We start from the raw sequence: 114,591 nt of genomic DNA, 5'->3' as shown, positions 1-114,591 counted from the left end.
AAAAAAAAAAAAAAACACCCACCATAATGTCCACTTGTTTTTCACGGGTCGCCTGACATGACGTGTCTCTGGAGTTCGGAGCGTCTCATGTGATAAATTTCCCCAGAGATGAACCACCGGTGACTGCTGGGTCTCCCTGTCCCCACCGACAGAGCTTCAGATGTGATCTCTGTTTACAGCATGTACTGATGGTGTTTGAACTGGTTGTGTGACAACGATGATGGCAACAGAAGAAGGTATAAGAGAAGGCTGTGTGTTCCTTAGCAGCGTTTATGTGCACTTTTGCTGCTGGTATGAAAAAGGTACGATTAAAAAGAGAGAGGAAAATGGATGTGTAAATCCAAACGGTTAATGGGTGCTAGTGATGTGCATTAAAACAATAACGGCATCCATCCTTAGAGACAAGTGATCAAAATCAATAGAAAATACGTCTGATAGAATGCTGATTATTCCACTGAACTCCAATCCAGAACCGCACCCTTCTGGGGGACGTAGGCAGAGGTAACCCTTTTGCGGCTCAACCTCACAGCCCATTTAAGCAAGGTTGGTGGCATCAACTAACTCATTGGTTACTTAGCAACAACCTGTTGAGTACAGATTGTCTCATGGGCACATCCACACAAAGGTAATAAACTTTTATGACCACATGCTCTGTGACGCACTGACTCACACAGGAAACAGTGTTCACATCAAGCTATTTCTTACACTGAGCTGATGATCCTGATATCAGCTCAAGCATTCACAATAATACGCAACGTGACTGCCGCGCTCTGTGCAGCAATGGTAGCTGTGCTAGCTGTCCTGGTAGAGAAGAAACGGAGACTACCTCATTAAACATCAAAATAGCTCAGTTTAGTGGTACAGTAGCTACACAGCGCTCATATATCCATCTCAGAAACGGTCATCTCTCTGTTTACATGTATTACAATAGAAAAGAAAATCAATGTATGGTTAATATTCCCTCTATTTTAATGAGTATTTCCATCTACACACACACACACACACACTGCTCTCCCAAGCTATAAACACTGTAATGGCAACGGCAGTGCACAAAGTAAAAGTAGTTGATAACTGATAATGTAGAACTCAATGTGGTACTTTATACTTTAACATCATCAGCTTACCTGCAACAAAAAGCAGCTCAGTTTAGTGGTGCAGCCTCTACACAACGCTCACATCCATCTTATAAACGGTCATCTCGCTGTCTGATAGCGCGATATTTCCCTAAGAATTCCTTTTCTCCTTCGATGTCTTTGTCATTGGTGGAGCGTTACTGACCCCTACTGGTGAATTACTGACATAATTTCCAAACAAAACACAACGACTAAAGAACACACAAAACAAGAAACAATAAATTTTTATAAACCGTTATGCTAACATAGCCTATGTGCCACAATATACCTGACAACAAGAAGGTGTACACTTCAGGACAGTTTACTCTAAATCAGTCTATTTCCTGTAGGAAAAATATGACGTGTTTTCTTATTTAATGTAGTGTATGTCTATAGTTTTGTTTATCACATGTATGAATATTTTTTATACATCTACTTATTGCAAAAACGAGCCATCACAGAGACAGTTTCTTCCCCCAGGCTGTCTCTTTGATGAACGCAATGAACACCTTTCAGTCTAAGCAGACAGCTTCTCCGCTGTGGAACAAATTAAGCATATTGCACTGTCATAACAATTCTTCCTTTTTCTCTCCTATAATACAATATTAAAAAATGGCTGCAAATATATGTGCAGATTGTTCCTTTATTCTTATTTAATTTACTCTAAATCAGAATGAAAATACACTTTATTGATCCCCAAAGGGAAATTGCTTATTTGTTTACAAGCTGCTCCATTCAAAATGTTAAATATTAGCAAATACAAATATAACCTTAAGTAACATAAAAATTACTAAAAAGCATTAAATTATAAGTAATTTAAAATTGACTGAATATAAAATAAATACAATATAACAAGTGTATATGAAAATATTCAGAGTTGGGCAATGTATAGTTTGATTGCTACAAGCAAGAACCTTGTATTTCTAATCTGTGTCTCTACTGTGACCGCTTAAAACCAAAATCAAATTCCTTGTTTGTGCACATAATATTGGCCAACAAATTTGATTCTGATTCTAACTTAGTGACTTATTTAGGTTTTAAATTGTGACTGTTCCGGACATCAATACAAAACTCTTAGGTTATGTCACCTTTTTTCAATAAAACTGAACATACTGTTTATTGAATATCTCAAAGTGAAGATTTGAAAAGTCAGACTCAGCGGCTTACTCATTGGATGAGAAGTCTTCAAAATTACTGGCTATCAATTATTATTACTGGCAGAGTTATGTCACCACCAAACGTTTTACGGTCAGCAGGTGTTTAATTAATGCCTGTTGTTACTCATTAAACACCTGCTGGTTTGGGTGCTAAATAAACACCAGTAGGTGGCGCTTTTAATGATTATTAGGTGTCAGGTGGCAATGGAAATCGCCTCATTATTATTGGAAACAGCTGTCCATATGCTTGCTGTGACAACGTGAAAGGTGGGCTTGGCATTCATTTCAGACCAGAGTTAAGAAGGTATTGCATCAAAATATTTCTAAAGGTTTCAGTGCACATTTAGTTTGTACAAACAGAGGCACAGAGAAGTTGGATGAGGGATAAACAAGGAGCTCACAGCACTTAATAAACCATTATGAGAGGAGTAACACCATTTAAGAAGTTTGGAAAAAAAAACTGCAATTAAAAAACAAGTCTACAAAGGAATCTGATGTGGTCTATATTGTTCGTTTTACTTTGCAAAAGCTGCCACAGGCGGCTTCATCTGAGCAAGGAAAGCTTTTACACAAGCAGACAGGGAAGCTTGTGAAAAAGGGGCTTTATGTGTCCCATTTAATGGACACCAGTAAACAATCTGTTTAGGTTTTCCAACCAAAACATTTTTGACACCTGTTGAAAAGTCTTCACTTGCAAAGCATTTCGGGAGCCGATTTATTTAGCTCGACGTTTTGTTTTGTCTTTAGAACCTGGCGTTATTAAGTGTGTGAGCTAGATGTGTGATGCAGAAGAGGAATTTATCCAGATGGAGGTGACTGATTCATGACTGTCAGCCCAGAAGTGTCAACATGGTCCCAATCAACACTATCAGGTGTGTAAAAGAATACTTTGAAGTTGCTGATATAATGTCAGCAAATGCAGGGAACATTATGTGTCACACATGATCTGAGGCACAACTAGTCTAAACAGGGAAAGCTGTTGTCATACATGGTAGCTACCTCTTCCTTTAGTTTGTTTTTCAATGGATTCTGTTGAACCACATTGCAATCGCAATGTGTCAAATTTCAGCTAATTTTTATCACTTTTTTCAGCTTCAAGTTAATTCAGCAACCATTGTGGGTTTGTCATTCGTTAACACAGGGGTGCCAACAAATTTGTCCACGTGTATATGTCCAGGCATTGAAATACTATTGTAAACAACTAGCTACCTTTTATATTTTTTGTTGCATCAGAAAGGTGCTGGAATTATTTAGGCGTTTCATTGGGCACTAAATTATTGGACTGATTGTAATTTTGCAGTGAAGATGCTCTAGTGTGTCTCGGGACTTTAGCACTGGAGGTAATTGAGGATAAACACATCTCTCACTGTTGATATATATGGTTTTTATTTTTACAGGAAAATATTTTGAAGGGGAGCTGATAAAGACGGAAAAAAATTAACTGAATTTGAAACCATTAACTAAGGAAGGTCTGTATTCTACAGAAGCGGATTAGGGCCACTGGAAAAAAAAAATTAAACACTTCTGACTTTAATCTCAGAATTCTGAGAAAAAAAGTCAGAATTCTGACTTTAATCTGAAAAATAATAATTCTGACTTTTAGAATTCTGACTTTAATCTCAGAACTCTGAGTTTAAAGACAGTATTTATGTTTATTTTTTTTCCCCAGTGGCCCTAATCCTCTTCCATAGTATGCCTTTAAAGGGCATCTGAACATATCTTTTAACTAAGAAAAGATATGTTGTAAACTTTGATGAATACTCCCTAAGGAAAAGTATCACGTCTATGTAATTACAAAACTACACTGAGTTTAGCCAGCCACAGTTTTACTACGTCCATAATTTGATTAACTGGGATGTAAATACTTTGGTGACCATGTGAGTGGGCTACTCTTGATAAATCACTTAGACAATGGAGAGCTTATTAGAGTCCCCTTCCTGTCTTCCTAGAGGTTGGATGTGGGGTCTGCTGTGCTTCCTGTCACTGTTAGATTGGATCTACTCTTCTTGGCGTATCCTAACAAGCGGCTAATGGATTGTTTCTGGCTGTGGCTTTTCAAAAGAGTCATTTGCAGAACTTCTTCAGATGCCACTAATACAAATTCCAATCATCAGTACTGCTGTGCTGTCTGGTCGATACACAAGGGTTCACAAAGTGTGTTTACAAGTCTATAGATGACAACAAATGATGCAGAAATTAGCCAATAAATAATTGAAGTGATTTAAAAAGGAAAATGGGGGCAAACTGGGTAAAAACCACTGCATACAAGTCTTATTTCCATAAGACTTTTAATTACTAATGTCGTTTGTGCTGTGATCCTAAAGATAATACAATGAATTTACAGAGGTTATGAAAGGTCTACCAACTTCCACACATTACCTAAATTATTCATTTGTGCTGCTAGTTTTTCTACGCTACTATAATTGTAGTCATATTAAGGTCAACTAAAGGTGTGTGAGTGTTACTTGAAAATACTGCAAATAACCTGTGTCGGTTAGTACATTATTAACATATTATTAACCAACAAACGGAGGTCATTTGTACAAAGTGTCGTCACTTTTTTACAGGCTCACTTTGCTCTACTAGTTAGATTTTAGAGGTAAGCTGTGACTTATGTTCTGGTTAAGTTTAGGATAAGAAATAGACTAGTGCTGGTTAGGCTTAGGGAAAATGCCTGGTTTAGGCATGAATTCAGTTAATAAAATGTGCAAAGTCCTCAGTTTGTATAGAAGTGCAAGGATGTATGTGTGTTGGGGAGAAAATCCACAATAAATTCAAATATTTCCACCCAGTTCCTGTTTTTTTTAAAAAAACATCAAGTCGGTTGCTGTGTGATCATTCCACCCTGGAAAAAACAAACAAACAAAAAAAAAAACAATTAAACTTTATTACTAAACCCTCCAAATAATCATCACTTGTGTTACTTTGATTACTTTTTTTAAACATCTGGACTATGGGTCCAGATGTTCTTTGCTAGCGTGTCTTCAATTACTCTGGCATAGCTGTGAAATAACCTGCCTTGTAAATGGATAATTTACCATCACCAAGAAAGCCTTACAATTTCCTTCTTATCGACTTCAGTTAGAATCTTATCTACACATTACGGTTTGAGTTATACTTCAATACACAGGTATAAGTGAACTATATATTAGACAGATAGAAATCAGTAACGGAAGAATGTTGCTGAATATCACGTTTGGCGCCACACAGTTATTCTGCTGAGGTGTAAAGTGTGTAAGACGACCACCTTGGCAGAGTTTAAAAGAATAAAACATTGATTAAACAGCTCAGATCTACCTGCAAAGAACATTTTATCATCCATGTTAATTATTCACTAGGCCCAGTGATGTCTCTCTTATAAAAGTGTTTTCCATTTCTAAATCATTTAGCACAAAGAAAAGTGCTGAGAAGAAAACAAATAAGTATCCCCCTGCTTGATAATGGTGAACAAATGCGGTAATCAAAATGACTGCTGAGGGAGCTGGTTTTAAATGGTAGGACTAATAATCCAACAGATTTAAAACTCGCTGATCTCATTAGGAATTCAGCCTATAAGCTACAACTAAATGAGGAATGCCAGAATGACCTCACAGGCTCTTTTATAGCAGGTGCAATGAAGGGGCAGGAGCATGTAGGACTTCAGTTTGATATGCAAATCCTTCTCATCTTTAGGGATGGCAGCCCAGTGGCCGCAGTTGCTGAACTTGATTCATCGTGTCGGATGCATGACAAACTGCTGGCTCATTTAAAGTTATGCTAATCATCATGAGTCGGACCTGTCCTGCAGGGCACGGTTGCAAAATTTCTGCAGTAGTTTGTTCCAGGCTGTGTTCAGGTTTTAGCTTAAGAACTGCTAATCAGCAGTGCTGCAGAGGAACTACATAATTCTACCTTAGTTTGTAGTTAATTGGAATCGGCTTTCAATTATCTAAGAGGACTTGGATCAAGCTTGTACCTCCAAATAATATATGACTGAATAGATTATCAAATGAATGGAATAAATGCAATAGAATACTCTTCTTCCATTTTAAGGCAGCCCCCGTATTGACTTAATTAAATGACATTTTTTACTTTTTCCAATTAGGCTTAAGGAGAATAGAAGGGCTCCAACTAATGATTCTTTTGGTAATCAATTATTCTGACAATTAATTTATGAATTGTATAAAAAAAATTAACCAGGTGAAGCTAAAACTATGCAATTTGGTGAGTTCTGGATAGACCAGATTTACAGGCAAAGGTTGTTTTTTTTTTATCAAAATATTTTTGTACAGTTTTGGCTTAATTACTACTCTGAATACATTTTTTTGACAAATGGACTTCTTTTGAGTCTTTATAGTCTAGGTAATGATTAGACAATTATTCATTTACTTAACGATTAATTCACTTGACTTTGTTTCAGGCCCAGAGAATACAACAACTGTAATGCAGGTTGGATCAGCATTATAATTTTTCATCCAAGGGGTATACATTCACACGTGCACATGTTCTTGAAGTGAAGCATTTAATTAATCTCTTGTTAACTAGCACAAGATTCCAGAGGGATCTCTACATACTGCCATGAATATCAAAGCCTTCTCATGAGTCTGAAGATTGGCATAATATAGTTATAGGTCCCAGAAAAATATCTGTAAAAAATGGATAAATAAAAGTTTACATTTTTCATTTTCTTATAATCATATTCTGGTACTAGTATATTCAGCTTCCAAACAAATAATCTAAAGCTGCTTCAGTCTTTTATTTTAAGGTAAAACTAACAAACTACATTACCCTGAATCTCATTTAATGACCTTTGGATATAAGCATATATCCAAAGGTCCCATGTGATCCTGTATGTAGAAGTAGATAAAGACATTGGATGGCAGAGAAGCTACACCAGAGACATATTCTGTGCTTATTACAAATTCTTTTGATCAAAAAATCCATTACCCAGAAAAAAAAAAAAACATGGGCTGTGTAGTTTTACCAGAGTACTTCCTTGAAATCTTAATTTTTTAAGGATGGCAAAAACAGCATCCCAATGTAGTTTTGTCTCGCCATGTATTCTGAATGTATTGTTACACCACAAATGTCATTATTTTTTGTAGCTGCTTCGGTACAATAGTTGACCATCTAAGCGTCTGAGACAGAAAAAGATCTATGTTGTCTCTCCGGCTCCTGCAGCTTGTTTCCCCTTTTGAAAGCAGAGAAACCATTATACAGCCTGCCACACTGTTTCCATATTAAGTACAGGTTGCTGCCACTCACAGCAACACCAGCAACATGTGGGGGCAGACTGCCGCCGAGCCCTTCGATTCATCTCCACTGACAGCTTCCACATTCACCTTATTGAGCTACATGAAAAGGTTCTCAGGCCAGCTGTGGTGTTTGGAAAGTGTCTGCTTGTTGTTGTCCTCGCTCATAGGAAAGAAATCTGACATCCACTGCTCATATACAGATCACATACCAAGGTGCTCAGTTCACCACTGATCTACTGGGAGAGGCTGCTTTACAGTGTTTGGCAACTCATTAGTGAAATGACAGCTTGAATTAGAGACGCGTCCTCCTTTGAGAGACTTTAAAGCTTTAGCGGGTTATATTTTTTAATAAAATCTGTTGCTGTTTTAATTAGATCAGTGTGTGTCTTTTCAGGTCTCTTCAGGCAGCCTTCTATATAAACATGGCTTTACTGTTTGTGTGGCCTGATGGGTAAAACTGTGCACAATTTTAAAGTATGTCAACATGAAAAAGAAATCAAAGGTTCAATGAAAATGCTCAGTTTTAGTACAGTAAATACAGCAGCTCCTCAGGTGTGTGCCGAGTGATTCTCTTCAGATCTGAGCGTGAATGAAGGCGGAGAGGATCAATGATGTCTTTGATCTATTCTCTCGGTTCCAAGAGACAGGCGTCGTAGAAGGGTTTCTTTTTAAGAAGCATTTTAATGTTTTATGTTGGGTTTCCGTTTGAATCTTCCCAGCTGAACGTTTAAAGGAAGAGTGTGTAAAATCAACTTTTTTTTGTTGTTTTATATCATTTTATTCCCTTATCAAAAGCAAAGCTGGAGTATTGCTTTGATTCATTCATGCATGTTTGAGACATCTTTGAATCTCCTTATTCTGCTCCCTGTGCTCCTCCAGACTAGCAGCAGCAATTAGCAAACATATGGTGGAACTGCAAGACTCCTGAGCTTATCCAAAGAACTACTTCGCAATCCAACAACACTCCAAAGAGCGGCTGTAAAAAGCTTAGCGAAGAAACACTGATGACGTGCTGGAGGCGTGAGCGTCGGAAAGTGTAGAAACTTCTTAAAGAGACAGAGGCTCATTTTCCAGGTGTTCAGTTGTGAAGTCAAATTTCTGTTATGTTTGATATATATGGTATTTTTATAACAACAGTAGGTAACATAGTTGATTGTGCTATAAAAAGGCACTATGTATCAGGGAAAATACATAAACTGCTCCTCTGAGTTTAAATTGGCACTATGTGCAATAAATCATCAACTTTCCTCGCGTTAAAACAAACTATGTTTCATTTACTTTGAAAGCTCAGTAAATAATTTAACAAAATGTTATATATTTAGATGCCATAAAAAATTGATCAGTTCTATAAAAATATTGAAAATATGAAGAAATCTTCACACCAGTTACTAAATAAGATAAATTATTCATAGGCCCAATGATCGAAGTAGTGCTGTACAGTCACTTTCTCCATGCAGAGAGCTGGGAGGCATTTAAAGTGAATCAGCCTATAGGATTTCATTATAAGTTTCATAGCTGGAGGTGTAGAAGCTGCTCGTCTGGGAAGAACTCAGGGAGCCGAGGGGATAAAAGAGCAATGAAAGGATCTTCACCGTGAATCAACCGTGCAGGCTGGTGTCCGGCCAACCTTTTACTACCAGGCTGTGAGTTGAAGCTGTTAAGGAGGCCGCCAGACAGATTCAGCAGGACGGTTTGAATTATTCCAGTTGTAATGAAGGACATATTAATGGTAATTAAGGTACCCAAAGGAATGAACGAATTAATGGAATAATTAATGGAGGTTTAGCTGTGAGATTGCAATTTTTCTGAGAGGTAAGGATCTAAAGTGGTGGTCTGGCAGACTTTGTCCGATGTCATCTGACCAGAACAACTTCCGTATGTTTTCTACGTCTCCCTCATAGCTTGTGTGTTGTTTAAAGAAACTTCTTCAGATTTTCTTTCAACAATGTTTTTTTTTTTGTTTGCCTTTCTAGAACAACTACAGCTGTAACTGTTCTACACTTTGATTGGCTTGACTCTGGTTGGGTCACCAGAAGGTCGCCACATTCACAGATGACTTATTTATTTTTGAGCAGGTAAAATTTCAAAGGTATTTTTTTTTTCTCAGATGAAGTTTTTTGCAGGCAGATTTGGTGTAAAATTATTTGATAATTGCACAACCTAAATATTCAGTGTCTAAAAAAAATGTCTGGTTCTAATGAGACTATATTTCTTTCATACTTACTCCTCCTTGGCTCCAAACTAATCATCTCCAACCAGTAAGACTTTCCACAAATCTCACTCTCAGCAATATTCATTCTTGTTAAGCCTCTTCCTCGCAGTGATTCCACTCCTCCACATTAAAAGGAAACCCTCTGGGTCACGACATGTCCTACCACTTCCTGAATTGCAATAAACCTGTTAAACTTTTACCTTTGTTTCTTGAAAGTTTATACGTACATGGATCAGAAAGTTCACCAACAGCTATGACGACTTGCAAGCTTTCCTTTTTATCTGCAGATTGTGGGATCATTTGAAACGTAATTGAACAATTACTTGTGAAAAAAAAAATTCAATTAAATATCTGACATTGTGAATTTTTATGCTCACATACTAGAAAATCTTACATTGATTATTTTCTTTTCTTTTTTTTTTAAAGTGAAAATAATTATATATGAATATAAGTAAATTTCAGTAATAAATAAATAAATAAATAAAGATTGCAAGAAAAGTTGGTCAATTTCTCTGTGAACCCCAAAATCTCAGCCCATAGTTCCTGGAGTTAGCCGTCTCTGCTGCGATACGTCTGTTAGTAATTTAAGACAGTCGCATCTTTGTATTGACCAGGTGCAGGAAGATGGGGAACGGAGATGACAAATTAAATGAGCTTGTTTTCATTCCACAGGAGGAAATGTGATCCAGTCGCCACGGCAACCAAGCCCAGCGGTTTCAGGAATACTCGAGAAATTAAAAACAAGACGTTATGTAAGGAAAATGAAAACAAAAAGAAATTATTATGAGTGTGTCAGAAGTGTGTGCGTTCCGATGTCACTGTGCTCAGATTAAACTGATTGTTGTTTATAATGTTACTAAACAAACGTTGTGACAGCTTGAGAGAAGCTTTTATTGGATAAATTCTCCATGAAAATTGAACAATAATTTAGATGTTTTTTTGTTTGTTTTTTTCCAGTTGAAAGGACAGTGGTGTAATCTAATTGGTTGTGGATCCTTTCAAGTTTAGAGTACAACATAATTCAGATATCCAGCAGCACTCAAAGCACTAATCACACACTCGTACTGCGCTACAACATGGCCAGGACAAATCAGTTTATCTGTGCTAAGAAGGTGCCAAAGCCTCGTAGTTCTTTCTGACCCTTCTTTCCTGATAGATTCTCCCTCCGCTCGGCTCACCGAGCATGAAATCATTCGGGCAGAATGACAGGGTGTTTGGCTGGTGAGCAGGAGCCCAAGATTTGTTTCTCTGTAGATAAACGTTGTTGATTGTTGGCCTCTGCGATTAGGGGGTGCAGAGAGGTTCAGCAATTCTCCTAATCGACAACCCAGTTATCTCTGTGGAGAAATATTAGCTATTTTGTTGCTGATGAAATATTACAAACAAGTTGAAATTATATTTTTGATGGAGTCCCTGCCAGACCAAGAGCAAATTATCGCATAACAGTTTTTTCCCCCCGTGGGTACAGATATTTACAGTAAACATGAGTGGATCAATCCAAAATATTGATAATATCGATACCAAATCAGTACTGGATTGTGGTAAGCTTGATACTTTAGTTTCAGATTCACACTTTTAAGTGAATTTTATTTTTGAAGTTTCTCAACTCTACCTCAAGAGATTTTGTTTCAATTTGCTCTTAAATGATACTTTTTTGCACTTTTACTAACAACGCACACAAATAATGTTAGTACGTTAAAAATATTTTGTAGACACCTAAAAACTTAGTCCAAATTCTCTGCTTAAATGAAATGTTTTTTTTTTTTTGGACAAATCAGCATTCCATATCCTATTATACATGTATTTTTAAAAATCTTGTTGATAAACTTGTAACTCTGCATTGGGCCAAAAGCAACCAGACAATTGTTGCCAGCATCCTTTATTATTCTAGCCTGTGTTATTATGAGATCAAAGCCAAACGGATGACCCGTCATTGGACAAAATTAAGGGAACAGGGCATGTTTCCCAAAAACATCTATTACAATTAAATTCTCACTCAAACAGTGGCAACAAAGAGACTGTGATTATGATCAAGAGTGGAAATGAAGCAAGGACGTTTGATCTGGGGAGATGCTGTGCAGATGAGATTTTTGTCAACAACTTTTTACTGATGAACCACAAGGGCAACTGAAATTTATTACCATCCCACAAGCTAAAGTTGCTCCTTGAACTCATTCCTTTTTTCCCTGCAGTGGGTCATTCTCTCAGCCTCTGCAGCAAAATGTGCGTTCTATTGGGAATGATCACCAGGAGCACAGCGCCGTGCTTTTTGGAAATGATGTTAGTAAACTAGAAGCTGCTGCTGATGTGTTGCACAGAGATAAGGTCAGAAAGCAAACAATATAAATCATGAGAAGTTATTAAAGGAGAGCGCTGTCAATTATCTTAAAAAGATGAAGCTTTTATGGCTTAGATTCAAATGAGACTCTGCACAGAATGCACCTGTGGTACCGACACACGGCTGCCATTAAAAAATGATGCTGTTTCATATTTAGCGTGTGTATTGCTATGGACTCCAGATGTGGTATTTAAAGGTTGTGTGGCGGGGGTGTAGGTTTCTCAGCCTATTAGGTTTTTATGATAACATTTCAGAAACTATCCAACACTAATTCTGCAGCTAAAAAAAGGAAGGGGCAGATGCACAAGGCTATCAGTGGATGCAAAATCAGAATCTGGGTGTGATCCCAGTTCTGAAAGTAGATGCAATGACAGATATACTCCAAAAATAGCTAAATAAAAACTGTACTGCCCACATTTAAATAAAACATCATTCATGAAGCTAGGGTAGAAGTCACCTATACTTATGTGCAGTATATTTATATACACAACAACCAGAGCAAATATCTCTACACTGTCCAAAACCCAATCTGCATGTTTTATTCATATGGTGCCAATAAGGGATGGAAATTACTTTTGTGCAACAAAAGAAAAAGAAATAAGCGACATGTTGTGCTGCTGGCATTACAAAAAAGAAAAAAGGTTTACGGAATTAGGTTTGTCTTCCGTCAAGGTTTGCCTTATGTTTTGCTCACACTATTTGCTTTATTTCTGCTCAGGATTTGCATCTAACACATGCAAATGTGGAGCAATTTGTATCAATGTTTATCAACTACAAACACAGTGGATGCTAAAGAAGCAGAAAAAAAATGTTTTTCCTTTTCGCTATAAATAATCCTGTTCCTTTAACATTTTTTTTTTCTTTTTGCTTAACTTCAGCTTTATTGGTGCATATTTTTCTCTTGCTGACTTCATTTTAAAATGTTCAACTTCACAACTATTACAATATCATTTAAATTTTTATTTTGTTTTCATTCTCTAGTGATAGTTTTATCTGCTAATTTCAGGTTTTGTTTTCTACTCATATTTTTATGTACTGTAAATCTAACAATTTGTAATTTGTTTTTTTTTATTTCGCTTTCCTAAGAGAGGTTTTACTTACTATGACTGACATTGAGAGGGGATTAAAAAAACGTGGATAGTTATTTATGCTGACAAGTGAATTTAAGTATGTGAAAATTATTTTAATGTATAATACTTTCATGGCAATCATTCAGATATTTTTTCCCAAGGGACACAGACAGAGGACAAAATGAAGAAACTTGCATGAGAGGAGAGAGAACTATGCTGACCAGGCACTGACCTGACCTGGTGTTGCTAAAAACTTTCAGACCAGCATCTGACCGGAAGAATAATGCTGTGATAGTTTGCTAAAGTCAAATTACATTTATTTAATATATCCTGCTCAGAATTTAAAACAGGGAACATCACTGACCGGTAAAAGTCGGTTAGAAACATGGAGGGAATAGTGGCGACAGTTATACAGTAGTGTCATTTTATACAACACTGAAATTAATTGAAGAGGAGTTACTTTTACTTTCACCTCTCTGCAATTTAATTATTTAGCAGTTTTAGTCATTTTTTGCCAAAGTTGTAGCAACAGATTCCTTTAAAGTGCAAAGCCTTGGGTGATGCTCTGACTGAATGCTCAAGGACAGAAACAGGACAAAGCATGACATCTAAACGTTTAAACCCAGTGCATACACACATACAGGAGTGTACCGCAAACACCAGATTTGTTCAGCATCTTGCTGAGAATGCCTCCAGGTGGACACAATGTGATGCGACAGGTGGACATGCGTTTGTGGATCATTGCTGCAGAGAAGAACATCAAAGCTTGTTCAAGACCAACTAGAGTGAGACATGAAGCGTTCCCCCAACACACTCAGCCACGTCCAAACTTGTGCACAGACAAAATCAGTCAAAAAGAAGTCACGTTAACCAGAAGCATCAATGCTGCTGCAGAAAATCCTGTAAAACAGTTGCACCACTACCCATAAACAGATTCAGCTCGAGTTTTTCTTGCTTCTATTTTGTGCATTCTGGTAATTCTGACTTTAGAATCTCTTCAGTAATGTAGCAAAAGACAAGGAAGGCTGAAAAACTGAGATAAAATATTAAAATAAAACAAGTCAAATTGAAATTTGAAAATATACAACAGAAAGACATTACATAAACATGGCCACAGGCAGGAAGTACCTTTTATGTTCAGTTGAGCATGTTCTGCATTAGTCTCTTGTTAAATATGGAGGGTATAATTCATGACAATAAGTAGATTTGACAACATGCTTCCCTCCTTTGTTTGATGCAGATTGGTCAGTTCCACCCACAGGAATAACAAACTACTTTGAATACAATTATTTAGATTTTTGATGTCGTCCTCCCACAGGTTTTCACCCCAGCAGAGCCTCCAAAGAAAACAACACTGGTGACCAGAGACTCATCCTGGGCTTGGAGCCACACATGTAAAGGAGCTGCAGGGGGAGAAATGGGTGGCATCTGTTAAACTCCATGTTTATGGTTTCACAGATTTCCCCATATCTCTCACTTTATGGCTGGAGGAGTGTCAAGATTCCAATATTTTCCAAGATTTTTTTTGTTGAGACTGAAATCGATCAGCAGCATTGCAGTTGCTGGCCTTTAAGTCAGACATTAGTGGTGTGATCCATTCGTCTGACTCATGTTCCCTCATTAGATGCTGAAACCTTTTCTTTCAATTTTATTTCACCCTTTTCCAATTTTCACTTGCCTTTGTTTTGCCCACTCATTTTATGCAATTTTGGTTTCCTAATCTCTTTGGTGACGCAAGGAAAGAGTGAATAGGTGGAGCTTTTGGCTTTTCAAACCTAGATTTTCCTGGAGCATATTTGAAAAGAAGACATGTGTTGCATTTGCAAATGGACACAGTCACATAAATTTTCATTATTGTAGTATTTTTATAAAGTACCAAAAATAGTGTCTGTCTCTTTGATGCATAATTTTTGATTATCCCTTATAACAGGGGCAGTTCTTATATATTTGATGTTCGTAAATGTGCTATACAAAGCAGTCTTTGGTTGTTCCGTGATCTGCTTTTTAACTACTTATATCTACTTGCTCACCTTTACAAAAACGATTTCTAAACTCTTGCAAAAAGAACAATACGAAATCCCATTCCATTTAACAAAAGCTGATTTTTGAATCTGTAGGGTCTGCATTGTCTTTCTCAGTGCTTTAGCACAAACAATGTAACTTTCCTAAACCTGCAATTTTCCAGATTGACCATAATTGAACTATTTTGTGGTTTTGATTTGTAGAGGTCCACCCTGCGGTCGCCTTAGAGAACCATTAGGATGGCTGGATGACTGCGCTCAAGCCCGTCACCCTCAGCAGGGGGCAGCCTTTGTTTCTCCTAATAATCAGTTAAGGTCTTCTTCTACCCACGACCACTCAGTTATCTCTGTCCGTAATAACACAGCTGCCTGAGAAATGTGGCAGGAGCCCCCTCGAAGCTCAGCGCTTTTGGTGAAAACGAGCCAGCAGCCGCTCTTTGAAGACAGGCTGCGTGGAGCATACGACTCTCGAGCCCTCCCAGGGTTTAATGTCTTATTATTTTCCTCAGACAGAAACAAAATGAACAGTTTTGTCAGCGGGGACGCTGCTGTCTTTGTGTCACTTCCTTTAAACGCACAGCAAGAGGGGAGCAGGATGAGAAATGAGGGAAACTGTAGAAAGTCACTTTTGCGTCATTAGCTGGAATCTAACATCTGAGGGTGTTTTCAGAGGATCAGTCATGTACTCAAGGCGAATTATATAGGAGAAAGGATCAGGATGCTCAAACGTAGAGCCAAATATAGAATCACCTCATTATTTCTTTTTTCAGTCACCGTAGCAATGCAGGGGTGTCAGCATATCTGTAGCTCTCCTGCAACACATCGTCGGATTAGGACACTTTGTTCCCTTTAACCTGATTATTTACGTCAGTCAGGGAACTCATTCTGAATATAATCAGACATTTCAGTTTGGGAAAAAAAATAACATTTAAATCAGGCTAATGAGATTTTTTATTTTTTACATTTTCTGACATGTGACTATAGAAGCACCTGGGACTTTCTTGTCTTGTAAATGAGTTGACATACTTAATGTATCAAACTTTTATGTGAAAGTGTTTCATATTTTGTGAGAAAATTGCAGTTGCATAAATGAAGTATGTATACCAATTTTGAAGTGCCACCATTGCAAATATAAAGCAGTTTTTTTTATTGTTTCATCCAACAGCCAAAAATGTCAATGTAATTTATTGGGATATTGTATGACAGGCAAACTAGAGAAGCAGCAAAGAGATCCAAGGACACTCTGGATGAGCTGCAGAGATTCACAGAACAGGAGAAACAGACCCAAAATATATAATCTTGCAGAGTGCGTTTTATTCTCTCTCTCTTTTATTTTATTTTGATATTAAACTTCATATAACAGTTATCATATAAAATGTCTAGTACTTGACATTTTTGGCATTATGTTCCTCTCACAACTTACGATTTGCAATTATTTTTCTTTCTATATGAAATCACGAGAGAAAAATCAAAACAAACAAACCACAAGCAAAAAAAGAATCACAAATGATTTAACCAAAAATTGGTACCAGAAAAAAGTACATATTTGACCTTGGAGATGGGAGGAACAAACAATTTTTTTCACAAAAAATCTGATCTTATTGGTTTGATATAGTTCAGTCATCCTTTCCACATGTTCTCAAATGTATTCCATTCAAGTCTACAGAAAGAGCTTCTCCATAACATAATCTTGCACAGTATCAATGGTATTGACGGTTTGTTTTTTGCATGCAAAACAGGGGTTAGCATCCTCCATTATGTTCATCTGTGTCTTCTTGTACCTGGTAACCTGTAGGCCATCCAGCACTCGTGCATAAAAGGTGTGACAGCATGATTAATTGTGCCTAGTTCAGAGGCAAACCAAGCTGGCCAACGGATAAGTGAGGATTCCTCAGCAGTGGAAAAGAAGTAACTGTTTAACGTGAAGAAGGAACTGTTACAATGATAAATGGAAGCACAGAAACAGCCTGCTGATGTCTTTAAAACAAATTGTCTGGGATTTTAAAGCAATATATTTTTCATAAGGATAAATGGGTTTTAATCTTCCATTTAGGCACTGTGATGGTGCCTGAAATAAAAGCATAAACTATCCCTCCCATATTCAATTTAAAAGAAAGAGAAAGGGTGATTTTTAGTGCAAATGCAACAGGAGAATGGAGGATTTGTAAATTCCAATTATATTTCTCTTACTGTGAACTCAGCAAATTCAAATGTGCAAGCCGAGATGATTTCCCGAAGTACTGCCTCTGCTCATCTGCTGCGCATGATTGGATTAGACCGCAGATTATCATGTAGGCTGAGGGTAGCGGGCAAGCAGATAGGCATGCCTTCAGAAGTTATTAATTACAACTCTGAAATGTTTCACCCCCACTGAGTACTTTACATAGGACATGCCAGCAAATGCAGCAGAGCATAGCTGCTGTTGATGTGCATGCAGAAAACTTGTGTTTGTAAGATCTTCAAAGCGCACAAAGCAACACATATCAATCATCTCCACCTCTGTCTCCGTCACACATTGCTGACAGCTTTTTATGATTTTCAATTTAGTTTGTGTCTGCAACTCAGTGAGCAGAATTGCTCAGCAACCGTAAAGATGACATTCGAAAATTCACAGAAGAATAACCCTGAATGTGACATTTGGATCTTCCAATTTGGCTGTCATCGCTTTGTGGCGCACAAACATAAACTTGATTAAATGGGAGGATGAGCACAGGAGAGTGGCCTCAATGTGTAGTTTAGCATTAACCCTGCTTTAAATGTGAGTCATGGAAATAATAGTGATGACCCCTGCTCACACACACACACGCGCACACACACGATGTAGCAATGTCCGAATGAGGAAGGCTCTTTTCAACACAGTTGGCATCACTGCATGAGCAGAATGAAACATGTAGCTGCCCTGTAAGAAAGATTTTATTGAAAATAAATAGAAAACTTTTGCCTGAACAATGGGGAAATGTGGTTGAGAAATGAAAGGAAGTCTATTGAAGTTTAAATCTGGTTAAAATGGGATTAGGGACTGAATTATAGACCTAAATTCTTAGTTTCAATCATTTTGTTAGGTCCCTTTGCTGAATGATCAAAGTTTTTCCCACTGTGTAAGAAAAAAATGAGAAATTACCAGCATTAGGACGTCAAATGACCAGAAAGCGATCCAATAAAATATCTCAACTTTCGAGTTGAGATATTGAGAGTCGAGTTCATCTTGTTCATTAAGTGCCATCTTCTAGTGCTGTGGTTGAAACTGAGGGCCACTCTGCTTTGCTACAACTACTAATTGTATTTTAATTTTGTCCCCCAAAGGTCCAAGAGAGTTCTCCAAAACATTTCTTATTCAGAATAAATCAATATTATTAATATCTTATGTACACTGATTTACTTTTACCTAAACCCTAACAAATCTTTCCTCTATTTTTGACACGCTGCAGGCAATTAAACAGACAACTGTTAGCAAAACTTAAAACACCGTTTAAAAGAAGGTACAGTAAAATGGCTTCAGATTTTTATTTGAGCCTTAAGAGTTTGCTGAGTAAGCCTTTCACTGCATCCTCCCAAGGAAAACAATAAAGACGAGTTTCTTCAATATTTCATGCTGCTACATAATGTTTGGCTTTCTCCCCCCACACCTACCCTGACTCCCTGATCCACTAATAATACACACACTGATTCAGCAAACCCACTGAGTGTTATTATCGAGCCCTTCAGAGCCGTCACCCCGTGGAGAGGCACCGCTGTGCAGCAATAAATCTGGAATTCAATTAACCCAAGCACATCTTGACCTTTGATATTGTAAAACAACATAAGAGGGTAGTTATCATCGTGAGTTAACATTAAGGAAAAACAACATGTTGCTGAGAGTTTTGCGTTGAACTCCTTGTCAGTTGTGTGCCTCTTTTCGTTCAGTTTCTTTGAATCCGCCCATCTGTCTCTATTGATCAGTATTCCGTATCTCTTCCTGTCTCCGGGGAGATGTATTGACATTCAAAGCGGCAGTGTGTCGTATCAATAATTTACACAGTGATTGTGCCGTTCCATCAGCATGCAACAGAAGATCACGACAACGGATATGCAAAAAGCATCAATGTTATTGTGTCCATTTGATTTATCGCTGTGCTAAAAGAGGTGGTACAAATCCAATGGCTGCCTGTATTTACGCCATCTACCAAAGCAATATATAAAATGCTAATTTACAGACAGATGAATGATAAATGACTGGCATCAGCCTCATATCTGATGCAGGCGAAAGTTAATGATCTACTAAAGAAAACTACCTCTAAAAATGTTTCTAAAACATTTCAGGCCGAGGACCACTTATCCAATTTAGCAAACACTCATTGACCACCTAATTTGAAACTGCCCCACAATAACACAATATCTTAACATAAATAATATCAAATAAAAATAAAATCTTTACTTCAACTGCTGTTATCCTCTAATAATGTTTTAGGGCTGTTTGTAATTTAGAAGCATATTAAAGGAAGAATAGACTTGAGTTGCTTTGGCAAAAAATATTTTGTATCGTAATAGTGTTCAAAAACAAAAGTTATGCAACTCACTGACAAACTTTGCACCGTTTTTCTTTTCAGTGACAGTCTTAATCCATTTAGCCATTATTATTTTTAAGCACAATCCTTTGGTAAGCTAACAATAGCGTGGGACTTTGATATTCAGGTCATGGCAAATAAACGATAGGTTAGCTACATGCAGTGCCTTGCCGGCCACTAGGGGGCGCCCGCGGACCACCACTGGTCTGGGGACCACAGTTAAGAGACTGGTTCAGAAGCTAGGTTCCAGATTAAACACAGTTCTTTTGATGACTATGAAAGCATGATATTAGGTAAACTGTAATATTTTATGTGATACTCCATAAAATTTGTGCACACTTGTTTCCCGTAATTTAATAAATTTTGTTTCTTGTAATTCCCTAGGTAACGGAGAAGCAATCACGAGCTGGGACAGAGTCCTACAGTAAATCCGTACCCACACGCACACCCGACATAACTTACTCTTTGGTTTCAGCACAGATTGGCGCGGTTCGTCGTGAAAATACACGCGGCGTTCCTGCCTCAGTTGTCATGTCCATCCTACCTTGTAATTTTCAGTCTCAAACATTTTCCCGGTTCAGATATTCAAACAAAGCTATTTCCGGATTAATGCGCGCCAAACGGGAGTCACGTGATGACGTAATGACATCATCAGAACGTTGTATTAATCGAGTGTTTTCTAGTAAATTGAATATATTGTAATTTTGGTTTGAGGTTTATTTCTTGCATACTTTTTATGGGTTTACTTGAGTTAGAAGCAATTTTTGTTTTTGTTTTGCTTTCTTGTGGGCGGAGCCTGTGATTATAAACAAGGGCTTTGCATGCCTTTTTTTTTGGAGCAGTCTTTTTCTTGTCAGAAACTTTTCCTTCCTTGTCATGCTAGCTTGAGGAGCAAAGCAGTTTGATGAATTTGACAGTTCATTAATTTTTTAAAAATATATTCTATGACAATAATTGAAAAAGTATGTTTTAGAGGTTGCTTTTTTTTCGTCAGAGCAAATATGTTTGAAGCTTTTTTTTATGTTGTTTGGATGCTGTGCTTCTGTAATGGATTCTGGCGGAATGTTTTAGCATCATTTGGGACACATTAGCACACCCACAGGAAAGCTACTCACATTGACTGAGCTTTCTAAAGCCCAAATACAGCCCTAAATCTATATGCAGAGAACCAATAAACATTAAAAAGTTTCGTATTCACAAAGGTTTTTGAAAAATGAAGGAATGCAATGTTCTGTTTCACCAGGACATGTCTGCAAGAACACTTCCCATTTTTCTGCGCTGTTTTTTTTTTTTTTTTTTACTTTAACAGAAGATAAAATTGTAAAGTTAAAGGACCAGGGATTATGCTATGTTAAAAACAGAGTTCTGTTTGTCATTTTACAGAAAAGACACGTCTCTATGAAATGGATATTCAACTATCCACCAGTCAATCACAGATCAACACGGAGGTACACAATCCCCAAAAGCCTAACAGGCTTGTGTTATGCTGGAGTGAGCTTGCATACCTGGAGAGTACTCACTCATGCATTGAAACATGCAAATACTATGCAGAAAGGCCCCATCTGGGATTCGGGCTCAGCACTTATTGGGCTTCAGAGCTAGTGATTGCTCTACCATGAAGCCCTGCAACTCTAACTTTCTCCTAAAACATGACATTTTAGGTCGGAATAGATTATTGTTGGTACTAGACTATAGTCCTGAGGGGCTGGTGCAAAGGTTAAAAGTAAAAATGTAGTATTCGCAAACTCATAAGCAAGTGAGATTTCTTTCTTCTGATACTTCAGGTTTCCAACAATTTAGCAGTTAAGTTTATTAACATTTGCATCCATCCATTTCTCATTTGTATTATCTTCCTCTTTTCATTTTTAGAGTTGCTGGCTCATATTGAATCAAAGAAGAGCCAGGTAAATGTGAGCAAATCATCACTCCTATACTGACAATTTACAGTCTTCAGTTGACCCAACCTGCATGATTTTGGAAAAAATCCAGAACCAGAAGTTACATGCTCAAGAAAAACCAAATGCATAAATGTTTCAGCTTGATGCATTTGCAATAAATTTTAAAGGGCTTTAAACAAAACTGTATACCAGGACAAAAATATCTTTTGCGGTAGAAATAAACTTCAATACTGGTATTACTTAAATTATTAAGTCAAAAGAAATTTACTTTCAGATTATTTTAAGAATTAAAGGCCTAATGTCTGAGAAAAAGAATAGGGAAAGCTGGTCGATAGTTTTATCTTCAGTAGACTTGATTACTGTAATCAATAGTGTATTTAATCCTCTGCCTAAAAATCAATCAAAACACAGTCATAAAGACAGAAAAGTAGATTATATCTGCCTGGTCCTGTGGTAGCTGATTTCCTGTCTATCAGGGTAACTTTTAAAATCTGCTGTTTGTTTACAATTCTGGAAACAATTCAGACTTTTAAAAGTCTGACGACAGCTCAGAATTTCCAGAGTTCAAACAATCTACAGTAATAGCAATTCCAAGAAGACATAAAACTAAATCCTTCGTTAGACTGTTTCACCTGGACAGTGCCTTCTTTGTTTTTACATTGTGTTGAGAGTCTTGTCTCCTTTAAACAGCAGCTGTACACATTCTTATTCAGATCTTTTTGAACATCGTGTCTGTTTTAATTTTTGTTGTTTTTTTTTTTTACTCATGGTTTTATTTTCAGACTGTTTTTGTGAAGCACTTTATGAGTCAAAGTTTTAGTTGAAAGTAGATATTTACAGACACTGCATAAAAAGACACATATCCTTTGCGGGGTTTTTTACTGCCTTTTAAGTTTAGCTTTATGGATTAGAAAATATTTCAGTTTGCTAATTGCTGGAATAATGAGAGCAAAGATTTTGGGGGAAGAATTTTAAATTGCATTCCTCAAACACAGAAGCTTACATACTACTATGCCTTTAACACAATTTGGAAAAACTCAGATGATGATGATGATGTCAGAGCTTTGTTTGTTGTGGCTTAGTGTACAACATTTGAGTTGACCTAAGATAAATAGAGGCGCATCTGTGGACATATTTTAAAATACCTGCTTCGGAAAGATCATAAAGAATCAGTGAAGATGTCAGGAAGTGAACTGTGAACCTCCACAAATCTGGTTCATTGTTAAATATTATTTCCAGATACGTGAAGATGCCACATTCATCTGTTCAAGCTATTATAAGCAAATATAAGCAACTCAGGAATGTCCAGCCTTCATAATGCTCAAGAAGAAGATGGGTCCTGTGTCCAAGAGGTAAACATGTTTTGATGTGAAATGTGCATATCAACCCCTCTACAAAAGCTGATAAGATTCATTATCCACTTGTGTACAGACATGGGGCAAAATGCTACTAAGCAAAGAAGGAGACGTTAGCCCACTGGTCTGCAAACTGTGGCTTTGGGGCCACAAGTGACTCTTTGGACCATTGACAATGGATCTTCATAACTTCTGCTAAAAAGTCAAAAGAACCAGCTAATGTTTTAAATATCAAGTCAGATCAAATTTTATTTGTTTAGCACCTTTCAGCAACAAAGCATTTCACAGTGCTTTACATAATAAAACATAAAGTCATAGGACACACAGTCAACAACATTTTGCACAAATACAAATGCAGATTTTTAAGAGATTTTCTTTTTTCCTGCAGTATTTGCATTGAATTTATACCAAGAATGATACTAAAAGTGCCAGCAATACTTTTACATCTGGTTTTCTTGTCATTAGGTTGGAATCAATGTATTTTCTTTTAATTCAACATAATTTTTCATCCCACAGAAGAAAAAAAACAAACAAAATTTGCAAAATTTTATGATAAATCTTGATTTTAAAAATTAGAGAGAAAATGTAGTTTTTGTAGGGGACATAATTAATAGAAAGGCTGTTTCAGCAATACAGAAGTTGAATTATTTCCATCTCAATCTTATCTCCAACCCCAACAAACTTATTTTAAAAATTTAATCGTTTACTTTTTTACCTTTTTTAAATCCAGACATTTTAACATGGGGATTATACCCATTTTAGACTAACTGTATGTGTATATCAGACTCTTCTAGTGTAGAGCGCCATTGATGTGGACTGGAATTTTTAAATTACCATCAACTAACTGCACTACAATTGCTATTTAATGCATTCTGCATTACTTGAAGTAATGTATTTTTTTTTCTAGAAATATATTTGAAGGTGTTAACTGTATTTTAGTAAAATAGAAAATCAACACATAACATGAGTTTGACAGGATTGAGTGGCATTTTTTGCATCAAGATGAAATACATTTAAAACAGACTATTTCCTACACAAATATGCTCTACTCAACTTCCAGAGCACATAAAAACTGTATTTTAAATCCCAGTGTGCCGCCGAGGTTTATCGGCTGCATTTAAACCTGGGCTAAAATAAAGCAACATGTGCTTTGCTGTTTTTCAAGAAAAGAAAAAGACGGCAGATGTACGACAAGTTATAAAATGTTTCCATCTAGTGGTCGGACACGTTAAAAACATTTTCTGCTCGTTTTTAATAAGCCTCGTTTTCACCTCTCATTAGGATGCACGAACAGTAAAAAGTCATGCATAAGAATGGTCACATCTCAGGGTGACAGTCACCTGTTTTTCAAAGATTTCCCACTATTTGTGTCTGGAAAGTGTGGTAGAAATCTGCATCTATCGCCAGAGAGAAATCACTGAACTCCTTTCTGTGCTACATCTCTCAATCTGCACATAATTACACGCTGTAAAATATTCCACAGAATGCAGAGATATTTCCCAGAGGAAACATTACTCTATACCTTACTGAGCTACATTTGCAAATAAAACATGTTGATCACATAGCTTTAGAGGTTAATAAGTAGGGTTTTATTCTCTATTGTGAGACACCCTAGCTGTGTAAGCTTTGAAGACATTTATTTTCCCTGTGAGGAAAATAACCAAATGTCACAGACAAATTTAATCTCTGACTCTGAGTGAAGTGCTGTTAAATGCCAAAATGATTTCTTGGAAAACTCTCTAAGCACCTAATTTAGCAGAACTCTCACCCCGTCGCTCCTTGGGCAGTTCTCCCGCTTTCACCACCTGAGGGAAGCAGTAAGGACAAGGATCGGTTCAACGGCAGGTCACCTCCTAATTGCGCAGCAAAAGATGTTTCACTCTTTGTCCCCATCTAGGTGGAACAGGCATACAGAATAATGTGAGACAGTATTTACAGATGTCTCTTTCTTTGCTAAACATTTTAGATTATCATGAAAAGTAAATATGAGAAAATATAATTTTGAGAAAATATAATTGCTAAATATTTCATTTTTTAAGTGAAAAATGAAGATATCCCACCCCACCCTTGTGAAAAAAGTACTGCAAACCAATAAGGTTTTTGAAAGCTGAGTTTAATGTCGCGCCTGATTATTACCAGATCTGCAAAACCTAAAATAACCTTTCTGATATCATGAAGAAGACTTAAACATTTCCAAAGGTATCACACTATGTTGCTTATCACTTCAAATCTTTTTAGTCGTGTTTGCTTAGGCTGACCATTATGCATTTAGACGGCATGAACTGAAACAGAATGCTTATTGTTTCTTCCATGATGCAATTTTGAACAAAAACAATTTTTAAGTGTACAGGCGGTGAGAGGAGTGCAGCGTTGATGATGCCTGGGTTTAGGTGTATAGTTTTAATTACAACTCTGTGTAGAATGATGGAAGACTTGTGGGACTTTTCTCATTTCAAGCCCTCAGTTTGAAATATGAGCTTGTCTCACGGATGCAGCGAGTGTATTTGGAAACACAGCGCTATTCCAAAGACCGCTTAAACGGTGGTTTAAAGTCGAAATATAATTTACAGCAAAACTAATTAAACCACAATGTCATTTTTAGTTGAATTTCACCAAATTCCTAGAAGAATGAATCCAATAGGAAAGAGATTTATGAGTATTTGACTACAAGTCGGCTAAAGCTGTAATGAAAAGTCCACAGTCAATAGAAATCAGTAATGCATGTTAGAACTCCTTTGAATTCTCATTATTTCAAATCACCAGGGCACTGATAATCTGTTATACAGCAGAAGAGAAGGGGTGAACTGTTTTATTGAGACCTCAGACCTGGTTTGCACTTTTTGCCTCTTTGACAACTCTTGTGTTCTCAGTTTCACTTCGCCCTGGAGTCCATTCACTAGCTCTTCACTTGTCCTGTTTCCAACTATTACAGTCACTGTCATTGCTCACCTCATTGTCTCTGCTGTGCACATATCACATTGTACATTAAGCTCCCTGACAGAATGTCTTAGTGCATCAACTTTTGACTGTATTCCTCTACATCATGAACTCTCCTTGCCAAGGTCCTTCAGATTATGAGATTCTCATTTGAAGTGACTAAAGGTGTTGTAGTTCAGAAGAATAATAGCTTTTATCACTCTGAAAAATACAGAATCACCCGTTGCTGTACAATATATGTTTATTTGTTTTTATCTTTTATTACTATAAGGAAGTGGACTGCAGGTATTTGCAGGGTTTTGGGATCACAACTGCCCACAGTTCTAGAAATGCTTATAACTGCCTATATAGACGTTCAAACACCAAAATACCTTAATATGCATTAGGTTCTAAAATTCTAGTGTAGTGATGAAGTTGTTTAGGAAAAGAGTCAGAAGAATTAGAAACTATATTTTATTTACAGCATCCAATAACATTTTTTGCATACCGACATCGTTAAAAGGTTTGACTGGAAATATTTCTGACTGTGCTTACAATTAAATCATTCAAACTGGGACTTTTACATGATGGGAGTGCTAACAAAAGGCAAATGGCAGTTGCAAAATCGAAAGAGCAAAGGGGCAGACAAAACATCACAGTGCATGTAATACAGACAGGCCTTTTTATGCAATGATCCAGGTTTGAGATGCGTTTGCACTCATTCTGAAAGTTTAGATTTATTTTTTCAAAAAATAAATAAATGCTCTAACCTTGTTTCTATTTACGCACTTTCATTTTAATAGCTGCCTTAAATTCTATTACATCGGGGGTCCCCAAACTACGGCCCGCGGGCCGGATCCGGCCCGCCACGTCATTTGGTCCGGCCCCCTGAACAATGCCGGATCCGGCCCGCCTGCTCATACCAGAGAGCATTCAGTGTTTTTTTTTCGTATATTGTATTTTCCGGTTTATATGTGGATTTTTCTTCAACCACCAGGGGGCTTTTGAGCAAATGTGAAACTTACTTTCCCTCAATGGAATATATACTCGTCAGTCACAGTCACCGTTTCACTCACGGTTTTTTCCATTTGCATTCTGGGTAAAAATCTATCTAAAAGCGCGAATGTGTCGTCGCCCGTCGCCCCCTCCACCCCCCCACCCCCGCTCGACAAGAATTTTCTAAGGTTTCTTTCTGCAAAAACTAAGACCGGCCCCCGACCAGAGAAAGGAACAGCTATGTGGCCCTCGCAGGAAAAAGTTTGGGGACCCCTGTATTACATGGTGGGAAGCCAAAAACATCAAGTAAAATCTAAATGTAAAGACGAACCATAAAGTATGGTTTTCAGTTACGCTAAATATCAGAAGCAGAAAATGTAAAAAATAAATAAATAAATACAATTAGATTTACAAACCGGTATTTTTAGCATGAAGTAGGTAATTCTGGTTCATAAATAATATGATTTTAACGACTAAAGTGTTATAATACTGCTTTGCTTCAGTTTAATCTTAACATTTACAACCGTACCTGAAGGCACCACTTTCTCCAGCACGGCTGTCATGGCGCTGACGAGGCCGAGCACTTCTGCGGCGTCAAACTTTAATTTAGGCTCGATTTGGAATATCAGCTCTTATATTTGCTCTCTAAAATCTTCATTCCCCGACGAGTGCGCACTTTGGTGAGTTACCCAACAACATGACTGCCCCGTTTTGTTATTCGGCGGACTGTCTGATTTTAGCTTGAACGTTGAGTCTTACCTAAAGGTCCGCGTAATTTAGCTAAAATACTTTTCTGCTGCCTGTTGGTGTTGAACTGGTGAAGTGCGGGATTTTACTTGGTTGATAAACAGCTTTACATGTATGCGTATTAATAATAACACAACTCTGATAAAATAAGAATCAACAGATTAAAGTAGAGTGCCACACGTTTAGCTTTCGTGTAACTTATTTTGTTTGTTAGCTTTTCTTGACACATCTGCAGAGAGTTCCTAACTCGGAGCTGTACACGGTGCAGTTTAATCAGATCACATTTAAATATTGTCCCAGACTGCACATGGCTTATTGCTCTGTCCATTGCTCACACCAATGCATGCTGAATATTAGACTTATTTGGTTCCTTCTGATTCCTCCTCTTATTATTGGTGCAAACTGATATTTTTCAGTATTCTTTCAGTGCCGGTGGTTGGTAAAAATAATCTTAACCGAAAAATTCACAAACGGAAATCAAACATTGTCACAACTCACATCTTCCAAGTAAGAGTTATTGTGGAAGGTGATTCTGTGGGCAGTAAGAATCTCCAGTAGCAGTCAGTCTTGCAACAAATCTGCAGAGGCCTCTGACTACAGACACTGTTTCTCCATGAAAGTTTCATGACTGACATATCATGCTAACAGCTCAATACCCGGGCAGTGGAGATGATATTCCTCGGAAACATGTTTTAGATAACACCGTCAGCTAATCCATCTCATTTGCTTTTGCCACTCCTAATTCGGGTTATTATTGTGACTTGATATATTGTGCAACTCTATTTAAGTGGATCCCACTGAAAGATTTGTAGCGTTTCTGCAGCTATATAATGAAGCATCGGGCAATGCGATTTGATATGTCAATAGAAATGTTGATTTTTCTGGTTATAAGTAGCATACTTTTAATGCATCCTTGTAGCTTTTGTCTTTTTGTAACCATTAAGAAGATTCCATAAAACTCTTCAAAGCAATTGAAAAGTCCCAGAATTAAATAACTAGAAAAAACATATTATCAAGGGATCCATTACATGACTGCGTAACATAAATTGGTTCAAATAAAACCACTCCATTTAGATGGGTAATCATGACTGCGACAAAATATCAAGAACACATCTGGCCTGCTGTCATCTTATCTTACTGTTACATCTGTTAGGTTTGTGTTGGCCTTCCACAGATGAGAGATGGGAATGAGTTGAGTGTGTTGGATTGCCTTTTTAAGGGCAGGAGAGGCTCAGCTGAGGAGGGCTGTATGTTCATGTGTCTCCACTTGGATGGTTACGTTGGGCTCAGCAGCTGTCTTCACTCTCACAATCCTGAATCAAGAAGCAGTGATGCAGAATGAGTTGATTGCTTTGGAGCTCCTTTTTTCCAGACAGGAGGGAGGTTGGGGGTAGAGTTGAAGTAGAATCTGAACACTTCCTAAGGAAGATGTTTGCACCATTTTCTTTTTAGGTCAGGAGTGTCCAAGTCCAAAATAAAAGAATTGGTGAAAACAATGTACTCTTTTAGTTCGAGTTCTAAATAGTAGTTATGAAAATTTCATGTTAATATTAGGGCTGGACCTGAATAGGAAACATGTTATAGTGACATCATTAATGAATATTCTGATGATTATACCAATTATCCTACATTGTCCTGATTCTTCTTCTTTTTTTTTTTTCTTTTTTTTTTTTACAATTGGTTCGTTGCAATTTCACAATTTTCTGTCAGCTTCAGCATCTCAGCCTCTAAAAATCGGCATATGGTGAGCGGCTTGTCCATCCTTCTGGGCAATTAAATTAGCTTGCAGAAATGTATCCAGCCAAATATTGCATCCATGTAATTTTATACAGTTGTGATATTGAACTGTATAAATGCCACCCAGCTAAGCAATGGGTGGCATTGCTTAGCTGGCAATGCCACCCACATTGCCAGCTAAGCAATGTGGGTGGCATCTACTAACTCACTTGCTCTTTGGTTTCCTAACAATAACCTGTTGTGTAACAGGTGCATCAATAGTTTCAGGTTTTGCTATTGTGCCTCTTCACTGCTTAAAAAATAAATAAAAATAAAATAACAATTTTGTGGAGTGAAGGGAGAAAATAAGTACATCACTTCAAGAGGAAACTGTGGATAAAAGAAGAATGGTCACATCACTTCTTTGTCAGTATTTCACATAATTAAAACAAAACTAACAAAATAGTTACCTACATTGGGGGAAAAAATTGTCTCTTCCAAATATTTCTGGACCAGACGGTAAAATATATTTGGTTGTGGTTGCAAAGTTATGCCAGCAGGGGGAAGACATGGTGCATAAACCTTCACATACACTGAGTCTGTTTTTGATTTACTGTGTACACATCCACACAGCAGCTTCCATCTAAACACTCCACACACCCTCCCACCTCTCAGATGAATCAGACTCCTGAAGGACACAAAGTTCTAGGAAGCATTGTGCTTCTTATTTAAATTTTCTAGAAAGGGTGATGTGGCAGGGATTGATGGGATTGTTTTGTGTCCAAGTTTCAGAGCTGATTTAGATGTGTTCTGTACTTAATGGTGTACAACATCAGACCCTGACAGAAGTAAAATAGTAATTTTACCACATTCAGATTGTAATTGGTGATGCTTTTAAGTTGTTCCTGGAGAAATTGTCAGTCAAGTTTATTTGTATGGCACATGTCAGCTACAAGGCAATTCAAAGTTCTTTACATTATAAAAATATAATTTACCAACTAATTGTGAAACAGCAAAAAATTACATTTTGTTAGATCATCAACCAAATATATATTGATCAATGTTCCAGTTATTATGAATCAAAGATAACTTTATAAACCGTTAACCTTGATTTAAAGGAATTCAGTGTTTTGGATGTTTTGCAGTTTTCTGGATGTTTGTTCCAGATCACTGGAGCATAAAAACTGACATGTTTACATGTTTGGTTCTGGTTCTGGGGATTCAAAATGGACCAGAACCAGAAAACCTGAGTGGTCTGGAAGGTTGATACAACAGCAGCAGATCTTTAATGTATTTTGGTGCTAAGCCATTCAGTGATTTATAAACTAGAATAAATGTTTTAAAGTCTATTCTCTGAGCTACAGGGAGCCAGTGTAAGGTCTTTGAAACTGGGGTGATGTTCTTTATCTTCCTAGTTTTTGGTAGAAGCCTTCATAACATTGTCCTCTGAGTAGATATTACCTTTTATCCTTTTGAAGAATATTAATATTTGGGTTTTTCCATTTATTTTGACCTCTTCTCTGGGTTATGGGGCTCTGTTTGCCCTCAGGAGAGAAGAATGATCCCTTGCACAGATCTTTGGACTGGTGCATTGTTGAACCCTGGTGTGGAATGTGTACTGTCTTTCAGCCAGAGGACAGTGGGCTTTACAACAACCTTCATACAAATCTCTGTAAGCAGACACTTGTGTATTTTAAGAAGTTATCTTCTCCTAAGATGACTCTCAGAGAAGGTTGTCATCAGTGGTTTTGTTGTCTAAGTGATTTGAAATGTGAATGTCAAAATAAAATGTGTTTCTCATAAGGCTGATAGATTGAATGTCATGGTTGTCAAATGAATTCTGGAGTGATACTGTTATTCCTAGAAGAACCTGGTTGTAGGTTTTGTTTTCATATAAAACCGAAGAAGGTGATCGTGTTGCCTTACTTGTAAGTTCAGAGCAGATGTATGTTTTGCCAAGAGATTGGTGGAAATTCAAACAGGAAGCAACCCTACAGGTGGTGAGGAGGCCAAGGCTCTGCTGGCAATTCCCATGAAGACTCCTTACTCACTCTGAGTGACCACAGAGACATACCGGAGGTTGTGGTGGGGGGTGTCTGACTGTTAGCGTCAGTTCCCTTGCCTGTTAGGTGTTCTCCCTAAAATCCAACCCCCACTCCCGTCTGGAAATGGATACTGTGGGCGTATTTATAGCTGCGGACCACAAGCGAGCTCTTTCTTAAACACGTCGAAGGAGCTGGTTGCATTCGTCAGAGTCGGACTGAGCTTCACTGTTGTGTTCTCTTGACTGTTTTACTTTTTCACTTGTGTAATCAGCCTGGAGGGGCTTATCAGGTAGGAGAACAAACTGAAAAAGCTTTTAACTATTGCTACTGCCTCTATGGCTTTCATACTTTATCTTTTTTTTGCCATTACATCAAGACAATTTAAAATTCTTTTCCAAAGTCATTTTTTTCTTTGTAAAAATCTTTTTTTTTCTCTTTGTAAAAATTCATACATTTCTTAATGAATAATTTTAAATGTAATATCATTTGATGAGAAATGTTTGACACAATCTATGAAGAAATACTACAATGACTGCAATAATGATCCTTCCGTTAATGTTAAAAGTGACTTTCATCACTTTTAATTTTTGGCTTTTATAATAATGAAGGGGTGCAGTGGTGGGCAAGGTTTCGCTAACCCTAAAATATTAATCATGAACATTACTTCTGCTAACTCTAAACACCAAAAGTAAATTGCTATTGCTAATGCTAAAGCACTAACTGGGATTTAAATATCTGTCCTTGAAAGATAAGATTGTATTTTAAAATGTAGCTTAAAAAAACATGCAGGTTGGAAAGTGCAAATAAACTTATTCTGTTTCACAGTAGAGTAGCTGAGTACTCTGATGGTAAGGTGTTAATTGTGTCTAGGATGTGAGGGGCCTATAGAAATGTTAGCTGCCGCTTTCCTGACCTCTAGACCTGTAATCATTCCTCACTAAAAATAAAACATCAAGCAAAATGCTTCATTAAAAGCACATTTAATACTTTTACTAGTGACAAGTGTATGTAAACCAAGTCTGTAAAAATAAAAGCCTTTCATCCACCACTCATCTTTGATTTGATCTGCAGTTTAAAACTTTTTGTTGTAATTTGAAAGCAACTGTTAAAATCCTTTTTGGTCTTGTAATTTTGTTTGGAATCTTGTTTTTATGGTTTAATTGTTAGATAAGGAAACATTCTGGAACTTCACTAATAATGAGGTAGGAATTTGTAGCAGGATTACTGATAAGCTCAGCTGATGCTTAACAAATATTTTTGATGTCTATTCCAGATGAAATCCTCATTCTGAACTCGACCACCAGTGAGACACAGTGAGAGGAAAGATGGAGAAACCAGTTCTCCAGACGCAGCCGTCCACCTTACCTTTTTTTGACTCTTCGCACGCCTTCAACCTCCTGAGAGGAATCCATGAGCTACGAGCTGAGCGGAAGTTTTTCGACGTGACTTTATGTGCCGAGGGGCGGGAGTTCCACTGCCACCGCACGGTGTTGGCTGCTGCCAGCACCTACTTCCGTGCCATGTTCACCGGAACGTTGAGGGAGAGCGTAATGGACAGAGTGGTTCTACACGAGGTGTCAGCCGAGCTTCTAGGCTTACTGGTGGACTTCTGCTACACGGGTCGGGTCACGGTCACTCAGGACAACGTGGACCTCCTGCTGAAGACGGCTGATTTGTTCCAGTTCCCCTCGGTCAAAGAGGCCTGCTGTGCGTTTCTGGAGCAGCGTCTGGATGTCTCCAACTGCTTAGAGATACAAGACTTTGCAGAGGCTTACGCTTGCAGGGAGTTGGCGACTAGTGCGCGCCGCTTCGTCCTCAAAAACATAATGGAGCTGGCGAAAGGGACAGACTTTGAGCGGTTGCCATGGAAGCGCCTACTAGAGTTCGTGTCCGACGACGAGCTTTGCGTGGATAAGGAGGAGACGGTCTACCAAATCGCAGTGCGGTGGGTAAAGGCTGATCTGCAGCGACGGCTGCACTACTGGCCTGAACTCCTCCAGCAGGTCCGCCTCCCGTTCGTCAGGCGGTTCTTCCTCCTGGCCCATGTGGAGAGTGACCCGCTTGTCTACCTGTCACCCACCTGCCTCCGCATGGTGAACGAAGCCCGCAGCTTCCAGTCCTGTGAATATGATCGTCACGACAGGCCGTGCCACCGCATGCGGCCTCGGCCCTCTACGGGATTGGCGGAAATCCTGGTGGTGGTCGGAGGCTGCGACCAGGACTGCGACGAACTGGTCACTGTGGACTGTTACAACCCTCAGACCGGACAGTGGCGCTACCTGGCCGAATTCCCCGACCACCTTGGAGGAGGTTACAGCATAGCAGCCCTTGGAAATGATATGTATGTCACAGGTAAGAAACCTAGCTCTGGTTGTGTTATGCTAAAGCCTAATTTTTTAAATCCTTGGGTAAATTAAGCAGATATTTCAGTTCTCAGTTGAATCCAATATCCCACATTTGATATTTGATAGATTCATGTATTTTGGTGTGGATTCACACCAGCCATGGTTACTGTGCTTCAGTCAAACTCAAGTTTGTTTCCAGAGATTGTTTGACGCAAAAACACAAATTCTGGTTTGCCTTAAAACCTAGGTCTCAGTTTGGTTGGAATGAACTTCAGTGTGGTTGGAATACAAATGTAAATGCAGAGCGGACCAGAGACTGCTCCAAAAACAGGAAGCGGAATAGTGCAGGGCATTCTGGGCAAAAACAACCAAAAGCATTAATGGGAGAAATAGATCGTGATCTTTTACCAAAGACAAAAGAGAATCCTACAACCACTAAAATCTGACTCCTCTCCATTTTTGTTTATATTTGGTGAAGAAGGAAGTTGCGTTCATTGTCTTCCTTAGAGGTTTTTGTGTCTTTTCTTTTAGTGATTTCTGGTGCAGTGCCACCACAAGAGAAGAGGGGGAACAAGTTTTTCAAAAGTTTTGCTTCTTTGTGTGAAAGCAAATTGCTCCAACTGAAATTGCAATTTTGGTCCCCAACTGAACCAGACTATCAGGTGGTTTCTATTTCTGCTCCTTCATTTTTTCAAAAGGCCTCTAGAGAAAGAATATAAACAATCTACATCCTCTTTTAATATTCTCTGTGCCTGAGGAGGGCAAATGAGGCAATGCAGATGCTACCAGGACAGTTGTGCTATCCTTGTCATCGTTGTTATTAGCACTGGAATGGTGTTCTCTATGTCTCATGTCTGATACGACAGAGAAGTTAACTGTGGATGTTCGAGATGTGGTGTCAGATATTCTACTCTGATCTCCTGGCTCCTGAAGAGGACTTATGATGGTGCACTGATTTAGCAGCATTAGCTAATGACACCATTTATAGAAATAACAGCAACACATGATTGCACAACATTGACATGCCCAGTTGTGTTACATTTGGTTCTCTCTTATTGATGTACAGTGGTGCTCAAAATTTAACACTCTTCTGTTTTTGTGAGCTAAAACAATTACAAATTATTTCCCAGATTTAATTTAATGTGGATTTTGTAGAATCAGAGTGAAAAGCAAACCAATTTTTTAAATAAAAATTTATTTTCTTCAGGCTCTTTTTATTCAGTTTCAGATCTTCTTGGGTATACACCTACCATCTGCTGCAGGGAACCAGAAATAATAAGATTTAGCTGACTGAATATGATTATTCTGATTGCAGTTATTTGCCATTACCAAGTACTGATATTACTATTTAAAGCCATTACATTTCCAAATTATTTGACTGATTTTCAGTCACATTCTACTTTTCCAACACATTTTTTGTCTGTTTTATAGACACAGATTTACACTTACTGAATCTATTCAACCTCGCCACATCAGTCACTTAAATACAGCACATAAATGTAACTAACGCCTCTGTCATCTGAACTGGTTAAAATGGCTTTTTCAGAATAAAACTGAGATTTTTGAAGGTGGCAATAATAAATAGCTGCTACTGAACTGGTTGAAAATGTTTTTAATGTTGAGAACAGTATGGAAAAAAGATTAAAGATACATCTATGGAAGGACTTAATGTATAGTACACAACCTGCAGTTACTGTGGCATATTAAGGAAAGGTGGATTTTCTTCTGAATGTGAAGAAAATCCACCTTATTATTCTGGCATTAAGGAGGTAAGAATAATTTTAGTAAATCCTAACGGAAAAGAAGACGCTGTGAAAAAAAGTCTTTTAGTAGCAAAAATGATTTGAACTGTACAGAGGCGGACCAGACAAGTGATTTACAAACTAACTAATTTAAAATCTGCATCTGTATATTATTATGTCTTCACTTAGGCCATCTATAATTAAAAGCACATTTTGAAAGAAAGTTGGGAGAATTTATTGCCTTTGTAGAGAAACACAATAAAGTCCATCTGTAGAACAGTTTTAGTAGCAGCTGGCTATTGTGGCTTTGCTGCATTAAGTTAGTGGAGTCTATGTTTAGACTTGTGAAATGTGGGAGAGTGGGATGTTGAACAGATGTCTGCCGTCTCATTTGTTCATGGAGAGATTATGAATTTACATTTGGTTCGTTTTAGTTTGTTCTTTGCAATGTCTCTAAGTTTATGGTATTACGCTTGTTGAAGACCACATACATGTAGACAGTTGTCTGCAAACTGAAGGTTCTTAATGTCTGGATGTTATTTATTCTCTGAGTTCCCAACACTATTAATATAATTTTTATTGCACTATTTATTTAAATAAATCATTATTAAGCTCATATTCTTGTAGAGTTTATTTGCATAGCACAATTTAGTTTAAACGTAATTTACACTAAGCCTGCATTAAGCAATTAGTTGCATGATCAATTAAAATAAGGTCAATAATTTCCATTCTGATGATTAATATATTTGAAGAGCAATTTTGTTTTCATTCAGATACATCATAATCCATTATATTTATGGTTTATTGTTTTTGGTAATTGTGTTTTACTTTGGATATTTGGTCTGTTAAATATGTCGATCGATGTTCCGTTTACTTACAAGTTGCTTTTTAGCCTTGATTTAAAGGAAGTCGGTGTTTCAGCATTTTTGCAGTTTTCTGGAAGTTTGTCCCAGATTTGTGGTGCATGGAAGCTGAAAGCTGCTTCTCCGTGTTTCTCCAGGAGGTTCTGACGGCTCCCGCCTGTACGACGGCGTGTGGCGCTACAAGTCCAGTGTGAACGAGTGGACGGAGGTGTCGCCCATGCTGAAGGCCCGCGAGTACCACAGCTCGTGCGTGCTGAAAGGCCAGCTGTACGTGGTTGCGTCGGACAGCACCGAGCGCTACGACCAGGCTCTGGACTGCTGGGAGGCCTTGCCAGGCATGCTGCACCCCATGGACAACTGCTCCACGACAGCGTGCAACGGCCGCCTGTACGCTATAGGCTCTCTGACCGGCGAGGACACCATGGCCGTCCAGAGCTACGACGCCGAAACCAACCGCTGGACCATGGTCAACTGTGGACAGCTGCCTCCCTGGTCCTTCACTCCCAAAACTGTGACCCTCAATGGCCTCATTTACTTTGTTAGGTGAGGGATCTCTTACTGTATATTTTGTTACTATGGTAACAATTTAGACAGGCTAGCCTTTAGTTGAATTATTTTACTCACAAATGGCTTTTGTTTTGTTTTTTTTAAAAGTGTAAATAAACAGCTCTATGTATTTTTAAAGATTATTATAAAATGGCAACTTGCTCTTCTGTAACTTTAACTAATTTGCTTTTTGAACATCTCATCACTAGTATGAATAAAATCGTTAATCGTGATGAATCGATTATTGAAGTAATTGTCAACTAATTTAGTCGTCGATTAATCATTAACCATAGTATTTAGACTAAAACATGTCATTTACTGAAAGAACAATGCAGTCAGAGCAATTAAGTCAAAACTGTACAACAAATGTTTTTAGCATTTAAAACACAAAAAAAACTTTACCTGTAAATCTGTTGACAAGTGGCAGTTTTAGCAACACCTGTTTCAAATTCTGTAAAAAATATCCTTCAACCTTTTGCTTTTTTAATTCCATAATTGTCAACAGATCATCCTTACATTGTATTGATGTTAACACAGTATGCTAGTGCATTTTAAGGCAACAGAATGTTTATTGTTTTAAAAATGAAGAAAACTACCTTAATGTACTAATTTGTTAGTTAGACCATACTAATGATTGAGTTATTGTCAAAGTTTAAAGAATGTGACATTCTAACAGAAAAAGACCTCAAAATTCCCTCTTAATATTTCCACGCAATTTGGGTGGTGACGTGTTTTCGTTCAGAATGGCTGAATATTAATAACTAGAAGGATTTAATAGTCATCAGAGCTTCTGATATAGATGACGCAGCGGGTATTTGGCCAGTAACAGCCTGTGTCTATTTGCAGGGATGACTCGGCGGAGGTTGATGTTTACAGTCCACAAAAGAACGAGTGGGACAAAATTAGCCCCATGAACCAGGTTTGTATTTCACATCAGATGCTTGTGTGCTGCCCTGCTTTAATAATAGTCTTCTGTGACCTCCAGTGTTGTACAGTGAACAGGTTGGACACATAGAACAGGACAAGATCAATAAAAACAAGCAGGAATTGATGCTCCCAGTGCTGCAGTTTGTCTCCAATGGATTTATTGTCCAAACACAGCAGAAGTTGTAGAAATACTGAAGAAAAGGAAACTTTCCAACACATCTGTACACAAAAATAAAGATGCCTGAATTTTTCAGGTCCACGTCGGAGGCAGCGTGGCAGTCCTGGGCGGTAAGCTGTTCGTATCCGGCGGTTACGACAACACGTTCGAGCTGTCGGACGTCGTGGAGGCGTACGACCCGACGAACCGCTCCTGGACGGCGGCCGGACGGCTCCCCCAGCGGACCTTCTGGCACGGCAGCGTCAGCATCTTCCGCCAGTTCATGCCGCTGGTGGCCAGCTCGTTTGAACCCACCGACACACCCGAGTCCAACGCCATACACCTCCACCGGCACCAGCGCCACCAAGCGCTCCACAACCTCAACAACAATCTGAACCAGAACCAGGATGTAAACCCAGCGCATTGACGCGGGTCATACATGCTCGCCGTGTTCTCTCTTTGCAAAAATACTAAATCTTACCAAGTATGTTGAGTTTAGTTTCTAGTGCAAATATAATAAAACAAAACTAACTTACAAGTAATCTTTCAGCAAGATATGACTTTTAAGTTAATAATTTCTTAATATTGATGAGAGAAATAATCTGCTGGTGGAACTAGTATGTTTTCATCCATATTAAAGAATTGCTGACTTGGCTCTTATTCAAATTAAAATATACTTTAATAATCCCAAAGGGAAATAAATGTTGTAACTCGTATGAATTCAAAATTCTTTATATCTTGCTGAAAAGTTACTTCCAAGTTAGTTTAGTCTAATTTTAAGTATACTAAGGTATTTGCACTGAAAACGAAACTAAAAAGATGTTTCGTAAGATTTTGCTTTTGCGGTGTTCTGTTTACCTCATTGCTGCAAGGATTGGTGGGAAATCTCGATTGGGAATGATGTAATTGTTTGGTGTTGATGAGATATGATATGCTGCTGCTCAATATCTATGTTATGGGTTATAGATTTATTTGCTTTAAAGTAGATTTTGAACCCTGCTACATCTTGGCTCTGAGAGAATGAAGGGATATGAACTGCAACAGCAGAAGGATGGCGGTGAAAACAGTTAAAAGCACTTTAACTTTTAACAATCATATTATATTCACAATAAGCTCCAAATAATTTTGAATATTTTTGTTGTGAAAGTGCTGAAATAATCTGTCATTTAGACCATGGTGTGTATACCATCACACTCTGAGGTACCTGGATTTTTCTTTCCTTTGTTGTTGACTCTAATGCATGAGAGAAGACTGCATATAGTTTAAACACATTATAATCCATATTATTTCCCTTTCTTGGTTTTTTTTTATTTACATATGGTCATAACAGTGTGCATCTGCTAGGGAAATAGATTGAGATTTACAGCTTTAGTGTCATTTGATGTACAGAAAAGGTTTGAAATGATTGGACAACATCCAACCTAGATTTAGTTTTACGTATTGTTCAAAACTACTTCATTTCTGTTTATGCATATGGGGTTTCTGGAGATTTTCAGCCCTCTTGTGGACTTTCCTGGTCACTACATGGGGTTACAGACAGAATTAGTTTGTGCTATCTAATATTTTTTACTCTTTTCTGTATATTGATAGATAATTTTGAGTTTTAGATAACAAGATAGCTGTTTGTATGCCTTGATGAAAGGGTGAAACACTAGTAAACATTCACAGATTGGACTTTTTATTTTTTTTTTATTTTTTTTATTTTTTTACTTTGACGTGCAGGTACGTTTTCTCTGCAGTTGCCAAGCATTCAAGATCACAGCTGCATAGAGTCACATGAAAGCAATGCCCTATGTGATATTTAGTGGGGTTTTTTAACTGATGCTGATGTCTTCGGTGTGAAGCAGAAGTTTGGGCAAATGAGATTATAGCAACAAGACATAGAAGTGAGGAAAAGGTTTGCAAGTTTCCTGTTAAGTCTGATTGTAGTTTTTACCTCAACAGAAAATGAAGGACTTGCAAGAATTTCTCCATTGATGCATCTCTAAGCATTAATCAGATTTTATTAAAATCCAAATGTACTGAAAGAAGTTGGAGCTTTCAATTTTGACGCATAAGAAAAATGTATTTTTTTCCCCCCAGTAAAAATATTTTACTGGGAAGACTTGTGCATCACGATGTACAAATCTAGCCTGTCCTGGTCATCTCATGCTCCAAAACATCCATGTGTATTTTAGGATTCTTTGTTTTTTCTTTTACATTCAGATGCATTACCATTTACAGTTCAAAAGCTTTAACTCATGTTGTTAGAAAGATCTGGGGACTTTGCGGGTGGGGGGGGGGTTTATTGTGGTTGACGCAGGATTTTGAGAAGGATTGCTGCTGATTCAGTTTGTTTTAAATGCAGTTCTAAATTAGCAGTATATTTCTACATGCAAGTTAAAGTTAGGTCAGAAATTTGCTGTTAAATGTTTACATTCCCTAACTTCTCTTAAGTTTCACAACAGACTTGCATTTCTTCTGTTTAGTGTGAGAAATGAAGATTTGAGTTATGGTCTGAAGGACTCCAGCTTGCAGTGTTTACTTTTTATTTAGTTGGTCTGAATCTAGTTTCTTGGTTGCACATCAATCTTTCAATGCTCCAGTTGAATTGTGCACGAAGAACTTTCCTTAACCAAATATATATATTTATAATTATCTGGTTTCTGTGCTTATTTATGCATCTAGCTGTGTTGTGCTGGCTTGTAATGTGTTTCCAGCAACGTTGACTGGAAGTGCAAAAGAATCTCAGCTTGAAAAAATGTTTTTGCTTTAAAATATGTAGTTTTTGAAGTGTTTTAGTGTTGTAAAAGCAGTTTCTTAGTTCTCATACAGTTTTGTGAAGTTGAACCAGTGTTGTAAATACAGCATATTTAAATATATATTTATTGTGTCTGTGTTACTTGTAAAATTCTAATTTACATTAAGATATGCGTTCTGTTCTGTAAAAACCTCTTGGGTTTTAACGGACCAGTTGGGTTTATACTGAGAATTTCTCACATGTAGATTATTTACTCTTTGGGTGGCCTACTAAGGAAGTTCGTTGTGTATTTTTAAGGGGCATCAGAGTAAAGGGAGCTGAACACAAACGCACACCACACTTTTAATTTTATTTTGAAAAAAAAAAGACACCATAAATCATCTTCCTTCCTTGTCACAATTGTTTCACTTTGCATTGATATCACACAAAAACATTGAAATTGAATCAATACAATTAAAGGAGTTGTATGTATTTTCCTTTAGATGGAAAACACTTATTCATAAGCAAAAAACATTTTGAAGACTTGATCGAATAGTTAAATACTAAAACCGAGTTAGTAAGAGAAAAACCACCTGCCTTGCTGTTATGATGATCTCTGGGGTTTTATTATTAGAAAAGTCATTTTCACACAAGTCCATGATACATTTAAACTATATTATTATTTTCTTTTATGTGGAATTTAATTGTTTTAATGTAAATAACACTTAAAAAAAACATGTCTGCTCAACGGTACATCCATGATGATTTACATCCATTGTAACTGAAGTCATGATGCTTAAGCCTGAAAATATTGTAGGCTTTGCCAACAACCTGGTTATGCATGCAGTTCTTTGATTTTACTGAACAAATTCTGGTTTAAGGCTCATATCCCCTTTCATTATATTTTACATGGCATTTAAACCTTTACAACACTCAGTCTGGCTGAGTATGTTAGCAGAGCTATTCCTCCATGTCCACTGTGGACTCAAACGTGTCGCTGACTAGCTGAGTTTGGTGAAGCTCAGTGAAAGTCTCCCCCGTCTCACTGCGCTCCCTCTCCTCATTAGACGTCGCCTCCTCCATCACGGCATCCTGAGAGTTTCCGACGCCTGGAGACGAGTCATCGTTGGCGGCTTGCTGGCTGGCGGCCGGCTCTGGGCTGCACTTGGCGACCTGAGCCTTGGTAGATTGAGTGGCTTCACTCTCATCAGGATTTTCGTCGATTTCCTGCACGATGAGGTTTCTCAGCTTCCTCTGCCTGGGATTGTAGTTCTCTGTGCGTTTGTGGATCTGAACGTGTCGTCGTAGATGTGCCTGCAGGATGGGAGATGTTGAACAATTGGTTCAGGTGAACTTTACTGTGTTGAAAAACCAGGCCAGAAGTAAGGTGTTACTTTATCTGGAGGTAAAGGAGTGTTTTCTGGCTTCAGAGCCTGCCAGGCATTTCCAATTTTGATTTTTTTCTCTCAAATCTTTATTTAGACCCTCATCAAGTATTTAAAATCCACATTCAGTGTGAAGTTTTGCTTTTTACAGCGCAGAGAAGAGATCTTGATAAATCTTTTGCTAAAGTTAGATATCTGATCAGTAAATAATAATCTGAATGTTTACAAGTAGTTGACTACAGGTTAATAATTCATTCTATTAATGACTATCATTCGATTTTCAGGTTTGTTATTTTGAGAAGAAATTAATTTTTTGAGTGTAGATCTCATTTTAATTCTGTTAAAATTTTCTGTTAAAATATCAGACTTTTTCAGACTCAAATTTGCAGTCATTCATATTCATTGTAAGGAAAGAAGGAAGGAAGGAAAGAAGAAGGAAAGAAAGAACACAAGGAAGGGAGGAAAAAATAAACAAGAAAGGAAAAAAAGAAGAAGGAAAAATAAATCATTTGATGTTGCTAATGGAAGAAAATCTGGAAATAAAACTTTTTCCACATTTAGTGCAGGCTGTAGGAACTCTGTAAAGTTATTGAATGCTACGTTAGTTTTATATGTTCTGTTAATCTATTTCTCTCCTCCACAGCTCACCACTGTAGTTTTCTTTACTTTTAAATGTAAACCTCCCATCTGTGTTATTATGTCCACCGAACAGCCGTGTCTCTCTGAGTTTAATCTACAAGCCGACCTGTCGGGTGAACTTGTAGCCGCAGTCGGTGCATTCAAACTTCCTCATGCCTCTGTGGCGCTGCAGGTGAACACGTAGCTGCTCCTGCGCTGAAATAGAGTGAGAGGAAAGAAAGAACAACAGTTGCCACTTTTTTTAATGATACTCATTTCCTGAATAAGATTGATGAGGATGTGTGCTCTACCTTTGAATGTTTTGTTACACATGTAACAGCAGTGCGGCCGCCCCTCCTCATGCTTGCTGGCCTTGTGGCGGAGCAAAGCGCCTTTCTCGGTGAAGCGCCAATCGCAGATGTCACAGCCGTAGGGTCGCTCGCCGGTGTGTGTACGGTGGTGCTTATCCAGACTCGCTGGTGTTAAAACACACACATTATCACTCAGGCTTTATTTATGAAGGAATTTGCCAGTTTCACCATGTCTAAATTCATCTAAAGCAGGGGTCCCCAAACTTTTTCCTGCGAGGGCCACATAAGTGTTCCCTTTTGTGGTTGGGGGCCGGTCTGTCGAGGGGGGGGGGGGGGGGCAGGATTACGGTCGACGACATATTCGCGTTTTTAGATCGGTTTTTACCCACAATGCAAATGGAAAAAACCGTCAGCGAAACGGTGACTGGGACTAGTATATATTCCATTGAGGAAAAGTAAGTTTCACATTTGCTCAAAAGCCCCCTGGTGGTTGAAGAAAAATCCCCATATAAACCGGAAAAGACAATATATGAAAAAAAAACACTGAATGCTCTCTGGTATGAGGAGGCGGGCCGGATCCGGTATTGTTCAGGGGGCCGGACCAAATGAGGTGGTGGGCCGGATCCGGCCCGTGGGCCGTAGTTTGGGGACCCCTGATCTAAAGCTTTTGTTTTATGGAGCAACTGGAAGCCTTCCTTGTCATCATCCTAATCTTTAACTCCCTCCAAAGATTGTATCAGAGATTCACAAGTAGAACTCTGTAGATGTATCATATCTCTGAGCTAATTTCTAACTTTAAAGACAGGAAGAACAACTGCTTAGTCGTTCCTGTCACTTCTCACTGCATCTGTAGCTTTCAGTAAAGATGGCGGCTGTGCAGCCCTGACCTTGCGTCCTGAAAGTTTTCCCACAAAGGTGACACTGGTAAGGTCTCTCGCCGCTGTGCACACGGAGATGCATGTTGAGGTTGTTCTTCTGGGAGAAGGCGTGGCCACATATGTTACACACAAAGGGACGCTCGTTCCTGTGAAGCAGATCAAGGACGACGATGAACGGAGAAGTTTTGGTCTCTGGTAAAAAATGGGTGGCTGGTAAAAGCTGCAGCGTTTCTACCTGTGAATGGCTTTGATGTGCATCTGCAGGCCATTTCGACTGGAAGCTCGATGGCCGCACTCCTCACACACAAATGGCTTTTCACCTCGATGCTTGGCCGCTTCGTGGACGCGCAGCTCAGTCCGAGTTAGGAAGGTTTTGGGGCACTGTGGACACTAAACACATCGTTTTATGCTGTTAGTGTGCTGCTTTTATTCCCTGGACAATTTTGTAGACAACATGCAAATGATGGTATGATTAAGAAAAGAGTTCTTAGGAAAGCTTGTAACTGCTGTTGTTTAGTTATTTACTTTTAAAGCAAAGTTGTATAGTTTGGATCACAGAACCTTCATCACTCCATTCCAAGTACTCAGTTTTACCGTTCTAATCAAATACAAAGTTTACCAGTTTACTGGTTTAAGGTGACGTATCACAAGGTCTATACTCACTGCATGTGGTTTGGGATGTCCATGGACCTTCATCAGGTGCATCGTCAAGTTCTTCTTGTACATGAACTGTTCGTTACATGTTGAACACTTAAAAAAAAAAAAGAAAACCACCGTAATAAAAATCCTGCTTTATTATGCAACTTGTATACGTAAACGGCACCTTGTGTGGCATCTCTCCTGTGTGGGAGACGACATGCACTCGCAGCTCTTCCTTCGTGTTGAAGCTCAAGGAGCATGTGGAGCAGATGTATGTCTGAAATGACAGAATCAGAAACGGTGACACAAATACGACCAGAACCGCCCTGAAAAGGCTCTCTGTGTTCACTCACTGACACTCTAGCGCAGCCTCTGCTCTCGTGCACGGACAGATTCTCCTTCCTGAAGTACCTCTTTCCACACTTAGAACAAGCAAAGGGTTTCTCCCCTGTATGCCTCCTGCAGGATACAGAAGTGAGAGTCTATTCTCTCGACAGGACTCCCTGGAGAATAAACATATTCACTTTGTACCTGTTGTGGACTTTGAGGTAATATTTGCTTTTAAAGGATTTCAGGCAGACAGGGCACTTAGCTGAGCCTTTGTTGGAGCTCTCCTCTACGCCATCATTGCTCTTGCTGTTGTTTGTTTTACTCTGGAGTTTCCGTTTCTGCGCTGCAGATGAAGGCGGCGTTGCAGAGCCGGACTCAGCCGGAGGTAAATACTCTTCATCTGTGTCATCAATGATACCTTCGAGTTCATCATCACCTGCCTCCTCCGCCTCGGCTGCAGTTCCATCTGCTTCCTGGCCATCACTGCCAGGATCTGTGTCGATTTTCACCTCTACTACCTGCAATCAAATCAACAAATCAGACGCAGCTAAATATTTAGGTTCAGTAAATGCATGCATGTGATGGATATTTTTATAGAGTTTGTGGCATTACAGATGTATTCAATGTATTTAACTGGGATATTATGTGATGCAGCGAGTGAAGTGAAAGGAAATGATGCATGGTTTTCAACTTTGTTTGAAAATAAAAATGTGAATTGTGCAGCTTGGACCAGGTAAGACACTTAGGGGAAATGAGTGGAGCTAAATACTTAGCAATCCTAATAAAGAGCCTGTTAAAGGCTGCAAAAAATTGAGACCTTCAGCAGTAAGAATGACCCTAAACTATGGCTGGGCAATATGGCTTACAGATAAAATCTCCAATTTTTATGACTCTATATTCAATTTCTAATTTTAAACAGTTTTTCCTTAAAAAGTACAAATGAAAATAAATGTTACAAATTGGCTTTTGTTTCAATCATTCCCTCTGTGAGTTGACCTGAATTCAAAATCAAAATAAATTGGAGCTATAAAACATGCTTGTCAAAAAACATGGTAGTTCCTGAGTGGGCTAACATCTCTCTCAACTATGGAAACCCAAGGATTGTATTCTTAGGGAAAAAAATCCAGATTTTCCAAAAATGTAGTGTTCAAAAACAGAAAATTTGATTAATCTATACAATTGTTTAATCACCAAGCCCAATCTAAACATACAGCAAGAGCAACAATGGAACCGTTTAGATCAAAGCATATTCAGGCATTGGAATGGCCAAGTCAAAGTCCAGACATGTACCCAGTGGAGATTTACAGATCCAACCTCACTGATATAGAGCAATGTAGCAAAGAATTATGAGCAGATATTAAAGTTTCTAGATGCCCAAAACTGATGGACACATTTAAGCGCCGTAGCTGGTTCTGCTGCAAAGTTTTGACTAAAGAGGGAAGAATACAAACGGAAGGCTCACTTTAAAAATGTTTTTTGTGCAAAAAAAAAAAAAAAAGAAACCCATGTATCCTTTTCCTTCCACTTCAGAGTCGTGTGTATGTTTATGTACTGTACCTCAGACTCAGCAGCTGGTTGATCTGATTTTACATTTTCAGCAACACCTTCAGACGTCTCCTTCTCCACAGGAGTGAGACCAGCTTTGGGATCCAACGTGGGGCTGGCATCAGCGGTCACCAGCCTCTTAGGGCCCTTCACTACTCGACCAGAGCGTGTGGTGGTGGTGGTTGTGGGAGCAGCAGCAGCATCCACTAAGCTAAAACTGCCTGCAGAACTGGACTCTTCTGCCAGGACCATCAGAGAGTTCTCCTCCTTGACAGCATCTGTCTGACCTTTTTTGGGTCGACCTCTTTTCCGCTTCAACGGGACGGGGTTTCCGGAGTTTACTTGGAACTGCTGACAGAGGGCGAGGGCTTCAGGCACACATAGGCTGGTTGCTGCTTGCTGGACCTTCTGCAGGTTGTCTACTTCCAGCTTCAGCTCTCCACTGTAGACAAAGCTCAGAAGCAGCTCCAGGCCGTCGCTGGGGCAACCCTGCAGGTCAAACTCTGTGTGTTGAGTGGGGTTTGAGATGGACACTTCAAACAGATCACTGAAGCAGGCGAGGACGTTGCAGTGAGCCTGGTAAAGCACCCCATCTCCCAAGTTAAGCACAGCATCACAGAATCTCCCTGCTGCCCTCTGCTGGTTCAGGGAGGAAAGGACGCGATGAGCATGACTGGTTTGGGCACCAGGCATCCTCTCTGCTTCGCTGCAACCACAAGAGGATAAACGTTTAACATGTGGTATCATCATTACTGCAACCCAATGTTACAGTTCTTTACTTATACTGATATAGGATGGCATTTTATAAAGCAACAATCAAATCAAGAGATTTAATCCATCAACTTAATAATTTTCTACATTAGATAATTTCTGAAACAATATTGTTTTGGTTAATCCCTAAAAACATCATTTTCCATATCATACTGTAAGTAAAACATTTGCAATAACTTGTTTGTTTCTTCACTTTTCAATTTACAATGTACACAAATGGCAGGGAAATAAAATTTTTGAGAATATTACACCTACAGTGCCTTGTACAAATATTCATAAGCAATGAATTTTTACCATTTTTTCTAATTTGAAAACCCTCAAACTGTAAAGTTTTCCTATTGTAATTGCACGTGATAAACCAACATAAACTACTTTTAGTTCCACTCCAGTCCTCAAGGGCTGCTGTCCTGCAGTTTTTAGATGTGTCAGAGGTACAAAACACTGGAATGAAATGGCTAATTATTCTATTCAGGTGTGGTGCAGCAGAGGCACATCTAAAAGTTGCAGGGCAGTGGACCCCCAGGACTGGAGTTTGACACCTTGCTATAGGTGAATTTTGCTTTACAAATCTAATTTTATTGTACATGCAGGTCAAAAGGTTCCAATACTGGTCTGTCTGACTAGAGAGTTTTCTGTCACATGTTTTTATTATTGCATGGCTTGTGGGAAAAGGCTCATGGTGCTTGTTATGGCTAGATTTGTGGAATGTACTACTACTATCAATTGTAATGTCGACAGATTCTCTGCAAATACATTTAATTGTACGGTACATACAGAGTTACTATGTCTCTCTTGGATTTATTTAAATGCACCGATATAAAGAAAACTGAATACACAAACACTTTTTATATTTTTAACTATATAAATAATAAAAACCATGTTTATTTTTCCTTCAACACAGTAAGTCACCACTCTGTGTTGACGTATCACATAAAATCCCAACAAAATACGTTAAAATTTGTGGTAATAATGTGAGAAAATGTGGAAAAGTTCAGGAGCCATAAACATTTTGGGCACTGTGCTTTCTGTACTGCTAATATATTTTTGAACCCACTGCATATATTTCCAAATTAATATATTTGTAAAAATGCACATTGAAAATTATTGTTGTGATTTAACATTACATATGAATTACTAATAACTAAATAGTATCCTACACGTCAAAGCACTCATATAGTCTATCAACTGGCTAGTATTCAGCAGTGGAGTTGCTTAGGAATAAATAGACACCCTTCCCAAACTGCGCACCTCCACGTTTATTTCTAGCACATACCTTTAAAGACGCTCCCTTAGCGCGTAACGCCTCAAACTGCGAGAACCGGACGCCTGTATCTGCAGGACGACATTTTTAGCCAGTTTTAGTCAGAAGCCTCTGTTATGCGGCATATATAATGCGGACAGCTAAGCGAAACAGAAAAACGTAGCTACATTAACCTTCTTTTCTATACTCGCAGGCCCTAAATGTAAAAGGAAGAGGATGTGACGCCGTTTAACTCCGGGAAAGTTTTTTATTGCTTAGATTACATATTATAAAAAAAAACCTCATCCAAAAGGCGTTCATTGCGATTCATGCTTCTATAGAGAATCTCATTTTAGCTCATGAGAACGCGCAATTAATCTATTTTTCCGTTTATCACTTTTTATTTTCAAATGAAAACACTCCTAGAAAGTTTTTGACGGCCATATTCGACGTTAATCGCTTCGTTGCCTGACAACCAATCACAACAGCGCGTTGATGTAGTGTGGGACATTCACACACGCAAGTTAGCCAGCTAGCGGCGGCTAAATAGCATAACTCCTGCCCCTTAGTTTATTTACGTTTATGTTTTATAAACTTTGTCTATTTAGCAGGCGTGAGAGGTGTTTTTGTCATAGCTTGGCATCGTTTTCACCGTAGTGGGTGGTAAGTTAATCTTTTTTTTTTTTTTTTTTTTTTTTTTTTGGAAAGCTTTAGCTTCAGGCTAATGCTACTGTGCACTGGTTGTGCTCCGTTAATGTTAGTAACTATTAATTCACAGCAAATTTAAAATATAGGATGTTTAGTGGATGCATAGCTCTTTTATTTGAACATTTTTATGTTAAAAACTAGCTCAATTACGGTTAAGTGTGATTATCTTGCCTCCTTAAATGTTTTGCAACTTGAAGCTAGCTGAGGCTAACTTGCTCTGATAGTAAGATTTGTAACAAGGTTGACAACTTTATCATTTGCAGTAACTTCGGGCTCTTTCTGGGATCAGTTATAAAAAAATATGTTAGATAAATAAAACCAAGTCCGAATAGGAGCACTCTGAGAATAATAAATGGCACACATAGTTGCCATGTTTAAGGTGGCTGAAAGATTCACAAACTCAACACAGATTCAGAAGCTCATGAAAACCGGTTTTAGCCGCCCGTGATCTTTGTCTATATTTTGTTTATTTTTAAAACAACTTTAGAAAGGTTGTATGATTAAAAAAAATCATTTAAAACTGATGAAGTGTTAGGAAACTTATATTTTGGAGTAACTTATTGCTCTCCATTTACTGTAAAGTTGTGACAGAGAATAACACGGCTTAGTTTAAAATATTCTTATTTAATATATATTTCTCCTTTTATTACCAGCATAATTGCCAAACATCAACTTAAATAATGATTTTAAAATCTTGAACCTTATATTCTAAATAGTCATGTGCTCAATCTGTTTGTTTGATTTTATATATAAAAAAGTAAAACAAAGATTGCTACTGTCCAGCATGGCCAACAGCAGTATGCAAAATATTTTTTCTTGAATGCATTATAAAGAATGAGATTTATATAAGCAGAATTGGTAATGTTGGAAAAAAAAATGTGACTCACTCCAGAAGAATTAGTGCGACAACTGTTTTTTAAAATATGATTTTTCACTAAGTAGCTTCTCTATCTCTTTACTTTCAGGCTCTCTGCTTTGAATTGCCTCTGTAAAACATTACTGTATGTTTATTACAAGATCATGAAGGTGAACAAAAACATCCAGGTAAAAGGTAAACCTCAAAAATGGAAAGATGTGAGGAGCAAACGGTGCAGATCCTCCGTCAAATCCTCAGATCTTAATTCTAGTGCTGTCGTGGTCAAGATGGTAAAGGAGCACCAGGCATCTACGAAGAAAAAACCCTCTGTAAAGAGGCTAAAAAATAAACCAAAAACTGTCCATGAAAAGAAGAAAAACTTTCCATTTGGATTTAAGAAACATGAGTTTCAAACTAATGGGTGCTCAACATCTGCCTTGGATGACGAAATAGAAGACCTTCCAGACTTTACGGAGGGTTCTGAGTCGATTCATATAAATGGTATGGAAACTTCAGAAGAGTCAGAGGAAGTTCCAGGGAGCAGACTGGAGGGGGAGGCTCTTCATCACTGTGCACAAAGAGGCATCCAGCAAAACCGTGCAGTGTTGGTCATGCAGAAAAATCAGGTATGCTTCACCAAAAAAATCCCTAATTAATTTATAGGTACAACTCAAAAAACTTCTGTATTTAAGCATCCTGTTGACCTTCTTGCAGACGCTGTGCTTCCGTGGAAAATGCATTGTGACCTGTTTGTACGGTCGTGTTGAAGTGATGGGATTTACTATTGATGAGGGTCAGAAGTCGTACCCCCTGTTTTCCCCAGCTTCACACTGCCCGCTCACGCTCAGAGCACTGGGACACACTGATTACGTCAGAGATGACAGAACAGAGGCTTCCAACATCCTTGAAGATTATCTTTCAGCAGGTAAACTGCAGGTCTCCTGTGAGAATAAGCTAGCGTTTAGAAAAACGAAAGATGAACCCGTCAGAATTTCCAGTCTCTGGTTTGACCTCAATAAAGAATTTCTGTTGTTTACCTTTTAAAACCAATTTTGATTTCTCTTTTGGAATTACAAAAGAAGAAGATATAACAATATTGTTTTTTTGTTGTTGTTTTAAATCTATTAAAGTTGCAGCTTTAATAAATAATAAAAATAGCTAACTTGGAGTCTTCTTGTCTTAACAGCATCCAGATCAAACAGTATTGTTTTCAGCTCATAGTAGAACTTGTGTACAGTGCGTTCGTTGACAGAAACACAGTTGGATTCTTGAGCTTCTGACTTGTCAGTTGCTGGTCAGACTCAAAATCTGCTGATTCTGGTCAAAAGTAGATTTCCTGCTGCATCTGAAAGTGGGGATTTTCGTCATGAGTATCAGCGCTGTTGATTTTCCTGAAACGGTTGGGCCGTTTAAAGCTGTTTCTCCCTAGGCGAGGCGGGTTTATTCATATAGCACATTTTCAGCAAGAGGAAAACTGAAAGTACCTTACATGATTATGCCCTAAGCCATTTGAACAGTTTTTTTCTTCTTTTTTGCAGCATCACGGAAGAAATTGGTAAAAAAGGTAACGCCAACATCATCCATCATCCTCCTGGATCCTTTAGATACTCCTCTGACACGCTTTCTGTCGAGCTTTACACACCTTAGTGAACTGTTCAGTCCCCCTGTGGTAAGCTAGTGGATATTTTTATTTCTTATTTTATGAGATCATGTAGACTTTTGGGCATGTTAGAAAAAGTTTGATATAACTAATGATTCTCTTTCCTGTGGATTTGCAGAGTGAACTAATGTCGACTGTTCTTGATACCCCACTGAACGGTCTGGGCGTGATTCCACTTGCCAGCAACATCGAGGGACTGAAAATATCCAGGAGCTGCAGAGATGCTCTCAGCACAGTTATCAATGCTTGCAAAGGTGAGCATCTACATGTGTTGGATCTGTGTCTGACCTGGTCCTTTTGGACTTTCAGACACAGAACACAAATGCTCTCTGAGAAATCTGTTAAATTTTGTTGCAGCTGAAGGTTAAGTTTGTTTGAAAAACTCTTCACACTCATTTAAAAAATATTTATCTCACCTTGGAGATGCATTTTTTTCAGATTCCTACTTTTCTTGAGAAAATGTTGAGTTTTTGCTCAATTTTTCACTGTATTCTCTTTGTTTTGCCTTGTTTTATGCATTTTGCCTCTAACTGTATCTCTTTAGATGCAAAAACTTCACAGGTGATGAGTTAATACACACATTTAGATTTTGACTGTAAAAGTTCAAATTTTAATGTGATTATGTGTATTTATGTAATAAATAATGAGCTTCATTATGATCATGTCTTCTTTTTATTTTGGTTTGTTGTTAAGGAGATATAGACGGTTGTGCTGTTATTCTTGTGTATGGGGTCAAGAATGTGGGCAAGTCAACATTTATCCGGATCCTCATCAATACGTTACTGAATCAGTGAGTTCACACAACTCATGCTCAACTTTTTACGTCTGATAATTTCTATTTAAAGGTTTACTGTGTTTATAACATTGAAATCAGAAGATGACTGTCATGTCATGTTAATTACAGTACTTCCAATGTGGACTACTTGGAAGGAGATCTTGGTCAAACAGAGTTCACCCCTCCTGGTTGTCTGTGTTTGTCGACTGTCAAAGAGCCACTTCTGGGTAAGATTTTCTTTTCTCCACTATCTCTTTTTGCTTGAATTAATTTTTGATTATTCTTTGTGTTCCTCTTTACTGATTTTCAACATTAAACAATGTAATTTAGCCATAAAAATCACCTAACTCAAGGACCACAGGACCTAGCAACAAATCTATTTCCAATAATGTAAATTAGAGCACTCTGGCTGTGATGCATTTGGCTTCCTAAATTCTGCTGAAGTCCAAAGTAAGAGCTTCAGTGCACAGCCAACATGCCTCAACGAAAAGTGCAGAAAATTTAAGATATGTATATTTGGAGATTTTCCAGTGTAAATGGAAGATCCAGGCTCTTTTCCTGTATCAGAACATTTTCTGGGTTCAGTCTTGAGGCAGCCATGTTGAAGCATCTTCCTCACTGTTTCGGACGTGCATTTTGGATCCCGTTTTAGGCATTCATGACAAGTCTAGACCTGGGAAATGTTGCTTTGATTCTAGAATAGAACCCAGTTCTACCACTTAAACTTTGGAAAACATCCAGTTGCTTATCTCCTAAATTTACCACTGAAACCTTAGAGGACTTCTGTCACTTTTTGGGATGAATGTCTGCCTTTTATAATCAGAATTTTTCTTCTTTTTTTTTGTTAAATGGCTGATTTTGCAGGCTGATTTTTTTTTTTTTTTTTTTTTTTGCCTCCCTCACGTCCCGTGTTTTCTCTTTTTACTATTTCCTCTGGCGCCTGTCGGGCTGTGAGGCCTCAGAACAACTATCTCCCCTCTCCCGCTCCCTCCCCCTTGCATTGTTGCGTGATGCATGGTTGTAACTGAAACTGCAATTTCATTGTCTTTGTGACAATGACAATAAATTCTTCTGATTTTACGATTTCAGGGATTATCTTACAATAAATATGGTAAATTCACCCATTCTTCATAGAAAGGTTGTCTTTTCCACATTAGAGAATATTCAAGTTGTACCTTGTAACTAGGATAAATTTTTATTTTATTTTATTTTTTATTTTTTTGGTGTTATTGTACTCTTCTATGGCCACATAATCTTTTATTTACCTCCTTTATTGACTCAGATGAATTTTTTTTTTTTGTTTTGTTTTGTTTCATTAATTAATTTATTAAATGTTTAAAAACTTGCCACACACTTACTGCCCCTGCGGAAAACTGGAAGTTAATCAAACCCAATGAACATTTAGTCTGGTTCATTAGGACCAAGACTACCAGGCTTTAATTTTTTTTTATTTTTTTGTCTTATTTGTACTTTAAAAAGTCTTACAAAAAAGCCACCAATGCAATATGTAGCCAACTGAGAAATGAAAACCAGTACGTGTGCGAATGAAACCGTTTCCAATATGGATAAAAAATGTCTGTCCAGGGCTAATAATCAAGGAGGGACTTGTGAACTCACCTCCTGCTTCTTTCCAGGTCCTCCATTCACACACCAAGTCACCCCAGACCACATGATCTACTACGGTCAGTCTTCATGCGAGACGGACTTAGACGGATACCTCGAGTCTCTGAAGTCCTTATGGCGCAGGCGTCCACAGAGCAGAGAAATACCCGTCATAATTAACACCATGGGCTGGGTCAAAGGTCAGTTCAGGCTCCTCACCATACTGACAACGAAACACTGTTAAGTTCTCGAGCCACATTAAAACCACGTGTGTTTGCAGGATTTGGGTTCCAACTGCTGGTGGACCTGATCCGCTTCCTGCCCGTCACTCACGTCGTCCAGCTCAGCCATGGAGTCTCCACCCAGTGTTCTTCCCTCACGCCGGACTTTCTGAGGACGGCACAGGGTTATCAGACGCACCCGACCACTCAGACCGCCCTGGACGAGTTCACGGAGAGCCACTGCCCCCCCAAAACGTACACACACCTCCACGTACAGTCAGAGTTTGAAGGCGTGGCACGCCAAGGGACGGCGTAAGTACAATATAAATTCTACACGGAGCGACTGGGGGACATGTCGAGGCGGCTCAGTAACCTCTCGATGTATTTTACAGAACACACCAGAGGTCGAATGAGCACAGAGAGTTGTTGTTGCTGGGTTACCTGAGTCAGCTGCAATCTGATGACTCTGGACCAGTTAGACCACTGCACACCCTCACCCCATACCAGGTAAATTATTAGAGATGCACCAGTCCTTTAATAGCAGTGTTGATCTGTCTGATTTTGGACACATGACTTAAATTTACAATATTTTACAATGTCATAAAGATCAGATCAGTTTGTCTTGCGCATCACAATAACGATGAAAGGTTTTATTTCCTTTTTACCATTTTTGTTTGTAGATGCTAAACACAGTTGTTGACTCTCCTGCAGGTACCTAACACAGCAGTGGCTTTGGGTGTTATCCACTGTGAGGTGGCACCCTCTCACATGTTTTACGCCGTCAACGCCAGTCTGGTGGGACTCTGCTGCTTGGCAGAGAAAGTAACAAGCAAAGGAGGGCCCGTCATCCTGTCCCAGGCGACGCTTTGCCCATGTGTGGGGTTCGGTATGTTTTCTATCTTGACTTTTTACATTCGATGTCATTTGGGCCTTCTTGATTTTGACAAATCAATAGAAGTTGAAGGCTTAGGTTGTGAGTTGAATGTCTGTGTCATATCTTCCAGGTGTTCTTCGAGGTATTGACACGGCACGAGGTCTGTACTTCTTGCTGACTCCTGTAGATCCCTCCGTCCTCAGAAAGGTCAACTGCCTCCTCTTGGGGGCGATTTCTTTGCCTTCGTGCATCCTAACTGAACAGGTCTGCTGCCGGTTCATTCAGCGTACTTATCAAAGTAATGCATGCGTGTCTGTATTTGTTTTAACTGATGAGTGTTTCTCAATTTCAGCCCGGCTTTGAGAGCGAGATGCCATATGTCACTGCAGACTACAGCTTCGATCTGACTGGTGCAGGGAAGATACGAGTCTTCAAGGGCCTGATGAGGCCCAGTCTGATGGGAGTGAAGTGACCTGACATAATCAGTTTATTAGCCTTTACATTTCTTGACTTGTCTTGAATCAGACTGGTCGTCGCTGAGCTGTGAATGTGCAGAACTGAAGTTGAGTTGCCCTGCAGGAGGCGTTCACTGCAATCTTTTATAGTGAACATTATCTCTGGCAAATTCAGGTGCTTGGATAACAGACTTACAGTTGTCTACTGTACCTCTGGAAAGGAGTTATAAGCTGCTGCGTATCTCATGGACACTGATGTATAACATGATACCTTCTTTTAGTTTTTGTTTGTCACATTCCTGATCTTAAAAACCTGCCACATAATAAACAAAAAATACACTTTCTGCTGAGACTTCGTCCCTATTATTTTTGGATCAGTCATCCAACTTGTTAGAAGTGATCATATTTTATAGTTAAAACCAGATATTTCTGTACAGTGTATCAAAACACACATTTTCTCTGTCTCATATCAAACAGACAAAATATTTCCTATTTTAAGTCACATAGGATTACCAAACCGGTTAGATACCAGAATGATCAGAGGTTCTTTCTTATTGATGCCACCCATTTTCCGAAATGTACCAGTCCCTCCTGCAGCACATCTGCCCCGCAACATGATGCTGCCACCTCCATATTTCACAGTTGGGGAGGTGTTTTAAGTCTTGCGAGATTTGCAAATCACTGAATTTCGACATGGGAAAATAGGAACTCCCAAGCGAGACGCAGTTATTCTCACTTCTTCCTGAAGGGGGCAGCAGATATTTTGGTTTTGTTTTGTTGCTTTTAAACTGCAGCATACGTTAACTGACTCAAACTAGGCCTGAAGGGCAGGAAAGCCTCAAGAAAAGGAGTTGAGACGCCATTCTGAAATATTAATGTAGAATAGTCCTGCATGGTCCTTTTTAGGAGGAAGCTGAGACTTTTATTTTGTTGTCTTGAAAATAACTGATGAAACAAGCACTCAGCACAGAATTGCTAATATAAGTGGACTGTTTGAACAGCCCCATCTGCCCCCTCGCTTCTCTTTGTTTACTATTCACCACTCCTTTATTGAGGATGGGTGAGCACAAATACATTTTGGAGGAGCCTTTGTTTTGGCTTTGTCAGTCTCATATTTTCCACAAAGATTTTATGCAAACCAGATTGAAAATCCAGCTGCAGGGGTGTCATTAAAGATAAATGAATAGTTATGACAAATATCCATGTGTTCAATTTCCAAAGCACAGTCTGATTATTGTTTTGAGTACTCCATATTTAAAATAAGGATGATTTTAAATTCTAGCAACTATTATGTCAGGAATTACAATTTGTTATTGTGAGTCAACTGCAGATGTTATGATGGAATTAAAATTAACAAGAAAAACAGTAAAATTCTACTGACAGAGTTCCATACATTCAGTCATATTTACCCTTTTAATGATGCATTTTTGTTTTTCTGGGTTAAATTTATTTTATTTTAACAAAAAAAGGTGGTTCTAGCATTGAGAAACTGATGGACAATCTGTAGATAACAACCCCCAGCTTCTGTGGTATTATTTTAAATTATGAACTGCAACGCCCAAATATTAATCTAGTCGTTCCATCATTGCTTTATGTTTTTTTTGTGCTGACCTCCACTTACTTTTCTTCAATGTTGTCAAAAACTAAAGATAAACTACAAATAGCTAAATATACAAGTAAAAACAATAAGTTAACAGGCAAATTAAATAGGATCTAAATGAAAACATAAAAAAATAAGATTATTTAAATGAAAATATGAGGGGGAAAAAAACCCTGTAATGTGTTGATACCTTTTACAGGTAAGCAAAATATGAAACAGCTTAAATACTGATTGTATTTAAACTGTTCATCTTTAATTCTATTTTTATTTTTATTTTGTAAATCTGTCAAATATTTACAGTGGGATACTTGTTTTTGGGGGATGGGATCTCTAGCCTACCTTTTATTAATGTCTTTTAAATTGGTCACTAGGATTTCCAACCAACCAGAGAGGATCGTCATCACCTGTTCACAATCTGTAGGTCATTAGGCTGCTCCAATTATCCATCCTCATAAGGCCCAAAGGGGTTTTAATTGATTTTAAATATGTGGTGATTTTGGCATGACAGTGAAGTTCAAAGGTTCACCATTTCCCCCTTTTATATTTCATAAGACATAGTGCGTGCACAGAATAACTGAATGTTCAGTGGGTAGAAGTGTATAACCTGAATGAACCTCCGCTCTTGGCCACTAGAGCGACAAAGCAACGAGTCATTTTGAAAGCCCAGTCAGTGTGAATGAATGGAGGAGAGCCGGATGGTCGATCGGAGACTCCACAGAGCAAACTAGGCTTCACTCTCAGCTGTGCGCCTTGCGTAAAGTTGCTGTAAGGAAATCATTCCTCAGAGCTGCGGGTTTAAAGGCCACCGGACAAGATTTTCGTCCTCTAAATCCCATCATTCCCATACAGACCGAGCTTCACCAGTTGAGCTTTATTGTTTCCCCCCTACCAACGTCGAGGAGCTCTCTGCTTGTTTTTCCTGCAACAGGTTATTTACCGCTGTGCGCCGCGTCCAGCCTGCAGCCCTGATCCCCAGCGCTGGTTAGTTCAGGTAACTTTCTGCTGCTGTGTGCGAAGAGCGATGCTTTTCTTTGCGATCTGAGCTGCATGCAGCATTGTGCTCCACACCGAGCCGAGCTGGTCTGAACCACGCAACCCGAGCCCACCGATCCGTCTAGTGTGGTAGCAGGAGCGAAATGAAAATGGCCCCAACAATGAGACAGCCGAACAAACAGTAGAGTCCGATCCGTGTGGAGCTTCGAAACGCCGACAAAGACCCGAGAAGTACCTGGTTGTTAGGCGGCGGAGGAGGAGGAGGGTTCTGCAAGGAGGGATTGATGGTTCCGAACAAGTGGAGCATGAATTCGGTTCTGCACAAATCGCCTCCAAGGAGCTGGCTTGGGCTCCGGTTAAGACTGAGTGAGTAGCCTACGTGTTTGTTGCATGTGTTGGTGTACCAGTTGGACACAGTGGACAGGTCAGCGTGTTAAAGTCAAGCTTACTTAAGTTACTTGGACCAGGGCAATTCTCCAGGATCCAGGGTGGGATCCACCAGTTCTGTGTGGCCCGGATTCCTCTGGGCATCATGGTTCTTATAAGTTTTCGTGACCAAGAGTTTACCAGACTGACTACAAAGTTTTCAATCCAGTTTTAGACATTTCTCCTGTAAATGCAGGAATTCTGTCAAGGTCATGCTTTGAATACAAACCTTGCTGGACAGTTTGTAAGATGGATGGTTGAGGAAATGGATGGATGGATGGATGGATGGGTGGATGAGCAAGGAAATGGCTGGATGCATGAGGAAGGGGATGGCTGGGTGGATAGATGGGTGAGCAAGGAAGTGGATGAATGAGAGGACATGGATGGATGGATGATAAAGTGGATGGATGGATGAGCACAGAAATGGGTGGACATTGAAATTGGTGGATGGAACAAGGTGATGGATGTTGGATTGGTGGACAGATTTTGGGATAATAGATGGACAAACAGCGAGGTGGATCTCGCATTGATTTTCTGACAATGTGATGGGATATTAAGTCTGGAAATGGCTTTTTCCCTCTTTTTCTTTCTGTACTTGCCCAGATCTGGAAAATGTTAAATAGTAATTCCAAACTTTTCCATGAACTTTGCTCAGGAATTCTGAAGCATCAAAGCTAATGGCTGGATTTGGCAACCTTAAGCAGTCATCCAGTCTTGTGTAAAGTCAGAGGAGGTAGGACAGGCTGATCTGAAGTCCTGCCCTGGAACAACATTCAGATGATGGATCTCCACTCTCAAGCCCAATCCCATTGACTGCACTGTTTTTCCTACTCCTCTCTTCTCTCACAGCTATAGTTTAGATTTATCCAGTCTTCCCCTGACTGCTTCTGTTTTACATATTCAGGTAGTAAGCAAAATACATGGCACAGGTAGCCAAAGTACAGTAGTTCTAAACAGCGAAGCACAAAAACTCATAACTCAAAGTTTAGAATCTACAAAAGGATAAGAGACAAAGATTTTCTTTATCTCGTCTTCAAAGTGCTTTGCTCTATTTGCCTGATGGTGCATGTTCATGCGTGATGCACGCAGTGCTGGCAGTTCATGGGTTCATGCAGTAAGTAAAGTAAGCACAGAGTTTAAAGTTTAGCGGTCTTAATTGGTTGAGTCTGGAACCCCTCAGTGTTCCAGGCCACCGGAGTCTTAAGCTTGTCTTAAACACACAGGTCTAATCTGGGACCAGATGTCTTGTCTGGTCTCTGTTTTCCTCTGAAAAACAAGGAGCCCAGGCCAGAAATCTCAGCTCTGTCTGCTGTGATTCGTTCTCAGGACAATTAAACCATTTTGCTTTATGAATGATGCTCCAACAGTTCAAACTGTGTGAACTTGAGTCTGGGAATGATAAAGTTACAAAGGTTTAAGTTACCTCAGATCTTTAAAGAAGTATGCCAACAAATGTGCTGTTTGTAGTGTAACCTTCATCTCAAAACATTTTTATATATACATACATGTAGAAAAAGTTACCATGTTCATATGTTAAAATGCAGTTTCCTATGTCTTTTTATTTTATTTTATTTTTTTAATTATTTCAGCCAAACCTCCTTACCTTGACTTCTTAGACCAACTTTCATTAGAGCTTTGCCAAAGTATTCACATCCTTTAAACTTTTTCACATTGCTAACTTAGTTGTATTTTATTTGGATTTTGTATAATGGATCAACCCAAACTAGTGCTTAACTGTGAAGAGTGTTTGTTTTCATCCCCCCCTTTTTTATTCTGACGCACCTGAACAAAATCGAGTGCAGCCGCCTTCATAAAATTTAATCTCAGGATAAAAGGAGCTGCTCCTTTGAAGACATCAGAGGTTTGTTGAGATTATTAGTGAACAAACATCACCATGAAGAGTAAAGAACACAGCTGACAGGTCAGGGATAAAGTTGTGAGGAAGTTTAAAGCGGGGCTAGATTAAAACAAAACAACATAGAAATAGGAATATCCTTTAATATCTCACTGTGGAGGAAAATCAGGTGCAACAGCAGTAAGTTTGAGATTCACACAAAGGTAAGTAAATTTATACAAATAAGGACAAGACTGTAGAGTAAGGGCACATTTACAACATAAGATAAATAATACTGCACTGTTTCTAAACATAGCTACTTGGATTATGTGCAGCTGAGTAAGATTTTTAAAGAGAAAAAAAGTCTTCAAAGTGCAAACATTTCTGCAACAATGCAATTCAAAATGCTTTATGTCATAAACGTATAAAGCAATAAACATTACATTTTGTCAAATGCCATCATCAAGCAACTATACATCAAATATACATCTTAATGTATATTTGATGTATACCTCGATATGTTCCTCCTAAACCAGAAGACTTGAGTGGATAGTAAGTATTTAAATAAGAAATTAAAAATCTATGCAAATGACAGCAGAAATGTTTTGAAATTAGAAACTGGGCAGCAGTTATGTTGACACCGAGTCTGATTCTTAAGTCTTGCAGCTGCTGGAAGGAAGGATCTATGTTGATGCCCCTTTGTGCACTTACGATGCAGCAGTGCTTCATTCACTATAGGAGCTTTGCAGTTCAACAACCGGTTGATACATGTGATGGAAGACATTGTCCAACGGGGACCTTAGGATGTTTGCCAGGCGTCTTCTGTCTTTCAACGCTTCCATTGGGTCGAGGGGACATCCTAGCATAGAGCTGGCCTTTCTGTTGACTTTATTTTAGGGATGACGAGATCCTCTGGTCAGGTGGGAGAATCTGTTGACAGGATGTTTCCTAGTGATTCAGATTTGGTTTTTGAGCAAAAGTGAAAAGATGTCAAAAGAAAGCATTGAAGATGAAAAATTGAACTTTTTAAGCCTAGATGCAAATTGCCATGCAACCTGAAAATGCCATCACTGCTGTGGAACATGGTGGTGGCAACGTTATGCTATGGGGACAGGAAATTGGTCAGAAACAATGGTTGGAGCTAAATCCAGGACAGTTCTGGATGGACACCTGTTAGAGGCTGCAGAATATTTACGACATGGGATGAGATCCACCTTCCAACGGGACAACGACCCTAAAACGTACAGCCAGGCCTTCTGTGGAGTTGAATTGATGCTTTGTGTTGGTTTATCACAAAAAATCATAATGTGATACTTTGAATTCACATAAAGTGCATACAAGATTACAGCTATAATGTGACAAACTGAAAAAGGTAAAGAACTATAATCGCTTTTGGAAAGCATTGCAGATTTACCCGTTCACCGGGAAGTCAGTTTCCTGAAAGTCTTCTCTCTCTGCGCCATATAAGGATGACCTTACTGAGTTAACTCTAAAGATGAGGTCAGTTCTATACTCGGAAACAGCCATCGGCAGAGCATTTATTGCATTTCATATCTCAATCTTGATCTGGCTTGTGAAGGACCCAAATAGAAGTAGAGACCGGGCCAGCTATAATAATGACAGTAAGGTGGAGAACTGCTGTGAGATGGACACTGTGAGATTATTCTCTTAGTGGAGTTGCGTGGGACTTAATCTTTATAGGCTCGTCAGTGCTGAGGGAACATATGGAGAAGGGTTCAGTCTCTCTGCTGGAGACTGGTGTAACGTGGGCGTGTGTGCCGTAGTGTGTTTGTTGTATATATGTTAGTGATTTTTAGCCTGGCTCAAGGCCTGTTGGCGTTCTAAACTTCCTTGTTTGGACTGTCTCTCCATTGTTTCATTGTGATTTCCTTTCTCGTTCCCCTCTTTGCATTTCTCTTCCTGATGCCATCCCAGGTCACAGTTTTTTTTCTTTTTCTTTTTTTCCCTTCAGCTTTCATAAGTAAAATTCTCAGTCTCATGCTATGCTGTGGCATGTTCTAATATGGATTTTGCACGAACACAATTGTTCTGTGAAAGCCTTGATCTGCCCTCAATCTCATTAACACCAGTGACCCTGGAGACGTTTTCTTTTTTAAATTTCTTGTTTGAAATCATCCAGTAGAGTGCTCTGCATTTCTCCACAGTCAGAACTGGTCAAAACTGACTCAGTAGTGTTGGTCTCCACCTCTTGGTTAAGTGTAAAGCGTGTTACAGTCTATAATTAAGTATATTCATGCACTTGCACAGTAATCCTCTCTATTGTGTCCAACAGAAAACATGCTTATTTTCATGGATTTCAGTATTATGGTATTGCTGCATGTGAATTTTACTCTGACAGAGCTTGATATTGTATTTAGAGATGTTTGTCAAGAAAAAAAAATCCCTTTTGGCAAAATTAGGGAGTGTTAACTTGTTTTGATTTTTGAAAATGTTCTAGGGTCGTATTTCTTTTAAAATGGAAATTCCCCATCGAATCCCTTCGGTCTTGTCATTTTGATTCCTCTGTCTTACTTTTGAAAGCTGTCATGTTAAAGTAATTAAACTTCTAATAACTCCATCCCCTTAACTTAAAACTTTGAAAGGAAATGGAGTTTAGATATTTACATCAAATTTAGGTTGTCGTGTGGTTAACATTGGCGACTGGAATGTTACCAACGTTCCATTTGGAATGTTCATTAATATAAACTGAAGGAAATCTGTTCATATTAATGATAGTGTTGAATATTGTAATGATATTTATTTTAATTTACCCACATTTTCATTGATTGATAATGTTTTTCCATAATTGCCGTAAGCCCAGCACTTTCCCTGAGTTCTGACATCTTGGTCACAGAGATCTATTTCAGTTTTGCGCTTAAACAACAAATGTGTGCAAAACTTTGTCAATATTCCAGTAATGTTTATAAAACACAATTTTATAATTGCAACGTTTCCATTAAATAAGAAACATAATAAAATTGTAGGTGAATAAGTTTGTTCACGTGACAAGTTGTCATGATCAGTCAACAACTTCCTCTTGTCTTCTTCTTTGTGGTTTGCACCAGCGCCAACATCTGGTTGTTGACCATCTGACTTCCATTGCGGTTTTGTGAAATGAATCCATTGTGATACGGCCAAAAAGTCACCATATAATAGTGCCAACACTTTTTGTCAAAAAACTTTTTTTTTTTTTTTTTTTTCGAAATTAACGTTTCCATGAAGTGAATTTATTTTCAAATTCTTAAATTGTGCACTTATTTGGTCAATGGAAATGCAGCAAGTGAAAGTTTATGTCCTGGACAGATTGGAAAAATATATAGGCAAACAAAGGTTTTGAACTATTATACTGTTCCAAATGTAACTGAGCAGTTTATTGCACATGTTGTAGTTTTGTATAACACTGATCAAACCAGAGGGATTTTCTGCTAGACAGCACTGGGATGACTTTCTTTGAGTAGATCATGAGTAGTCAGCGTTCAACCAAATTCTGCATTAGCAATTTCTGTTTGGGTAAAGCTCATAAGCCTTTGTTTTGCCGACGGTGAGTCTGATGGATAGTTCTGTCCAGCCAGATACTTGAGCTAAGAAGCTTTACAGAATATAACCCAACTGAACTTGCTATTATAGGAAGTATTCTTTGTCTCTTTAACTGTTAAGCTGTGATCATCAGATGAGATTTTTAATGCAAGATTGACAGTGGTGTGTGTTTTTCATAGCTTTTATTTTGAAGGAAATAAATTCTTTGTTCCTTAAAGCAGAACAATTATTAAAAAAAAGTTTAAGAGATCTTCTTAAGGTACACCAGACAAAACGAAGGTCGACATACTGTTTACAAGAAAATATGCAAATCTAGAGGTTTGTCTTTCGACGAGGCTCTCCCTGCTCGGCAAAGGTGAATATCATATTACACAGAAACAGGTGTTGCGGGATTTCCACACGTGACTGCAGTTTCAGCCAGTTTGCAGTCAGGGATGAAGTCATTCGCATAAACGTCCCACAGCTGGAGGCTTATTTTTCTTCAGTCTTTCCTCACGCATGTTTTCCTACCATCCGTCTCTCTTACGCCCTCCCAGAACTCTTGGCTGTCAGAGAACAGAAGCCCAAACTGTTCCTTGTGCCTTAACTTTGACCCTTAAACAAACAAATTGTCGTCATCTGAAGGGACATGCCTTTAAAACTGTGTGTTCTCTAGGCCATATTTGATTGTGCTGGAGAAGGACTTGTTTAACTGAGCTGTTTTTAATGCACAACTTTAATCTACTTTTGCTTTTTAAAATCAAGAAAGATGTCAGGCAGTAAACCTGAAACGACTTCAGTTGATCAAAGAGCCTTCCAGCGTCTCATTGTGTTAAAAGGCCAATGGTGAGCTGCTTTTCTTTAAAGTAAGCAGTAGATAATTAAAGGGACTACGTTAAGGTCAAACACGCGCGCTTACACACACCTTCTCTGAGGGGAAAACAGAACTGCAACCATTTATCTCTGAATGTGTCCTTCCACACTTCTAACCTCCACCCTGGCTAAATGACTGTTTATGAACATTGCAGCCTTCCACCTGACAATAACTGTACTTTCAGCGAATAAGTGTTTTTGATTCCCATTGACTCTGTTATCGGTCTCTCAAAGGTAGAACCTCCACTGCAATTTCAGCCAGATTTTTCCAATTATGGGATTATTTCTGTCAACAAGTTGAGGAGTGGTTGTTGGTTCCTCGGAGCTACTGCTTCAGGAATGGACTGTTAAATTATACAGTGCTTTATGGTGAATCTGTCAGAGAGGATAGTCCTTTTTACTCAGATGGTTCATGTGTTGTCTCTTTGCATTGCAAACTAAACAAAGTGTACCTTTTGGGAGTACATTGCAATACTTTAAATGCACTTTTAAAACGATCTCACTTGTGGGTTTGATATTTTTTAGGTAACTTCTTCAAAAACTTTTCACTTTTGTTTTTTGGACTAGCCACACTAGCTATATTTCCATCCATAGATTTTCAATTTTTAGACTGTAGAAATTGGGTCAAATTCTTTCACAAGCTTCACACAATAGTTTGCTGGAATTTTGGCCAATTCCTCCTTTAGAGATCTGAACCATGTCAGCTTCTGCTGGGAATTAAAATACTTTTTAAATCATATGTTGAAATATCAACATAAAAAAAATTAGCAAAGCATGTTGGATTCAAAACAGTTTGTTTACATGTGTGCCTTAGAAAAGGCAAATTGTCTTTGTCATCTTGGAAAAACGTGTTTATTTTTTAATGTCCAACTTTTTTGCACTTTTGAAATGTCAACATGACATTCAGTGGTCTTATGAGGGAAAAAAGGCTGTGAAAAGTTTAAGAAGCAGAAGTAATGGCTCATTTATAGAGTTTGGAAATATTGGCTACAGTTATATTTTATTTTTATTTTTTTACAACACATGTTCAATTCAAAGCAGTTTGATTTTTTTCTGCTATTAAAAAAGAAACATAATACAGTTGACCAAAGTTATACTGGAGTTAAAAATTCAAATCTGAAATATTTTAGATAAAACTAAGTGCGATTAGGGTGGGGAGTCATTTGGTGCTGCAGCTAACACTGTGGTGTAAGAAAGTTTGGACAGCACTGTTTGGTTGATAATGCTGTTCCTTGGAACATCTTAATCAAGGTGAACTTTCTTCACTGTGTTTGTGTGCGTGTCACTTGATGGGACTCTGTAGACTACTAAGTTATCAGATTACCTCTGGAAAACTTATTGGAAAAAAAAGACAAGAAGGGAATTTTAGGCTGACGTTATTGCATTTAGCTGCGACCAAAGTAACAGAAAACTGAACACTTAAAGTTGCTGCTCCACCATTTGTGGCACAATTGCATAATTAGAACATTGAAATGACATAAATCAGCTACACGTTTATTAATCTCAGGATCTGAATCCTGATTTTCTGGTAAAGGGTTAACTTCAGCCTCTGTGATGGGCTGCTTTTGCTAAATATAACCTCCAACCTTCACTCACATGGCCACGCTGAAGCCTTTAACGACACCATGTATGATGACACTCGGCTTCACACGACTTCTCTTCTTGCCGCAAACACACTCCAAAAGGCCTCGTTTACAGTCCTGTCATTCTCACACGCACTTCTCCTCAGCGCATCATTGATTCTTCAGTGAGTGGGAATCTACTGGGGATCCAGTTTATTGATGATTGACACACACAAACAGTTTTGTCTTCCTGTTTTTGTCTAACTGTAATAATTTAGAGGTAGCTTAGTTGCCTATTTTCAAAGACATTTGTTTGGCTTTCAAAAAAATCTCAATGCTTTATTAGAAAATCAATATCTGCCTCTTCTGTGAGGAGCATTGCACACATGTTGAGGAAAAAAAACACAAATCAGTTTCAGTTTATTCTCATTTTTAAAATCCACCAGATAACTAAAGAAAACGTCAGTGTTGAGAATTGGATGAGTGTGCAGTTCTTTGAGTCTTACTGTCACTGAGATGTTTTCAGGCAGCCAATAGACTAAATAAAACCACAACTTGTTTGTTTTACAGTCTCTATAAAAAGGCTCCACAGTCTTGTTAAAGTTGTACATTGTTTTGATGTGGAAAAGAAGGCAACAGTTTTCTTTAACGCCACAGTCTTTACAAGCAGAATCAGAATAATTTAAAAATAATTTTTCATTTAAAGTTTTCTAGATTGAGCCTTTGCTCCAGCTGTGATATTCATGAACCACCAGCAGTATGAAACTAGTTGGCTTTCTATTTAGCCAATCAGAGAAGAGTTACAAGACATTTATAAGACATGTTTTGTACAGCAGTCCAATTGTAATCAAGTATGGTGTACAAAGGCAATGAGGTACTACAGGGCGTCACTCCAGAATTCATAAGGCTGGTCCGGGAAGCTGCCAGGAGGCCTTGGGCAACACTAAAGAAGCTGCAGGAATTTGTTGGCCACATGTGAAAACTGTCTACTGTATTCTTCCTACGTCTGGGCCTCAGGATGGTCTAGACAAATTGACGCTTTTCTCAGAAACTTCATATCCAGACTTGGCAAAATTTTGCCTTACTATTTACTAAGGGTGTACAGACTGATCGAGGTCAGGAGATGTTGCAGGATTTTGGAAAATATAAAATCCCTGATTATCCATGTTGGTTAAATTTCACCCCAAAATTAAATTATCATCAATCCAAAAAATTCTTTGAAGGAGGGTTGCATTTTATTTGGAGTACATGCAGTTGCAATACTATTACTAAGTATTTCAGTGGCTTAATACATTATTATTCACTCATGTTTTCCTCTTTTATATCAATTTCTCCTTGATGTCTCCACCTTTTGTCAGGTTTAACACCCAAGTTATGAATGTTAAGGGTGGTTAAAGTCGATCCAACAGCCAACATCTTCTGACATGCAGATTTGGAATTCATGACAATTGCAATATTCTATCCTACAAAATACCACTTCCTGATTGCTTGCATTGCAGTACCGATTGGGATTAGGCATCTTTTGCATCTGTAGTTTTTAATGAATCTAATGAAGGTAGTCCAGGATTGGTTAGACCCAGGGGTCAGCAACCTGTGGCTCTTGGTCTTTGGCCAACAATAATAAAGAATTGAACAATATCTTAAAATGTTGTTCAATACTTCACTATTTTTGTGAAGTATTTTCTTGTATTTAGGTTGGAAACTACATTTTTGTCATCTGAAAATTCCAGTGACGAAAATGTATTTATTCATTTAATTTATTTGATTTTCTTTATTTTAAACCCCAAAAATAAGATTGGTTTTCTGTCATTTAAAATCAAAGCAAATGTCTGAGTATATTGTAAAAATACATATATATTTATTTTGTGAATAATCATGTAGTTTTTGTTTAGTTGGCTAAAAATCAAAAATGGTTCTTAAAGTTGTAAAGGTTGCTGATCACTGGGATTGATATGTAGAGGTATTAATCACTGTTGCCCACATGGCTACTTTTATGGTTGGACTTTTTATTTATTTTTTTACGAGACAACACAACGTAAAAAAAAAGCCCTTCAAACTCTCTATCACATTCATTTTACACTCTAGCTTTACTTTACTTTTTCGACAAACTTTACATTTCAGCATTATAATCAATCAACGTTATCTTTCTGTAATACTTTTCTGTGTAAAACTGACACAAATGGCAGAAGTAAAGATTACGTCGTCAGAACTTGATGCAGAATTTAGTTTTTAGTAAAATGTACTGGAAGCCTCATTAGGAGGAATGCAATAGAGAGGCTGTGGTGGAGGCAAAACATCAGCTGAGATCTTTTTATTAAGCAAGGGTATATTTTTTTCTTTTTTGTTTTTGTGTTGAGAAGGTTCTGTATGACTTGGAGGTTTTGAATACAAACCTAATCGGCCATAAGACATGAAGTCTTGCGTAGGGGTGATGGGAAGGGCTGGTCCTGGGTGTTCGTTGAGCAAAAAGTTTACATGTCAGATCATAAAGATTATGGTATTAAAACAATCCTTAGGTTCTGCTGAGGGAGGAATGTAACATTTAGGTATTTTTTTTTTTTTTTTTTCATTCAAATTCTTTGTAAGCTCCAAGAAATCCAAGCGTAATCTTTCAACGCTATACAACAGCAATTCCAACCCAGGTAAGAGTAGCTAGAAATTGGACAATGTTCCTGCTCAGAGTCTAACCTTCTGCTAAGAATATGTTTTTCCTCATATGAAGACTTTATTCAACTGACGTAACTATGACGCTTTTTATAATGGTCTACATATTGTTTAAGGAAGAACTGATCAAAATGTTTTTCAATATAGGTACTCCTGACACAACAGACTTGGATTTTCTGCTCTTCAGATTGCTTACAAAAGGGCCCCTTTATTAAAAACTGATCTTAAGAAGGAAGATAAAAGGCAGGCCGTCCGATTTTTCTGCCCCCCTTTCACTCCCCTTCGGCTTCCCGCTTTGTTTCTGTAGTAGGTGGAAATTGGCCCTTGTGTTTGCAGCCGCGTTCTCATCCTGCACGACTGCTCTCTTCATTAAAAGGGAAGCAGCGCGCTCAAAGCTGCTTCAGATTATTACCATATGTCTGCAAGGCCCGGAGCTGAGCAGCAAACCAGCTCTCATCCTACCCTCTAATTTCTTATCCCAAAATTGGACATGTGGGTCGCTATGTGTGACAACGTCCCTCCCTTCCCCCGGCCGGTGCAGTACGTTCTCACAGTATTTCTTCTCCAGTTTTAGACGCATAATAGCAGTGCTTGAACATTTCAGCAACACTGGCGGAAAATATTATGCTTGACGGGAAACGTCTCTGCATGTTGCTTCAACCCCTTCAGCTGCCCTTCAAAGATATCGAGTTAGTGGAGTGCATTGTCTCAGCTGAGTGTTTTGTAACTAGGCTTTCTGTGGCCCATTCTCGCATCCAAGAGGACCAATGTGTTCATTGTACCTCCACAGAAATGACTGAGCTCCCTCTGCACAGAGCTGGTGCTTTCATGGAAGGAAATAAATCTTTCAAGACCCATAAAGGGCGAGGGCACTAATCAATGCAGAAAAATGTCAGCCGTTTACAGTTTGAGCAAAACATAAAGAAAATCCCCTCTGGATGTAGGAGGGTGCTCAAAAAGAGATCTTTGTGTCACCCGGTCCAAAAGCCATTGGCTTAGATTGCCCATCCCAGCATGCAACTCACCTCAGCATGAATACAACACTTGTCCGATGGAGTGGGCAGAAAGCCCCCCCCGTCATCGCCAGGAGATCCTACACATGAGCTGCTTGGCTCTCACAAGAGTTCTGTGCAGTTTGAGGAAACTTTACCATGGATGACATCAAGGCTCAAAGGCAGCAGCAGGAAAGGAACCGTTACTTGCTCCTGGAGATAAGATTGCGACACCTTTTAGCAGCTGGACGTCTGTAATTTTAGTCAGGAATAGCCTGCTTAAATGGATTAAAAGAGGACAGCAGTTGGTGCTTGACAGCGCCCAGTGGGTGGCTTTTCAGTGACTGATTAGTGGAAAACTTAAAAAGGTCCATAGGATCAACAGGAAGAGGTTCTGAAACAGAAGGGCCATAGATGGATGTTGGTAATTGCTTTGTTGGTGGCACTGGAGAAGGTGGTTCCAGGCTCTGAACCTTGGAGATGTAATGGATTGAATTAGTTTGCTCACTTAATTGCACATTTATGACTGGTCAGATTCAGAAGGTTTAAAGAAAGTTTTAGCAAGTGTGTGCCAGATGAGGTAAAGATCCAGGACATGCAGACGGCAGTTAAACCGGTTGCCAGGTTTGATTTTTCTAATACATTGGAAGGATTTAATGCAAGTTTTCCTTGTGTTTTAAGTGAAGATGGTGGTTTGTAATTATTGTTTAGTACAGGTGAAGCTCAGTTTTGAGGTAATGTTTTAAACACACACCTGATAGTCATTACTGTATAAAGGAGCCACTCCTTGAAGATGTTTCTGTACTGGAAGAAGCGAGGTGAATATGAGCTGGAGGCGTTGATGCCTCCCATCACACAAATGACAATGGAGCGTTACTCATGGTCGTCATCACTGGACGTCATCCATGATCTGTCTGGTAAGCTCATCTCTAAATGGGAAGATCAACTCCTCAGACTTTGTGTATCTGGGAACAGGAAGCTGTGTAATGGATGCAGCATGATCATGTGGATTCAGTCAGATGGCACATATGTAGTCATTGAAAGGATTTATTTTTTTTTTTTGACAGGGCTAATGTTAAATGTCAGAGTTAAATATTAGGACAAACATGAAGTTAAAATTGTTTTGAGATTTTCCAGAGTTGTACACTTCTTGCTTTTCTGCAATTAAGCCGAAAAAAATTTAACTAAGAAGTCTTTTCTGTTTTAAAATAATAATAAAAAAATCACCGGGTCCACAACCTCTCAAAAGGTAAAAGGAAAATCCATTTTGTAAAAATAAACAAACCAAAACTTGCAATGCAAAAAAATATATATATATATATATCCATCCATCCATTTTCTGCACACCCTTGTCCCTAGTGGGGTCCCTCGTGGTTTCCATCTCCAGCAAACGTTTTGGGTGAGAGGCGAGGTACACCCTGGACATGTCGCCAGTCTGTCACAAGGCAACACGTCAATAATTAAAATCCGCAAATTCTCGAGACTCCCTCTCAAAACACTTATGGCTGCCTATTTTAATAGCCAAAAATATCTTCATGCGCATTAATACACTCAGTAGAAACTGTTTTCACTACTGCAGAAACTAATATCTGCTCATGTCAGGTATTAGCCAATCAGCACCTCGGAGTGCTGATTGGCTAATAAATGCAACTCCTGGGTTGTAAATGCCAGCCAATATTGTGTAAAGTAGCATTGCAAATAACTATTCCAGCTTCCCAAGCTACATTTTCTTTCAAATATTTTAGATATGTTCCATGTAAAAATCTGTGACTAGGTGGATTTTCCATGAATAACTTGGTGTTGTATTCCTAAAAAAATCCCAAAACAGACATGGCTCCACGGTACTTAACATCCCAAGTACAATATCACCTTATGTAAAGTAGTTTTTTTCCCTCATTGCTTTATTCTTTAGTAGAGTGAACTCACTAAAGTGGCAGGACTATAAGGTCATAGACATATGAAGGAAATTTGGAGTGAGATTCGCCACGCATGAAATATTTACCGGTGAAGTGCATGGCTGAAGCTAAAAGGCTTCCTTGTCTCGTCTCAGACGTTTTTGATGTGGTACGGGGCACTCACTTCCCGCTGTGCTGCCCAGTTCATGCCATTAGGAAAAAGGGAAATTACTTAAAAAAAAAAAAAAAGTTAGACAGGAATGTCCTTCATCCTGTTCTTTTCTCCCAGCTGGTCTTTTGGTGTTCTAGCTACTGTTTAGATGAAATCAACAAGAGGAATGCTACATATTAAACTGTAAGCTGTCAAACCTCATCTTGTACTATTTTTATCAACTTAATAAAAACATCTTTTAATGTGGTTTTAATATGCAGCAACAACAACTTCTGTATTAAATATATTTTGTGATCATTTGGAGCCAAATTTGGAATTGGATTTATTTGATAGGTTCTGGATCCAGATGATGAGTTCTGAAACGCTCTTCTTTCCTTATGCCAGGTCTCATTTTGGAATAAACGCATTTTCCACTACCCACACATAGAAAAACAAACAACTCTTCATATATAGATAAATTATAGAATAATTAAAAATGTAGGTATTTTGACAGTGAAGAGGCAGAAGTTATCGTCATTTATATATTAGACTCTCCCCATGGCCTTTTGAAGTTTTCATTTCCTACAGCTGTCCTTTTGTTAAAATCTTGGTATAGTTTTTCATATCTCCCTTAAATTAACTTAGGAAATCTGTTCAGTTGTCAAAATTAACCCTTTTTTTTTAGTTACAACCTCATTTTTTCTTAAACACTATGAAAAACTTATTTATGCTTTTATGTTTCCTTTAGATTGGTCAGCTTCATTGTTCTGGGTGGTGCAATATCCTTTTTTTTCTTTTTTACTTTTCTTATGAATGTGTTTTTACTGTTGTGAGACTGTTTTATTGTGAAGTAGAAGTATCAACAACTCTAGCTTATGACAAAATCCATGTTTTAAGGATATCATTTGGAACTTGATGAGACAATAATTTTTTTTACACAGTTTTGCTTGTCTTCCTTTCTGCACCCTGCTATGTTAACCCAAGTGCTTTTAACCAAGTTAAAAGCACATTATAACCAAGTTAAAAGCACATATTTGCATATCTAAAGTCATATTCTCCCAAGGAAGAGTAGAACATGGTTATTTTCCTTCTGACACAAATACCTCAGAAAATTAAGCAATGCATTAAGCTTCTCATGACTCCTCTTAAATATGGAGAGGGGTTGTTAAGGTCTTGGCTAATACCTGACCTCAGTGTAGGAGTCATTGTCCTTGCATAATTACAGAGCGGTGGAAGAATCTTGCGTTTTCACATTGTCATTAAACAAATTTTAAATGAGTCGGTACTTATTCAGAAATTTGTTTTGCAGTCTGTCTGGTAAACTGTAAATCGTTGAGCGCTCCTCCACCCTTTGGAAGCGTCTGCACTTGTTCTGTGGTTTTCAGTTTTAAACGTGGCGACCCCAGGTTTGCTCAGATGTGGTGGACGAGGGAGAAGGATGGAAGGAATGAGTAGGAGAGTGGGTGATGCACATGTGTGTTTTCACCAACAACATTTGGCTAAATGGGAGGGTGCTGCCCCCGCTGCCACTGAATACTCAGCATTAAAAACAGCTGTGTTCAGCTTGATTCCTCCACCTGTACTGTAGAGGAAAAATGTTCCAGGGTTCTATCTTCACACTAAATGACTTCATCATCCTAAAATAGTGCAAAAAGTCAAGTTGTCTGTACAGAATATGCCACAATATCTCCAAGGTTTCCCCCCAACGTGTTATAAGCCTGGTGGGCTGCAAGGCTTTTCTTGCACCCCACCAGGCCAAGTGTGGTTATTTTATAGGTTTTTTTTTATACACCAGTAACGGTGGTGGCAAAGACAGGCTAGAGTCTCTTTGACATGATTGGAAGTGCAATGGCAATACAATATGGTCAGTTTGTCAACACACGGGGAGGCTCAGGGTTTTTTTTTAAATTCATTTGAACTTTGTAAACATTGCCATCTTTACCAATCTACCTGCTAACACCTTTAGCGAATTAAGTGACAAGTCACGGGTTTAGCAAGTTTTCTGGGAAAACCATGTATTCCATATTGGTCGTATTATAAGAAAATCGAAACTTGGGCAACATAAAATCACAAAGCGCAGAGATCACCAACATTGAAACGTCACGTGTTATTTAGATTAACTCAAGAAATTTAATGCAGAATTATTGAATTTTGAACAAGATCAGCTTCAAAATATTTTGAATTACTTGAAACAACTTGATTTGGAAAAGAAATGTGATAGAGATAAATGGAGAACACATTTGAAATGAAGTGTTTTCATGCATTTGTCTTCATCTTTGCCATCTTGCTTTCTTACTTCACAGCTTTTCTCGCCTCTTTGTGCTGATGTGTCTGTTTCTATGCCAGAACTCCTTGACTGCATGCCATCCACCTGCCTCCCATCTGCACCAGCCTTTTCCCTACTGTCCCACTGCAGGGAGGTGTATGTTACTTTTTGTTGAGGTTTGGGGGGAGGGAGACGGTGTTTGACTAATAGAAACACTGTGTGAAAATGAGAGGAGTTAAGCCCTAACAAAGGCACTCATAAGCTCTGCTCTTCTCCGTGTGCCATGACGAGACCTCACTTAACTAAAGTCAGAGCCTCGCATTCTTAACATTCCTAGGAAAAAAAGGCTTAAATCTAAATATGTTCAGTTCAGCCTCTTCTCATTAACATGGAGTTATGAATTTAAGAGTTCAGGGCATGAGGGAGAGGCTTTGCTTTGACAAAATTCGGACAACGTCTTAATCCAAAAGTGTGGAGTTTATTAACTTATGTATGACTTGCCATACTGTATACTAGTAACCACTTTGCTGATGAAGGCGAACAGGAATGATGTTCAGTGCCAGGAAAGCGTGGGGGGGGGGGGGGTAGCTTAAAATCCCAAATAAAAGCCAATCTGATTGGATTACGCAGTCTGTTCCTCTACCCTAATGTAATCCGCTATTGATAAGTAGCTTATTGCCTTTAGTAGTCGCCCCCCTTTTTACCATAAAGTGTAACACTTGGTGAAATTCTTATTCATTTGAGTTATTTGCTTTTGTTGTTTTAATTTGCCATATTTTTGAAAGGGTGTTCAAATGTATTAATCATAAGGGGGGAAAAAGGGTGATGTAACTCACAACTTTCTTCTACTACTGGGTTAGAGTCCCAGTTAAACTAACCAATGTTAAACAATGTTTAACTGAAGTCCTAAAAGGGGCACGGGTTTTAATGTTTTTATCTTTTTTAATCTTTTTTTTTTCAAAATCTCTTTCTCACTGTTTATTCAATGTCACATGATGTTTTTATTTTAATTATGTAAAGCACTTTGAAATGCCTTGCTGCTGAAATGTGCTATACAAATAAAATTTGATTGATTGATACAACTACCAGTATGTCACTAGATCACATTGTTTTCTCATGTATGGAATCCTACACAATTTTTGGATAACCTTCACAGGAGATGGCACACACAGAGGTTGTTTTAGTGGGCCGCTTTCAGATGAGCACAACGTTGCGCTCAAATTGTCAATAGGCAGAAAAGATCTGCTGTAGCGGTGTGCTGCATTAATTCTGATGAAGCTTTTGGCTGCAGACTCCCCGTTGTTTAATGATCTTGTTAAGATGCTCAGGGTTGTCTGTGATTTTGCTTGAGTTTTCTGAAATATGTATCTTTGCACAATAATCTACAGATGATCCAGAAAAGTCAATAGGAACAGAACCAGCCTTCTTTAACAGGTCGCTTAGCCTATTTAAGTCTTTGGCTCTGATATTTTTACCCCAACAAATGATTGAGTTGACTTGGAAAAATGAATTGTGTGAATCTCTACAGACATTGACAGCTGTCTTGGCATGTGCAACTGACATCATACAGACAGAAAGCGGCAACATCCAATACAGTTGTTCCCGCACAGTAAAAACCATTATAAAGGGTGAAAAATACTTTGACTGTTGGGGAAAACCCAGATTCATTTGGTAAACAAAATGGTGCGCACTGCTTATTATGCAGTTCTGCAGGACATTCCCAGGAAAATGAAATGTGAATTATCAAAGTGAACATCTTCCAACATGACTAATATGAGTTTGCAGTCAACTGTGTGCATGTTGTAAAGCTTCATAGTTCTTTTTCTCTCTCACTCCACCCTTAGTTTAATTGTATTTAGTTGTCAGATTCATCAAATTCTTATCTTCAATTTTTTTATTATTTTTTTTCCACAAAATTTGCATATAAATTTAAACGCAGCGTAAGCAGAGCAGTTGGAAAAGATCTTGTTGAGATGAAATGTAAAACTTCAGTGTTTCATCTCATATTCTCATCACAGGAGCTAACTGGCTCCACAGTGCAGCACAGGAACCGCTGTGGGCTCAGTTTTCCTGAGTGAGTCACAGTAATAACAGATTTTGGGCAGTGCACAGTTGGCAAATGTGATGTTTAAAAAGCAACGAAGCTGCAAACCCTGGACTCCAGACATACTTCATGTAGGATATCACAGTAAAACCAGAAAGAACATGCTGTAGGGATGACTTTAATGACTTTTCTTGACTTTCTTTTGCCTCATTGCGTAATCTTTTCCCTAATTAATAAGCTTTTATTATTTAGGATTTGCTGTAAAATGTCTCATTTCCTGCAGCCCAAGGACATTTATTTCAATATTTCTAAATATGTTTTTGATATAAGGTGTTTTTGCTTGTAGCTGTAGAACATTGGTTATTAAAATTTCAGATCTCACTGAACATTTAAACTTATGATTTGCCTTTGTAGGATGCAATCTAATCCCTAAATTGAAGGAAGAATTTCGAATTAAGAGAATGCAAAGAATGGAAATGGAAACCGATACACTCAACGTGGTTGATTTAAGCTGGCCTTGACTGCTCTGGCTTATTTATGGGCACCTAAAGGATCTTTTCCCCCGGGCAGTGTCTCGTCGAGCTGAAGCAGGCCAGCACAGGGGCTGTGCGGACGCGACACACAACCGTCTCTTTAGTGTGCAGACTCATTGTCCACCGTCACGTGTGTTCGTGCGCTGTGTGTGCTTGTGTTTGCTTTTTTGGCTTAATCAGCACTGCTGAGTTCAGGGATTCCAGTTCATCAGAGAGAGAAAGTCAGAGAGTCAGCAAGATATGAACAAGTAAGAGAGAAGATGGAGGTTCAGCAGATAGAGCTGTGTTTTACAATGAAACCCGTAATCAGGAGAGGGTTGAGGGAAGGTTAGCTCTTAGGGTGGGAAGCTTATTTAGGAATATCATTTACAACTCTGGTTATTATAAAATAAACTGCATTGGACTCTGTCTTGTATTAAATTAAACAAACCTAAAGTTGAATTATCAAGAAATTGATTTTTTTTTTTTTTACATCAAAAGCAGAGCTTGGTTGTGGGGATTGCTTTCTTACAACAGTATTGAATCGTGTGTTCACTAACATGCTTATTAAAATGTATTCTGAGATTAGATTTAAAATGTTACTTTAATCATTGCTGTCTTTAAAAATTCAATATTTCATAATTTTTTTTTCCAACAACTCATGTTGCAAAAATCTTTAGTGTAATATGTATATTTTTTTTTAAATTCAGGCTCCAAAACGAAGTTTGATTCTGACTTTATCTGTTTGTGGGTGTCGTATATTCATTGTTTTTTTTTTCCCCCCTTTTTGACAAAGCTTGGATGAAAAAGCTCCTGTTTTAACGTAGATCTTCATAATAGCTCAAATTAAGTAAAAAGTGTATAAACAACATCTTGATCTGTATCTCCAAGTCTTGGATGCTAATTTTTTAAAAGTGGGATTGCATAGAGCATTTAGTTAGTGTCTTCCATGCATTAAATGTCATTTTTTTCTAAAATGCTTTTGGATAAGATTTGTCTTTACTTGAGGCTGATGCTGCTCGTCAGAGCAATGCAATGGTGGAGCTCTACTACAGCTGCATGATATTATGAAACCTTGAATTTATTTAGGCTATTATGGAAAACAATGAGCATTAATTTTTTTTTAACTATATTTTCATCATGGTATTAATTCACTGTGATGAATTCATACCTGTTTCAAACTAAATATTTAATTAGCAAGCTAAATATTCAGTCTATCAACCAAATATTTAGATCTAAAATAAATATTTAGTAAATGAACAGGATGAAAATATGAACCCTCCATTATGAACCTCTGCGTCTCGCCATGGTTAGGTTTTGAGTTGATCTGAAACATGGCATGGCCTCTGAACATTTATACTTCACTGTCAGGGTGATAACTTTTCCAGATCGCTGTGATCTGATATGTCACCAGTGAGGCCAAATAGCATTTGTTTCGTGCATAGCTGTGAAGTTTGGCTGTGATGCTGAAGGGTCTAGATCTTTGGGAAACGCTTCAGCTGGAGGCTCCTTCTGCAGCCGGCTGCTTTTGTAAACCCACAGGGAACCATTATCCCTGAAGCCTTCTGGCAGTGGCCGTAGTCATGACTGAGAGTGCATTTCGGCCTTCTTCCAGCAGAGAGGAGACACAGGAGAGACATTTCCCCCCCTCACCTCTTCCCAGAAGGTGGTTGAAGTCAGACAAAATAGACTCTGCTTCAGCTGGATTACTGAAAGGTGTTCAAAGAAAGGTTTTAGCTCATATACTGGCAGGGACCTGAGACCAGATCTGCTGTTTAGGTCGAGGCTGCATGATTGCAGTGATTGTCTAATGGGCTGATGTTCAGGCTCTCATGTCAAATGAGGATGAATCCTCTTGGATACATGACGGTTACTGGGCACAACTACCCTGTCACTATTCATCTTCTTTAAGGATGTTTTAATTCAATTTACTGAATAGTGCCTGAACATTACCATATTAGTATAACAGTGCAAGTAAAAGTATTTGTCCAACGGTCAGGGCATATGCCTCATTACTAAAGCATTTGTTGTTTCACTCTAGTCTGTTTAAAACAGTGTTATTTTATTTTTCATCTGTCCTTTTCTTTATAATTTTTTTTAAAAGGAAAGTGAAAATGGAGAAAATATTCCAAATGCGTAACTCTAGAACAATCATTGCTGAGAGTCTTGAAGTACGTAAAACTGTTTTTAGATGTATTTCATCTAATCTCACTGCCGTCCTCGACAAAATTTGTCAAAATAAAAAAGACAAAAAACATGTCACACTCTGCGCATAATCATATAAAATCTAAATAGATTACACTGACTTTTGTGGTAACAAAATACATTTATTGTTTTGTGAAAGTGAGCGCTGAGAATGGGGCAATGGTTGGACTGGTTGAAGAGTGTACAAAAAAAGTTTCAGTGGATTTGTATTAGAAGTTAACTCATACGCTGTATTTTCACATCAATCATTATTACTTAGTCTTGTTTTTACTGTTATTTAGCATGTTAACGTGTAGGCCGGCTGACCCGTTCCTGTGGGGAGGCCAAGGATTGAAAGGTATGCACCAATTACAGCGTTTTTCCATTTTCCCCTGACCTACAAGGGCTGTTAAATCCGACTGCATGACTAAAGGTGACATTTTCCGTTTGCAGCAGTACAGATTTTTGACCATTTCCTTCTTACTGATGCATTATTGTTGTTTTTGGCCTTAAAGAACAGCCACAAAGTGACTTCATTTTCTCGTAGCGCTCCATCTCCATTACAGAAGATCTACTGCTATTCCACCACTCATATTGCAATGACCAGCCGTCTTGGCACACCGGAAGGGTTTTTGTCGTAATTTTTGGAAATTTGAGAACTTTTGCAAATGGCACCTTTACTGCCAATCTCTACTTCACTTTCCTGCCCTTCCTTTCTCCTTTCCCCCTGTTATGTTTTGCTCATTTGGCGGACCAATAAATACCGGTGCACTCACGGTCTCTGTTATGACATTGTTATCTTTTGTGTACGTGTCGAAGGCACAGATGTAAACACTGCCTTTTATCGTGGCCTCAATACAGCCAGTCAAATCGATGTTGGGGGTTTATTTGACAATGGTGATTTGTTGTCGTGCAGTTGAAAGCGGCAAGCTCCCCCATGATGAGGGCACTTTCCTACAATAAGCAGACCGGCCTTCCTCTCATTTACTTTTTTTGCTTCCTGTCTCTTTAGTCATTATTTCTCTTTGATGTTCTTTCAAAAAAAATCCCATCCTTTTTTTCTTCTGTTTACCTTTCCATCAATAGATCTCTTTAGCCAATTTCTTCTGCTTTTATACACATGGCCTGTCCGACTAACCGATGACTTTCTTGCGCTTACAACCGCTCTCCGTTTTTTCTTTACTCACTTCACCGTTGAATAAACACACACACTTTTAGTCTTAAACTTAGCAATGTATTCTTACATCCCTACCAAGAAAGGTGTGTTGGTGGAAGTTAAGGCTGCTGGGTGGCTGATTTTAATGTGTCTTTATTCATAAAGAAATGTCAGAGTGACCCATGTGTTCTCTTTCAGATGATAAACCAGTCCAGGAGGAAGACTGGGTGGTTTGTCAGTACCCTGAGTGTCCTGACCACCGAAGGGCCTCTAAGGTAAGATTATTAAATTTAAACGACATAAATCTACCAAACGTATTTGCATGGCAGTGAGAAGTTTGCCATACACCTTTCACTTGGATGCTGTGGCATTTTTGGCTTCAAGATTTGAGATAGTGGGAAATTTGTTGACTTTGATGTATGTAATGTAGACTGCATCTTTGGTCCGTCTCTCTTCAAACACAGACAAACTGCAGCACTTTGTCAATGTAAGAGAATGTCTTAGTGATTCAAGAAGTCTGGAGCCAGCGGCTGTCTTCAGGAGATTGAATCAGGTTGCAGTTTGGACAGTTTAAAAGTATTTTTTATTTTTTATTTTAATCGGCGTCATGGAAATGTCATGCTATGGCCTCAGACTTAACTGAGGCAACACATCTGTTTGTGTTGATTCTGGGCAGCAGAAGTAAGTTTAGAGATTTAATTTGGTGACTAATGGTGTGTTGTATTCTGTAATTACTGAGTAACTGGTTTGCAATTTAGCTACGGTTTGAGGTTGTGACACTTGCAAATGAACCAAATCTGTCGACTAGCTCTTTAACACTGGGAAACTGAGAAAAAAGGTAAGCAGTACTGCTAACGGCAGATGAGACATGTATATGTTAGGTTTAAGAAATAAAAATTAACAGTTAAATTCTTTATGCATTAATCAGTTCATGACATCCCAGGCTTTCAGGCCTTGACCAAAAACTAATTTTTGGTCAATTTTTCGTTTCAAAGTGAAAACACCTTTTGCTGCCATCCATAATACCATTTCTGGCCATTGTCATGCAGGTAAACATCAACATGGCTACTTGCTTCCTCAAGTGACCAGCCATGTCACATGAATACATTAGCAGTAGTGCAAACGATCCTTCAGAATAATCACTAAACTGATGGTGCTTGCTTTTACTATTTGAAATCTGTGTTTTAAGTCAGTAATTATTTAATATTGGTGAAAAAGTACTTCCTCCATTAGCACATTATTTCACAATAACAATATATTTTTCCCATAAGTGAAATAATCTGCCAATGGAACAAGTACTTTTCATAAATATAAAGGAATTATTGAATTAAAACAAGATCCTACATATTGCTAAAGAGTTACTTGTAAAATTAGCTTTTGCTTTACCTCAATCAGACCAATCTTGGTGAGATTTTGTGTTTTTGAGTGTTAGATGTTTAAGTGTGCCAAGAAAAGCAAACGTGTAATAAATCTTTGAAGGGGCAGGGAAGCAAATATTTGAAGATGTTTTCACTGCTGGAAATACAATACAAAGAATAATCTGAAGGAGTCGACTGACAAAAATAACTTACAATAGCTACATGACAAATGAAGGGGAAAAAAGTTGCAGTAAATTTTAATCTCCTTTATTAAGATTAACTACACATATTCATTCATTGTTGAGTAAAGCTTTTGGCAGCAGAAACGGCTTATGCACACATTTAGTTAGTGTAACTTCACATCTGTCTACTGATAAGTTCTGGGTAGTTGATGAATGAAAGTTTAGATGATAGCAATCTCCCACTTTACCACTAGATGTCGGTAATTGTTGCATATTTTCTGTAATTGTTGCACACTGCTTTTATAATTAGTGGTTTCCTTGATTAAAAATTGACAAAGTAATGACCAGCTTTTTAAAATCATGCCATAACTTTTCCATGACTCCATTCAAGTCTGCACTGAACCAGACTGTAATGGCAAAACTTGTTTTGGTTTGGATCGGACACTGATTAGGGGTTCGGGTAGGAAAAGATGGATGTAGGCAGATGTGATTTGGCCTCTTTGCTGTGTGTCGTATCAGCAGTGAAAAAGGTGAAGCAGAGTCCCAACGCTGCTTTTGTTCTTTCAGGTGTTTGAAGGGGTGAAAGTCTTGGGGCTCTGTGTCTGGCCACCAGACTGTGAAATGAATTATTCCTTTGAAGCCACTGGTTTCTGAAAACGGGAGATGGGCCAGAAGGCCAGGGGAAATCGCCGTAGTGTCTGGTTTGTCCGTCAGTCTGGGTTGTTTTGGTTTGTCTGGTCCGCCTGGACGTCCCCCCCTCCTGCCATTACGACCGGGCATTGGGAGGATTTTCTCATTGAATCGAGATGTTGTCTCCTGCTGTCTTCTTTGCGGGAACAATGGGAAGGGAAGATGACAAAGAAAAGATTTATGAATTGAGACAGCCTGTTGGGAGAGGGAGAGAGCTGGTTATATATAGTTTCTCTCCATGGAAACTAAGAATAATAAAAAGGGGAGGAAAAAAAAACAAAGTGCTCAGTCTGAACCGCCCGTTTCTCTGTTCTCCACATTACCGAGACACTAAAATGTAGTTTCCTGAAAGATGAAATCACTTCAGATTCTCCAGCCTCCCCTCTTGACAGATTCCCTCCTGTTTTTTAAAATTTGTTTGGAGAGTTGTGAATGAGATGCAGGACATTCTCCTTGGTCTGGGTCAGGGTGGATGTTATTATGTAAGGAGATTAAGGAAAGACATTTCCCTGTGTTGACTGCAGACAGAGGGAAGGGGACCAACGGTGAACGCTGCATCTCATCAGCCGGTATAATGGCAGTTAGACTCCCCTACTTTTCCTCCCTCCAGGACTCCTGGCGTCTCATCCGTCTGCTCTATTTATCTCATTTTTATTTTCTTATCTAGGCATAAACTATTTAATGAGACACTTGATTTAAAAAAAAAAAAAAGTACCTCATGCGATGTGATTTGCAATCGTGCTTCTCCTATCTGCTGGTAGATGGTGGAGACCATTTTTCTTGTTGGCAATTATCACCCAATTATAACTAGATTTGGGTACTCAAAACAATAATTTTCAATAGCTTTCCAGTCTACTCTGTGCTTGGAAAAGATTTGTTTTCTTGTTCAGACCATGGCCAGTATAAAACTATTAAAATAGGTTTTATTGGCCGAGTTTGTGCAAACAAGCAAGGAATTTTACTTTGCTTTCACAAGATTAGAGCATATACAGACTTTAGAGATTTAAGAAAAGAGCGAGAAATATGTAAAAGAAAAAGCAAAGCAGACCAGCACAGAGGGACAGATGTGCATATTTTTATTTAAGATTAGCCGCCGACTATTTTGGCTTTCTGACCTACATTATGTAACTTATAAAAAATATTTTTCTACATATTTGTTAAAACTGTCACTATGTAGTGACAATATAGTATGAGACAATCCAGTGCTAAACAACCAATCAGAGCCAGGAGGAAGGCCTTAGTGCTGTCAATCATGCCTGTCTGTGTGGCGCTCACCCCCTTGCTACAATGCATCTGCTTTCTGCAGAATCCGGCATGAATTCGAAGGCTGTTTAGCATAGACACCGATGACTGCAGATAAGCTGTTTTCCTGTAACGGTGAGCTATTTTTATGCCATTGGCGCATGCAGCATCACGTCCACAAAGTGGATTGACACCGCTAAGACTCTCCAACTTAAGTTATTGCAGGAAGCACAGTAGAGTAAGATGATGTAAAAGTGCCTGAAAAGCTTGGTAAAAGCATTGACTACTGGTTGTCATGGGAGATTCAGTATTCATGATTGAGTCCAAGTTACAGTCAAAGTATGTTTTTGATGATGTTATAACATGATATAAACCTCAGATTTTATTTTGTACCCTCCCTTTAATAAATGGTGAACAAAGCACAAAAAAGTAATGCATTATTCACCAATTAAATCCCGTTTAAGATGGTCTCTAAAGCAAATAAAGACAAAACAAATGGTTAGAACATGAGCTGTAGTCGTCTTCAAAAAATTAGAAAATATGTTTACGTTATGTATACGCTTGTCAGGTAGCGAACCTGTTTTTCATTAAAACCATTTTTCCATATTAGAAAGGTAATTTTTAGTCAAATTCTGATCTTAAATGTTTTCTTTAGATGCAAGACTTGAAACACTGGGAAATGCTTTTCAGTTAGTAAATATATGAACTTTTCAATAATAATTTACTTAATATGACAATACCTTATCAGTATTGTTCTTGTCAGGTTGGCATCAACATCAGTAGCGAGACGAAACTTCTACAGAGCAGTTTTTTGTTTTTGTATAATGTGACGGATATCTCTAAAAACGTGGATAAAAAATCTATTAACATTGTTTAAAGTTGTAGATATTTTTCTACATATTTGATGGATGTCATTGACAAGAAGTGTTTATTAAAAATGTTAAGGCAGCAGACTTGTTGGGACCAATGACGTTCCTCTGTCGTAAGCTATAAAAGCAGAAGGGAAAACCCTGAGTAAAACAAGACTTTTAAAAAATAATCATTTATCTTGATGATCTGAGTTTTTCCTGTTTTACGCCTGCGTTCAACAGGGTGACCCCATAGTGGTCTCATCTAAGGGATATTACATTATGTCACAACTTCATAAAATGTTTGAGATTCAGTTACTTTGATAAGGTGTAGTAAATGTTGAGTCAGATTAGTTTTGTTTCCAGTTGATGAAAAATCATTTCCATTGTGCAATGGTGCAAGTTTTTAGATACCAGCTTTCACGTGTGCCGTCTGTATCGAGCTTTAAACAGCAGGGGGCGATGTCATGACAATCCTGACCTACAGGACGCACTCTGCTGTTTACTCTTTTCATGAACTCCCTTAGTCAACCTTGGCTTGACTCGAGTAAAGGACATAAATATCCCTCGACTTTCACCCATTCCACCCGCTGAACAGATTTAAACACATGGAAGAATTTTTACTCAGAAAATGAAAGGGAGGGGAACAAAAACAAAAAACTTTTATATTCTTCTTTTTTTAGTTTTTTAAGTTTTCCAAAAGCTCCCTTTGAAATGCCGGCGCCTTGGCAGCTGCACACAGGCAGACGCAGATTCTTAGGCCAGTCCATTTAAACCCTTTTGTTTCCAGACAGGCCTGCCTGGAGTCTCCTCAAAACATATATCAGTTCCCAACAGCACTCTGTGTCTTCTAGTCGCAGCATGACTGGCTGTAACCTTGATGAGTTCACCTGCATCATAGTTTAGTGAAATCTTCCCAGGTGTCTTCCTCCATATCACAACCCAGCGCTTAGAAGTGACTAACACTTTTTCAGAAGGTCCAGCGGTGACATCCTTCAAATCGGGTGTCAGAAAAATTAAGCTTAGTCCTGATTTGCGTTGGGAATGATTTCAGATTACATTGGTTGTCGTTCAGGGCAGGTGTGGACTTGTTTTCTGATTCAAGACTCACACATAGTGGAGCTCATTACCTCCTAGCTTTACTCACTGGTTCTGAAAGCCACAGCTTTAACAGGACCAGACAGGATAACCCGAAAAAAAGGTGTGGGTCACTATGGCAATGGGCCCTTCCTTATTCCAAACAGCTGGAGGCAAAGGGATGTCGTGAAGAAAGGAAGGATGAGGGAACATGTTAGTCAGCTGTTTAGCTCTCTGATCGTCCTCAGTGTAGTTTCTGACGAAAAATCATTGGAGGATTCCAAGAAAGATTTATATTTATCTTGGGTGAAAAGGTTCTGTTGAGTCACAGAAACACTGAGAAGGCTATGGAAATGCATCTAGACCAAAATAACTGAATTACTTTGAAAATGTATAAATATTTTATTTAATGTCTGATTATATTCTTCTTCCAATTTTTAACGTTGTCCCTTCTCTATGCAGACTTGAAGTCAAGGAAAAATAAAACATACCAAGATAATATTAGCTTTTTAGTCAGGCTTTCTGCTTGGACAGCAGTAACTTGTTTAACATAAACTGACTTGCAACTTGCAGTTTTAAAGCACGGTTACACTAATTGGATACTGTTGGCACTTCAGTTATCATGGATGTTTTTTCAACAAAATTATTAATAATGCTTGAGATGGATTTTAATTTCCCTCTCTTTTAACACTGTGATGGTTCAGACTTAGTTAATTTTCCACTTTATTAGACAACCTCCACACACTATGCAACCATGTCTGCCCTAAGGTTCTTCCAGTGTCTGTTCCAGATCTTTTCATTTGACAAGTCTGCCTTGCTAAAACTGACGGGGACATGCTGAAGCTGCAAAGTAAACATGATGCCCCTCTTTCTGTATTTGTCAGAGGCTCAGGAATTTAGTGTGCTGGTTGCTGTATCCTGGCAGAGATGGATTGTTTTAGGTGCCAAACAGTTTACTGAGATTCAGTTGCTCCTGACCTCTTTGAAGAGATTACCTGTCCACATACTTAATGTCTGGAAAGTAACCAATGACTTTTAAGTGGGAATACAACAGCTAATCCCCAAGAGCAGACAAGATGTTAAGCGCCAAAATCTATCTCCCAGTACTATTTCCCAGTGTAGTTATACTGGGAGATAGATTTTGGTGCTTCACATCTTGTTTTTTTCTGATTGTCTGCATGTCCTATTCTTCTCATTCAGCAATATCCTGAATGCAGAGAAAGGAGTCTCATCAGTCCTGCTGATAAACAAAATCCACTCAAACATTTTTTGAGAGGATACAGAATCATTATCATTGTTTGATGTGTTTTGCGCTCTCAAGTCTTAACCACCTTGTGGTTCAACATGCATCTTTTCATTTTTGTGACTTCTACTGGGTCTGTTAGTGGATTTTGTACCAAAGTCCATTAACAGATTTTTACAAATCTGTTCAGAGAATATTGTGAACTTAATGGAAAATTCTGCACCTTTTTACAATAATGGAAACACTGATAATGAAAATTGCAATCTGGAAACTTTGCATTTATGTAGAGATTAAATATGTCACTTTATCTTACTGATCTTCACTGTCAAAGTCGAAGTATTTTGCTCATTGAGGAAAAGATGAGTCTGCATGGCATTTTTCAACATTTCTTCATCTAGCTGTTAGATTAAGAGTGAACAAGTTTATACAGACCTTTCAGATCTACTGCCCAGTACAGTCGACCATGACGTTGTATTTTTCCTTATACACCTCACCCTCTGTTTCTATAATTGAACTGCGGTGCTTTAATATTGATATTTTGTCAGATTAAGACTTTAGGACAGTCAACATAAACAGAGTTGCCTTTAATTAGCAGTAGGATAGAGTAATACAGGTTGTATTTAGTCAACACGGATGAGACCTAAATTATAAGCCACTGTGAGCCTTAGTCTATTTTAGACAAATCTAGTTTGATTAAAATCCATCTGGAGCCAACTAATACATGTTGTCTGGGAATCAGGCTTGTTTACAGAATGTGCAGATGAAATGACAAATTGACATGGATTCTGTGTTAGTCCTGTGACATAAAACTGTTCACTAGAGCAACATCTACTAGGGTAAATTTGCCTTTGTCTTTAAGCAGTTTTAAATCAAGTTTAATTCCTGTACTCCCTTACATTAAAAACAAAACAGAGCTCCTTAAACTGCAGAGTTAACTTGTCTGAATGTGAAAACACTGCATATTTAAGTAGGTGGTTTATGGTATGACTTCCTGCAGGGAATGAAAGGTAGTAGTTGTGATATTTCCAAATTTATACACATTTATGGTTATTTTTTTATTCACAATTATGATATTGGGAAATGAGAGCAAGTAACATTTGAAAGAGAAATTACTGCCCAGTTAGCCCTCAGTGGGAGAATCTGGTGGCTATTAAACTTTTCTGAGGGTTATTATGGAAATAACCTTTTTGTTAATCCTGATTTGACTGTGCGTCGCCTGTGGGGTTGCAAAGGTCAAACAGTATAAAAATAGTTCAAATCTTTTGGTAATCACAGTCTGCTGATCTCGGTAACAGCTGTGACCCAAATTATTCATAACCTTGCCAAGTTTAAAGTAATCATTTAATTTTACCAACAGGTTTCTGCTGACGCAAAGTAATATTAATGGTTTGAAATGGTCCAGCCAGAGTGCTGATTTGAATCTGATGGGGAATCTGTGGAAGAGCTAAAGATTAGGTTAATGGCAATTAGACCTTCCAGCCTCAGGGACTTGGAGGTCCTCATCAAAATGATAGTGGAAACATGTTAAAGGCTGGTCTTTCTCATAAAAATGGTTCAGTTGCTTTAATATCAATGCTTTTGAGCTTTACTGTAAGTGTACCACTGTTGGTTGGTTGAGAAATTTCAGACCAACTTTTTTGGCTGTCCTCTTTTTACCACCATGAAAAGATTAACGCATGGATTCAACCAGAATCACAGCTTTGGCGTATTTAATGTGTTCCTGTATCCCACTTGTATATAAACTCTTCTAAGCCAGATTTATTCCTATGAAAGCTAAACATTTCTTCCTTAGGTTTTACTGATGCTAAAAATGTTTATCTGAACATTTTTCTCCAGTGCAGATGTGGATCCCTGCCACTGCTACAGGCTACAGCAGCTCATTCTTGTATAGACACACACACACAAGGATCTGTCTGGTGTGGTAAAACTGGGAGGTCTTCTTCCTGGATCTCTATTTTTTTCCACTGCTAACATGAATATGACATACCAAATAGAGAAGCTGATTACTTTCACCCAGTGACTCATTTTATATCAGGCTACTGTCACGAAACCGTGACGGGAGCCAAGCCAGTATGCAAACTGGATTCCAAATCAAAGGGTGAGCCATGATCTGTTATGTCATTTGGGAAAATCTCTTTCATCATCTCGTGCTTCATCTGTAAGAGTACTGTAAGCTAGCTGAACAACACCTTAAAACCATTTTTGGAGTTATGCGTCTTGGTCGGATCTGAGCAAGAGTTGGAAATTCAGCCATATTTCATGGCCGGAGTCTTTTTCCAGATGGCAGGTGTATATGTCAGAATGTCCTGCATCGCTTTTCTACAATACTGCAATCCTGTCTTAGTGTGTTCTACCTTGGGTGACCAGATTGTGCCTTTTCCCATTAGTTTCAGCTAATTTATCCATAATCGATACCTGCTTAACTCAAGATTGCTGTTTGGAGCTGCTTGAAGAAACTGAGCAAAATATTAAATGCTAGCTGCAGAAATGGTACAAGCTAATGCTGTCTGTTTAAATATTAGCAATACAAGCGGCTCAATGATGGTGTTCAACCATTCCAAGCTCCTAATCAAGGATATACATATCTATAAAGAATATTATTCAGATTAACTTGCCTCCAAACTAAGAAATGAAGCTTAAGTTAGATATTCAAGTACTGCCATATTTTCCAATCCACTTTTTTGTTTTTTTGTTCTTCATTAGAAAGAACCCTGATCCTTCAAAACATGTTGCCATGGTATCAAAAATGGTGTAGATAATGGAGTTTTTCTTTTTTCTTTTAACCAGACCGGAGCTTTTCCCGATGTTATGGACCTTTTGTGCAGGTGTAAATATACTCATCCTTTTCAGAAGATTTTACTTGGATTAAATTTTATAGCAAAATCAAAGTCAGTTTAATTTTTAAGTCATTGAGAAAGTAGAAAAATCTTTTTTTTGTAGTTCTAAAAGTTGTATGAGCAGATCAGCTTGGGCTGGTTTGGTTTTTATTTCAAATTATATTTTACTCAACATTTACAAAATATTCCAGGATTTCATTAAAATTACCTTTCACAGACTAAAATGAAGCTCTAAAACCATAAAATGAACACAGTGCTCATTAAATAAGCCTGAAATGTGGATGCATCTGTCCATCAAATACAGTGGAAAGAAATTTGTTTTAGGTCATTCAGAAATGACAAACAAGCTTGTCACAGCTTTTTTTTTTTTTTTTAATTCATACGGTTTCTCATCCGGAAATGTAAACATTGAAGGGGGATGAGGTGGTGATGGCAGGCCGAACCCCCGGGAGCGTTTCAGTCAGGAAGCAGCAGACGGCAGAATAACAGGAAGGGGGTACCTTACTGACACTGCAGAGGGAACGGCTATATTTCAGCTGCTCTGAGTGGATTTCAGTGAGTGAAGAAGAGACCTTCACTCTTTCCACTTTCATTTATGTTTCACTTCTCTACATCCAGAGTCCTGTCATGGGAAATCCCAACATCTAGCTGTCTAATCTCTTGGAGAAGCTGTTGGAACTCCTCCTAATCGTTTTGATTGTTCAGAACTGAAGAAGGTTCAGGATGTACAGGACTAGTACATTCTAGTTGTAACTCTTTATTTTTGTCACACTTCTAAGCCTTCAGTTTTTATTTGATCTTAAGTCCTATTGTTTCCCTTTGTTTGTCACCTTTATTTAAAACACCCCCTCGAGGAGTTGGAGCGTATCATTCTCTAGGAGTTGATGCTAAGTTCAGGCAGGGAGGGTCACTCAGTTTATTCGTCTTTTACGCCTTTAGTCCCCCTTATCTTTGATTTAACAATGGCAGCTCCGTTTCCATTGAATCTTTCAGGGTAAAAGCTCCACTGATGTCCACCCTTTTTATATATGGCCTCCCCTAATTAATTCTGGCGGTGGGGGGTGGTAGGGCAGACGGGGATTCAACAGGCTGCGTTGGTGGTTTTTGAGCATTGACAACCCCCCGTTCTTCAGTCCTGTCCCTCAGGGGTCTGAATAGTTTTTCTTTAGCTAGCTAATTGTGGAGGATTTAAAGATGGCTCATCTTGGATTAACCTGAATGACTAAAGAACAGAGTTGTAGTCTGAGGGTTAATATAAAAACCCACAAACCGTAACACCACTTGACTATTTTTAGACCATGAATACGCCTGAAAAATCCCAGCAGAGTCCAAAGCGGTGACTCTACAAAAACTGTCAGTACAACACGTAAACTGTTTATGGATGATGACATCACTAGATGGGTTCTTGTGGGTCTCTTATAATCAGATTAATACTCTAATTAAAAAAAAAAAAAAAGATCAAGCCAAAAATGTCTAATCAGAGTGATCTGGTCTGGCACAGTCTGAAGGGATTTTAATCAGATTTGGAGAGGTGGTGTAAATCTTTTGGTATTCTAGTCATTTTTCTGCTGTTGTAATAAAAATACTTCTCTGTCATTTTGATCCATGTTGATGTAATCTTAAGCTGTGAGTCTTTAGGAACTTTTTTTGTGTGGATACATTCTCTAGATGTTCATGCATCTCTGGTGAAGCTGGCCATATCATGCAAAGATGTGAGTTTTTACTGACAATGACTTCACAGAGCTAAAGTTGGTGGGATATCTAAAGAACTAAAGTTATTTAGAACTTGGCCTTAAAGTCTAGACTCAGGAAGTTGACGTGGCTTTTTATATGTCAATTTGTTATGATGCCATCTCTAAATTTAAGATGTTTGTGTCAACTTTCCATTACATCCTGGTCGTTTCAGAAATGTCACTGAAGTGATTCGTTCAGTTTGTGCATGTGTTGTGCAAAAGACAAAAAGTACTAACAATAAGTACCTAACTTTAATCTCACTTTCAAAATTTGCAGTAAAACATTTACAAGTCAGCAATGTCGAGAGGTCATTGCTGACTTCGAAGTAGGAAATCGAGTTTCTGTAGATGACCCAGACAGTGAGGTGAGCCCAAGACTTCTGTGTAACTCGTTAGTAATGATGCTTATCCACAAGTCCATGTTCAGTCTCCATGGTGACCAAATAACCTATTGGTGGAGGCACTCTGCTCTTCATCGTTTCCCCACAGGTTGAGGTTACTTTGCAGTAGACAAAAAGGATCATATCTGTGTAAAATACAATTATAATTCCTTCTCGCTTGTCTTGACTTTGAAATTAAAATTCACAAACTCTGACGTGGCAACATCACCGCATTTCATTGCATGAAGATTTTATCAGTATAGCCCCCTTTATTTTATGAAAGATTCAGCTGGCAGGATTTAGTGTAAACAAATAAAAGTTGATTTTCTTTAAATTAAGCATCTCTGGTCCATAAAACGTACATTTTCTGTTTCAGCTGCTGTCGTCTTGCTAGGCTATATTGAAAGCAGTCTTGGTTTTCACATTAAATCTAGGTTTCACAACTTTTAAGTGGTCTGCTTTGTAGCTAAATACTGTGGTTTTGTGACGTTTGTTAAAATTAGAAGAACTCTAATTGGTTTCTTTAGATGCAACTTTATTGTGAGCCATCAGCTAAGAAGCAATCTGTTTGGATGAGCTCTCAGTTTACCACATATTGCTGTAAGCTGGTAGTCGGCTCATTTAAGCTCAGGGTGTTGCTTGAGTTGGAGCTTAAAAAGTCTGCAGTTACAACTGTGACCTTCTTGTCTGGTCAAAGCGGGGCGAGGGGGGAAATGTGATCGTCTATTGTCTGGGTAGAAACAGAACTTGATGTTGCACAAAACCCCTTTCGTTTCCTCACTGTTGGACGCGTCTAACTTGCACTTTTCAATATGCTACCATAAATGGGAAGATGGGAAATGGTGCGACAAAGGTTTAACTACCAAGATGAATAAACAAACTTGCAATTTACAGATGGAAAGTAATAGCAGGAAGGAAATAAATGGCAATGTGTTTGTTCTAAATAGCTGAATTGACCCAAAGCTGCATGTTTTTTTTTTTTTTTTTGTTGATCTGTTTTTCTATTTAGTGCCACTTCCTTACCCTCACTCCCTCAACATAGTGTTGACTATGCTCAGTATTTAACTGAGGGGATTCATTTTTGAGTTGAGAGATCTGATATTTTTTGTGTTTTTGCTTGAAAATCTTAATTCTAGTGAAAGAATCATATAGATTCACATCAAATCAATCTCAATACAATTAATGACTTTTTGGATGATCCCTTCAAAAACTAATACATAAAAAAATAGACAATTTTAGTTTTGCAGTGCAAGACACTATTTAACCCTCTGATGCGTAAGTGACTGACTATACAGTCTTCTGTGACTGGGTCCTTTTTGACCCGGGTTACAATCAATGTGTTTTTCTGCTACTTTTGTCATTTTGATTGTGTGATTCATCCATCCATCTTCCGTTTATCTGGGGCCGGGTCACGGGGCCAGCAGCCTAAGTAAGGAGGCTCAGAGTTCGCTCTCCCCAGCCACTTGTTCCAGCTCCTCTGGGGGAACCCATGGCGTTCCTAGACCAGCTGAGAAACATCGTCAGCGTGTCCTGGGTCTTCCCCAGGCCTCCTCCTGGTGGGACGTGCCCGGAGCACCTCACCAGAGAGGCGTCCAGGAGGCATCCTGACCAGATGCCGAGTCACCTCAACTGGCTCCTCTCGACATGAAGGAGCAGCAGCTCTACTCTGAGTCCCTCCTGGATATCTGACCTTCTCACCCTATCTCTAAGGGAGAGCCCAGACACCTTACAGAAAAAACAAATTTTGGCCACTTGCATCCGTGACCTCGTTCTTTCGGACATGACCCAAAGCTCATGACCATAGACGAGGATTGGATCTTAGATCAACCGGTAAATCAAGAGCTTCGCTTTTTGGCTCAGCTCTCTCTTCACCACGACAGACCGGTACAGCACCGCTTCACTGCCGACGCTGCACCGATCCGCCTGTCGATCCCTTCTCCATTTTTCCCTCATTGGTGAACAAGATCCTGAGATACTTGAACTCCTGTGATACTTCAACTTGGTGCAGGACATCCTCCCCAACCCGGAGAAGGCACTCTATACTTTTCTGGCTCATTTATTTATACATTTATTTCTATACCTATGAATTTTTATTTTATTTGAGATGATAAAAGAACATTGATCAACAGGTTTTGTATGTCATTCAACACACTCTCTCTCTTGGTTTTCTCATCCAGGGTGTCAGACACACACACACACACACACAAATACACATGCACAATAAAGCATAGGTGGTAATGTTGGATAATTAGTGTTGGCTAACTTTGAAGAAGGCTAATATGTTGATTCGTGACAATAACGCTGTCACAGCACTGATGATCGACACACAAATACATTTGAGAGATAAAAAATAAAGATAATACTTATATGTAAGAGTTCTTGCTGTGTAAAATAATATTTTTCAGGGATGAAACTTAGGTCTCAGTGCATTTGGTGCACAAAAAAATGTTTTTCTGATAGTCACAGTTGGTAAGAAACAAAGATTCCCATTAAATTTTATAGGAAATGAATGTGGGTCATTTTGGACGCACTCATGGAAGAATGGGATAGTAACATAAAATATGCTATTTCTTAAAATGCATAAAAGGTAAATTAAAAATTTGAATTGCATGATATCGGCAACATGTTTATTGAGGAATACCTGGAATATGAAGTGATGAAAACTTTTCATTACAAAGATATTGCAAAAAGATGACCTCACTGGGTTAAAAAGGACCCAGTTACCATCAGAGGGTTAAGATCTGGTTCAGACTGAACAGAAGGCGCTATAAATGTAGTTTCATTATTCTGTGAAAGGCAACGTTGACGGATTTATGCCATTACCGTTTCCCCAGTCAGTAATGGTTCATCCGACCTTACCTCCCAGCAGGGTTAAAGTTCAAATGAAGCACTGAATCGGTCACAGGCTGAACTCAGACTTGCAGAGGAAGCCATTTCTCGTTTGCCCAGTAAAACAGAGTTGCAGCTTGATTAAGCTGTTTAGAAGTTGGTGGACAACCTCAAACATTCTTCAGGAGGAGGGAAGGAAAGAAAAAAGGATCCGTTTCTGTTGCGCATTGCATGAGTCAGCCGCACTGTGTGTGAGCCTGTGGGGCTTGAGCACGGAGGCGGGGTCCATTATTTCTGTTCGCTTCTGAGTGTACCTCATCAGTAGATCACTGTGGTAAACACAGTGAACGTCTTTCTATCCAACAGTCTGCCTCGTTGACTGCCTCTGGTGTTCTCACTCAAGCTCAGGATTACTTAAAGCTGAGATTCAGAAATTAAAGAGTAAGTTTGATTCAGCCTGGGACTAAGAAAGCTTCACCACCTGCTGCCTGTTTGACCCTGGAAACATTGATTGGTTCTTTGCCCTGAAAGTCAGAGAGGTCTCCATTCCTGGGACGCTATTTTCTATGGTAAGTAATAGAACTAAATTACTATATGTTGACGTTTTATCTTTATCCGAGGCTCTATATTACGCTACCAACTTGACTTAATCAGTTATATTTGTAACGTACTCAATTTGTCCAAAACTCATTGTGGTGAAACACTGAACATTTGGGGAATCTGTAAATGTCCAGCTTTTTTTTCCCTTCTCAGAATTAATGACAACTCTGATTTATTTAGGTGAATAATTCATTATCGTAGTATACAGCCTCTCACAGATTGTTATGGTTTCCAGTCTGGCTGTCTGAGACTCTAAAGGGAACACGCATCTACAACTGTGCAGACCGGCACTTTTACACTTTTTTTTCCTTCCCTCTTTTCTGCGTCTGGATATTTCACATCTGCTTCTTATATCAACAGACCAGTGTGGCACCCGCCACCGCTTCTTCTCTCTCCCTCTCTCTTTCTCCCTTTCCATATTCTTTGGAGCAAATTGGAAGTAGGTTTCCAAATAATCAATTTCCAGCTAACACTGGGAACAGCGCAAGTACAAATCGACTTCAGTTGTAAGGTCTAATTTGACTTGGAATACACACTTATGTTCCTTTCACTTCCTCCTTTTTTGGCCTTTTTCCTGCCTATCCCTCCTTCTTCTGCCCTGAAGCTATGGATAGGAAGGCAGGTTGCGTCACAGTCCAGCCAGACAGCGTTGCCTCAAACAGCCATTGAAACACTTGACATTGTAGAAGTAGAGGGAGCGAAAGAAAAAAGCAGATATTTGCGAGTGCTTTCTTGCATAGTTATTAATTACCTTTAAATGACCCAGATTTTCATTTAGATTTATGGGAATTTCCTGCTTTCTTGGCGATATTGTGACTGAGTCCTAGGTAGGCGCCATATAAGTATTAGGCCGCGTTTCAGCATTTTTCTAAAAAGCAATTTGAACATTCAAGTCCATCACATTGACTTTCTTCCAAACTTGTTCAATCTGTGACGACACAGTTTTGTTTTTGGCTTAGACTTCACTGGAAAAGGAGGCGAGGTTCTTCTTTTTTTTTTTTCGCATTGTAAAATGAATTGTGAAAGATGCTGGGGAGGCAATATTTTTCTTTGGCAAACTTTACTGCATGTTGAAACATACCTTTCTTATTGGAATGCATAGTTGCATTATATAAAAGACTCACCCGACTCGTGCTCTTCACTACAGGTTGAGTGTACTTTTCTGTGATAAGAGGAAAAAGTATGAAAGGTTAATGGGGATGGAGACGAAGCTTGACGCTTTGCAACACACTGGGGAAAATAGGAAATAGAGATTTGCCATGCTTTGCTGCCTCTGGCGTACCTTGGAAACTGGTAAGGCCATATGTCAAAATGTGTCTTTAAAGTTGGCTTCAGTGGAGCAGTCACCTAAACCTTATCAGATTTTGAGGTAGGTAAAGTTTATTATTTAACATTAGGCAAAACTGTTAGTGTTTTGCAGCTTCTTTTAGGCTTTCCGTGTGTTTAATTCCGTGGATCAACCTTAATCAGCTTCTGTCCCCTTACATGATGCTCCCACCACCGTGTCTCATTATGGTGATGGTCTGTTTTGTGAAATTTCAGCCCTGAATTCAGTTCTTAGTCATTTGTAAACACAAAGCTTTTAATTAATAATTTACTAAAAAAAGAAGCCAAGTCTGCTTGTAAATGTATTTTTTCTTTGCTTCAAGCTATGTGACAAAGCTTTATGTATAATTATGATGGTTTAAGCATGATTGGAAAATCAAAATTTCACATACTCCTAAAAATGTCAGAATGCAAATTCACAATGGATTTCAAATTACTAGATGATGAAACTAGTTGATGATCTGAAGTGAATGTTTTTGGCATTCTCTTCAGTGATGTGAAAATCTGTTGAAGTTTATTCTAGCCATATAGCTACTCAGTTTTTTTCAATTTGTTTGTACCATTCCAGTAATTTATACTTAAAAAAAAGCCAAAATAGTTGCCAAGAGGACAATTTTTAAAATTGGTGTTCAGAAAAGTCATTGCAACATATGACAAACATTTATTTTTAGTATCATTCATCATAAATGCTTACAGAAAGTTAGAAAGTTATAGGTAACTTTTGTGGGCTATTGGTTGCACTTGATTTTATTTTAGTGTATCAGAATAAAGGTGTAGAACATAAATACATACAACACTCTTCAGATTTTTATTTGGAAATCTTTGAAGCAATTTATCACCATTTTGTACATTGTATATATTGAATTTTGAGTACATATATGGTTGCTTGTGGCTTTAATGTGACAAATGTGCAAAAGTTGAACTTTTGCTTACACAATAACTTTAAGAATGTTCTAGTAGTAAATTGACCCTCTTCTTCAAAATGCTTGTATGTAATCTGGGAAATAACTTCCCTCTTCAAATGTGTGTCACTGAGCAGAGGAGGATGATGTTATGAAATATTGTTTACAGTTACTGTAATCTGTCTGGTGTCCAAATCCTATAAAACAACGAGTGAGTCAGGCAGTCTGATCTGGACACTGAGTGAGTCAGAAACATTTGCCTGGGTCTGTCAGACACTTGTGGAGTTTATTTGGCTCTGTGAACGTTTTATTTGTTGCCTGTTGTTTCCAGAAACGCGTTCTAAAAATCCCCAAAAGGTCAGTTGGTTACGCAAACTTTGCCGAAGGGAGAACTCTAAACCCATAATCGACCTTCGCTGTAAACATCCAGCAGAGTTTACATACAGACTTCCTGCCGTAACCTGGATCTGTTGTAGCTTCCTTATCTGTGGACGCAGTTGGTGTTTCTCCAGCAGATTGTGACCATTATGGCTTTTGGTTTTATCTCAAGTGGCTTTGATAAACGGATTAAACTGCTGATTGACCGTTCCATAAACCTCATACCTGAACAGCGGTTGTCTAACATCAACTTGGCAACCGTTTCTAGGATCAACAATATCTTATGAAGATGTGATAAAAGCAGTTCTCTAAACGACAAATGCCAGAGGCTGATAAGATCTGTTTTTTATCTTTTTTAGTGATAGCTGCAAATGTCATCCTGCGCGGTTGGAAATAATGCACATTGTGGAGAAGTATTAGGTTTTGGGTTTAAAACTGATTAAACATCAATTAACCAGTTTTTTTTTTTTTTTTTTGTCTTAATGCTTATGATCTTAGGAAAATCATCTCCACCACCGCTGCTTATTGGTTTTTGCTTTGCAATACATAAGGAAGAGGCCTTATTTATTGCAATTTGAATAACATTGTTTGAAAACCAATACAGCACTCCCACTTAATCTCATTCGAGGACAAAATTGTGTACAACTTATTTTTTTTATTGTAGTTATCTCACTCTAAACAAATAATAAATATTCAATGTTTCATGCACCCAATTCCAGATTTTCCATGGAATGTAACTCGGAAAAGTTTTGCACCCAAAAGTTTTCGGAAAAGTTGCCTATTCACGAATTTCTTTGTATAGCATGTAAAATAATTGAAAAATAGCTGAGGAGCCAACATACCTAGGCACAGTGATACTTGACACACTTAATGGCTGGCCTTTGCAAACCAACCAATCCAGATGCACCATTTATTTTATTTTCTTACTGGCTGTACCCCCAAAAGTGAGATTAAGGCCTGTTTCCATTGTGCTTAATAACATGTATTAAGGTATATTTTGTGCTTGAACTATTAAAATAGATTTATAGACATTTTTAGTGGGGACTCAAATATTTACAGTTGTGCTCCATAACTTTCATAAATATAGGGAGTCCACTATAAAATGCAAGTGAAACAGTTTTATGATATTTGACTATATAGTTGCTTGGGGTGTTTGATTACGGAGACGTATTTCCCTTGAAACAAAATTTTCAAGTGAATGAATCATTCAGGTTTGGAAGACTGCTGTTTTAACAAGCCTGGAAATGGTTTCACGAAAATTGCTGCACATCTGGTCCATAGCAAGGCTTAAAATGCTTAAAACGGCTGCAACCGTGAGTCAAGACTGAGCAAAGACCTAATTCATCTTACCGTCTCATAAGATTAGGAGGATGGGAAGAAACCTGAAACAATCTCTACTTTACAACTGCATCAGATGTGTCGGTGTGAGACTATTCCACTGCATTAAGGATCAATTTAACATGTGAATTTATTTTCATGTTCCCTAGAAAGTACTATGATTTTTTTTTTAAAGCAGTTTCATCAAAACGCAGTTGACTCAACCCAAGCATGCGAAAAACTTATATTTTGCATATGAATAAGCATCCTTGAGGCAGTATAAAGCCATAAAATAAATGCAATGAAGTACTTCTCTAATATTACCCTTCAGTTCCGAGCCAGTGGCAAATGCGGATGCACACTCAGTCCACACCTGCCTTCTTCACTCTTCAGCTTTAACCCAGTCTGGTGCAGTTTGTATTTATATCGATAATGAATCTCCTTCTACTCCATTTCATGCTACGAAGCTCCGTCTGTCACATTTACAGATATTAATTTCCTCGAGGCTTCAATAAAAGTATTGCACAATCCAGCCTTGTTCAATTGACTCACTGAATGCTCAATTTTTACCAGATAAAAAGTCATTACTTGGCTTTGCTCCACACGAACGGAGCGAGCTTATCAAATTCCTGATCTTTAAATCCAGGCACTCCAGAGTTTACGGGTCACCTGGAATGACTTTCTCAATTAGTCAGTGACTCAGCCAAGCTGCACTGCAAGTTTTGTTGAATTAATACTTGAAAATAAGAGTCATCCTCCATTTGGGATTGATGCTGGTCATTTCACCTCTTGGCTGTTTTACACTTTTGTAGTTTTGGTCCTAATTTCCCAAATCTATGAAACATGGCTCCACATGATTCACCTGGTTGTAAAGTTTTCTTTTGGGCGTATGTAAGATTCGATGATACATGAAAGAAATTGTAGCTTGAGAAGTGAAACTACTTGGACTCGATTCTTCTCGACATACTATTGGCTAGTACTAACCAATCATGGATCGACATTCATTTCCTTGGCTCTGATTGGCTGTATCCTCAAGTTGGAGATAACTGTGGATGTTGTCATCATTTCTGGGGGTCCACTTTCTGATTAATTGTATAAATTATATCTACCTAAAAGAGGTTACAAATGGTTATTTTTTTCTTTTTACAGGCCATAATCGGTCTGAAGAGGCAGAAAGCCCAAACATGAATTGGAGCCAAAATAAGTAGAAGCATTGTGTTAAACAAATTCACAGGACAAAGATATATAAATCAATAAAACCATTTATCTCCAGAATTTGTGAATATTTGAATTAAAGAAAAAAAAATAAGAGTACATTGACATACTTTTACAAAAGGCACAGATTGACCCAGAGTCACTGAAGACCACCGTTTCTATTTGATGTTTGCTTTCAAGTGATTATTCTCAGGAAATTTTTGCCACTTTCTTTTTACAGTTGTGCCCAACATATGTCTCAGAAATGCGCGCACACACACACACACACACACACACACACACACACACACACCTTTTCCAGGAGGTATGAACCACAACAAGTGCCTCTGTTTGAGTGAAGCCATATGTACTGTACTGTAGAGCAGAGGGGGCGAGTCTGTTAATCTAGAACAGACCTACAGACGGGAAGGCAGTGCAGTTGCATAAGGTCCGCAGTAAAATCCAGGGCCTGGCTCTCTTCCTCCTGCATCCCCGCTCAGCCAGAGGACACATGGCAGGAGAAGAAAGCAGGCGAGTGGGCTCTTCAACAGATGCATTGTTTATTTATTGAAAAAATAAATCAGACATGGACAAGGCGTGTCCCCTCTCTTTAATCTCCTGCAGTCTTCCTCTGCACTGTTTTCAATCCCACCTACCAGGCAACAGCTAATGGCAGCTCTTTGTAAAGTTTAGGAAAGTGGGCTCTGTCCAGCATACATGGGGGAGGCGCCATGGGGGTCGTGTGCTCTTCTCCCAAGAGGACAATGAAAAGTAGTTCGTTGGAAAAAGGCAGCATAAGAGTCCTTCTCCAGACTCCCCTTACAAGCATTTCCCTCCCTTCTTTTTTTCCTCTGGCAATCCATCACGTTTAATACGGAAGCTGATGTTGTATATTTAGTTAGCAATTAAGAGCCTGAAGGAAAAGCTGCATTTTGGACTGTGGATTTTAAGGATGGACAACATGCCTCTGCTGGGAAAAGTGTGGACTCATCCACCAATATTAGTTGTTTAGAGATGCTGTTTTCTAAAATCATTTGACTGATCTCTGGCAGGTGAATCAGGAATTTGATTAGTTGCTGGAATCTTCTTTACAGAAACCATCTGGAAAGAGGCAAACACCTTCAAAGAAATACCAAATAGGTCATTGGATGAAGTATCTATCAAAAGCTCAAGCAGACTTATGAACTGCTACTTCACCTTAAACCTCAGCGACTATACGGTTAATAAAACTTTTACTCCAGATGGTCAAAATCAATTTGACCAATATTAAAAAAAAAGAAAAAAAAAAGCTAATTCTACTTTTTCAATTAAGGGATTTCAGCAAAACAATTTTTTTTTCTCCAGATTTTATTAAGTATGATGGACATTTTGGAAAACATATTTTTTTTCATACAATTTCTTTTTAATGATCTTTTAAAACACCTTGAACTCAGCTCAACTTTTTGACTTGGTGCTGCAGGGTAGAATTGTTCAGCAAAAAACTTTGTGAAAACAAAGCCCATATGTGAGGATGAGATAATGATGTGAGCCGATTGCTGTTTATTTTTTCAGTTCTAACACCTGCAAATCTTCATTGGTTGGTGTTTGCAAGTTGTCTGCACAAAGGATCTGACCCAAAAAACCATCCAGACCACAGAAAAGCTGCTCGGTGCCGTCGCCAGATGCATCAGCTGGGCAAAAATTGAAATCTCAAACGAGTCAGACTTTACTAAAAAGCATTATTATGCGAGTTTGAGTAATAAATGCACAGACTGACAAAAAGTGAAGAAACCACAAGATATGTGGTACATGCAGTATAAAGATTGGTTTTTAAGTGATTTAATTTGCAACAAGCAGAAAGCATAAATTTAGGCATCAGAAGAGAACTCGGCACTTGACTGAGACCTGGTCTGGCTATTTCAAATATGTATATTTTCCTTCTTTTTGAAGTTTACTGGTAACGGAGTGAGAAAGTGAACCAGACACAGGAAAAATATAAAAATGACTCTGGCGTTGTCATATTTTCTTCTTTAAAAACACTACAGTGTCATGCACAAAGTGGACAATGTGTTTTTAAAACTTTATTTTTCTTCACCAAATCGGCTTGCATGTGGGGAGGAGTTGCAGCAAAGGTTCTCAATTTTGTAAAATCTCTTTGTTGCATGCATCCTGGTGTTCATTTCATGCCATTACCTAGTAGGTTTGGCATAGAGGTATCATAGCAGCACTAAGTACGTGAGGAACCAGGATAAAGTGTGTCTTGCCACACTGTGTTGCAATGAGCCCACCATCTCCGTTTGGATGGTATTATGGCTCTATAATCCTTAGTGCAACGCACACAAATTCACGTACACATTAGTTTAAAATGCAGATGCATGCCATGGTTTTTATTCATCTGGGTTTTATTTAATTGAAAAAAAGCATAATTTTCCTTCCACTTGAACTTACTCTTTGTTGGTATATCACATAAAATCCTATGAAATATGTGGTTTTAATGTGATAAAATGTTGAACCTCTAAATTGGCTATAATTTTTTCATCCAGGTTCTGCACACCGCACCCTTAATGGTACGATATTTCATTTTAAGTATGGGTTTCACATCAAAATAACCTACTTACCTGAAAGTGCAGCGTGTGAAACGAGGTTTAAGCAACATTTCTTAACTCGTTATTGCATGACGCATCTGATTATATTTGTGAGGCATTAAATGTGTAACGTTGCATTTAGCTCAAGTCCATCTGGTTTTAATGGTACAGTGATGTTAGAAAACTTTGACTAGATTTATGGAAGAAAAGATTAGGCAAGTGCTGAGACTTATTTTCATTCATACTTTGCTTTTTGACATTGGATAATTGAAGTTTCGGCTTTCGAAGATTTAAAAGAAAGCACGAGGTATGATGGTTAATGACGCACATCCATCTGGAGGGTTCTCTGTTCTCCATGAGAATTCAAAATGCTTAGTGTTATTCATGTTCTCTGAATTGTATTTGAGTGACCTAGGTTTAGACAAAGGTCACTGCATCAGTGTATTTGACCATGAAAAGGAGACAGCAGTTGTCTCCTGTAGACTATGAACCGCTGATGAGGTGGCGGTGCGTCTGAGTTTAGGCTTTTCTGATTAGTTTGACTTTCAGTCTGCGTGAGCTGGTCTGACCAAAGTCTGTCTGGATGTTGCACCGACTTACCCGCAAGTCACTGTTTAAACAAGACCGTGCATGACTCTTGCTGCTCTAACGCTAACCAATCGTTTGCGGGTGTGTGGGTGTGTGTTTTATTGGAATTCATTGGAGTGTTTTCTAACCTTGTTTGCATGAACTGAGTAGGGGGGGGTAAAAAGACCGCAAGCTTGTAATAAGGAAAAAATGACAGAGGAGCCCATTCCATCAGCTCTTCATGTCTAATGAGCTGAGAAGTTCACACTGTGATAACTAGCAACGACCGTCACATAGGTGATGATTTGCATGTTGGGACAGGAACTGGAATCATCTTTTTTTTGTGTTGATGAGCAACATTAATGTTGGCCCATGCAATTAAACACACTGCCTGGATTGTGCCTGCAGTGAGAGCTTTCAGAGATTAGACCCCATGTTTATGTGTCTATGTGGACGTGAGCTTGGAGATGGTTGCTTAAAACAATGACAGAGATATGACTTTGTTCTGTGGGTGTGGGCAGCATGTGTGTGTTTTGAAGCAGAGGTGTAATGCATGGCAGGTCATGTTTCCACAGATAAGGTTTTTTTTTTTTTAGTTAACCCTTTGCTCCATGTTTTCTGCCTGATTCTGTTACTCTCTCACCTCCAGCCTGAATCAGCAGTGCTGACAAGAGAGGAGAGGTGATTTTAATCAACAATGACTAAACATTGTTTGTTAAAAAAGACCATAACTGAAATGTTTACTAAATACTTTAAGCTTTCTGTACTCCATATAATTTCCAACAGTCAGGCTATGTGGGATGTAGTTAAGCACATGTTTACCCAATCAAATCTTATGCTTAAGTTTTGACCTACTTAAAGTAAAGCCTTTTTTTAAGAACACATGAATATACAGCTTTAATTCACTTTTGGATATAATATCAGTCTAGTGGAGCTTAGTCATAGTGATAAAATTAGAATATATTAAAATTATCACATCTAAAATATCTATAAATGTATAACTATTTCACTGTCTGTTTTGTTTGTTATAGTCTAGAAACTTTGTTTCTCATCTGCCCTTGAATTTAGATTGCTGTATGATGTATTGGCTTTTGGTATCTTTAACTTACCAAACGTTAAACAGGTTTGCTGTCAAACAGGTTCTGTGTAGGTGTGCAGATCTGATAGAAATCAGATCGGGGTGCACGATCAAGATGGTATAGTTAATCACACTTTATTCATGATTTACCAAGGTGGATATTTATATTTGTACATGGGGCCAGAGTGGTTCAAAAAGCTTTTTCCATTCATAAATGAGTCATTTGTAAATATTTTAACATCAATTTATGGACAACTGTGTAAGGATTAATAACTTTAAAAGTTAATCATTGTTGATAGCAGCACTTCCCTTAAAAAGTAATACAGAAAAAAAAAACTGTGCTCAAAGTCCAAATGTGAATAAACCTGAATGTAGATTTTTTGATTATCTACCAGGGAACATCACTCTTCTTTTATTAGATCTAGACAGTGTTATCTGTTTCCCACAGAATTTACTAAAAAAAGAAGGGAAAGAAAAAAAATGGCTGAGAAAGCAATTTCTCAATAAGCTTGTCATCAAGCTCGTCAAGCTAATTTCAGAAATAGAACCTCATGACTTGATGCGTTGCTGGAAACAAATTGTAGATTTCTAAAAATATTTACTAATAAATGTAGCTTTTATCAAGTTATGGTTTTGTTGCACTTTAGATCACCCCTTAAGAATAAGTGACAGCTTGAAGTGTAATAAGGCAGTAATGGAAGTGAAAGGTCTGCAGCCATCAAGGAGGCGTCTTAGTCCTTAAATACAATAACTCATTCTTGAGATACTTTAGTAGTTGTTGAATTTTGGATCTAAATGGCAAAATGTTGTTTTTTTTTTGTTTTTTTTGCACAGACTTACAGATGTTGCATGAATAAATGACTGAAGTGCACACAGGTAGTGTTGCCCCTTACAGTGCTGTAAATACTTTAGTACAGGTGTCTGGGTAGCAGGTGTGTGATGCGACTCTGTCCAGGGTCGCATCTCACAAGCGAAGGTAATAAACCCACTCTGAAATGTATGTATGTGATTTGTATCCCAAACACATTTCCTAATGCTTATTTGTATCTTTATATGTCTAAGATAGGAAAATGTATATATCTATATAGTACTGGTAAATATCGATTGTTGTCAATAACAGAATATTGTTATAAACTAAAATTTTCACATCGGTGCATCTTATATTTAATTCTCTATTGTGCAAATATGTATTTATGCAGTGAACCTACTGGGTCTAGGGACAGCCGTGAATATGTAAAATCTGCAAATACTTGAGACCCCTCTAAAAATCCCCATAACTATCTATTTTAATCGTTGAAACATCAAATGCACCTTAATGCATTTTCTTTCGAATATTTTAAATGTACACCATGAAAACATCCGAGTAGGCAGATTTTCTGACTTTCTTCGTTGGTGTGGCCTGTCTTGACTGACTTGACCCCTCAAGACGTGTGAAAACATAAAAACCACCCAACTTCATGGCTTGGGTGGATTATAACTCTTCCAAAAGTCTGTAATGTTTTCTAAAGTGTTCATTAGACATTCTCTCTAATGACGAATTGAGTATTTTGCTTTATTTCAGCAAACTCTCCTGCTCTGGGGGAAGTGAGTCTTTTAAATCAGCCATAAAAGATGTCGGTGCACCCCAGATTTATGGACTTTTTGCAGGGAAAGAAATCGGAAGAAAGGAGTCAGTTATTTTTTCTTATCTCCGAGAAGATGCATTCCTTAAGAAATCAACCCCAGCGGGTCTCATACCTTCTTCTGTCATGATGCACACTCATTCTGTTGTGTGTGCTATTACATAAGTGCTAGGTGAACTCTGGCAGGACGTGCTGTTCCAGAGAAGCCTGAGTGAGCTCAGAGGAAGTTCAGTCAAACCACAAACAGAAAACTAGAGTGCTTTTTCTGGAAAAAAAAGGTCGGTAAGAGCATGACGGAGCACATTCTCTTTAAATCCCATCATCTCTTGACATTATGTCGGTGAAAGTTTAAATATATATGTAGCCCTTTTGTAGATCTGAAGACTTCCTGGCAACGAACTTAAAAGCTTGTGAGGAGGTGACAACCTGCACAAACTCTCCTCGGATTGTCCTCTTTAGCCAAAGATCTGATGGCTGTGAGGAAACTGCTGCCAAATTTCACTGCTTGACTGATTTTTAAACCATCAGTGGTCATGAATCTAAGTGATTCTTTGAATCTCAACTTGATCTAACCGCTGGTGTAAGCATCCATTAGTTTGCACCATAAAGAGACCAAACTCTGAGCAGAGCGCTTGGTGTGCTTAAGATTAGTTTTGATTGAGTAATAATTTTGATTCACCACAATAGACTCATCTCCTTTCAAACAGGTCAAGCTTTATCACATCCGCTGCTTCAGGGTGATGCAGCCTTTCTGTCTGTTCTCCTCTGTGTGTGTCTGTGTGTTAAATGGGCATGCCTGTAGGATGTGTTAAAACAGGGGTTCATAAGTCAGGTGCCACGTGGCGGTGGACGTGCTAAGCCAAGATGAGCGCTATGGTGGCACCACTTGTGTGTGTGTGTGTGTGTGTGTGTGTTCTCAGCTGTTTCGAGAGAGGATGTATGTGTGTGTCCACTAATCCAGGGAGATCCAAGAGCTGGCACGCAAAGGGATACACAGACTACACAATCGCATGACGTGTGTTTGTTTCATGCACACTCAGCCCCTCACCGTAACTCTGTAAAACCTCAACATCTTGACAAGTATTTATGGTCGAGTTTCTAGTGCACAATAAACTTAAAATGAGACAAAACTAACTCACAGGTAACTTTTTGACAAGATATAGGAGCTTGTTTTAAGTCAATAACTCATTAATATTGATAAAAAGTACCTGTTTCACTGGCAGATTTAACTTGTAAGAAGACATTTTGTCCACGTTGTAAGTGGAAGAAATTTCCCAGTGGAAGTAGTACCTTTGATCAGTATTCAAGAATTACTGACTAAAAACTTGTATTTTGCAAAAAAGTTACTTGTAAGTTAGTTTTGTCCCATTTCAAGTATACCAAGATATTTGCACTGGAGACTAGACAAAAGGTAGTTGGTATAATTTTGTGTTTTTGTGTCCATATTGGGATTCTATCTTTACCAATTTAGCCAGAATTCTTTATAGTAGATGTGAATCAGAGGCCTACAGTGAACAGTTGACAATCATTTGTACAAAAAGATGTGATATTAATTACATTTTTTTATTGAAAAGATTCAAATTGTATGATTTGTACATACTCCACAAATTACAGGATCAGCGAGGAAAGCCAGGTCTCCAGCTCATTCAAGGCGATCCCTGCAGGTCCTGTCCTGTTCACCTCAGCTGCTTGTTTCCAGAATCTTGTTCCTTTAGACATAATCGGTATGTCATGTTCCATGTAATTGTTTATCATCTCCTCCACCATCCTGACATCACATGCGAGTTAGAGATATCTGAACTTTTCTACTTGAGACAGAGACTCACTCCGTTTCCAGAGGGAGTGGTTGACATTTTTCTGGAAGAAAATCATGACCTCAGGGTTGAAGGAGTTGACCGTCAGCCCTGCCATGTCAGTACAAGAGTCTGAACCAATCTAGTTCATGATGTCTTGCTTTGGTAGTACCAAGAACCAGACCACTCTTAAGAATAAGCCAGCTGCCCCATACTCCTAAAACACCCCACCCACAAAATACCTCTAGAGATGTGGACACAAGCCTCCTCCTGATCTAGAAAACACATGTAGACCACTAAACAAAGTTCTCATAACCCCCTCAGTAGGCCAGGCTCACTATTGGGATAAAGGCCACTCTGCTCATAACTTTTTTTTTCCCATCATACAATTTTTCTAACCCTGGTTGCATAAAAGGTTTTTATACATGACCTGCATCCAATCGTCAAGCTCAGCTGTCTGATCTTTATAACAATCCTGGCTTTCATGGACCTTACCAGTGGTTTAATTCTTGGGAACTTTTTATTCTCTCCTTTTTTTAGAATTCCCAAAATAACATAACCCTTTCCAGGGATTTAAACCACGGATCTGCATATGCACAGTTTTAAAAGGATAGGAATGTTCAGTATTTGAAACACTAAAACCCAGCACTGACAGAAGAATCTTTCAGAGATTTTAGTAAGTCTTTTTCCTGCTTTGAACTCTTGAATTTGGCTAAAATCTTCTTTTTCCTCAGCTGCTTGAGTCATGGCAGGAATGCGAACCCCTCAGTGCGGTGCTATGGAGAGCTCACCTATCTGTGTACACTCTTTTTAGATTGCCGTTTGATTCGCTCACCTTTCTCTGCCCTTCTCGCTCTGTCTGATGGGGAAACTCACTAAAAGAATCGCGGTTTTGATGAAACATCAGGAGATGTTGTAACAGACGTCTACGTTTTGATCCTTGGGAGATGGTCTGACATCAGTGAGTCAGTGGCAGGAGAGACGCCCAAGTCATTTTTACCTGCAATTTGCTGCAGTAGTTTAGTAAAAAAAGTAATGAGCCGGACATAGTTGGTACTTAATATGTAGCATTTTCAGAACTGATGGAGACGATAGACAAAAATCTGGGAATGAATGAGTGAATACAAACTGCATGGTTTCATGTTGACCTCTCCTTAGTTTTACTCTGAGTCAGGGCTTCTTCTCAGAGTGTGATCTATTCTTGCTTTAAAGCTCGACAGTGGCTTGACCTGGGTGCAGCGACCTTGGGTGTAGGGGAGGAAGTGAGGAGTCTGTGCTGCAGGAAAAGACTCTGGCTCGTGCAACTCAGAGCGGGGCTTTAATCTCTGCTGCACCGCCAGAAGGCTTTGACAGTGTGCAGGCCCCAATTAGGTTGCTCGATTGAGCTAGAGGATTTGTACTTCTCTGGTCTTTTTTTGAGGGTGGATTCACACTAACTCCATTTGGCCTTGTTTGTAACGTCAGCTCGTTTGCCTAGAAAGTCCAGTTTGTTTGGGAGGTGTGAATGTGTAATCGAACATTGATGTGGACCAAAACAAAATGAACTCTGGTCCATCTAAAATGTGGATGCAAGTGAACCGTAGACTGCTCCAAAGCAGGAAGTAGACCATAGACCAGGGAATTCTGGGTAAATATAACCAGAACAAACCTGCTAGTTTGTGGAAGAAGTAAGTCTTTTACCAACGAAAAAAGAGAAATCCTGCAACCAGTAAAATCTGCCTCTTCATTTTTGATAAAATTCTGTGAAAAAGGAAGTTGCTCTCATGACTTCAGTGATTCTTGTGCAGTGTCACCACAGACAATAGGGCGGGGGATGGAAATAATTTTTAAAGGGTTATTTCATTTGACACAGTGCTGTGAAAACAAACCGCACCAACTGATAATGTTGCATCACAATCACAAATGTTGCAATTTTGGTTCCCAGTCAGAGTCTGCTGGACTATCAGGTGTGAAAACACCCTTAGACTGTCTTCAACTTGGACTCACCCAAACTTAACCTCATCTTTCATGAGGTCATTTTTTCTCCCCAATTGATCTGGTGATGCATTAAAAACTGCCAACAACCTGATGTGATGCTCACAGTCTTTCAATGAGGGCATATTTCTCTTGAGACTAGTGAATAATGCTTGTATGATTAGCATGTACCTCTTTTTGCTTTCATGAGGGCTACACTCCCTGTTTAAAGCTCCAAAATTTGCTGTTCACACACACACACACACACACACACACACACACACACACACACTACTCCTCCGAGCACAAGGAAACAATGTCAGGAAGTACATTAGCAGGACCTCCATTGTATTTCCCCATACGTCCCTTGCTTCCTGAGCCGGCTGTCGGTGCTGCCTCGCTGCAACACACTGAAGAGTCTACTAGTCCTGAAGGTGGTGGGGAAAGCTGGGGGGTGTGGTTTGATATGTCTGGAACAGAGACAGACGGATCCTTAATACTGCAGCTCTCAAGCTTCCTAATTTGGACCCACAGCATCTCCCAGTTGCTGACCTATTCTCAGATTTGTGGATTGAGTGTAGGGGGTACAGTTTTGGATTATGTCAGGGTAAGCAGATCCCAGACCAGCACATGAGGTGACTTTAGAGGGGCACAGATGGTGGGAGTCGCCAAACCTCAGGGCTGCCTGTGGCGGCCTCTGCGGTCTTTTAATTGTAGCAGAAACAATAGTGGAGCAGGGAGCTGTTTATTCTAAAAGTGTGTGACCATGATGGCATTTTCACTCCAGCCCAGCCCTTCTTTTTTTTATTTTTTATTTTATTTTGAACGTTTCTCTGTTTCGATGTAAAGACTTTGTGCATTGTTCTGTGTGCAGGTTTGCCACCACCCAGACTGCCAGGACCTGAACAGCAAAAGCCCCCTTCATCTGTGTGATTCATGTGACTCACGATGCCATCCAGAGAGCGCCGACAACATGCACTTTGACCGACACCCCCGATTCGACCTGCAACCTCAAGGTAGATGATTTCTTTATTTGGTACTCCATTCCCCGCCCCTTCTGCCTGGTAGGGGGATGAAGTCATCCCCCATTACCTCATGACAGGACCTTCACTGTGTAAATATCACGCATGCCAGGTCTTTATTGTTGTCTATATAAGGCAGGTGATGTCGATCATTTTCCCTTTTTGTGCCTAAGCACTCCGATCACTCACTTTAAAGACATTCTGATTGGCAAGAAGCAGCAAATGCAGTAAATGTTCAGGTGAAACCACAGAAACCTGACTTCAAACCTGACGCATGGCGCTGTTGGCTCACTCACACAAAGCTCTGATTGGTTGGTGACTTTCAAACCCTGACTAATCTTCAACAAAGACAACCCCAGTTTCCCATCTAAACCTCTGAGCAGCGGGGAGTGGGCTGTAATCTGAGGATCTGGGGCTTGTACAAACTAGCCACGGAGGGCGTTTCATTTTTTTTTTTTTTTTTTTTTTTCCCCCATCTCCAGGTGTTGACATATTTAGAACATTTCTGCTTTCATCTTATTGCCGTTTGGACAAAACTACTTCTAGTTCTGGGAATTTAAATTTGATGCGTCTAGTTTCGCAGTTTTTCCTCCAGATAAAAACACATTTCTTCCCCATTTTTTAAATCTGCCATCTTTCCCAAAATATTTCCCCAGAAATTATCGGGATGTTTCCACCCGGGGATGATCCCGATAAGACGTTCAAACCACCTCAACTTGCTCCTTTCATTGCGGAGAAGCAGTGGCTTTACTTTGAACTCTCCCCAAATAATTGTCATAATAATCCTTACTCTAATTTTAAGACCGAGTCCAGGATGTAAGCGGTCAATTAGCTCAGATTTCTACTCCTGGGAAGATTACAGGCAGTAATGTATTCTTTCTTATGAACAATGTTTTCTTTTTTCTATATGTCTGAAAGTGACCTTTTAACCTTCCCCAGATAGATTAGCAGCAACTATTGTTTCTCTAAGAACATTGCTGTTGTCTTTCCTTTTTGGCATTGTATTAAAACACACCTGTGTGCCCTGGAGCATCAAACAGACAGAATTCCTCCTTTTATAGAGATGATCACATTTCCTGATGAGTTAATAAAGATGCTCACCATGAGCTGCACGTCATTGCAACTTTCTCACTTAAATCCTGTACTATCTGATTAGGTTGCCACTGTGAATTTATTTCCTCTAAGTTCATATTTGTTGAATAAATGTTACAAAATGTTTTGAACTCATGAGGTTAGATTTAGTATGTTTAACCAATACAAAAATTAGGGCTGAAACAGCTTATTGGATTGATCAGGATGAATCGATTGATATTAACTACAGATATTTGCTCAAAGAACATACTCAGCAGTAATTAAGCCAAAACTGTACCAAAAATATATGTTTCATTCTACTAAGAACTCTTCAAGTGATGTAGTTTGAAACTATGCGCCATTTGCAAGCCAATTATTATTATTTTTTTCTTAAATAGTTAACAGATTAGCTCTACACTGTATTGATAAGTCAATCAGAAAGTCCTTCAGATGCATCCTTTGCTACAAATGGTCAAGCATGCACTAAATAAATACTTTGTTGGTGCAGTTTGGGCCATAAAATGCTTTTTCTCAATTTAAAACAGAATTGAATTAAAAGGCTTAAATTAAACATTTACAGAATGTGCCAATTTCTTTCATTTGTCATAATTGATTACAAAAAATAATTGTTGGTGTCAGCTCCAGCCTCCACATAAAATCTATCATAAAATGAGGCTGTATTGTTTGTATTAGGATCCATGCTCGTATTTTAAGTCACAGCAGGCTGTCTTTAGAACCACAGAGTGCTAATCTTAAGGGTTAACATGGTTTGTTTGTGTGTGTGTTTTAGTAATTTGTGTCAGCTCTGTGGACTGCAGCGTTTGAGGTAAAATGAGTTGTGATCCAACAGAGGGAGTGACTTCTGTGTTTTCTTAACCTCCAGCTTCCATCCTGGCTCGGAACGTGTCCACGCGCTCCTGCCCCCCACGCACCAGCCCCCCCCCCGATCTGGAGGAAGAGGATGAAGGGAGCAACGACCGCGGGTCGGTAACCTTCCTCCCGTGTCCTGCTAGTGTTTGTGCACTCCTCCTGCCTCTCATGCTCTTACAGGAGGATCATTTACGGCCATGAGAAGTGTGTCTTGTATTTTTAAGCGTCGTGCTGACTTTCAGCAGGCAGTTTCTTTTGTTTTGAAGAGCTGGCGCTTGATTTTTATAATGATTCATCTTTGCAACTGCTTTGCAGTGAGCGTAAAACGGTGGGGATGAAGTTGGGAAAGAAGAAGCCAAGGAGACGACACACTGATGTAAGTAACTCTCCTGTTTGTGTCTTTGTTTTAAACGGGGCAGCAGTTTTCTTTTAACGGGAGTTTAGAAAATATTCATTCTGGTTCCACACGACTGTCCTTCACCTGAGCGAGTCAGACGGCTCAAAAAGAAGGAGCCCCCCTGTGGATGAGCCGGGAACAAACACCACTGTGGCCTAACGGTCCATCTGCTCTCTGCAGGACCCCAGCAAAGAGTGTTTCAGCCTCAAGTTTGACCTCAACGTAGACATCAACACAGAGATTGTACCGGCTATGAAAAAGAAAACACTGAGGTTAGACGAGTCAGATGATGGCAGGAGCAAAATCAATTGTGTTAAAAGTGTTTTTTCAAAACGTCTTTGTGTCTTGTGTTGTCAGAGAGGTTTTAGGTCCAGTGTTTGAGAGGAATGGCATCGAGCTGTCGCGGGTCGACCTGTTCCTTGATCAGTCCAATACGCCGCTGTCCCTGCACTTCGAGGCCTATCGCTTAGGAGGACACTACCTCAAAGTTAAAGGTAAAAACTGTCAACCATACCTTTCATTAACAACCGATCTTCTGTCCAACTCACTGGACTTTTGTCCATTCACAGGTCATAACAAATAACTGACTAATCAAGGAAAGACGACAGTTCAACGTATAATTGCCATTTCTAAGAAAAAAAAATCTCTAGAGGACTTTTTACATTGATAAACATTCACTTATGTTTGAAACTTGCTTTGTGGAAAATGTTGCTACTATGCAATGTAGGATTTTCTGTCACAGAAACTATGGCAGATAGAGCTTCTTTTGGTACATACATGATATATTTTTAGTCTGCACAAATTGAGACAGCTTTTCCTCATTTTCGTCTGTGCAGCACGTCCCGGTGACGAGGGGAAGGTGGCGCAGGGTGTGAAGGACTTTCGGTCGCACAGCCTGCCCATCATGAAGCCCCCTGACGGCCAGAGCCCCTACATCCTCACCCCGAGAGAGAAGGTGGCACACGAGTCTCTGGGACGCCGTGAAAGCATTGATCTGCTGGTGAGTTCATGTTTTATTTCTTGCCATGCTGCAGCTCGCCACACCTCCTCCGGCTCCTTATTTTTAACTTTCCCAGCTCTCAAAAACACATTTTGAACACAAACAGACACTCCCACAGACTGTTTGGTTCTACCACACCTTTTCCCGATTTTCCATAGCTTCCCTTTTGTTCCTTCCGTCCCATAAAACCTCTTCCTTCCTCATCTTCATGGATGAGCATGGTGGATGTTTTTTTTTTTTTTTTTTTTTTTTTTTCTTTTTTTTTTTTTTTTTTCCCCCCCTTTTTGGTTTTGGGGCCCCGAAACCCCCACTGGGACTTTTA

The 114,591-nt window shown here is 38.7% G+C and overlaps 4 protein-coding genes and 1 long non-coding RNA gene across 9 annotated transcripts; 4 read left to right on the top strand and 1 right to left on the bottom strand.

Moving 5' to 3' along the window:
- The first annotated feature begins 2,452 nt into the window (after positions 1–2,452).
- LOC106936014 (uncharacterized) lies at positions 2,453–15,881 on the top strand. The gene is made up of 4 exons (XR_001422035.1): positions 2,453–2,536; positions 3,017–3,141; positions 10,388–10,467; positions 14,442–15,881. It is a non-coding gene; the product is annotated as an uncharacterized LOC106936014 (long non-coding RNA).
- Positions 15,882–27,379: 11,498 nt separating this feature from the next.
- LOC106936017 (kelch-like protein 21) lies at positions 27,380–39,613 on the top strand. Of its 2 annotated transcripts, none has more exons than XM_015016787.1 (5): positions 27,380–27,533; positions 32,635–33,713; positions 36,449–36,854; positions 37,704–37,776; positions 38,039–39,613. In XM_015016787.1, exons 2-5 carry the CDS (start codon positions 32,687–32,689, stop codon positions 38,366–38,368), a joined length of 1,836 nt encoding a protein of 611 aa, XP_014872273.1. In that variant the 5' UTR covers positions 27,380–27,533; positions 32,635–32,686; the 3' UTR covers positions 38,369–39,613. The 2 variants fall into 2 exon arrangements, with proteins under 2 accessions (XP_014872273.1, XP_014872274.1); XM_015016788.1 differs by lacking the exon at positions 27,380–27,533 and adding an exon at positions 31,293–31,650.
- A 1,398-nt stretch (positions 39,614–41,011) lies between these two features.
- On the bottom strand, positions 41,012–48,500 carry LOC106936015 (zinc finger and BTB domain-containing protein 48-like). 2 transcript variants are annotated; one of them, XM_015016784.1, is made up of 12 exons: positions 48,411–48,500; positions 46,379–47,072; positions 45,258–45,339; positions 45,023–45,164; positions 44,845–44,950; positions 44,676–44,768; positions 44,516–44,602; positions 44,088–44,242; positions 43,862–43,998; positions 42,975–43,139; positions 42,791–42,879; positions 41,012–41,974 (listed from the first exon to the last, which is right to left on the bottom strand). In XM_015016784.1, exons 2-12 carry the CDS (start codon positions 47,057–47,059, stop codon positions 41,621–41,623), a joined length of 2,091 nt encoding a protein of 696 aa, XP_014872270.1. In that variant the 5' UTR covers positions 47,060–47,072; positions 48,411–48,500; the 3' UTR covers positions 41,012–41,620. The 2 variants fall into 2 exon arrangements, with proteins under 2 accessions (XP_014872270.1, XP_014872269.1); XM_015016783.1 differs by having other exon boundaries at positions 45,023–45,339.
- LOC106936016 (polynucleotide 5'-hydroxyl-kinase NOL9-like) lies at positions 48,433–55,875 on the top strand. Its single transcript, XM_015016786.1, has 13 exons — positions 48,433–49,040; positions 50,051–50,567; positions 50,656–50,866; positions 51,480–51,610; positions 51,720–51,855; positions 52,295–52,391; positions 52,506–52,603; positions 54,011–54,178; positions 54,259–54,511; positions 54,592–54,706; positions 54,911–55,085; positions 55,204–55,337; positions 55,426–55,875. The coding sequence occupies exons 2-13, from the start codon at positions 50,106–50,108 to the stop codon at positions 55,543–55,545; spliced, it is 2,100 nt and encodes a 699-aa protein (XP_014872272.1). The 5' UTR covers positions 48,433–49,040; positions 50,051–50,105; the 3' UTR covers positions 55,546–55,875.
- Positions 55,876–57,540: 1,665 nt separating this feature from the next.
- LOC106936012 (pleckstrin homology domain-containing family G member 5-like) lies at positions 57,541–114,380 on the top strand. Of its 3 annotated transcripts, none has more exons than XM_015016781.1 (8): positions 57,541–58,487; positions 80,395–80,471; positions 110,784–110,925; positions 112,886–112,985; positions 113,188–113,248; positions 113,450–113,541; positions 113,627–113,763; positions 114,106–114,380. In XM_015016781.1, exons 1-8 carry the CDS (start codon positions 58,406–58,408, stop codon positions 114,363–114,365), a joined length of 951 nt encoding a protein of 316 aa, XP_014872267.1. In that variant the 5' UTR covers positions 57,541–58,405; the 3' UTR covers positions 114,366–114,380. The 3 variants fall into 3 exon arrangements, with proteins under 3 accessions (XP_014872267.1, XP_014872266.1, XP_014872268.1); XM_015016780.1 differs by lacking the exon at positions 57,541–58,487 and adding an exon at positions 70,111–70,905; XM_015016782.1 differs by lacking the exons at positions 57,541–58,487; positions 80,395–80,471 and adding an exon at positions 94,933–95,184.
- The last annotated feature ends 211 nt before the right edge of the window (positions 114,381–114,591 follow it).

The sequence above is a fragment of the Poecilia latipinna genome, unplaced genomic scaffold, assembly GCF_001443285.1.
Source record: "Poecilia latipinna isolate Pla-1442-1.1 unplaced genomic scaffold, P_latipinna-1.0 Scaffold2062, whole genome shotgun sequence".
In the NCBI taxonomy this organism is placed as follows: Eukaryota; Metazoa; Chordata; class Actinopteri; order Cyprinodontiformes; family Poeciliidae; genus Poecilia; species Poecilia latipinna.
The sequence above is the reverse complement of the archived record's forward strand: the minus strand, read 5'-3'. Positions and strand labels throughout refer to the sequence as shown.

Coding starts and splice junctions, on each gene's coding strand:
- LOC106936017 (XM_015016787.1), top strand. CDS start 32,687: ATGGAGAAACCAGTTCTCCAGACGCAGCCGTCCACCTTACCTTTTTTT. Junction 33,714..36,448: donor AAATGATATGTATGTCACAG/GTAAGAAACCTA, acceptor GTGTTTCTCCAG/GAGGTTCTGACGGCTCCCGC. Junction 36,855..37,703: donor GGCCTCATTTACTTTGTTAG/GTGAGGGATCTC, acceptor GTCTATTTGCAG/GGATGACTCGGCGGAGGTTG.
- LOC106936015 (XM_015016783.1), bottom strand. CDS start 47,059: ATGCCTGGTGCCCAAACCAGTCATGCTCATCGCGTCCTTTCCTCCCTG. Junction 44,603..44,675: donor CAGGAGAGATGCCACACAAG/GTGCCGTTTACG, acceptor TTTTTTTTTAAG/TGTTCAACATGTAACGAACA. Junction 41,975..42,790: donor GCTACAAGTTCACCCGACAG/GTCGGCTTGTAG, acceptor CCCATCCTGCAG/GCACATCTACGACGACACGT.
- LOC106936016 (XM_015016786.1), top strand. CDS start 50,106: ATGAAGGTGAACAAAAACATCCAGGTAAAAGGTAAACCTCAAAAATGG. Junction 50,568..50,655: donor TGGTCATGCAGAAAAATCAG/GTATGCTTCACC, acceptor ACCTTCTTGCAG/ACGCTGTGCTTCCGTGGAAA. Junction 54,512..54,591: donor GTGGCACGCCAAGGGACGGC/GTAAGTACAATA, acceptor TGTATTTTACAG/AACACACCAGAGGTCGAATG.
- LOC106936012 (XM_015016780.1), top strand. CDS start 70,782: ATGTTTCTGTACTGGAAGAAGCGAGGTGAATATGAGCTGGAGGCGTTG. Junction 70,906..80,394: donor CGTCATCCATGATCTGTCTG/GTAAGCTCATCT, acceptor GTTCTCTTTCAG/ATGATAAACCAGTCCAGGAG. Junction 112,986..113,187: donor GAAGGGAGCAACGACCGCGG/GTCGGTAACCTT, acceptor ACTGCTTTGCAG/TGAGCGTAAAACGGTGGGGA.